Raw genomic sequence first — 121896 nt, forward strand, 5'->3', positions numbered from 1 at the left:
TCCCTGAGCACCTCATCTACCCTTATTTTAAACACCCCCAGGAGTGGGGACTCAGCCCCTCCCTGGGCAGCCTGTGCCACAGCCCCACAACTCTGCCAGGGAAGAACTTTGCCCTCCCAGCTGAGCTGACCCTGCCCTGGGGCAGCTTAAGCCCATTGCCCCTTGTCCCATCTCCTGTCCCCTGGCTGAAGAGACCATCGCCCACCTCTCTGCACCCTCCTGGCAGGGCAGGGGAGGTGGGGAGAAGGTCTCCCCTCAGCCTCCTCTTCTCCAGGCTGAACACCCCCAGCTCCCTCAGCTGCTCCTCAGAGGATTTGCCCTCCAGCCCCTTCCCCAGCCTGGTTGCCCTTCTCTGGACTCGCTCCAGGACCTCCCTGTACTTCTGATGCTGAGGAGCCCAGAACTGGACCCAGCACTCGAGGTGCAGCCTCACCAGTGCCCAGTCCAGGGGCACAATCCCCTCCCCAGCCCTACTGGCCACGCTGGGTCTGACACAAGCCAGGATGCCCTTGGCCTTCCTGCTGCCAGCTGGGCCCCTCTCCAGCATCCTCCCTTGTGGAGGCTCAGCCTCTCTCAGCTCCCAGAGCAGCAATCTGGGCTGTAAATCACAGCCAGGGAGGGGAGGTAATAGTCCTGCTCTGCTCTTATTTGAGGCTTTATTAGGAAATCGTTAAGCAGCTTTGCCCTGCTTATCAGCTGAGATGGCAAATTGCACCCAGGATGTGGACAGTCCAGGCCAAGGAAACCCATTTATTTCCCTTAACGGGTTTATCACTAGCTCAAGGCGCTGCTGAAGATGTAAGCACCACTGGTTATTTCCCCAGGTGATGGATCTAGCTGCCACACAGGCTGCAGTAACCACAGCACGCTGCCTGACAGGGATGGCTGATGGACCCGTGCCTGGGACTCCTGCCTCATGTATTTCAAGGTCTTGCTTTAACTGAGCCCTGTCTCCCTGGTGTCACGCTTTGCTTGGCTGCCACTTTCCCTTCTTCCCCTTTAGAAAGGCTTCCCCAAAATAAACTAATGCCTTTAATCTCCCATCCCCTCCCCTCAGCTCCCCCTCCCTTTGGCAGAGCCATGGAGAAACAGCAAATTGAAACTGTGGCCCCAGATTTACAGAGTGAGAAGACCAGGGAAATCTGCCTTTTTTTCCTCATTCTTTATTCCCTCCTCTCCCTTTTTTTTTCCCCCAGCAGCCAGCCCTCAGGGAGGGTGTGAAATCCCCTTTCAAAGCTGTGGAGCCCAGTGTTCCCTTTCTTATCATCTTGAGCACGGGTGACACTCATTGTGGCTCGTTAGTGGAAAGCCATTAAAACCCCGGATCGATATCTCCTCAGGAGAGACAGTGCCCATTCAATACCATTTCCCAGGCAGGCAGAGAAATACCAGCACCCAGCAGCAAAACTGCTGAGGATGCAGCTCCTGCTTCCAGCACCCACAGTGGGGGGGGGCACAGGACATCCCCCAGCCCAGGCAGCGTGGGAGCAGAGCCAGGATTTGGCCCTTGGCATCTGGGTTTTATGGAAATAATCAAAGGTTGGGAGAATGGGGAGAGGTGGGGAGTGTTTGGGGGGTGTTGGTGCTTCTGTGGGGCTTCACCCTCAACCAGGGCTCCTGGGTGCAGGTCCCACTGTTGCCAGCAATGGGTCTCAGCAGGGTGGGTATCAGTGAATACTTTGGCCATTCCCAGCACCCAGCTGCTGGGTTTGGAAAGCTGGGAGGGAAGGGGCTGGTGGGGGGTGCAGCCCTTCTCCTCACCATCTCTCAGAAGGTTCCCACCGCCTCTCACCCTCCAGAACCCAGCTCCCAGTAAGGACCAGTTGGAAAGAGCTTTGCTCTTCGTTTTGGAGCGAGTCACCAGACGTCTCAGCCCTTCTATAAATATAAACCAGAAAACAGGAAACAACCATCTGCCCTAATTTAGCTCCTTTCATCTCAGGATTCAAAGCATCTCACAGCACTGAGGGAAGAGACAGCAACCTGCATGGAAACGCTGCCATTTCAGGGGTGGGGTGGGGGATGCAGCTTTTTGCTGATCCCTGCACCATCAGCCCCCACCCACCAGCCCCGATTCCTCCCCAGATGACCCCAGTTTCATGTCTCTCAGACTGGGAGCCCGTAAGTCAGCCCAGGAAGGGGGGATGCTCCTGCCAGCTCGCTGTGGCACACAGCTGGCTGGCTGCTGTCGAGCGTGGAGAGTTGTTTATTTAATCAATTAATCGAATTAATTAATTTTCAGGAGAGTGCTGAGGAAAAGAATAGGAAGCGCCAGCAGCGCTGCCGGCTGCCTGGCTGGGAGCAGCCACAGGAGCTGGGCTGGGGTCTGGGGAGGGCTCAGGGGAGTGAGGAGAGCCTGGCCATGCAGTGCTGGGGCAGGTGGGAGTCGTGATCAGAGTGGTTTGGGCTGGGAGGAGCCTTTAAACTCATCTGGGCCACCCCCCCTGCCATGAGCAGGGGCATCTCCAGCGAGGTCAGGCTGCTCAGGGGGAACCAACTATTTACAAGGGTAGATAAAGGCAGGACAAGGGGGATGGGGTGAAACTGGAGGAGGGAAGGGTGAGAGGAGATATTAGGGGGAAGTTCTTTGCAGAGAGAGTGGTGAGGGGCTGGAACAGGCCGCCCAGAGAGGGGGTGGGTGCCCCATCCCTGGGGGTGTTCAGCGCCAGGTTGGATGGGACCCTGGGCAACCTTGTGTAGCTCCAGGCCTGGAGGTTGGTGTCCCTGCCTGTGGCAGGGGGGTTGGAGCTCTGTGACCCTTGGGGTCCCTTCCAACCCAGACCAGTCTGGGATTCTATGCTCAGAGCCCCATCCAACCCAGCCACGAGTGTCTCCAGGGCTGGGGCTTCTACCACCTCTCTGGGCAGCCCGTTCCACTGTCTCACCACCCTCATCGTAAAAAATTCTCCTCATATCCAGTCTGAATCTCCCCTTTTTCAGCCTAAAGGCATCACCCCTTGTCCTGTTGCTGCAGACCCTGCAAAAAACCATCCCCATCTTTCTTAGTGCCCCTTTAAGCACCCAAAGGCCAGAGAAGGTCTGTCTGGAGCCTTCTGCTCTCCGGGCTGCACAACCCCGTCCCTCTCAGCCCTTCCTCACAGGAAAGGAGCTCCAGCCCTTGGCTCATTTCCATGGCTCTCCTCTGGATTTGCTCCACCAGGTCCCTGTCTGTGCTGTATGGCAGCTGCAGTTACTCCACAGCCTCCCAGCAACCCTGTCCTCAGGGAAAGGGACACCAGAGCCCGGGACTCACACGGCTGCATCTCCCTGTCCCTGGCATTGCCAGTCTCCCCCCTTCTGCGTGTGCTCAGCACCGTGTCCTTTGCTCTCAGCAAATCCAGCCTGCTGGGATTGCCTTCCCCTGGGAACTGGGGACAGATATCCCACTGGTTTTATCTGCAAAGCTCCATCCTCAGCCCTGAGGCAGCTGCAGCCATCTTCCCAGGCCACGTTCCCTGGCTGGGGTCTGGGCCCAGGATTGAGCCACCTCCATTCCTGTCCCCAATCACTGTCTCTCCACCCAGGTCAAAGGAAGAGCAGTGATGAGGTGCCAGTGTAGAGCTCGGTCTGTCACCATGGGTGCTGGCAGTGCCACCACGGCCTCTCTGCTGTCACCCCCAGCGACCACCCCTCTGCCCTGTCAGCTGTGGCCAGCGGTGGCAGGGCCTGGGCCTGGGCCTGGGCCTGGGAGCAAGGAGCCCACCAACGGAATCTGGGTGGCAACAGATTGCCATGCTTAATTAACTCAACAAATTAATCCCAATTACGAGCTGTAATTGGGATTACAGTGGTTAATCATCTCTCCCCCCCACCCCCAAGCAACGTCCATGCTATCTGCTGTGGCGTGATGATAAAGGCAGGGGACGTGGATCCCGTGTCCCTGGCTCCAGAGCTGCTGCTGTGGCTGCTTGGGCACACCCAGGGGGATCGAATTGGTCTGGTCCCCTTCACATGCTGCTCCCCAGGGTGGGGGACAGGTGGGAGAGGGACTGTGTGGCACCCCCACGCTGCCAGGGTGTGATGTGCTGGATTGCTTCGTTGCAGCTTTGCTGAGGACACAGCAAACTTGGCTGCTTGTGCTTCTGTTGGAGCATTTTTCCGTGGAAACACTGCACCATGGGGAGGTCTCGTTGACTTTTCCTGTCCTTCTCCACTGTTGCTTTATGCTAAAAAGAGCCTGGATGCAAACATCTGCTTGTTCTTCCTTTTCTGAGCGTGTTAATTAAGAGATCTCCTTCTGTGACAGGTTGGGCTCTGCAGGAACACGGAGTGCTCCTTTCCTCCCACTCATGCTGGTGAGCTCTGGACCCCTTGCAGCCCCAGCAGCAGCTGAGGACAGAGCCCAGCTCTGGCTTTAAACACACCCTGCTTCCCCCCCCTCCACTGCTCCCTGAAGCCCACCCCCCAACACCTCTTCTCTGCACCCCTCTCCTGCTTGTGGGAGCATCACGCTGCAGCTTTGCTGTTCCCGTGGGGAATTTGCTGTGGGGGCCGTGGGGTGATCAACAGCCACAACCCCCCCCCCCAGCTGCCTGCCCCCTGCCCAGGCCCTGGGAAAGGTGCTGTCAGTGCTGGTTTGGCTCTGGGTCCTTTCCTGCCCTACTGAGGACAGGCTGGAGGGGCTGAGAGGGGAACTCTTGGGGATACTACACCCCAAAGGCTAGATCCCAGCACTGCCCCACAAGAAATGCTGGGTGCTCTGTGCCTTAGGATCCATCAAGGCAGAGCAGGCAAAGCTCCATGAAATACCCCAGGGGGGACAAACTCAGCAGTTCCCAGAGTGGTTACCACCAATATGGAACAGTGCAGGAGATGCAGGACCATGTTGCTCCTTCCATTTGGCTCAGCTTCAGCCAAAGCCACAGAGAGCTTGTGCACCTCAGGTCTCAAGGGGCATCTGCAATGTGAGTGTGTTCTGCTGCAGAGGAGGAGCTGTTTGCATCCTGGGGCCTCTATACCTGCCCACCTCCTGCTCCCACCTTTGTGAGGGGCTCAGGCCAGGTTTGGAGATGATATTTTGGCTGGGTGCTTCTGGTCTGAGCATTCTTGAAGGGGAGAAATCGAACACTCCAGGAAGCTGGTGGTGGTTTTAGTCCCGTGTTGGTGACTGGAAATCCTGGGCAGGACTGTGAAATGCCACTGAACTGCTTCTGCTCTGCGTCACCCTTACAAAGCTCCTCTCCTCCTCCTACCAGGAGGATGTTTTACAACTCTGCTTATTCCAGGTGGAGACAGGGCTGAGTAGCTGCCAGGCAGCCCTGCTATGACTGACAGCAGCAGGAAACCATCAGGGATGTGGGAAGCAGAAGGCAGGAGAGCTGATGGAGCCTCTTGTGGGGTTTGCAGTGGGCTTGTGTGCCCCCTCTGACTGCTCAGGGACCTGGGCACACGCTGCCCATGCAGGTGTAGCGAGCTGCACTGGTTGTACTGGTTTGCTTGCAGGGCAGAGCTGCTGGGGGGGTCCTAGGAGAGATGCTGAGGACCACTGGTGAGGATGCTCTCAAGCTGGGGGGATCTGCTGAGGGGGAGACCCCTGAGGAATGCCCCACCAGCCTGGGTGGGGAGGGAGTAATCTTATTGCCATGGAGACCAGTGAGACAGTTGAAAACTCGCTGCCATGGAAACCACTTTGGGAACCTGTCAGGCCATCCCAACCAAGTTGTGGGGATGGGGATGGTCTGTGTGGCATGGGATGCTTGAGGCAGTCAGATGGATGCTCCAGAGCAGGATGCAGCCACTGCTGCATCCCCCCAGATGAGTCACCAGAGGGCCAAACTGGAGTGATGCATCCCCAGACTGGGGAACTGGAGTAGCAGAGGCTGTGGGGGGGAAAGAGATGCTGGATATTCCTGGCTCTTGGCCACACAACTCAGGACCACGAACTGAGCAGAAACAAGAACATTAACGCAGCTGAGGGTGGAAATGTGGCACTGAGAACTGTGTGGGGTTTGTGGCTGGGCACCCAGGCTTTGGGGGGGGGGGGAAGTTGCTCCTCCTGTAACTGCTGACCCCCCCCAAACCTGCTCCCCACGGCAGGGGAGGGAGGGAGAGGCTGTGCCCCCACGCTGGGGGCTGAATGCAGCTCTCACACTGACTGCAACCTCAGGATGCCCTTTAATTTTTAATGCTTCAATAAAACAGTAATTACAAACACTGCAATCGGAGCTCTTAAGCAGAAAGTATTAACTTCCCAGGGTTTAATTATTCAAAAGAAATTAATGAAAGTGGGGCTGGATCCTGCTGGCTGTCTTGGCTTTTCCTAGGGGGCCCTGGCATCGATCTGCTTTGCAGGGAGGAAGGCTGAGGGGGAAGATGAAGCCCATCCCCGCTGCCTGGGGGCTGTGTGGGCATGTCTGGGTGCCCCCAGCAGCCAGGGCAGAGGTGTGGAGGAGCCTGGCTGGTGGAGGGGAGGGTGGCACCAGTGTACTGGGCTTGGCTGGGGTGAGGAGAGGTCTTGGGGGGGTGGTGGCACCCCCATAAATGGCTCTTTGGTCACTCCCTGCAGGATTTCCAGCCATGGAGGTGCAGGATGTGTGCCAGGGACTGCTGTGAGCCCAAGCAACACTCTGGGAAACTGAGGCAAGCATCACCCCAAGGAGGCAGCATGACCCTGTGAGTGGTCCCCCATGCCCCCCCCCCCCCCAGCACCTGCACCCATCCCCTGCCTGGGAGGGGGCTCAGAAGCTCTGAGTCTTTGTTTTCTGGAGCTTTCTGCAGGGTTAATTGTGCTCTGAGCTCCCTGGGAAGATTCCAGGCTTGCTTTTTGTTACTCCACTGTGACACGGTGTAGTTCAAGAGCACCTTTACTCCAGGGTGAGCCCAGTGAGACCGAGTGCTCCAGGGCTGAGCAGCCATCACAAAACAGGCTGTGTCTTGGCAAAGCTCATGGATTCGGGCTGGATGTTGGACCCCTCCCCACCCCACACAGGGCAGCAGTGGGGTTGGGAAACCTTTGATGGATGGGGAATAAAATACTCCTTGCCAGAGGAGAGCGATGGGGCTGCAGGAGTGGGGGCTCAGGGGGAGCATCACGCTGCGATGGGACCTGTCAGGGTTCTCCAGCTCATTGCAGCCATACCCCAGAGCCCAGCCCTTCTCCTGCACCCACAAAGCCCCTGTCCCCTGCCCGTTGCAGCATCCCATCCTAAGCAGCACATCCATATGGTGACAGCCTCCAGCAGCCAGCATCAGGCAAGGTCTGGGGGAGCCCCGTTGGGTAGGAAAGCAGGTTTGTTGTTGCTGTTATTAATAGTCACCTGTCATAACTTCATTAAGAAGCAAACCTGCCTGATGGGCTGTCTGCAACACAGCGGTGAGGACCCTGTGAGGGCTCCTCCTGGAAAAGGAAAGGCTGTTTGTCAGGGCTGGGTGAGCAAATGGGAGTGAGTGGAGGAGGCGGCGAAGGCTGTTGGGGAGCTGGGGGGGGGGAGATGACAGCTCTGCTGATGAGGTGCTGGGGATGGGGAAGGAATGGGGCCTCATTTGCAAGGGAAATGAAATTACTGCCCGCTCCATCTGCAGTCCTGGTGCTGCAGAGCCTGATGAGCTGTGCAGGGAGGGTGCTGGGACGGGGGGCCCTGGGAGCACCCAGCACCCCGGCATGGGAGCGCAGCCTGCTCAGGCTGGGGGTCCTTGTGCACATGGGGGGTGTTGTAGCCCTCTGGGGAGGGGGGTTGGTGGGTGATCTGCTGCCCGTGGGGTGGGGTTGTGCCTCATCAGGCACCTCTCTACTTGTCACAGCCTCATCTTGCACCGTCTGGGGACTGTCACAGCTGGAAGGCTGGTCAGTCACTGCCACACCAGGAGTGGTGCTGATGCTGGAGCAGGTGAATCCTGCACCCAGAGCGCTGTGACGCTGATGTCACCCTCAGTCCTGTCCTCAAATGGGTCCTGTCACACGTGGGACAGTGGTTTTGGCAGTGTGTGTCTGTCCCCTGGGGCAGGGGCAGTGCCTGCAGCCTGCGGTAAGGGCAGGCAAGGAGCAGTGCCTGGGCTGGGGAGCCTCCTATTTCCTCATTCCCATCCCATAATCAGTGGGTCCTGGGTGGGAACACGAGTCCCAGGTCTCTGTCCCTCAGGGTTACATCTGCTGAGCTGGAAATATAAAGGGAATTGGGCTTAGAGGAGGAGCATGGGTGAGAGGAGGATGATTTAACTGACCGGGTTAATGAGTTGTGGCAGCGCTGGGCTGGGTGAGAGACCTGGCTGCTCCCTGCCAGCTCTGTCACCGATCATTCGGGGTGTTTCATTGGGGTGTTAACTTTGATTTCACTTCAGGAGATTATAAAGACAAAACCTCACTCCAAGGGGGTTTAGTTCGGGGGGAGGAGGGGAGGGGAGGGGGGAGGGAAGCCAACACAGTAGTGGTTTGAAGTTGTCAGAATGATTTTCCACTCCTTCAGAACCACCTCACAAACCTGACCCAGATTTTACAAGGCCCTCAGCTTTCAAAGAGCTGCCTGTCTGCTCAGCACACGGGGCTGTACAATAGACATGATGTTTTTCCTTCCCCTTAGAAGTTTTATAAAGCCTGTGTCTGGCCTCATGCCTGTGGGACCCATAAGGGCACGATGCTCGGTGGGAAACCCAACCCCACCTTCCTGGAGCAGTAAGGTGGCTGTGATGCTCCCAGGGAGCAGGTGCAGGGCATCTCCATGTGCAGGAAGAACTGAGCACCCCGGGTCTTCCCCGATGCCACTGGTGATGGGCGAGCTGGAGGCGTGCCAGGGATGGGGCAGGCGTCCATGTAACTGAGCAGTGGGACCAGGGACAGTGACTGATGAAATGCTGATCAATTTGGCTGGGGAAGGGTGAGTGGGCTCTGCCCCCAGGGGTGCTCAGGCCCTGGGGGTGCCAAGGCCACACGTGCAGCCCCCATGGGCCGTATGTCATGGGCCAGGCACCCATCGGCACTCGGTTTGCACAGCTTCCCAGAGCAAGTGGCCAAGGGATGCTGGGCCAAGCAGAGCTCCATGGGTCTGATTCCACTTCAAAGGTACCTGCTGGGGCACATTTTGGTGAGGGCAGCAGGCTGGAGGGGCTGGGAGCCACAGAGCAGGTGGGATGCTGGAAGAGGAGAGGATGAAAAGCTCCTTTCATGCCCTCAAGCTGTCTGGAGGGGCAGGGAAGGCTGCTGGCTTTCCTTGGAGGGAGGATTGCTGGCAGAGCACTGGAGAGGCCGGGGCCAAGCTGTGGTTGGGTTCTGGAGAAGCAAAGGGCCCCCCTGGGCTGCGTGTCTGGAGGAGGACAGGGCTGGCTGGCACCGCGCTCCAGCCCAGGGGTCCGGGCTGGAGCTGCTGAGAGCTACAGGAGCAGCTCCAACAGCCCCAGGACCTGGATGCCTGGGGTAGATGAGCAGCGAGGGCGGCTCTGGGGTCTGAGCCCAGTGCTGAGCAGGGGGAGTGGGACCCAGACCCTGGTCTCTTCGGGCTCTGTGGGACCCCCCTCCTCCCATCTCACTCACTCTCCAGAGCGGAGCCGCTCGTGGGCTGCTGCTGAGAGCAACTCAGTGTGCCTTTGGGATTCGTTTATTTTAAACTTCATTCCTCATCTGACCTGATTCAAGTGCTGCCTGTGCACGTGGCTGCCTTGCAGTTTGTTTACATCACACTCTGCTGGGGCACCCTGTTGCCTTCACCGAGCAGCAGAGCAGTTTGGCCCCGCACCGGGCAGCTTGGCTGCTGGGGAGCAGCACCCCAGCACCCATCCTGTCCTTTGCAAGGGTCACATCCTGCTCTCCTGGTCTTTAAAACCTATGAAGAGCTGAGCCCTGGTTTTGTTACATGTGTGGGTGAGTGAATAGCAGGTCACTGCAGGAAGCACCCAGCTTGGGATGGGGTCTGCCAGGGCCAAAAGCTGCTGGAGGGATGGAGGGATTAAGGGATGGAGGGATGGAGGTTGGTTGGTTTATTGGGGGGACAAAAATAAAGGTCAGGTTCAGGCAGAGTAAGTGCCTGATCCCAGGTGATGCTGGTTTGCAGCTGTGGGAGGGAGCTGAGGGAAGCTGCTCACAAGCTGAGAGGGGCAGTGCTGTGAAACCTTCTCTCCAGGACCACCCTTTCCTGCATCTCTCAAGGTGGGACACCCCAAAGAGCACAGCCACATCAGTGCCTGCTCACAGGGAGCATGAGCAGCACTCACCTTCCAACCTCCAGAAAAAACCCAGAACAGAGAAATGGGGTGACAAGTGATGCTCGTGGCAGGGGCATGTCCCCCCAACCCCACAGCTGCTTGTGCAGCTCAGAAGTGGCAAGAGGTCTGGTTTGCCCACCCATTTCAGATGTGAGATCTCCCTAGAGCCACACGTTTTTGTTATTGATTTTCTCCCAGGGAAGCAGAATGCAGGGAAAACATGTGCTGCTTCCTTAGGCAGGTGATTAATGACAAGGCAGGAGAGGTCCAGCAGAGGGAAGGGCTCTGTGCTGCCTGGCTGCTCCCCGTGCCGTGGGCTGACGTCTGGGGCTGTGCTCCAAGCTGGCAGGGCAGCTCCAAAGACACAGGATGGGAAAGGGCATCTTCAATTTCTATTAGTTCTCCATTGTGTCCTTCTCAAACCTCAGCAGCTTTGCAATCTACCAACTGTAACAGCATCCCCAGCATTCCCTTAGCTGGGCAGGCAAGGACAGCCCAAGGACCAAGATGAGCAGTCTCAGTGTCTGGCTATGTAGCCCAGGGGGTACCAGGCATCCATCCAAGGCTGGACTAGCTCTGAGAGCATCCCAAGCTGCTGCTGCAGGGTGGCATTGCTAAAACCAAAGACAAGGAGTTGTTTTCTTCATGGAGATGTCCTCAGGCACCTTTGGTGCAGGATGCTCAGCACCTACCTGCAGGGCTGCAGGGAGAAACCCAGAGCTGCACGGCCTGGGAGGTGGGAGAGCAGGGGAAGGTTGGTGCATAAGCCTTTAGATCCTGTTTCCTCATGGTTTCTGGGTGGGTTGTGCTCCTGCAGAAGCACACTCATGCACACAGGCATTTCAGGAGCCCCTAAGAGGGGGTGGGGGGCACATGCAGAGCAAAATTTGATGTTGTAGGTGTCTCTAAGAGAGCAATGACTTAACCCCTGAGCTCATTTGTTGTAGGCATTGACACTTTACTTGACCCTCTACTGCTAAGCAGCACAGCTTGACCTGGGATGTGATGCCTGTGGATGCAGGGTGGGAAGAGCACAGCTGTGTGGGGTAGTTAAATGGGGCTGGTGAGGACCATGGATGCTCCCAGGCTCCAGCAGCTCCGTGCACCACACTTACCCACCTTGGCTGTGCCCTGGTGATGCGAAGCCCAGCCCTGGCTGGGGCATTGCCCTGGCAGAGACAGAGCCCAGAAGCACCAAGGGGCTCTTCTGCCTTTAGCACAAACATGCATGGGTGTTTCCAAGCAAGGATGGATGCTCTAGGCAGGCTGCCTATGAAGTGGGCAGCTGCCTTCCTAAAACAGGGAGGTGGGGGAGAGAGGAAGAGAAAAAGCAGCCGGATGAGAGCAGGGTCTGTGCCAGAAGTACCTTCTATTTATGATTTCACCAGGTCAACAATAATCCCCACAGCTACAAGCACATAAAAATTGATTCTTTCCTGAAGAGATTGATGGATTCGTGGTCAGGGCATTTCCTCTGATCCTGCTGCCCCCTGGACATTGTGGGAATTTATGGAGATGCTGCGTGTTTCTCTGGAGAGGACTAAGCAGCCTCTCAAAAAGCAAGCTGCTGCTTTCAGTTCAGACCTGGGGTGCTGGGAAGTTGCTGTTAATAAGGGAAACACTGGCAGCTGCTGGGCTGTATTTCCCCAGGTGAGTGGCTCTGGCTTTGCAGCCTCTCTGCTTGGGGTTGGGGCTTCTGGTCTTTGCTGTAGGGCTGCTGCTCCCACAAGAAGCCTCACCTCCTGGCACCCCAGCAGTGATATCCCAGCCACGTGCAGCACTGAGGAGATAGGTGGTGTGATGAAGACTCTGAGAGGCTGAAGGCTCTTTCTGCTTGTCCTAATGCTGTCACAGGAGGGGAGAAGAGGTGAGTGTTGCTAAAGCCTCCATCTCCTTCCCCAGCAGGCTCATCTCACTGCCTGGATGTTGGCTGGAGATCTTTTTTGTGGTTTATTTTTAAAACTTTTTGATTTTATTTTTAAAGTCCCCAGCTTTAAAGTCCCAGCACTTGGAACCACTTTGTTTTCCACAAGTGGCAGGGAGCTACCAAACAAAGCCCATTTATTTCTCACAGCTTCATCCCCACAGCCATGAAATCCTCATCACTATTGAATTCCCAAGGAGTTTGCTGGGCAGCGCTGGGGCTGCGCACAAGTGGCACACACCAGCCCTAATATCCCAGTAAGTAGTTGGTGCTCTTTGTATCTCCCTTCTGGTTAACAAGCAGCTTTCAGTGAGCTCAGGAAAGATGTTTCTTTGAGTCCCACTGCAGAGCTTCATCGTATTGAGTGCGTTAGATAAAGGGCTGCTGGACAAAGGGAGCGTAGTGATGGAGCAGCAGCGGGTTTGGGAGGTCGGGGAGGGATGGGCTGGTGGGGGTGTGTGAGGAGAATCGATGCTGAGCTTTTTAACAACCATGCAGGTATTGAACAAAGCTTTTTAAAAGCCTTTCAGACAGCAATGGGCTCCCTCCTTGCAACGTGCCGGGGTTTATCGTGCCAGAAATAGGGACACGTGGAAATGCTGCCTGCCGGGCTCGGGAAGAGCTCGTGGTGCCTGTCCTTTTGTGGGGGTGGTGGCTCTCCAAATTGCAGCAGGAGGTTGGCTCTTGGCTGGGGCTGCACACCCCATGGTCAGGCAGAGCCATCCCCACTGGTGGCTTGGCCATGCAGGGACCTGGTGGCTTTCCTTCATCTCCACTGCCCACGCTGCCTCCAGCCACCTCCTCGCATTGCTGGAGAGAGGTGGGTCACCCCCTCTGTGGGGCAGGCAGGAATTAGGAAGAGGAGCCCCAGGGCAGAGGGGAAGGAGCAGAGCAGCTCCTGGCCAGGGTAGAAAATGAAGTAGCCTAGGCAGAGTCAGAGATTTTGTGTTCTTGATGGGAAATATCAGTGTTGCCTTGATGTAGGTTGCTGCCAGCCTGTCCCCTCATCTGGAGCTCCGTGTGCTGGGTGGGAGCAGCCCCTGTGAACAGCCCCCCATGGGCCCTTTCCCACACCCAAGCACCCTGCAAACCTGCCTTTGGGTGGAGGGAAGCAGGGAAGGCAGGCAGGCTGTTGGCTCAATCCCTTCCTTGACCCAAGTTTCAGCCTCTTTGGAGTGGTGCTGAGCTTCCTCTGCGAGCACCTTGCAGCAGCTCTTGGTTGCAACTCACAGGAATCTCAGTGTCCCAGAATCCCAGGGGTGGCAAGGGACCTCCAGAGCCCATGGGGTCCAACCCCCTGCCCAAGCAGGGTCCCTAGGACAGGGCACACAGGGTGGTGTCCAGATGGGGCTGGAATCTCTCCAGAGAAGGAGACTCCACACCCCCTGGGCAGCCTGTCCCAGGGCTCCCTCACCCTCACTGGGGAAGTTCTTCCACAGATTGGTGAGGAACTCCCTGTGCTCCAACTTGAGGCCATTACCCCTTGTCCTGTCCCCACAGACACTGAGAAGAGGCTGCCCATGTCCCCCCCATGTCCCAGAGGGACAAGGAAACCCTTGCTCAGGGTGTGTTACCTTTTTGGCACATGTTGCTGGGGCATTTGCTGCCATCCCCCCTGCAGCAGCTCAGCCACCCCGTCCCTGTGGTGCTGAGCCCTGCAGAGCATCCCGTGCAGTCACCTCCTCCTCCATGCTGCAGGCTGCCCTCCTGCTCCATGCTTTTGGGCCCAGGCTTGTGATCAAGTGGGATCACCAAGCAGTAGCTAGAGGGGAATGCCACCCAGCCCCAGCCAGCCTCAGGAATTAAAACACAGTGGGTTCCATCCCCTGGTATCCTCCCCACGGCACCTTTGCTCATACCAAACCCTTCTGCTGCCCAACAGCAATCCCACACAAACCCTTCAGTACAGCACTGCTTCCCAGAAGGGTTTTCCTCAACCCTGGGTGCAGCCTGGTGATGTTTGCTCTGGTTCCCAGTGCATCCCAGGTCCAGCTGGGATATTTTCATCCACCCTCAGGGAGATGCTCTTGCAGTGGCGAGTAGAGGTTGCGAGCGCAGCTCTGCGCTCCCTGCCCAGCCTGGCAAACCAGCTCGTGGCCCCAGTTTAACCTCCTCCTCCTTCCTACAAGCGGGCAAACAGAAAAGCTGTTTCCTCCTTCACCTCCAGCCCCAGGTCCCTGGGCTCTGGCTGCCCAGATGGCAGCGAGCGGAGGCTTCTCAGCCCCTCTCTGCTGCCAGCGAGTCAGCACCGCCTGGCTGCAGAGGAGAAGCCGTTCCCCATCCCTCTCCTGGGTGCTCTGGACCCTCTGCAGCAGCGACCCCCGGGGTGCAGCCGGTGGCTGGAGGTGCTGCCTGGTCGAGCAGGGTGCTTTGTAAGTGTGAAAGGAGAAGTGAGGAGTGCAGGATCAAAGGCAATAGGTGTGTGTAAACACGCTGCCTCCCCCGTGATGCAGCCAGGCTGCATCTCCAGAGTGCTGCTTCTTTTATTCATCCCCCCTTTGCTTTTTTTTCCCCTCATGTCCTTTGATGGGTGTTAAAAGCAGCCTGGCCTCAGAAGACATGCTGCACGTAGCTTTTATAGGTGGCTATAAGTTATCTGCTGGAGGAGCCCTAATATGAATGTTTGGTGCCTGCAGACACTCGTTTTCTCATTCTCTTTGAGGCTGTTGCAGCTTCACAACATTTTCATGGGCTGGGGAAAGCTCAGCTGGGGCCAAAGAGCAGCTGCGAGTCCTTGTGGGGGCAGCTTGTGGCCCTGACACCAGTACCCTGGGCAGGGAAGGGGGCACACAGCATCCTGCCCCCCATCATCCCCTTTGGGGCTGAGCCCCACAGCCATTCAGGGATGCTCGTGTGTGCTGTCACCCCGACCCACCCAGGGACATGGGGTCAGGTGCCACAGTGAGCACCCAGGGTAGGGAAATCTGTAGCTCCTTTGGGTGATTTCCTTCTGGAAAGTTCCTCCCTGGGGCCAGGCCAGAGCTGCTCTGGCTTTATTTGCTTTAGTTTTGAAGATTTGTATTGGAACTGGGGGGGAAATGCATCCTGCTGTGGGAGGGGGTGACAGACCCCAGCCAAGGGGACACTTAGGAAATGCACAGCATATTGTGGTGGCACCTGAGTGCTGTCATAGCGGGTGTGCAGCTCATGCACTGCAAGCAACAGAGGAGAAGGTGGTCCCTGAGTGACAGAGAGGATGAGGATGGCCCTTTCCATGCTGTTTTCCTGGTGTTGAATGAAAGCTGGGATGCTACAGGAGGTGAGGATGGTGCCTGTGGCTGTGTGCGAGGTGCTGGTCAGGGAACTCCTGTGGGATCCCCAGCCTGAGGGATGGGACCGCTCACAGGAGGACACCGAAATCCTGGCTGTGCCCAAAGCAAGAGCTGAATCTGCCCTGCTGATTCCCCAGGTGAGCTGTCTGCTGATGTTTGAAAGGGATAAATGAGATGACCTGGCTAATTACAGGCCTGTCAGCTCCACTTTGATCCCGGGCAGACGGATGGGGTGGCTGATGTGGGAATCGATTAATCAAGAATTAAAAGAGAGTAACACCAGTAAGTGGCAGTACAGGTCTTGGTGCCTGTCAGCAGGTCAAAGGTGGTGGGGTTTGCTGAAGCAGCGTCCTCTGGCAAGGATGCCCAGCATGGGGTGGTGGGTGTTTTGCCTGGGGGACCAAGAGATTGGGAACCCAGAGCAAGGCTTCTCGCTTTCCCAGCCGAGCCCAGGGGTTTGTGTCACCAGCTGGATGTCCCCATGGGGTGAGAGGTCCCTGCACGGCCCCGTGCTGTCCTCCTGAGGTGGCAGGTGGGCTTTGGTGGGTGGGCAGTGCCGTGGGTACCTGTGTCCTGGGGCTCACAGCCGTGTCCCCGCGGCTCAACCTGTGTCCCAGCCCCACCGAGCGCCTGTTGTCTCCATCCCACCCCGCTCCCACATCACGCTGTGCCCCTCTGCCATGAGCAAGACACCGAGCACCATCCTGTGTCCTCCTGGCCACAAACAGACCCAGCACAGCTGCTACAAGGTGACAGGGGAGCAGAAAACACCGGGAGGATGTTTCTGCTGGGCTCCTGCTGGCATTGCGTGTCCCCACCGTGTTCTTCTGGCCGCCTCCCAGCCAGGAGGGAGGTCTCAGCATCCATGCAGGATCCATCCCTGTGCTGGCTGCAGCGCTTGCCTCTTTTTCCAGTTGCCATAGGAACAGACGAAGGCCTCTAAAGCATCGCGGTGGGGTGCGCGTCTGGGTCACGCTGTGGAGCAGGCAACCATTTTATAGTGATAATAAATTCAGGGAATTGGGAATTTGGCCAAAGTATCACACCAGAAAAGGGCTTGAAAAGGCAGAATGGAGATAAATGGACAAAAATAATTCCATGACAAATGACTCTGCGCTGTGCTAGACCCCAGTGAAACCCTGCTCCGGAGCTGGGGCGAAAGGGTCCTGGAACACAGGCTCTGAGGGATGATTTGTCCCTGAAGCATGAAGGTAGAAAGGCAAAGGCAGCACCTGAAAGCATTTAGGGACTATTTGATTTCAAAAGCCTTCATTATCTTCAGTCCCTGCAATGTCTAGACGTGAGTTACTGCTGGCCAAAGATTTACCATCCCTCCACTTGCATGACAGGAACCCGAGAGGCACCACATCGCTGGAGATGAGAGCCAGCCAAGCAGGAAACCCTCTGAAGGTCATCGAAAAGCTGCTGGAAATGTCTGTGCAGGGGGATGGAGGTGGATGGCTTGTGGGAGTTGTGGAGAGCCCTGCTGTTGTTCAGACCCCAAAGCTCTCCCAAAGCAGCAGTGGGAGGTATGGAAGCTCCCTTGGCATCTCAGAGAGCTCCTGGGTCAGCTGGTGTTGGCAGAAAGCTGGTTTCTGGAGCTCTCACCCATGTGTTCTCTGCCTGGCTGATGCTCTCCTGCACCGTGGTTTGGAGATGCTCACCTGCTCCAGCAGCTGAGGACAGCAAGCCAAGGCACTGCCTGGGTGCCCCTTGACAGCACAGCATGCTGCCAGCCTTCAGAGCCAGACCTACGCCCCGGGCAGCATCTTTCTTGCTCTTCTTCCCCTGTTTGGTGAAATGAAAGCAAAGTCTTTGCTGGAACATTCTCTGCCATCAGAGGCTGGCCCAGGGGGGTCTGTCTGTGCTAACACCAGCTTCAACACATCTACAGCAAGAGTTTGGTGGCAGGAACGCTCGTGGGCAGAGATGGTGGTAGGTCACTGGCTGGAGCTGGCACCCGTTGCACTGGTGTCCTCACGTTACCTCATGGGCTTGAGGGGGGGTGAAAAATGGGTGAAACCAGGTGTATTAGGCAATCTTTGTGTTTTCCAAGCCTGTGGGTCGAGGCAGGTCCCCTTCTCAGGCCTGCCCAGTGGCACAGCAGCTCAGCAAAGCCTCCTCCTCCTCCCCACACCTCTCCCTAATTATGTTGAGATTTGCAATGCAATTTATCTCCCCGTGTCCTGTTGGCTTCAAGGAGCAGAATTTCTTCTGCTGATTTAATCACCTCATTATGTCAAACAAGTTAGAGTTATTTTGAGGATGGCTAATAGGTGCCAATTTATACCCCTTGGCAGCACGAGGCCCGTGCTGAGCCCTCAGAGCTCGTGTTTTGGCGAGACAGGGAAAGCTTCTGGTGCTTTTTATGGGAGACAACCTGACCTGGGACCCGGGACAGCTGGTGCTTTGCAAACACTTCCCTGGCTGTGGTTTGCTTTCAGCTTATGCCTGGTTTGGTTTAACAAGGGGGTGGTGGGCACTGGGAAATGTCTGGGCTGGGATATGGTAGAGCTGCTCCAGTCGGGCAGGCACCCCAGCGTCGTGATGGCTCGGTCCCTGCTGCCTGCTCCTGGGGCAGGGAACTGGCTGTGGGGTCTGCACCCTCCCGTGCCTGAGCCCTTCTCAAGGTGGGTGGTGGAAAGGTCCCTCTGTCACCCTCCCACAGACCAGATCTTTGACAGAAGGAATTACGCTGTCCTGGTCCTTCCATCCGCAGCCAAGAGCAGCTCCTGCAGTCCCAGCTACAGGGCAGCTTCTCCCATGCTGGCTTGAGGTCTGTCCTCTCTCCTCAGGTGGATGATGGGGAGAGGGGATGAAGCCTGTAGTGTTTGATGGAGAATATGAAGCTCAGGCCTTGGTTTGGGGTGCTGCAGGGGACTGACTGACAGTGGGGACCGGGCTTGGGCTGGTCCCACTTCCAGGCAGTGAGCTTCAAATGGAGCCCCAAACTGTCCGTGCCCAGGGAAATCAGCACAGCACGGTGTGGGCATGCAGTGGCTCCTGTGGGACAGGTGGCCCTGTCCCTCTCATGCTGCCAAGGCAGGGAGGGTCTGGCGTGGTGCAGCCTGGTGTGCTCCTCCCGTGCTGGCCCGATGCTCACCTCCTGGAGCTTCTGTGGGTGCTTCTCCCAGAGGGGATGGTGGCATTTTTAGCATTTCCCCCTGGCAAGGGCTCAGAGGGAGCCCCTGGGGGACATGCTCTTGGATTATCTCTCCTCTAGACCCTGCACTCTGCCCCTTTCTTTGCTCTCAACCCAAACCCATCAGCTGCTGGGGTGTTCAAAGTGCAGGTGGGACCATGGGGCTGTGCTGGCCTGGCACTGGCAGGACACTCCACAGTCATCCTCTACTGAGGTGAGAGGATGTGTGGGTGGAGCAATTGATGCCAAAACTGGGCACCGTGTTGGCAGGGGAGCAGCAGCAAACCCAGCTTCCAGAGCAGATGTGCCAGGGGGGGTCTCAGCCCTGAGGTGTCACCGCTGGCTGACGATGGTAGATGCCTCTCTGAAGCCTCCCACCTCTTCCCAGCAGGTGCTTCTAACCGATCCCAACCCAGCAAAAACACAAGGTGTGTCATCCTGCTCACACCCCAAGCCCTATCCATGGGACAGGAATGGGGAAAGGGAATGGTTGCTCTATTCCAGGTTTTCCTTTGCTCCAGAAAGCTCCTCCAGCTGCACAGAAAGTCTGACGCTATTTTGAGGTCCCTTCCCTTCCCCGCCATCCCCAGAGGCTCCTCGCTGAGCAGTGGAATAGAAAACGACAGATTATTGCTACATCTTGCTGAGGCTCTTTCTTTCCTCTGAAAGAGAGCTGGTCTGCTCTGCTCAGGAGCGGGGGTGTGCTTTGGAGGCGAGCCAGAGATGCCAGGAAAGGAATTGGATTTCTTTCCTATCTTCCCAGGATGCTGCCACAGGCAGTGGGAAGCTGCACTGCCACGTCCCTGCATGTCCCCCGGGCTGCCCCAGGCCCTGCTAAAACCCTAAATCATCTCCTCAGTCTCTCCATCCTCTTGAAAAGGACTCTGCTTCCTTGAGAGCAGGATGGAGGTGCTTGGTGTGGAGGGATGCGAAGCCCTTGTTGGTCCCCAGTGGTGGGGAAGCCCGTGGGTGATGGCACAGCTGTGTGGGGGGGAATGATGTGGGCATGGGGGCTGCTCTGGGGCTCTGAACACACTGCATCCCTGCAGCACCCGAGCAGCAATGGCAGCAGCAAGGCTGTTCCCAACTCCCATCATGGGGAGATGAGGTAGCAGATGGGGCACTGCTGTTGGGCTGAGACGCATCTGCTGCTCCTCCTCACCCTGTCCAGGGTGTAGGATGCCTGCCTGGGAGGGGCCCTGCTACAGCTTTCCTATAAAACTCACATATCTTACACATATAAAATGAGGGGGGAGTATAGACTCAGTGGCTGCCAGGTGCTAGGACCTCATCTGCCCCTCTGTGGCTCTGGGCCTCCCATCGTTTCCTGAGCATCACATGTCAAAATATGATGAGGGGAATGGGCTTGAGCTGCCCCAGGGCAGGGTCAGCTCAGACATCAGGGAAAAGCTCTTCCCTGGCAGAGTTGTGGGGCTGTGGCACAGGCTGCCCAGGGAGGGGGCTGAGTCCCCACCCCTGGGGGTGTTTAACAGGGGGGAGATGAGGTGCTCAGGGATGTGGGTCAGCGCAGGATGGGAATGGTTGGACTTGATGCTCTCAAAAGTCTTTTCCAGCCCTGTGATTCTGTGAAAATGGAGCATCAGCTGCTCCTTTTCTAACACCCCTGGCTCACCTTCACCACATCCTCATCTTCTTCCCTTGACTTGTGCATCTCTCCAGGCGTGTGGCCTGTGCTGAAGCTGGGGCTGGGAAGGATTTAACCACCCTGGGCAGCTCTTGGCACGAGTAATTTATTTGTACTAATCCCCGAGAGCTCAGCCCCAGCCCAACAGCCACAGGCAGGGTGGGACTCTGCAAGTCCCCTGCCACAGTCCCACCGTGTCCCCTCACATCCCATGTATCCCCCAAGCTGCCCCCACACACAGTCACAGGGGTTGGAAGGGACCACAAGAGATCATCAAGTCCAACCCCCTGCCAGAGCAGGGTCCTTGGAAGGAGCTTAAAAAAGACAGACTTCAGAGCAGGCTGATTTCAGCCACCCATTTTAATAACGATTTAAATCACCAAGCAGAAAGCCTGCTTGAAATGATCAGCTTTAATCTTGCTCCTCATTTGTACCTTTTATTTACCCTCTCAACTCGATTCTTCTTGGTCAGGAGCCACTAAGCTGCAGCTTTACTTCCTTTACAACCCCCCCCTTTTTTTAAACAAAGCCACTTTATCTATGTGAGGTCACTTAAGCAATTACATAGCTTAATCTATATTTATGGCAGTTCTCTGTGTCTGCACCTTCTTGTGTGGTGCTATAGGGGAGGAGGCATTGCTTCCTGATGAGATGATTATTAACTTGGGACTTGCCATGGGTGCCACGCTCCGTTCGGATGGAAATGGCTTTGCAGTGGAATATGCCCCCCCAAACCAGCCTCAAAAATGGAGTTTATTAGTGAAATGAACCCATTTAAAACGTGCTGGCTCCAGATGAAGGAACGAGCTCATCTGAGCATACATTGAAAACCGATTCCCTAAACAAGATAAGTGCTATTGGCAGCCAGGGAGCTGGGAGCTTTGTTCCCAATTTTCATACTCTTTATGGTTTTAAAATTAATACATTACTCAGGCTTTATTCACAGGCTGAAATGGGAAGCAAGCTCTCTCATTTTTTTCCCCCTCATTCCTAAATTCCTCAGTTTTTCAATGACTAAATAGGTGGAAGCCACTGATGCTGAGAGGTATTCATTTTGCCTGTGTTTTGGGGGGCAGTGATGCTGGGGGGTGCTGGATCCAGCCATTCTGCCTGAGCCTTTGAATCCTTCCATGCTTTGAGAGCTTCTTTACAGAGCTGACAGCAACTGGGTGCTGCTTAATGTCTTTATACAAGCACCCTCAACAGGATCCTTCTCTATTTTTAATAGAAAAGTGGAGGTTCAGAGGAGCCACGGGGATGCTCAGAGGGCTGGAGCAGCTCCCCTATGGAGAGAGGCTGGGGGAGCTGGGCTAGGTCAGCCTGGAGAAGAGAAGGCTGTGAGGGGACCTCATTGCAGCCTTCCAGTCCCTGAAGGGAGCAGAGGAACAGGAGGGGAATCAGCTTGTTAAAGGGCAGAGACTGGCAGGACAAGGGGATGGGGTGAAGCTGGAGGAGGGAAGGGGGAGATGAGAGATGGGGGGAAGTTCTTTGCAGAGAGAGTGGTGAGGGGCTGGAACAGGCTGCCCAGAGAGGGGGTGGGTGCCCCATCCCTGGGGGTGTTCAAGGGCAGGTTGGATGGGGCCCTGGGCAGCCTTGTGTAGCTCCAGGCCTGGAGGTTGGTGTCCCTGCCTGTGTCAGGGGGTTGGAGCTCTGTGACCCTTGGGGTCCCTTCCAGCCCAGACCAGGCTGGGATTCTGTGATTCTAAAGAGAAACTGGTCTGAAATGAGAAATACTCTGAAATTAAAGGTGGAAACCCACCATGGGGGAGCAAGCAGGGAGCACTTCAGCCCCTGGTCCTTCCAGACACAATATTGTTGTTGTTGTTGTTATTGTTGTTGTTATTATTATTATTGCCTTGCCACAGCACTGAGTCCAGTCCATAACTTCTCTTTCTCCTTCCTAGGCAGGAGAATTTTTCCCCATTTGCAGGTAGGAGCTGACAGTAATTGGCTGTGCTGCCTGGCTGGTGTTTTCTCTTTAACACCACCACACAAAATAAATGGCCCTGTGTTGTTATCAACAGTTTTCTGCTTCCCAGGTCTGGCAGGGGTTATATTATCTCCTGGAGAAGAAGGCTGCAGGTTGCACTCAAAGAGGGATGGTGCCACCCTAATAAATATTAATATATTAATATTAATTCTATATTAATATATAGAATTATTATCATCCCAGTGTCCTCTGGGTGAATAAGCTCCCATCTTCCTGAGCCTGGAAGATTTTCCAGGGTGCATCCTGTATCTTCACTCCTAAAGGACAGTGATGCTGGATGGGAGCTCCTGGTGCTGTGGGTGCATCAGGCACCTTGGGTGTGGAGGAATTGTTTGGTGTTTTGAGGGACAGCGACTGCTGTGAGCTCAGGGATGCCAGAGGACCAGCCCTGGTCCCCATCCCAACCTGGGGGTGTTTTCACAGAGTCACAGAATCATAGGGATCAGAAGGGACCTCCAGAGCCCATGGGGTCCAACCCCCTGCCAGAGCAGGGTCCCTGGGACAGGTCACACAGGGCGGTGTCCAGATGGGGCTGGAATCTCTCCAGAGAAGGAGACTCCACAGCCCTGGGCAGCCTGTCCCAGGGCTCCCTCACCCTCACTGGGAAGAAGTTCTTCTGCATCTTGGTGCAGAACTCCCTGTGCTCCCAGTTGAGCCCATCGCCCCTTGTCCTGTCCCCACAGACACTGAGCAGAGGCTGCCCATGTCCCCCTGTGTCCCACCCATCAGCTATTGATCCCCATTGATCAGATCCCCTCTTAACCTTCTGGGGAAGCTCCTCATGGGCCTGGCAGCACCAGCTCCCTGGATCCCTGGGCACTGCTCATGCTGCAAACAGGGAGTGCTAAAAACAAAGGGAAAAGAAAGAAAACAGGAAAACAAGACACTTCTGTGCCTTCAATTCTCCAGCAATTGGCAGCAGTTTAATGTGTATATATATCTCTAACGCTGGTTTATGAGCTCTGGTCCCACTGGCATAATTTTTTTAAAAATCCCTTTTCCAGTGTAATTGCTGTTTGTTTTGTCATCTCTCAGTGGACAATTACATTTCAAAAACAAGAGTGCCTTTGAAGATGGCAAGTGGCATCGATGGGCTTCATTAATACACCATTAATACGCTACCCAAACGCACTTGAACTCCACCTGCCCCAGGCCTGAGACAGAAAAATCTCACTTTGCAAAGCAATCATTATTGGAGCTATTTAAAATACTCCCAGTATTAGCCTGGTCTCCTGGATACATCTCAACATCAGCAGTTTGGGAAGCTGAAGTGTGTCCCCCAGGTTTGTTCCATTACTGGGCCATTCAAAAGAAGAAGAAGAAAAAGAATCCCCAGTGCAGCAAGGAATAATCCTGGGGGTTTTCTGGAGAATGGAAAGGGAGGGACAAGTCTGACTCTGGTGTGGGATAGTTTGCCTGGGCTGTCCCAGGATGGGGTGCTCTTCCTGTATCTGACAGTGGGAATAAAGCCAAAGGAAGAATAGAAAGTTCAAACAAGCAGCTCTGCAGCCCAGAGCAGCCAGGTCACCACGCTGAGCCCAGCAGACAGGAGACGCCTTTATGTCAGGACACTTTGCAAGCCCTGAAGTGGGACTGATGGCAAAAGTAAGAAGAGCTGTTAAAAGAGAAAAAAATTAAGAAGTTTCCTGGCTAACTGCTTTTTACTCCTGTATCCATCCATCCATCCATCCATCCATCCATCCATCCATCCATCCACCCACCCACCTGAGGCTTTCTTAGGTGTTTAATTGCTCATCAGAAATGTTTCTCTTTCTTTAATGAATAGGAAATGTTCATTGGTGAACAAACACATTTGCTGAGAGTTGGTGCTCAGGGCTGCAGACAGAGGGGGCTCTGCTCTGAAGGGGCTCCCAGCAGGGCTGGGGAGGCACCCGCAGGTGCTCAGCCTCTTTGTTGTGTCACGGCTCCCTGTATCCCGTCTCCTGCATCCCATCCTCCTGCATCCCATCATAAGTCTTCTGGTTCTGCTGTGTTGTGTCCTGCTGCATCCCACCCCTCTGATCCCATCCTCCTGCATCCCACCCCATTGCATCCTATCTTGTTGATCCCATCCCACTGCATCCCATCCCTCTGACCCCATCCTGCTGCATCCCATCCCACTGATCCCTGTTCCATCCCACTGTCCAGGTGCTGGGGACTCAGGCCAGAGCCTGGCTGTCCTGGGGCTGGGAGGAAGCAGAGGTGCTGGTGGCAGGGGCTGAGCAGGCAGCAGGACAGCCCCAGGGCTCTCTCCTGTCTTCTTCTCCATTTCTGCAGGTTGAGATGTTTAACAATGCATGAGATGCCCCAGGCACCAGGAACTCGGCGTTAACAGCTTTACCCCTGAGTTTTATGCTCCTTGATGCTGTATTCTCTAACAAAAACACAAATGCACTTTTGGGGGGTGAATCTCTGGCAGGGACTGCACAGGTTTGCAGGCAGAGGAGGTGCTGGTGCTCCCTAAAAAGGGATGAAGCTCCTAGGTAGGTTTTCTCCCACCCCTGAAGGCAGCAGCATCACTGCCTACTTGTGAGGTACAGAAAAGGTCAGGGCAAACTGATGCTCCTCCAATAATGAGATTTAAAGTCAAAACCACCATTCAACCCCCTGCTGCTGCCATGCCAAGCTTTCACCCCAGCTGGGTGCTGGTATTAAAGATGGAAACAGGGATATGGATTTATATCCCAGGGCCAAGGGCTTTTCCCAGAGGGAAGGGAGGATTTTCCTTCCTGCTTTGCAAATAGGAAAGATGGCCCTGAGCAGGAAGGAGTTTGCCTGATGCTATTGGAGCAGGAGGTGATGGAAGTACCAAGCACGGGTACCAGCAACGGGGCTGCATCCCCAGGAGATGCTGGGCTGGGCACGTGTGTCTGTGTCAGCCCCCCAGGAGAGCTTGGGCCTGATGGGACAGCAGTGCTGTGGTTTTCAACAAGCTTTTGGGCACTTTTCTGCTATTTCCAATACACTCCTGTTGGGAGGTGCAACCCTGGAGCCCCAGCAGCACCTTCCTTCATCACCCAGCATTGCTGGGCAAGGCAAGGAGGCGGCAGCAGGCAACTGAAAAGGCTGGATGGAAAAGGAGAAGGAGAAAAGGATCTGCTTGAGCCAGCAGCCATTAAACCACTCTTTTAAGAACTGAAAAACTTCCTCCAGCCAAGCTGGTGAGGCTTAGGGAGCTCTGCCTAGCAGGGAGGAGAGCAGCCCTGGAATTACGGCACAGTAATTGCTCGGTACTTAAAGTCCAGGTCTAGAAGATCTCCAAGTAATAACTCATTGGAAAGATATTGAGCTCTCATCACAAAGAGGAAATATGGTCCCTAAACAGGCAGCTAATGGCATGCAATTTATCTGATGGCAAATCACCCACGTTCATTACTCTCTGCAGCACAACCAGGAAGAGAGATACAAAGGAGAGAGGGAAGGAGAGAGGGAAGGAGGGAAGGACATGTTTCCCTCCACTGTTTCTCCAAGGGTGACTCCCAAAATCCATGCAGCAGCTCGTTGCTCTCAGGGCTGCTGCTAGCATGACCCAGCCAAGAAAAACCATTTTATGTGCATCCTCCTCCCCAGAGACAACAAAAATGTTCTCTGTGATTATTTTCAGCCTGTTCAGAGGTCTGGTTGAGAAAATCCTTACCATTCATCAAGGAAAACCTCAGCCTGGTGGAAGTTTTATTGTTCTTGCTCATCTTTGCCAGAGCTGTGGCTCCAGGAGTGAACAAAGAGCAGACACCCTTTTATTCCTTTCCAGCTCCTGAGCGTGGCCATACCAAGGATGTGAAGCCTCACAGCTTCCTCTGCTTTATAGCTTCCTTCCTCCCCTCTTCTTTTGCTCTCTTCCAGGTATTTCTGGTAGAGGAAATGGCTTTCTGGCTGCCTCAGGGCTCTTCTAAGTGATGGGTGGTGTTTTCCAAATGGGGAGCCAGGAAGGACCAGGCTGCAGGAGATGCTGGGTGAGCCCAGGCTGGGTACCCTGAGAAAACAACCGTGGTCTTTCTACCCATCATCCCTGATCTAAAGATAAATCCCATTTCCTGCCTGTGTTCCATAGGAGCTGCAGTTTCCCTTTGCAAACCCAAGGCGTGGTGAGGTGTCTGAGCCAGATGGGGAGGAGGAGGAACCTGCAAGACTTTCAAGAGCCACCAGTGATGGGAACAGACTGTGGACACATCTTCTGCCTCAGGGTGATGCTTTCAGTTGAAAAATAGCTAAACACACTGGCTGATCCTGAAGAAAATCCTTGTTTGGGCCACCAGCTGCTGCTGAAATGCCTGAAGGACTGACCCCTGCTCAGCACCCACACAGGATCCACCTGGGGACTGCTGAGTGTTTGCAGGCTGTGCACACTGAAAGGAATCAACCCTGCTAATTGTAGTTTGCATTTCTTTGCAAAGCAGAGTAAGTGCTTTCATAGAAAGAGGCTCCTTCATCAATTAATAATCCCTTGTTGGAGTTAAGGAGGAAGTTAAGGAAAAAGCAGGAGCACTTCTCAACCTTAATTTGCTTTTTCTAGGAAATCAGAGGGACACAGTGGGTCAGGTGTGTTTGGGTGAGGCTGCTGTTGATCTTACCTGTTGTTTTCTGGTGGCCAATGGGAAGTTATAAAACCTTGGGATAACCTTGATCTTCTTGGGGGGCATTTTTTGCTTCACAGGATCTGGTTTCCTTTCAGCTTGACTGTGAGAATGATCTAGAAATGATGTGAAACCTTATTTCCTGTTAGTCATGGACAGACCACATCCACGTCACGGCTTTGTGCTCACCAGGGGCTGGAAATGTGTCACTGTAATGTGGCTGGAGATCCTGCTGCAGACAGCAGGGGCCAAATCCATGACAGGACCTTCTCCCCAGGTCTCTGGGTAACACTCTAATTCATCTAATTCATTTTGGTGATGGACAGATGTCCTTGGAGTCCAGAGACAGGAATCACAATATCACAGGGTTGGAACAGACCTTTAAGCTCATCAAGTCCAAACATTCCTGTCCTGTGCTGACCCACATCCCTGAGCACCTCATCTACCCACCTTTTAAATCCAGGGTCTGTGACTCAGCCCCTCCCTGGGCAGCCTGTGCCACAGCCCCACAACTCTGCCAGGGAAGAGCTTTTCCCTCCCAGCTGAGCTGACCCTGCCCTGGGGCAGCTTGAGCCCATTGCCCCTTGTCCCATCTCCTGTCCCCTGGCTGAGGAGACCGTCGCCCACCTCTCTGCACCCTCCTGGCAGGGCAGGGAAGGTGGGGAGAAGGTCTCCCCTCAGCCTCCTCTTCTCCAGGCTAAAAATTAAACCAGGTTAGATTTAGGGGCAGTTCCAACCACCTTGTTCTTGGGAGACCTTCCTAACCGGGCTGACTTGGCTCACCACCAGATATGGTCATGAAGACAGACGTGGCACCAGCCAGGATGCCCTGATGGCCTCGGTGACCCACAGCAGACACCTCCAAGTTTCATCCCAATCTCAAAATACCCTGCAAGGGTTTTTAACCAGCTAGGGCTGGCCGTGGCTGGAGCTCAAGAGACATCAGCAAGGGGTGATGCCCCAGGCTCAGGCCTGGGCAGCACGACAGCCCAAACCCTGGGGACCAGGGGATGGCAGAGGGATGCTGGCACCCATGGTGGCGTTGAGATGTGCTGGATTCACACTGGGAGCAGGGATTTGCAGTGTGTGCCAAGCCAGGAACGCGGAGGATAAATCACTCCTAACCAGGAAGTCGATAATCACAGGAGCCTCTGGGGAAATCTCTGCTGCTGAATTGTGGGGCTTCATTTTTTTTTTAATTTTTCACTTGAAGTCACTTAACGAACCCTCATGTTGGAATCTTCAGAGAGACTCACCTCAGGGGGGATGGGGAAATATTGATAAATAGCTCTTGGCACTGCTGAGGCTCTCAGTGAGTGACACAAACGTGGGTGTCTCCATGCTTCACCCCCTCCTGCAATGTGCAGCCACGGTCCGGTGGGAGAGCAGCATCTCTGCATCCCCCCCACACCCCTCCCCAGAGCCCAATCCCCAGCCAAGGGGCTGTTAGCTCAGCAGAAAGGCTCATTGAATCCAAAACTTCCCCAAGAAGCGATATATTAGTGGGTAAAGCAGCTTCCACACTTTATTCGCTGGTGATTTACAGCCCACACTGGGAGCCAGTGGAATATTTGCAAACAATTAAACAGAGGATGACTCAACAACAGCCACCTCGGGTCAGATTTTCAAGTGTTCCTCCTTTATAATTAAGATGGGATTCAGGAAAGCAGCAGCTGCCACCCCGCTTCCCAGGAGCCTCTCTGGCCCTGGCCCCAGGGGCTCTGCTGCTGGAGGAAGAGGAGGAGGAAGAGCGGTGCTGGAGGCCTGGTAACAAGCAAAAGGGAGCTGTGTGGGTGCTGTGTGGGGCAGTTCAAGCCCCTTGCGCTGTGGACAGTGGGGTGGCTGATGTGAAGGGAGGTTTCTGTGGAGCCCCTCTGCCCCCCTCCAGCCTCTGGCCACCCCACTCGCTGTCTCAGCCAGGCTCTGCTGTGGGCAGCTCGTGGAGAAGCTGTTTCCATCCCAGCTCCACACCCAGCAGAGCCCATGTGTGGGAAGACTGGGATCATACAAGCCCTGCTGTGGGTGAAATTGGGATGCTCCAGTGTGAGGACTGGGGAGCCGGCTCTTGTGCTCCGTGCTCCTGCCCCCCGCCCGGCTGGGGCTGTGCTGCCAGAGCTAATTACCATCAGAGCTTCCCCAGGGGCAGGAAGGAGAAGTGTTTGACTTGGATTTACATCTCCCTGCAGCGAGTCTCACTGTACTTTGGGCGTGTGACATGTCACTACCCACACCCATAACTGAGGTTAGCCTTGGGGTACGAGCTGGGAAACTGAGGCACAGCACTTAAGTGGTCACTTAGTGTTACCCAACAGAGCCAGCCAGCGGCAGCGTCCCCACATGTCACCTCCCACCACAGCACATTTGCCTCCTGGATGATATCACCCCACTCAGGCACAGTGATCCCAGACTGCTCTCCTCTTCCACCTGCCGGCATATTGCATCTTCCTTCCCTGCCATGACCCCTTCCCCCCTGCCGTGACTCCTCGGCCCTTCAGACAGCTCCATTTCTCCCCTGTCACTTATTCTCTGGGTCAACCTTGCTTCAGAAAATGAATCTGCTGCTTCTCATCACCGCTGGCAGCAGACAAGCCATACCTCAGGCAGCTGCAGCGGGGTTGGAAAGGGAAGAAATGGGCTGGGACCATCACAGAGGTGCCACCTCTGCCCACAGCATCCCCTTGCTGCCTGGTCTGGGCTGCAGGCAGGGAAGGGTTAAGAGCTCTTGCCCCAGGGTGCTATAAAAGGGAGGGGAAGGAGAGAAGGGAGGTTTGCTCTCCTTTCTGTTTTGGGGAGGGAGGAGGCTGTAGGCAGGTGCTGCTCGTGGGCAGTTAAGAGTGGCCTCAGCTGGGCAGGGCTCCCCTGCCCCACTCTGCAGAGGGGTTTCACTGCTGCTGGAGGCATCCTGGTGTCATCTGTCCAGAGCTACTGCTGTCCCTGGCACTCAGAGGTATGTGGCATGTGTGTGTCTCTAGAAACATGGAAAGGTTGGTGTGTTTGGGCTCTGTCTGCTTCTTGGCTCTGCTGGGAGCTGCCTTCTCTCTTCTTGGCTCTGAAGTTATCCTTTAGCCTGTGCTGAGCCCCAGCCAGGCTGTTGGTGGCCAAAACAGGAGCTGGTTTTAGGAGCAGGGATGGAGCATCACAAGCAGCCACCTCTTCTCTGCCATGGTAGGGACAGGGTCCTGATGGGCAGGAGGTACTTGCTGGCTGGTGGCAAATCCTGAGGGGGCTGGAGCTGGCTGGAACTGGTGGAGAAAGGAGAAGGAGCCTCTGCAAATATGGGTTGCATACTTGATCCTTTGGAAGGGGAAAAGTCCTCCCCCCACCTCCACAAGGACAGCCAGCAGGGCTGGAATCTCTGTCCCTTGGTTGGCAGGGATGGGGTACCCAAGGGACCTGCACCCCTGGATCCCACAGAGTGGCTGGTGATGCTGGGTGAGCGACACTGCCCCATCCTGCCCCTCACCCAGCAGAAAACAGGCACCCACAGGCACTGGAATAAAGCAGAATGGCCACTGAAGCAGATGTGGCTCCCAGGTGGGTGGGCAGGGCTGGCCTGAGCTGTGCCAGTCCCCTCCCAGAGACCCCAGCTTTGTCAGTGGTCTCTGGTGCCTTGCCTACCAATTTCCAGTGATTAAAGGAAACCACAGGGCCAGTCTATGTAATAGCTGCTGAATTACCAGTTTTGCCATCAACCATTATTCATTATCTGTGTTTCACTGGGTAACCTGGACCCCGTTGAAAAAGTGCTATTTCTTCTGCAGTCAGCTGTATTTTAATAAGTTACATTATGGATAAAACGTCCCCAGAGAAAATCCAACCATTGTTCCATTTATCAGCCATGCAAAGTTCAGAATAAAAATATTCCAAGGTGAGGTAATGTACTGTGACATTGTGTGAGTTAATTTATAAAAGAATTAACTGTGTTTAGAACAGTAGGAGAGAGGAGGAAACTGTTTTCTCCAGCCAGCTAGTGTTGGAGTGGCCCTAAAATGGAATGTACTGAGAGAAAACCATTTCTTTCTTAAAAAGGTGGTGGGTTTTTTTTTTAATGAGCTCAGGTGCTAAAAGTGTGGTGAGTAAACCCAGAGTTGAAGTGGAATTGCAGGTCAACCCAGGGAACTTGTGGTGTTGGGTAATTCCCATCAGCTGGAGCAGTGCTATGCAGCCTGGTGTCCTCCTGAGTGCTAATTAAGTAATGTTAATGAGAGTTCTGGGGTAATAGAGGTTGTTGAAGGCTTGCCAGTGCTCTGGCATCCCTGTGAGGCTGTCCCAGGAGGCTTGCCAGCTCCACGGTGTTCTGGGGCTCCAGGATTTTTCTGGCCAGCACAAGCATCCCAAGCACATCCCTGGATGGAGAGGGGCTGCGAGCGTTGCCCTGTGCCCTCCACCAGCAAAGGGGCTGCAAGGTTTGGGTACCAGCTTGGGGGGGGTCCCGATGCCGTTATCGCATGACATCCCCATGCTGGTTCCCGTGGCCGTGCTTCCCTGGATGCTCCAGGATGTGGGATCTCTCCTGGGCCGGTCACGACACCTCCTTGGGCTCCTCTCCCTTCCTGTGGGCACATCCCAGGGTGGGGCCATGCACCAGACCAGCTGTTGTTCCCCCCTGCACGGGGTCCGGCCTGGCCTGCGGTGACGCCGGATCCTGCAGGCCCGAGCTGCGGCCGGCAGAGCTCCTCAGGGCTTTTATTCCAGTTTGCAAATAATTCCTTCCCCTTATCTGGCAGCTTTCGCCCCTGCTTTGCGAGAGCAGCGAGGAGTCTCTATTTAGTAGCTATTTTTCAATATAATGATTTATAATAGATCAAGAAAATTAAACTGCTGGAGGAAGAGAGGCCCAGCTTGGGCGCGCGGATGGCCTAATGAAGTCCCCTCGAAGTTCCCGTTTGTTGTCAGCTATTAATTCTCTCTCTGATTCAGTCCCCAAATTACTTTCCCTAGAACTGAATCTAAATATGAAAATCAATTAAGAAGGGAGCGAGCAGCTACATCTGGGAGAGGGGAGAGGAGGCAAATATAATGACAAATCACCCGGTTCCTTTCGAGCATGCAAATTAACATTTAGAGTGTATTTTGAGGAAGGGGAGCTTGGAAATGCTGCTTCACAGAAACTGCTAGATCAATTTTCCAAGCCTGGCTGCTAGAGATTCTTCAAAGTTACCCAGGGCTCTGTCTCAGGATAAAAATATAAAAAAGACAAGAAATCAATGCTGATAATTAATTTAACAGAATCTATTCGCTCATTCTCCTTCCAGTCAATGCAAAGAGAAAATCATACAGTAGCTGAATTTTACATTTCCACAGAGATTGTGCTGGGACAAAATGAATAAATGCTCATAAATTACTTCAAAAGCTCTGCTACATTGTTGGAGTGGGGCTTTTTAATTAACTGGAGGAATTTGTCATCGCTTCCCCCCCTGCTGCCCTTGCAAGGGAAGCGATTGCCATCCAACCAGCTCGGGCTGCCCAGCCCTTTGGAGATGATGCCACTACCCACCAGAATGTGGAAGAGCTTTAAGCTGGCAAATATTGGTTCCACAGCTCCTTTTTAAGGGGGGAGTTGGGGTTTTTACGCACTAATTTCAGCTGGTGTGTGGCTTAATGTGCTTGTCTTGGCAAAGCCCAGCACCTGGGAGCTCCTACACCAGCCAGGATCCTGCAAATAGGAGCTGGGAGGGGGTGTTGTGGGGTTCCTGAGGGTTTAGTTTGGGTGTTGTGGGGTTCCTGAGGGCCTAGCTGGGGTATTTTGGGGTTCCTGATGGGCTTAGCCTGAGCTTGGTGGGGCTACTACACAGTGCTGTGCTGGGTCCCTGCAGCAGAGGCAAGTGGGCAGAGCAGCAGCACAACCTTTGCTCTGTCCAGCAGCAGGCAGAGCTGGCTTTTAATTATTCACAACTCATCTTCCCTCCTGCTGGAAACGAATGGGAAGCGGATGGCCTTCAGCAACGGATCCCCAGGAGGGTACTTGGGTTTAAAGTAAAACTTGTCCAGTTAAATGTGTCCTCTGGAAATGGGTTTGATTGCTCTAATCTTCCAACTTCAATTTGGTGGCAGCATTAGCACATTGCCAGGCATAAGGGCTGTGTGAAGGATGTGAAAGATGGAAAATAAAAGGGGGAGAGCGGTCTCAGGTAGGTTTTGCCTTTGGTTTTGCCTTGAAAGGTGAGGGGAAGGCTGGGGGATGAGAGGAGCTGGGGATCACAGCATCTCACTGGGTTTGCCCAGCTGCCCTCCTCCTGCTGAGCAGGGTTTGCCTGTGCAGCTTCCTGGAAAAGGAGAACAAGATCAGGATGGATTTCTATTTGCATCTGTTTAGTGTGTGGTGTGCTGTGGCCCAAACTGTGCTGGAGTGAGAGGAGGGATGTGTCTGTGTGATGTGGATACGGAGGAAACCTGTGGGTGCTGGTGGAAGAGGGGCTGTGTGGAAAACCAGGGCTGGTGAGAGCTTGTTGCTAGCTTTGCAGGCATCTGGCCCCTTGCTCCATCTGTAAATTGTTCTCAAACTGAGTGATTTACACCAAAATGCCCAATATTTCATGATTAATGCATGGGAAACTCAGCTGAGGGCCGGGGGCTTGTGGCCCGTTGCAAGCAGCAGCTCCCCCAGCAGCTGCTGTCCTGGGGTTGGACCCGATGATCTCTCAAGGTCCCTTCCAACCCCTGTGATTCTATGATGCTGGCCCAGGCCTCCAGTACATCCTGGATTTTTGCCCTCTGAGGGGCAGGAACATGAGATTTTCCACACACACAAAGCTCATGTTTTCATATTGTCTGTCCATGAGCACAGGGGTTCCCTCCCCAGGGCAAAATCCTTCTCTTCCCCTTGCAGTAGGGATGCGGGATGGTGCTTCTGGATCTCAGCTCACCAGTTAGCTTGATAGCATCCAGGAAGAATTCATATACAGGATCAAAATCTGAAGCATCCAGCGTCAAGTCCACCTGAAAACACACAAGCCCCTCTAACCTCCCCTTCCCAAAACAGTTATTGGAGCTTGTTTTAGCCTGGATGGTCCAGGGAGGAGCAGCAGCCACTGCCTGTGCTGTGGGCTCACAAATCTCCATCCTTCATGAGGATCCAGCCCCTGAGATCAGACCCAGACACTTGGCACCAAGCTGGGAAAAATAGAAAGCAGCTGGATCTGCCTGGTACTGGAAGGGGGAGGAAGGAAAATCCTGTGGTGCTTTCAAGTGTAAGGGATGGCTCCTGGAAGGGGAAGGGCAGCTGGGAAAGGTTGTGTTTAATACCCTTGTCACAGCTTTTATTAGCAATGTTATATTGTGGGCATTTTTCTTTCTGCTTTCTTGTTGTTTTTCCTTAGGAGCAGCTGGGCTGTAGCCACTGGTGGGGTAATGAGGGTGTGAACCCTGTTAATTAGAGCTGGAGGGTGGGTACCCAGGTATTGATGAACCGGCTTCTCTTAGACTCTCAGTGCTCTATCATCCCAGAACAAACTCCCATCCCCAGTTTGACAGGACACCAAGCCTGGGATAGGCTCAGGTGCCCTCTGACCCCAGTTCAATCAGCAAACCCACACGAGCTCCAGCACTGGGTTTTGCAGCAGCAGCAGCATCCCAGCACCACTCAGAGCAGGACTGAGCCTTGCCTGGGCTTTTTTTTTTCCTTTCCCCTCTTATTAACAAATAAATCTCTTGGAGGATGAGGTTGATGTGATGGATGTTGGCTGTGATCCGAGTAGGGCAGGCAATCATGTTCAATTATTTTATTAGCAGGATGATGCTCAGCACCAGCTCTGGGCTGGGCACAGCAGGTCAGTGCTCGCTGTGGGGTTGGATGCTGCTGGCTGCAGCAGGATGCCTGGTCCCATCCCCCCTCCCCAGGGCTTGGGAGCTGTGCCTGCCCTCACTGCTGGCCTGGGCTGCATGGGAGCTGCTTAAAATGAAGGGATTTCTATGTTAATATATATATATAAATGATATATCAAAAGAGGGGATGCTCATAGGTTAAACTGGGGGGTGCACTTCAGGTGCCACATCTGATCTGGGGTTTCTGTCAGGTTCCTGCCCCCAGTTTCATTAGTCTCAAGCCCAGCTCGTTTGTCATGGGAAGGAGAACACTGAGTGACGTTTTTAGGCCAGGGCCAAACACATCACTTGTCAGGCAGTTCCACAGCCTCCTCTTTGCCTTTGCTGGGGAAGATGGAAGTGATGTTCCCAGCCCAGGTCTGCCTGTCCCCACAGCCAGCGAGGGTGGGGACAACAATCCTGTCCCACATCACCTGCTGGGCTCTGTCTGATCCGCTGCCATCCTTTAGTCCTGGGTCTAAGCTTATCTTAACCCCCCAGCCAGTGCCCAGGGGACCTGTCACAGCGCCCAGGGGGAATATTGACAATTAATTTCTCCAGCCTGGGGTGAGGGTGGGTTGGGGGGAAATTTGGCCCATCCATTGGGGGCTGCTGCTGGGCTCTGTGGGGGTGAGACATGTGCCAAGTAGTTCAGAGGCTGTGCTTGCTCTGTACAGCCCTGGCAGTGATGGGAACGTGTCTCTGAACACAAAGTGTTTTGCTTGCTTTGCCCACAAAGCTGAAACCTGTGGGGGCTTGTCCCCTCATGCTCCCTCTGTGCCAGAAGCCGTTATATGGGCACAGTGGGACTTCACTGCCCAAATACCAGGCTATAGCAAGAACCCATATACCTTACAGCACTCCCAGTCACCGAGCAACCCAGGGCGCTCCCAGAGTGGCTTGGCAAGGAGGAATAACCCCTCAGCTGCTGAAACCTCCCTGCAAGAGCTCTGTGAGCACCAAAATAAGTGCTATTTATCCAATTATTAACTGCATGCAGCAATTGTATCTGCTCAGCTGCGCCCACGTCGCCGGCACCTCGCTGATTCACCGGCAGCGAGGGGCTGTGCTGTGTGCAGGCACTGGGCAGGCTGCTCGCTCACACTGCCCAGATCTGCAGCTCCCTCAGTGCAACTCCCCCTGCTCTGTGTCCTGGCAGATGGGATGGGAGCCAGGACCCCCAAATCCCCCCAGGAGGAGCCACCTTCCCAGCCCCAAAGGGATAAAAGGCCACCCTGGCATGCAGGAGATCCTTCTCCCTTGGGAAGAACCTGCCTAGCCAGGGATGGGGTGACAGGGCACTGCCCCACCTGGGATGCTCAGGCATGGCAGTACTTCCCTGTTCTCCCTGTCCTGCTGCAACCCCCCCACCCAAACACACTTAGATCCACACCAAGATCCTCATTCAGCAGGGGGGAGATGGGTAAACCTGACCAGGAACACCCCCAACCCCCCAGCACTGCAGCTTCACTGATGCTGCCAGGGCTCAAGGCTCCACTTAATGCCCCAAACCTCCCCAACCCCCCTGGCAGGGAACCCCTAAAAACCCCCACTAAAGCAGCCCCAGTTGGTGTCCAGCATTTTACCTCCTGCACACGAGCAGAGCAGCAAGGCAGCATCCCTGTGACTCACCAGACCCCCTGGACCTGGCCCCCAGCCTGTGCCAGAGCCCACCCGCTCCTCTGGGCTCTGTCCCGCTGCCGGCGTGGGCTGTGATGCTGTGATGCTGCGACCTCCTCTGAGCATGCCCGTAGGTGGGGGTGTCCTGTATCTTGGCCAGAAATTCCTCCTCCTCTCTAAGAAGCATCTGTGTGTGTGTATATATATCTCTGTGTGTATATATACACACAAAGCCAGGCAGATTTGCAAGTTGATATCCAACCGTGTGCTGTAGAAGAGAGAGGTGAGATTTTGCAGGTGGGGAAACTGAGGCACAAACTAGCTGGCTTCTACCTGGGGTTCCTGGGTGAAGAAATGAAGGTTTCTCACATCTACCCAGTTACCCCAGTGAAGGGCCAGTCCCCCCAGCTGCCCTTATTCCAGCGCTGCTGTGTTGCCCAGGGGTCAGGCCAGGCTGTTCAGGCTGCAAACCCACCCTGGGTGTGCGATGGTGCTGGGGGCTCACTGCTCTCACATGGGGCTTTGGTACCATTGACAGGGCATTGAGCTGCTCTAATCCTGATTTCTGACTGTGTTTGCAGGCAGTGGTTACTTCCAGCTTGTCCCTTGCTTGGGTGCATCACTCATTGGGTGCAGCACCCCCGGATCGGGGGAGAGGCACCTCTTCATTTGCTGTTTTGCCCAGTGTTGTGTGGGGAAAAGGAGATCTGCACTGGAGACTCATGGGGATGAAAGGTACTGGGGTGAACTGGCACTGGGGCTTTGCTGTAGGTGTGTCTCTTCCCCTTTATTTCCGTGAGGAACGAAACCACTAGCATCCTGGTGCAAAGGCAGAGCTCTCTTGGAGAGGACCCAGGCTGGTTTGACGCTCTGTTGCCCTGAATGACAAGAATCAAAACCCTGCAGCAGCTCACAGAAACGCAGAAGGAACTTCAGCAGCTCCTGCTCCTGCTCTGGCATCACTAATCCAACAGCTGAAGGTTTGTTTGTACTGACTAAGCTGAAGTGAGCAACTTAATTCCCATTTAATTCTCTTCAGAAGGCTTCAGAAAGCCTAATAGCTGTTTTCTTGCATGCCATTACCTCCCAGGCAGCCTCCAGGCTCTGTGGATGTGGTGGTGGTTGGGTACCCCAGGACCCCTCCTGTGCTTCCCCAGCACTGCTGGCAGCATCAGCCCTTCCCAAGCCAAGCCCAGCTCCAGTCTTCACTGACATCTAGTGGCAATGGGGACGGCTGGAGCTGGCTGTAGTGTGGCTGCTCAGGAGCCAAAAAAGCGGGGTGCCGCCTTTCCTGCAGGTGCCCATCCCTGGTGGGGTGTCACCACCTCGGGAAGAGCCACCGCAGTGCTGGCACACCAGGCAGGGACCCTGTGAAAGGTGTCCCGGCCACTACCACGGCTCTACAGATGGGGACATCGAGGTGGGGAAGGTGTGTGTGGCCTTGAAACACCCCCTGCCCCTTCCCACACCCCTCTGGTGGGATCCTTTTATCCTAAGCCTATGGGAGGAGAGGCAAAGCCTTGTTGTCATGCTAAGGGAAAAGGAGCAATGTGTTCGCTAAGCTGGGGCAGTGGCTCTTGGGGCAGGGGCTGACTCTCAGTGCCTGGACTAATCTCACCTCCTCCACCAAAGCCCCGAGCATGGCTCCCTTTGTTGCAGCACAAACAGGGTTTTATGGCTTTTTTTAATCCCCACAGTTCTGAACCTCCCTCTCCCAGTGCCACAGAGCCCAGCTGAGCCTTTGTGCTGCCCAGCACCCCTTATACAGGGGGACAGATGGGAATCTGCCTGGGTTCTTTCTTCCCCCTGAACACCCCATCGCTGCCCTGGTTTGTGTGTGGCACAGGGAAGTGGCTCCTTCCCCTTCACCGGCTGGAGACTGGGTTGATTTGCTGCCCTCTGAGAACTACCAGGCCACAGTGGTCTGGCCATCCCTTTCCTGGGGAAGAGATCAGCAGCTGAAAACCCCGTTCCCAACTCCACAGCAGGAGGAGCAGAGCGGGGGGGAAGCTTGACCCAACTCCAAAGGGGAAGTCAAAACCCTTGAAGAGCTGGGACCCCTCCTTATCTACAGGGTACCTGATCTACTTCGCTGATTTTCAACCCAATTAACCCCCATGCAGGTCTGGAGCCAAGTGGCTCTTAAAAACCAAATTCTGTCCTAAGAGAGGGGAGAGGGTTTGCCAAGGAGCCAACAGCAGCTGGCAGACGGTGTTGCCATTGCTCAGCACAGTCAGAGCCCAGCATGGTGTGGCCTGAGGTGTTCAAAGCTGAACACCTCCCTAATGGGAGCACACAGCCCTGAGAGTTACTGGAGGCTCATGTTTTGCATGCAGCAGAGGGTGTTTTTCCCTGGTTCTCTCTTTTCTTGTCCCTTGGAAGAAGAAATAAAAGCCTGTAATCTCCCAGTGGCAGGCACAGAGGAGATAAGCTTCAGGTGCCTCCCAGGCTCACAGAGGAGCTTTGTTCTCCCACCTTATCTCCACCTCCAGGTCATATCAGGCATGGTGCAGGCGCTGGAGGGGGGTGTGGAGCACTGCTGTCCCCATCCCTGCTCCGGGCAGGGGGTCTGAGGGCAGGCTGCCTTCCCCAGCCATGCAAACAGCAGCCTGTTTCCCACTGATAACCCTCAGCCCAGCCCAGCCTGGCTCAAGCCATGCACAGACACTGATGATGATGATGATGATGATGCAAGCTCCTGTCCTGTACACCCATCCTGGCACAAGCATCTCTGGAAGGACTCCTGGGCATGAAGTTTTCCCCATCTCTTCAGCTATCACAGCCTTCAGTGCTAATTACTGTGGTTTATTTCATCCCTGACCAATCCAACCTTCAAAGCCAAACCATCCTGCTCTGACACTTCCAGGTTTCTATGCCTTTTTCCCTTTCAACTCCTGCATGGGAGAGCCTCTGGGACCCCAGGGCTCCTGCTTTGTGTTTGCTTTTCATCAGCTTGCTTTTCTTCCCCCAAAACAAAGACAAATAACACTGCAATGGTTTCTCCTTGGCAATGTCTCTGTGTTGAGGAGGAGAGAGGGGCGAAAGCGTGACTTGTGAAAGGCTGAATTTCCTGCTGTCTTTCCTCCTCTTTATCTGCTTCACTGCAAGACAAATGACACTCTTAATTTAGCTGAGGAACTGAAAGGCGCTGGTGTAATTCGGCAGCAGCCCAGACAGCTGCCTGGGGAACCAGGGGATGAGAGGGGATGGGGGAAATAAGGTGACAGGGTGTTGCATCCCATCTGATGCCACAGGCTCAGCGGGCTGGGGAGTCTGGTTCTCATGGCAGGATGCTGTGCAGCATCGTGGTGAAAGCAGCTCTGGTCCTGGCATGGTGATGCCCCAGTCACTGGTGTGGGGAAACACCTCTGGAAGATGCTGGGAGGTTGGTTTCTGCTGCTCTGACATGGAGACGGCTGTGGGAGGGAATGGTCAGAGAGGGGGGAAAGCCTCTGTAGTGACCATGGGTGCAGCACCTGGGGTAGTGCTGAGTTTTCCAGGATTGTTCCAGAAGATGGATTTGCTGGCCCAAACCCCAAATCCTGCCCCCAGAGAGGCCCCAGACACGCGGACCTTGCTGTATAGATGCTTCACTTCACAGGTGAGCATAAGGAGTGGCTGGTAAATGCTTCCCTGACACCTCCTGGGGTGCATCCCCTGTCCCCCCCCACCTCTGGGGTGCCAGCTGGGTGGGCTCCAGAAGGACCAGGGCTCCCATGGGCATGAACAGGAGACTAAGGGAGGTGATGGGTGCCCAGGCAGCCAGGGCTGAGCAGCAGGTCCCACCACGATGCCAGCAGAAACCCCAGCACCTGTACAACCCAGCTGGGACACAACCCATGCTGGGAGGGCGTTGGAGGGCCCCTTTGCTCTCCTCCTTCCAGAGCAGCCAAGGTTTAAAAAAAAAAAAGAGACCATTTGGGGTCATTTTTCTGCTTTCCTCATATTTGCTCCCTGCTGGAGCTGATTTATCCCTGCAGCTTGCCGAGCTCCATCCAGGAGGGCCATGTTTTGCCTGTGTAGTACACGAGGTTGCTATAAATTATCAGCTTCTTTGTGTCAGCCTGAGCCTGACACAGCCCATAAAACTTTCTGGCCACGATGCTGCTCTTGAACGTGGCACAAGGCTGCTGGTGGGCTGGCCCAGACCCAGAGGACGGGGGTTGCAGGCTCAGAGGATGTGTTTTCCTTCAATGCAACACCCAACCCTTGCTCTGAATTCACCCACAGGCTTTAGGAGCCCCTGGAGCTGCGGAGGGAAGAGCTCTGGCCCCGCTGCTGCCTGAGTGTCTGGAGAGCCATCACCTGCTCCAGCTCTGTGGGTACCACAGCCACCCCTCGCTGGGCCAAGCACCCCATGGCATGTGCTTGTGAAGCTTTGCAGGTGGGTTATTATTATTATTAATAATAATACCTTATTATTCCCTAAGCATAGAACCAGCAAGGTTAAAAATCAGCGGTCTGGAGGCGAGATTCCAGCACGTTCCATACATTATCCATAAGTAACGTGCACTGGAGGGCGGTGGGGAGCGAAGGGGACCCCCTGAGAGCCACTAAAACTGGACTTTTAATTTAAAACTATCCTTCACCGACTCGAGCCTCTCTCCTCTGAGCCCATTTTTTATCTCCCCCTGTGCAGCGGTAATAAGGAGGTAATAAGGAGGTAACAAGGGAGAAGGGGAAACGGATCATCTGGCAACTCTATCTGGCCGAGTCCAGAGTGGTAAATTAGAGATATATATGGTACAAAGGAGCGCTGGGATATTAATTTCTGCTGGGGAAAATCACACACCCCCTCTGCTTTAATTTACTGCTAAATAATAAGTGACTTTGCAAGATACTCAGCAAAGATAAAGACGCCCTGGTAAATCAAACAGCTCATAAGCACTTCCAGACCCGTCTGTCTTCTGTGTGTGTACTTAAGTGGTTTATATTGTTCTCACAAAGCAGGAATAAGCAGGCGTTTAACTGATGCTATCTGCCAAAATAAAGGATGAACCCGTGAATCAAACGGTTTCCTGCGAAATCCTCATTTGCATTTGGAGGATCAGAGGGAAAAGTGGCGCTTCAGGGATGGTGAACCAGTTAGGAGCCCAAAGTGGGACCCCAGGAGGCAACAGTGGGGATGTCGTGGGGAGCAGCAGGTGGGTTTATAGGGGGGTTGTAGAGGGTTTATCCACAGCTCAGCAGGGGTGAATGGAGTGCATGGGTAAGTCTGGAAGAGACCAGGGTCTGGAGCAGTTTCTCCTCACCCTGCAACAGCCTGAGAGCATCTGTCCTCCTGGCACTTCATGAACCACAGAATCACAAGGTTGGAAAGGACCTTTAAGCTCATCAAGTCCAACCATTCCCATCCTGTGCTGAACCACGTCCCTGAGCACCTCATCTACCCTCTGTTAAAGACATGAGAAACTGCAAACCGAAGTGAGCAGAGGGGAGCCCAGATCTGCAGGGTGGCTCTGCCTCAGTTTCCCCCTTGGCATGCAGAAGAGACTGACTGTCTCCCCAGGCTGCCGTGCGGGTCGCTCTCCTGACTCCAGACATATTTTTCTCTCTTCCCTGGGTCCGTCTGTGCCTGGCTGAGCCGCTAATTCCATCTGCAGGCAAGGCAGGAGCTCTCACTGCCCCTAAGTAAGATGGATGTTGGGCTCTCTCAGCACAGCCCTAGGGATGTGGGGCGGTGACGTCCCCGGTGTGCCAGGCTCTGGCTGTTTGCAGAGCCCTATTAGAGTCAAAACGATGCAATTAGAGTCTGAAGTGAAAATAAGATCTAGATGTGGCCGGTTCTGACGCTTTTATCGTGTGTTTGTTATGCAAATTGGGCAAACTCCCCAGGAAGGCAACAGGAGGAGGTGGCCAGGGGCACCCAGGTGCCTCCTGTGTGGCCCCAGCTGTGCAGAACAGCTTGTCCGGGGACATGGGGGGCTCTGGGAACCGTGCCGGTGCCTGGCTGGGCTGGGGGATGTTCAGGGCTGGGGGTTTGCAGAGCCAGAAGTGTCTGGTCCCTGGAATGCAATACAGAGGAGCTCCCTGGGGTACCTGCAGTGGCTGGGGTGCAGGGGTGCCTCTGGCTGCCCATTGCTGTGTGACTTGACCTCGCTCGTAGGGGGACGGGGAGCTCCAGGGTGGGGAAGGGCCAAGTGCTCTGGAGCGTTTCAGAGGCGTTTCAGAGCTTGGCTACCTGAGCCAAGACTGCTGTGGTCCCTTCAGGGCCCACCCTGGCTCTGCACTGCCCAGCCTTCCTCCCACATAGCCCGGGCTCTGATCTGGCTGCAGATGGTCGTTACCCACCCTGTAACGACTGGGTTTGGTGGAGGATGTTCCTCCAGGAGCCAGTGAGATACACAAACCCCTGCAGCCTTCTCCACAGCAGGGGACTCCAACCAGAGGTGATGATGATGGGGAGCAATTCTAGTGACAGCTGAGGTCCATGGAGCAGGAACCCTTCACTTTCTCTTCAGGGTAAGCCAGAGCTCCCCATGCTTTCAGTCAGCAGCCCCACAGTGGGATGGACGTGCACGTTCCCAGTGCCTTCAGCTCCCTGTCTGGGTGTCATGACCTGCCACACAACCAGCCCCACTCTCTCCACCCAAGGGGACACTCGCTCTTTGATCTCTGCTGGGTGTGTTTCCCAAGCACAGCCCTGCTCCCAGCCCCTTTCTGGGGTGGCAGGAATGTGTCGATGGTCCCACAGGGGTAGGTAAAGCCCCTCAGGGTGAGCAGTCCAAGGCAAGGCAGGAGTTGGCATGTGGTAGGAGCACGTACAGAGCCAGGTTTCCACATCAGCCGTGCCCAGAGTACAGACTGAAGCACGGAACAGGGGCTCAGCTCTGTTCCAGGCTCCCAGGGAAGTGCTTTTGCCCCTTTAACTCGATGCCCGGATCTCTGAGACCAGCCTGAGCTGGGTACCACCCTCAGCTTCCCATCTGCCCAGCAGCAGAACACGGGGGAGGCCAAGGGGGCCTTTAATGGGGCTTGGCACACCAAAACGTCTCTCCCCTTTGCAGATCACCTGGAGGAGCTCTGATGGCCACAAACCCTTTTCCTTTGTGCTGACCTGATGGATGAGCTGCAACCCCTCCAGTCCAGGCACCTCCCACCCAAATGAGGTGGAAAAGAGGATCCAAAAAAGCCCAAAGCCTCCACTCCCTGAACATGGGAGGATCCAACCCCGGTGCCACCAGGCTCCTGAAGGTGCACACTGCTTTGTTTTGCTATCCTGTTGAAAGACAGAGCAGCTCCAATTTGCCTGAGGCAGCTGGGCTGCAGCCTGGCACCGTGGGGAAGGGCAATGCAGGAAACCACATCTGACAGGGAAAGCATTTCACTGGAGCCCAGCACGAGAAAAACAAATTGCTGTGGCATAAACGAGCAAATCCATCATCAGAGGGAAGAGCAGGAGAGAATCAGTTGAAGGAGCCACGTAGGAGACTGTGGCAGTAATCATGTAAAGGCCCTTTAAATGTCAAGGGGGATGAACACGGTTTAACAGCAGCAGAAAGGCTGCCAAGCTGGGAAACGTGAGACAAAGCAGACAGAGGGATAGATCTACCTATTATCTGCTCCCTGGAAATAAAAGGAGAGAGATAATTCAGGTCTGTGCTTGATGTGGTGTGTCAGCCTCGGAGAGGGCATGTTTTCTGTGCTCAAAAAGGAAAAGGAAGAGAAAGAAGGGTTTGTTTTCAGGGCTGGCCTAGCCCTGGGCCAGAAGGCACAGGCTGGGCTGCACAGCAGGGATGGGTGCTGGGGAAAGCTGCCTGCAGCCCCAGCGGGAAAAGGGAAAGCACAAGGAGGGGATGTGGGGGCCAGTGGGTCGGTGCTGGGTGGCTGCACGGTCCCACAGCTCCTTTCCACTGAGGAGAGGAAGAGAGACAGAAGAGGTGTGAGGGGGGCACAGGAAAGGCAGGCAGGGCTCTGCCACCACACTCCTGTGTCACCCATGAAGGTGCATTACCAGCATCCAACCAGTAACACGTGTTGGGCTGTGCTGGGAGAGAGGGGAATATCCCTCAGCTGGTGATGGCTGGGGTGAGGGACAGCAGGAAAAGGCTTTGTAACAGGAGAAAGAGGGTTTGCAAAGCAAGCTCCTCAAATCCAGGGAGGTGCTGTCTGCTTTCATTCATCCCCTTGTGTCCCAGTGCCATGTGATGGGGATCAGGACCTTGGATTTCACAGGGACCAGGGTGCCACCTGTGTGCACAGGGACAGGGACTGGCAGGAAAGCCACGAGGGGATGGAGAGTTCAGTGCTCAGCACAGGCTGTGGGCAGCGTGCAGGTGGCACAGCACAGGCTGCACTCATCTACCTGCTCAGCTGCAGGGCGATGTGCCCTGGTGTGGTGTGGGGACAGGCTGGTGGGCCAACTGAGCAGCCACTGTGACATCCAAGCCCTTAGCTTGAACGTCCCACAGGGTCTAGGGGCAACCTGGCAGGGAGCACTGGCTAGTGCTGTGATGCTGTGAGAAGCTGAAAGCAGAACTCAATAGCCTTGGTGACTCTCCAGCAGGTATTCCTGAGGAACAGGCCTTGGGGGGGCTTGTGGATGAGGAGTTGGAGCCCAGGCACCTTCTTCACAGCAGCACAGGATACGGTACACACTGTGTGTCTGGCGGGTCCTGCTTCCCCCTGCTGAACACAAGAGTCCTCATGAGCTTCCTGAGTGAAACACAGCATCTTCTACGCTTCTGTTGCTCACCTAAGGTAGCCCCTAACTGCTCCCCTTTATTGACACATCTCGATTGGCAATTGTCCCTTGTCTCCCCTTTACCCTGAGGCTGTGTGCCTCAGTTTCCCCTCAGAGGCCGGTACAGGGCTCTGGGTGAGGCAGCGAGTCCTTCATTCCCCGTGTGAGGTCAGAGGGACGTTACACTCATCCTGCGGGTTGCAAAAGCGCCGTTCTGCGGCGTTAATGCACCGGGCACCCAGGCCTGGGCCAGGCTGGGCCAAGCCCGGCCCCGCTCCCCGCCGCCCCGGCCTCTGCAGCTTTATGGAGGCGCCGCGGGCCCCGTCCTTCCCCTCCCGCGGCCCGGGTGGTTGCGGGGAGCGTCCCCCCGAAGGGCCGCGGCCCGGTGCTGCCCCGGTCGGGCCCCGCCGGTTGCCGTGGCGACGCCGCTCACGCCTCGCGGCTGGAAGCGGCTGGCGCTGGCGCTTTAAGGCGGCGCCGGGAGGCCCCCGCGGGGGGCCGGAAGTGCTCGGTGAGGCGCTCTGCCCTTCGCCGCGCCTCCGTGGGTTCCCCGCCCTTCCGTTTCCGGCGGCGCGGGGCCTCGTGGCGGGCGGTGGGCGCCTGGGCCGGAGGGACTGGGGGGTCATTGGGAGGGACTGGGGGGTGCTGGTGGTACTGGGATGGTTATTGGGACATACTGGGGGGCGCTGGGAGGTACGGGGGGGTTATGGGTGGTCCTGGGGGGGTTATTGGACGGGACTGGGGGGTACTGGGACGGTCATTGGGACAGGCTGGGGGGGCACTGGGAGGTACGGGGGGGTTACGGGTGGTCCCGGGGCGGGGGGGTGGGGTCATTGGGAGGTATTAGGGGGTACTGGTGGTACTGGGATGGTTATTGGGACGTACTGGGGGGGCGCTGGGAGGTACGAGGGGTTAAGGGTGGTCTTGGGGGGGGTCATTGGGAGGGACTGGGGGTACTGGGATGGTTATTGGGACATACTGGGGGGCGCTGGGAGGTACGGGGGGGTTACGGGTGGTCATTGGGAGGGACTGGGAGGTACTGGTGGTACTGGGATGGTTATTGGGACATACTGGGGGGGCACTGGGAGGTACGGGGGGGTTACGGGTGGTGCTGGGGGGTGAGGGGCAGCGCTGGGGGCTGGCGGGAGGACCCTGGGGCTGGGGGAGCCGGGGGGCGGCAGGGAGCCGGGGGGGCCGTGCCCGGTGTCCAGGGGGGTGCCTGAGGCCGCGGGGGCCGGAGCGGCACCGCCGGGATGCAGCGATGCTCCCCCGCGGCGTGCGGGTCCTGCCGGGGCCCGGCCCTGCCCGGTGACCCCCGTCGCTGCCGGCTGCGAGGTGCGTGAGGACCGGGGGTGGGGGGGGGGGTCTGGGGGTGGCGCGGGGCTGGGGGGGGGCTGGTGGGTGGGCTCGTACCCAGCCAGCCTCACCCGTGCCCCAGAGCAAGCCCCCGGCGCCGTGCCGGGGCCGCTCCCGTGCAGTCCAGGTGTGAGCATCCACGCAGCCTGCTGATGGTCATGTATGTCACTGCACACATCGGCCGGCTCGGCTGGCGCCTTCTCCCGGCGCCGCCTGCCGAGGTTAAACCCACAGCTCCCTCCCTCCGCAGGCAGGACTCGCAGGGCTGAAGGCAGAGCCAGATCCAGGCCTCACGGATCATCCCCCACCTGCTTTCTCACTGGTGTTACTCTGACAGCCACAGGGAATGCTGGTAGGTGGGTCCTTCACCTGAGCAGGGCTGTGTGGGAAGCTGTGTATTTCCCCTTCTAGTCATGCCTGTGATTCCCTTTGCTGTTTGGTTTTCCTCCTGCAGCTGGGGGTTCAGCTGGGGTCCCAGGGCTCTCACCAGCACAGGAGGGGAGTGGGGAAGGGCTGCACTGTGAGCCGGGCACCGCAGCTCTTCCCCTGCCTGCTGTGGGTTGGGTGAGCCCAGATGGCTGCTCCTGTGCCAGCCAGGATTGGAGGATGGAGGTGTTCCTCCTTCCAGCTCTGCCATCACACCCTGCTGCTGTTTGTGGGCACAGCCGACTGCCAGTGCTCAGCGAGCTCCCCCAGTGCAGCTGGGGACAGCAGGAATTGATCTTTCCTTGCTGCTGACATGCCCCAGAAACACCTCCTTTCCTCACCTTGGCACTGGGATTTGTCAGGCATGACAGTGAGCTGGTTTAACCCAAGCTGAGGGGAGGGAAGAACAGGTAACTTGCTAGCCTGCTGCTGAGGTTACAGGAAGAGCCGTGACCCCAGCCCACCACAGCCTCCTGTCAGGGAGCTGTAGAAAGCAATAAGGTCTCCCCTGAGCCTCCTCTTCTCCAGGCTGAGCAGTCCCAGCTCCCTCAGCCAGTTCTCTCCCCATCAGACCCGTGTTCCAGACCAGAGTTATTTGCCAGGCTGAGGACTTCCCTGTGGGCTAGCTTTGAAACAGCTCACATGTGCAGGATCACAAGCTGCTGGTGACAGCCTTGTGGGCTCTACCTGGGGCACCCTCTGAGTGGGTTCAGTGCTTGTGCCCAGCTCTCCCTGCAGTGTGCCCACTGTAACAATGTCCCTCTTTCCTTTCAGGTGGTGGGATCAGGAGATCTGCAGGACAGTGGGAGTGCTGCCCCTGTGGTTTGGTTATACCTGTGTGGTCTCTTTAGGTCACTGAAAGTAGTTTTGCCTGACTAGATGGTAAGCATGAATAAAACCTGGTTCTCTAAGCTGACTTTCTTCCTTTCTTTGTATAGATAGAAGGATTTTTAATGTGCACGTCTGGACAAGTAGGGGTGTAAAGCTCCTGTGCTGGCACCGGGGACTCGTGCCTGGGGCTGTGTGGACACTGTGCTCTGGGGATCTGTGGGTAATCCAGTCCTGGATTTGGCTGCTGAAGGATTGGAGAGCATCTCGGTGTGCCAAGCTCCTGCTTCCACTAGAGGGTGTGAAGCTCTGCAGAACGCCTGGATTTCCCTGAAACTGGAAAACCCAGGAGGCTTCTCCCTCTGATGGGATGTGCTGGCGGCAAGGCTGTGGTGGGATTATGTCCCCGAGGGTGATCCCTGTTCTGCCTGTTGGCAGTGGCTTGTATGTTACACAACCATCAGCCACAGCTCCATGGGATGGTGCTCAGCCCTGGGCTGTGGGATTATTCCCTGTGTGTTTGGGGAGAGGCAGCTCTGCTGCAGGCTCAGTACCTGGAGGAGGTAAAACACTCCCTTGCTAACAGCGCTGCATAAACCCTGCCTCCCACATCCCTGCTTGTAGGCAGAGGGAATTTCCACCCATCTGCAGCTGCCAAGCCCAGCCTGGGGCCAGCATGCTGGGAACCTCGTGCTCCTTGCTGGGTTGTGTGTGTTCCCTGGGCTTGTTCCTCATGGGAAGTGCTGCGGAAGCTGCTCAGCTCCCTGTGGCCACGCTGGCTCCTTGGCTGAGCACAGGATTCCTTTGCTGCTAATTTTACATCTTCATGACCTTGTGGGTTCTGCAGGAACAAGTCTGTGCTCTCTTCTGAGGTTTTACTTTGGGATGGGCCAGAAAAGGCCTGGGCACTGCCTGTAAAAAGAGAAATGCTTTTCCCCAGTGTCTGCTGGGGGATACTGGGCTGTGCTGTGGTCACACACAGAGGACTGGCCTGTGGGGTCCTTGTCCCATCCCAGCACCTCTTCTTGTCCCCCTCTCCCTTGCTGCAGTGTCAACCAGCCTGGCTTTTCTGAGGATTGCACGTGTCCCCAGCAGGCCAGCTCTGGGCAGGGTGGCTGTGAGCCCTGCCTGAGTTGCAGAGGGACACAGGGGAAGGGATGGTGGGTGTCTGTGAGCTGCACCCAAATGCAGTCTGGCCCCTGGAGCAGTGCCTTTCCCAAGCTCACATCAGTTATTTTTGCCTGGCTGGGAAGGAGGTGTTTTGGCCACTGCTGTGGCTCCTGTGTTTCTGCAAGCACAACCCCAAGCACAACCCCACCACAGAAGCAGGAGTAATGTTTTTGGAGGGGCCTCCTCTGCACCCTGTGTGCTGTGATAAGGTGGAGCTGTGCACTTGTTTGTGCTGTTCCTTCCTGAGCGGGTAAGAACAGCTCATCTCACGGGCACGGGTGTGGATAGCACATCTCAGAGTCCCAGAGCAGGGTGCTATCTGCTTGGACATGCTCCCCTTGCTGACAGTGAGCCAGAGGAAGGGTGCTCTGGAGCAAGGCCTTTGCTTGCTGGAGGGAATGTGGCTCTTTGGCAGGTCCCAGACATGGTGGCCCCCCGAATGCTGCTAATGTGGTTCCTCCAGCTGCTCTGGGGACATGGGATGGGAGCTGTTCCAGCAGCCCAGCACCGTGGGGAGGGAGCTGCAGTGCTCCCCATGCTCAGCTCAGGCTGGCTCTCACTGCTGCAACTCACTCACCCGGCAATAAAGCATTTGGCTGTGGCTGGGTTAAAGCTGGGCTGGCCCACAGAAGGTCCCAGTGGGTGCTGGGTGAGGCAGACCTCTGCCTTTTGGCAGCACCAAGCCCTCTGTCAGCTCTGTGTGATGGGGAAGCACGGGCTCACTGGCTCTGCCTGTCTGAGCCTGCTGCCATGTACAGCCTTCTCAGCTCCTCCATTTCTGAGTGGTGAGGTCACCCTCTGCGTGTCCTGGGGCTTTTTGGGAAACTTTCTGCTGGTTGTGGCTTTGTGGGAGAGATTTGGATCCATTCTCAGCCCTTCTGCAACATCAGCCCAGGGTGCTGAGCACAGGCAGCCTTGCAGTTGTGTCTCGTGCTTCTAACCTCATCAATGGGCTGTTTCACGGCTGCTCAGTGGTTCTTTCAATAGATTATTTCATGGCTCTTACTGCGAGGGAAAGTCCTGCTGGACCCAATCCCTGCTTTGAGGTCCCTACCTTGTGCTGGGACGGGAATTGGTTAACGCTGTCAGCAGGTTATGGAAAGTGCTGAACTTTGCATGGCCGATTTGTGCAGGAATTGAGAGCACGGAGGTTTGGGGCTGTGCTGGGTGAACAGCTGGAGAACTGCCTGGCTTGCACCTTTCCCTCCTCTCCAGCACCCATTAAGTGGCTCCAGCAGCTCTCTTTACAGTGGGACACCTGGGAATAGCACTAGCAACCACCACTCCAGCCCGGATCCTTCCCCTCGGCATCGCTCAGCCTTGCACGAAGGCTCACCTCTGCTAAGAAACTGCTTTCAGCACCTCCCCTGAGAGCCATTTTCAGGTCTGGCTCTAGCACTGGCCTTCCCTGAGCAGCAGATGAAGTCCCCAACAGCAGGTTTGGGAGGGTGGGCTGGAGACAGACAGAGCATCGCTTGGGCCCTCGCTCCCCCCCTACACCAGAGCTGCACGGCTGGAGCTGACCTGGTTTCGGTCACTGTGCTGAGATGATGCAGGGTTGGAGCAAGCAAAGAAAGCTGAAATTTTTATCTATTTTAATTTTAATCCATAGCATAGAGATCTACTGTGGCTCCAAGTGGGACCTTCTGGCCAGAGGTGAGGGGCTTAACCAGACAGCTATTTGTTAAATATTTAAAAAGCTGCCTGGAATAAAGGGGATGCTTCCGAGTAGTGACCTAAATTCCACTTGCTGTAAATTTCATTAGGAAGTGGATTTGTGTGCCTGCCAGGGGCGGGCGGCGTTGCAGCTTCATTGATCTGCCCAAACCACGTGCTGTGAAGTGCCTTCCTCAGCAGATTTCTGAAGAGCTCTCCGCGAGTGCTGCTGGCCCGAAATGGGGCTCCTTTCCCTGCTTCTCTCCTCTCTGCCTCTCCCTTTTTTTTTTCCTTTCTTTCTTTCTTTCTGTCTTCTTCCCAGTGCAAATGCATCATCTGTTTACTAATCACGTCTCATGGTTAGCTGCACGGAGCCATCCCGCCGCCTGCGTGGGCAGGGATAGAGCTGGGATAGAAGAAGAACGCCGCTCTCCTCCAGCTCACTTGATGTGCTTTGCTGTGGAGAGGAAAGATTTGGGGAACCCCAGGGGGTCACCTGTGCTTCTGACACCCCTCGAAGAAGCTTCTTTCCCTTCTGCTGTCCCCCAAGTGCAACCATGACTCTGGGTCTTGTGGGGAGGTGTGATGGTGGTGGCAGCGGAGGTGTGATGGTGGTGGCAGTGGAGGTGTGATGGTGGTGGCAGCGGAGGTGTGATGGTGGCACAGGTGTGATGGTGGCACAGATGGCATATGCTAACTAGGGAAAGCAGCCTGGGGAGATGTGGTGCTGCCAGACCTGTGGATGCACAAGCAACAAGCATCTCCTCCAGCCTGAGCAGGGTTGTGCACCTGATGCTGAATTCCCTCCCTGTGGCAGCGTGTGCAGAGCTGCTGCTGTTCCTGCTGTCAGACACTGGGCAATGGCCTGGTTGAGCCATGGGGAACCTGGCTGTCCTCTCCGCTGGCAGAGGTGCTCCTTCACCTCCCTGGATGCTCGTGGTTTATTTTGGGAAGTTAAACCTGGGGCTTGAGAGAAGAGGCCACAGCCTGGACTAGCAATAGGTGCTGTCTTGGGGACAGGGCTGTGAACATCCAGAGAAGGGCTAAATTAATTTCCCGTAAATCTGAACTGCTTTGGGGTTTCTGGCTTCTCTTCTGACATCTCTGCTGGAGTCACCTGGTATTTATTTCCCTGAGGAGATGGGCAGTAGGTTATGCTGAGACAGTAGCTAGGATCCTGTTCCCTCCTGCCACCAGCACCCTGAGCTTTTCCTTACCCTGGCCATTCACACAGGGTTCCTCTCCTGGCCACAGGGGGCTTTGTCTGTCCCCAAGCCTTTCCTGTCCCTGGCTGTAGGAAAGGCAGGGAGGAAGGAAAGCTGGCATCTCCTGTCTCTCTCCCACTTTGGTTTTGGACAGCGTGGGGTGGCTCAGCCCCTCTGACAGGAGGTGGGCAGTGCTGGGACATGGAGGCTCCATGAGCTCACCCCCCTGTCCCAGGCTCAGTGGTGCTGGGGGAGAGGCTGGGCTGGCACTGAGACCTTCCTCACTGGGGTCCCCTGCCCGCTGTGGTGATGCTGCTCAGCAGCCCTGGGCTTCATGGCTGGAGCAAACGTAGCTGCAGGTGTTAGTGCCGAGGAGATGGGTGGTCAGAGGAATCTGGCTGGAAGTGTGGGGAGTGTCACCGCAGCAGCAGTCCCTCTGTGCAGCCCAGGAGGGGGTTAAGTGAAAAATGAAATTTCTCTCCATCTCCTTCCGTGTGCTTTCTCATCTCCGCCAACGGAACTGAAGATGGGGGAGGATTTTTTTCCCTCTATATTTAGCTTTGGAGAAATTGCTTCTAACTAATCGGCTTTAGGAAACTGGTCCCTCTCTTTTATCTTTTTCTGTCGCTAAGACCTCGTCATGTGGCTGCAGACTGCAGCTCGCTGCCTCTCTCTCTTTGCTGGGCTCAGGGTTTTTTTCATGGAGTCAATTAATAACCCGTAAAAATAACACCTCCAGCTGTTCCACTCGGGCTGGAGTCTAATTACCGGGGCCTTGGATCCCAAATCCTGCTTTGCATGTAAAAAGTGCCAGTGAATAAGAGCAGGAGGAGGAGATGCAAAAAAGGAATGTGGTTTGGGGTGCTATTTTTAGCCTTTTCAAGCCAAATGTGAAAAGCCCCTTAGGCTGCTTGTGTCCTGCTGAATCTGATCATACGCACAGCATTGTTCCCATGGCACAGCGCAGCAGCCGGGGTGGGTTGGGGTTTATTTTTGGCAGTTAGTTTGCCTACCTCCTCCTGGGTTAGTCTGTGCTGTTGATGTGCCTTACATCTGTGTCCCGCTGGGGCCTTCTGCAGTCACCTGGAGCTCTCTGCGTGTCGCTGGATGCGGCCACAGCAGTGATGGGGAGGGAAGGCATGGGGAGTTGCTCACCCGGCATGGAGCTTGCATCTCACAGAGTGGTGGTAAAGGGGTGTCCAGCCCCCCTTGCAAAGTCAAAATTAGTTTAGCTGGAGCTACATTAATGGTGGATATAGAGTGATCTCCCTCCTGTGTCATCCTGTCTGCTTGCACCCTCTTCTGCTTCCTGAGCTGGATGTTGTCTTTGGACAACTGGCTGGGCAGAAAGTCCTCCACTGCCCTGGAAGCTGGGGGTCCTGCCTCAGCTCCCATTGCTGCTGCCTGACCTCCTCCTCCCTCCCAGGGCTCAGGACCCCCCGCCTTGCTCGTGGTGCAGCAAAGGCCTGGGTGCACATGGGGTGCTGGGCATGGGGCGCTAAGGAAACATTGGGCAGTCACTGTCCAGGGACCTGTACTGGGGCACATTGGTTCTTTTCATCACGGGGTTCTGGTTTAATTCAGACTCAGGCTGGTTAGGACCAAAAGAAATCCAACAGAACAGCTGGTCATCAGCTGATGTGAGATATTCAGTGGTCACACATTAGTCCGTACCTACCAGCTTGAAACCTTGGCTGCAAATAGGCTCCCTGTGCTGGAGATCCCCTTCGTTAAACCGACTTATTCTGAGACAGCTATTTGGAAGCTGCCCTCAGAAGAAAGTCCTACACACCTTGCTTTGTACAGGGGTCGCAGAGCCAGGAGGTGTTAGATGTGCCACCTCTCATCCCTAGAGGGATGAAGCCAAACTCTCAGTGGGGATCCCTTCAGAGGAGCTCCGCTGCCAGTTCACTTATGCAGGGATAGAGGATGTATCAATCTCTGTTCAGGCTTTCCATCGTGCGGCACATGGACGGAGAGTCAGCCAGTGGTTCTGGAGGCCCAGCTATGTCAAAATCAGCAGAGCCGCTGCCTGCAGCATGCCAGCTCCCGGGCCAGAGCCAGCCCTCAGCCTAGCCATGCTCTCGGCCTAGCCATGCCCTCGGCCTAGCCATGCCCCCCGCTCAGCTGTGCCCTCTGCTCCACCATGCCCTCTGCCTCATGCTTTTCTGGAGCACTGAACTCTCTGGAATCACTGGCAGACAATTCAATTGGAAGGGCCATCTGTCTCCCAATTGCACTCTCCTCTCAGGCTGCCGGCGCTGCGAGTGGGTGACATTCTTTTTATGCGCCTTGCTTGCTGGCTTTAATCTCCCAACCACAGGCACGCCTGCAGAGCATGGGGAAGGTTCTTACCCCCCCCAGTAAGGAAAAAGAAACTAGCAAACAGATCGAGCATGTACAGCAAATAATGAGATTGCCTTGGATACAGGATTCATGGAAAAGGATTCTGCTGGTCAGAGAAGAGAAGCAGCATTTCCAGGGCCTGCAAACAGCATCGTGCGACTCCGGGTCCCCAAGTGTTTTCTAGGAGATCCTTGGATGAAGGCTGCCAACACAGCCCCGATCCACAGGCTCTGTGATTTAAGACACAACCCCTGAAATAGCTATACTGGTAGTTATTTTGGTGTGCAAGTGCCTCGTAATGATACGCCTCATTTTCCCTTGGACACAGGAATGAGCTATGGATGCAGACAGCGTGGCGCTGGCTGGGGCTTGTCCTGACAGTGCTCCAGCACCAAGGTGTTTGCCCCCAGGGTGCAAACTCAGCACTGGTGGGTCAGTGCATGCTTTAAAACGAGCTGGATTTGTGAAATGCTTTTAATAATAAGTAATTGTTACTTTTTACTCTTCTCTTTACAGGCAAACAGGGACAAAGCCGGTACCTGGGGAGAGACCCAACAGCTGGATTTAACACTTGCTGAAGTAGATCAGAGTATTTGTACTGTTGGAGTCATTAAGCAGAGGGACAGTAAGCAGCCTTTGTTTGTATTTTTATAGGCAATGTATTCATCCTCACGTTTGCTGTGCCTCTTGGCTGAGCCTGATGCTTTCCTAAGGACTGAAAAGCGTTATTAACGAGCCGAGCAAATCCAGGCAGTCCTTTAGGTAGCTGAAAGATGTGATGGCTGTTGGCATCGAGGCAGGTCCAGGGAGCTCCTGGGCTGTGGGAGGCAAAGACACTGGGGCAGTTAGAAAACGGCAATGGGAAAAGCTCGGCATTCCCAACAGCCCCCCTAGCCCCTTCCGTGCTTCCAACCCCAGCTCCTGGTATTACGAGCATGACAAATTCAGCAACAATACAACACCTCAGTAAATAAGTTATCTGAGGAGGTTTTTCCTTTATTCTGGAAAACAGGTGTGTGAAGGCAAGATTCCTTTGAGAATTTGCCACCTCCTGATGGGATGAAATCACCTTGTGGGGGCCCAAAATGGTGTCTCCCCCTCCTCACGCTCCCCCAAGGCTGTACTATAAGCCTCTTGGGCTTTACATATACCCAACAGCACTGGAACAAGTCTGGTAGCTCCTCAGGCTTTAATTATTCCCATATTGGCAGTCCCCCTGCACCACCTGCTTGCTTTTGCTTTAGCACTGCCCTGCTCATGAGCAGTGATGCTGAGTTCGATGCAGGAACTCGCCTGGTCACGGGCTTCGCAGTGAGCGGGTGTGAATAAGGGCTGGGATGCTCTCCACCCGCTCATCTCAATTCCTGGATTTTATGAATCAGGGCTTAGTCCTATTTGCTAATGTTGGTCTGAGTAACCTTCACTATGTCAGTGCTCTGATGTCAGCTATTGGAGTCCAAGTGCTGGCAGCTGGTGTCTCTGGCCAGAGCCCAGCCAACAATTCAATTTCCCTATCAGTCACTTTCAGAAGAAAGGAACAAAAGCCTGTTTCTGACTGCTTGTGGCAGCAAAACATGGAGGGCTCCAGTCTGTAAGGTCATTTAAGGCTTTTCCACACCACGACATATGGGAAAATTCAGATAAATCGAGTAATTGTACAGAGGTAAGAGGCCTTCACGTGTTCTGCACTGAGCTACAGTAACTAAAGCCAGTTTGTTCCCAACTAAAAATCTCAGCACAAGAGTTCAGTGCCTGCTGGGTTTCATCCACTGGCATTACCTCGGAACACAGGCTGGTCTGGAGATACTTTACCCTGGTCCTAGTCTTGGCAGTGATGGAAAACTGCCATAGAGCAGCAAGGCCCCAAGGTGTTTTGCATCTGTACTTGTATGCATCAGCCCTGTGCTGCTCCCAGGCGCTTGTACTTTAAGTTAGTTAATATTAACAATAAAGGATCGACTACCAACAGTTCTCATTCGTTTCCATGGCAATATTACGTGCAACAAGGTAAGTGACTGGGCATTGAGTTGTGTAACTGAAGGTCCTAACGTGAAGGAATGCAATCCAAGAAATGTGAGGTCAGATGGTGAGGAGTAATGGACCTCCTGAAGGCCCAACTTCCCTTCCTATCTAGCTGGCTGTGTTTTCCTAATTTGCTGGCAATCTTGAATGGTTTTTGCTTTCAGCCTGTCCCCTCTGGGCTCCAGTCTCCAGCATGCCTCACAGCATTCCTTAAACACTTCACCCAACTGTTTCTTCATCTGTATCCCTTCTAACTATGCACTGCTGGAGCTTCCATAGCAGAGGATGTAACAGGAATATAAACTATAACAGAAAAATTTAAGAATATACTACTTTCGCTTTCTGTATCCATCTTGTTAACATCACTATTTCTGCAGAAAACAGGCAAGAGACCGACTGCAATTGATTTAGACATTAAGTTATGGACTCCACTTCGACACTTTCCCTTTACTAATATACTCTGAATACAGTTAGAAATCTAAATAAAGCTTTTCTGGTTGCATGGCCATTTGGTAAGTAGAATAGTGGCAGTCAGTAAGAATCAAAACACTTCCCAGAACCTAAAGAGAGAAATGTTATGAACAGAGAGGAATCTGAGTGGGCGTAAATTCCTCCCCCTGCTATGCTGGTAGGATTTTATCTTGGGCTTTCAGAGCAGGAAAAGGATATTACAGGCATAATGGCAGAGAATATCAATCAGATAACTCAATCTAATTACAGAGTTACTAGATTAACTAGTTAACTTCAGCTAAGGGAAGGCAGCTGGCCAAGTCCCACAACAGAAACCAGATTTAGAGAAAGAATTTCTCAACGCATTAAGCACCTTCTTGTAACGACAAGTCTCAGATTAGACAACAGACTATTCTCACTAACTTTAAAAGACACGTGGTTTTGTTACTGCATTGATGGCAATGAAAACTTTCTGAACAGAAAAGCAATTTAGAAAGCCAACAGTGGTTTATTCAGTGCTGCGTGCACGGGGGATCTTTCCTCCCAACATGCACACCTGGCCCACCAACATGCGCACATTTATGCTCTCAAAACCACAGTCACAGTTATGTAACATGGGTATCTGTGCTACAGAAATCTTACAGGCTGCCTTCTATCTCATTTGCCATCAATTCTAACTGGATGGTGACATTATGTCCTAGGGAACCTGCTCTGGCAGGGGGGTTGGACTCGATGATCTCTTGAGGTCCCTTCCAACCCCTACAATTCTGTGATTACAGAACTCCCGCTTTGAGGAGGGAAAACAATGGGCAACACACAATTCAGTATGAATCAAGGTGAAGGTGTTTATTGAGAAAAATCACACAGATTTTATACGCCTTTTTACTGCAAACATAGGCAATTGTTAATTGGTTACATACACTGATCACGCACAATACACGCGCTGTGTTCATAAAGTTGATTGGTTAGTAAATATAGCAGGTTCTGATAAACATATCTTGTTATTCTTTGCTATATTTCTTTATTTGGTGCTTGCCCAAGCATAATTAGTTCCTCTATGGTATCTAAAATTATCTGCATACATGCTGTGCTGACCATTCATCAAGGCTGGTTCATGACATGTTCATTTACTCCCAAATACCTTCCTGCAGCTCCTTCCGGGCCAGGGTGGTCTGCACCCCTGCCTTCAAGGCCACTGTGTTCCTTCAGCATGAGTAACTTTCCTATGCAAGGATGTTGTCAAGGCCAGTCTCTCCTTTGATGAGAGTCAGGTTGCTGGCAGGCCCGCTGCCTTCCCCAACACCACTTCCACCTTGGCTTGATGGTTTTGCCTTTGCCATCCCTACCTGTCCCTGTGCCTATTGTCCAGGTGGGCTGGGACTGTCCAGGGGCCACTGCAGCAAAGCTGGTTGCTAGCAAAATGTATGTAAATATTCAAACCTCACTTTGCTGTTGTTAATAATCCCGTCACCTTGGTCCCATCACCCTGGTTACAAAGGTTAAACGTTGGTTACAGTTTGTGAGGGAAAGAGCTGGAGCTGAATGGCTTGTTAATAGGAACCATAAATTCAGCTGCCTTAGAGAAAGAATCGCACCAAAAGGCACAGGGTAATAACTCCAGTTTTGTAAAAACATTTCTTTTGTAATAAAACATGTTCCGGGTAAAAATATTATGTTGATAGAGACACTGAAGGGAACAGAGGCGTAGGACCCTAACTTTCAAGTCCTTATTTTAGCACAGTTTATGATACGCTGGTACTGTACAAACCAATCCTATTTCTTGGGTGTAACATCACAGTTAAGCCATGCTAGACTGGGCCTAAGGCAGAAAAGAGCTCTTTCAGGCAACCCCAAGTGCAAAGCACCCAGGCTGGGTGGCTGCTGGCTGAAGACTGAGGCCGGTCAGAGTGGGGCCTTTCCATATGGGCACAGGCTGAGGGAGCTGGGGCTCTTTACTTGGAGGAGACTGAGGGGTGACCTTATCAATGTCTATCAATATGTAAAGGGTGAGAGTCAGGAGGACAGAGCCAGGCTCTGCTCAGGGATGGCAGTGACAGGACAAGGGGCAGCGGGTGCAGCTGGAGCAGAGGAAGCTCCATGGGAATATAAGGAGAAACTTTTCCCCTGTGAGGGTGGCAGAGCCCTGGGACAGGCTGCCCAGAGAGGCTGGGGAGTCTCCTTCTCCAGAGACATCCAAACCCTCCTGGATGTGTCCTGTGTGATTTAGTCTGGGTGATGCTGCTCTGAGGCCCCTTCCAACTCCGAACCTTCTGGGATTACAGGGCAGATTCTCTCCAGTGCTCGCTCTCCCTGGCCTGGCACCAAAACACCCAGTGACGCCACCACAGCTGCCCCATGCTGTGGCTGCTAGCCTGGGGCCTCACACCCCTCCATCGTGCCTGCTGCCTCGCCAGGTGCCACAGACTACCTGGTATCGCTGCCTAACCTCACGTCCTTCCTGGTACCCAGACAGACCCCTGAGGGTGCCAAACCCTCACATTGAGGGGAGAGAGGAAGGGCTTAGGACACAAGCGATGCTCAGGGGGGCTGAGGCGAAAGGACGTGCCCATAGAGCCTAACCCAGCTGTCGGACCCAACCCTCCCCTCACGCTCCCGCGGGCCCCGCGCATGCGCCGCCTCCCACAACCGCCGACAGTGCGCAGGCGCGGGGAGAAGACTCCCGCCGCCCTCTCCCGCCTGGGCGCTAGGCGGCCGCGCATGCGCAGGCCTGGCAGGGGGCCAAGCCCCGCCCCGCTCTGTCACTAACAACAGGCGGCAGCGGCCGCGCCTCCGCCCCGCTGCCCCCGCTCCCGCCTCCTCCGCCCCCCCCTCACTCCGGAACCGGCGCCGGCGCTGCCCCGCGCCGGCATGAGGCCAGAGCCGGGCCGGCCGTCGTGACGGGAGGCGGTAAGGGTCTCCGCGCGGGTGCTGCTCCCAGCCTTCCCCTACCCCAACTCCTCCGCTTGCGCTCCCCCGGCGTCCCCTCTCCTCAGCCCCGTCCCCTCTCCCCAGCCCCGCCGTCGCTATCCCCCGCGGCGAGTTTCCCCCCGCCCGCTCTCCTCCGGTTCCCCTCAGCGTTAACGGCGGCGAGCCGGGGCCCGGCGGCGAGCCCTGGGGAGCGGACGGCGCTCGGTGGGTGGCGGGGCGGGGGGGGGGCTCAGGGCCCTGGGCCGGCTTCACGCTGCCGCCGCCGGCTTCTCCTTCCTCCCCATCCCCGGGGCGGGCGGCCCAGTCCGGAGCTCCCCGGAGCAGCGCGGGGCTGTCCCGGCGCGGAGCAGCTCCCGGCGGGGCTGTCACAGGTGGCCGCCGGGTCCCGTCCCCCTCCTCGCAGCGTCCCCGGGCCGGCCCGGCCTGGCAGGGGCCCGGCGGGGCGGGGGCAGCGCTGGAAACGAGCGCCGAGTTTCTTTGTTGTATAACTCCTTTTCCGCCCCCTTATTGAAGGATTAGCGAGGGCTCGAGGCTTTTTTTGATGATTTTTTTTGATGATTCAGGTGGTTTTTTTAAAAAAACATGCGGGGTAGTCACGGGTAAATTCCTCCCCGGAGCGGGATGCCGGCTGAACTTTCCTCACAGAGTCTTGAATTCATCGCGGGCTGCTCCGGGTGCCCATTGCCCGGCTCCTGAGCTCCTCACAGCAATCCAGCAGCGCTGTGGGTAACGTGAGGGCTCGTCAGGAACACAACCCAACGCACCCCTACCAGCTAACTCGCTGTAATAAAACCGTTTCTCTCCCAAACGGGCTTGGCCGGCAGCCCGCGGTTTCATCTGCGAGTGCTCCTGCCAGAGTTTCTCTTCAATAACCGTAATTACATTCAAGGGAGCTCAGGTCCAACACTTTGCTGGGGGAAGGCAGGCACAAAAAGCCTTTGGAATGAGTCCTGTCTGTGCTGCTAGTGGATTTGTTCAGGCTGTATGTTGAAGTGTTAGTTTCTCTTAAGCTTTTATTTCCCATCTCTCTAAGTTTCTCCCTCAAAAGTTTTAATGAATATGATTTAGAAACGATGGAGTGTTTCACCTCGGTGTGCCTCAGTGATAATTTTTTCCCCTTTCGCTCTCAAAACATGAGTTTTTAACACTTTATATTCTTAATCTTTATATTTTTAACCTTTTAAATTATAAATCAGTCCCAATCCTAGAGTGACCTGTAAACAAGGCAGCCCAGTTACCATGCTGGGGAGCCGGGCAGTGCTTTTTCAGCCTTGAACTGGTATGTGTCAATGTTTGGTTCTCAGCCCCGCACAGGAAATCTCACCATCCTGAGGAGGAGTCATAAAGCGTGTTGGGGGATCTGTTACTAAAACCGGTCTGAAAATGTGCGAATTGTGTCATCTTTGGAAGGAGTGAGAAGTCACTTCTGACAAAAAGTACACGTCGCTCCAGGGCCCCATTGCACCCCCTTAAAAATAAGGGAAGGAACGGTGAAGGATTTCCTGTAGACTTGGAGAAGTGTAGGAGGAGGTTGAAAATGGCTTCCTACCTCTGACAGATGGTTTTAAACATTTCTTTTCCAGGTTTGAGTTGATCTGACTGACTGCAGCCATGGTGCAGAAGTACCAGTCCCCCGTACGGGTGTATAAACACCCTTTTGAGTTAATAATGGCTGTAAGTATTTGTTTTTGCTGTATTCCTCTTCCTCTCCAGTTCCTTGAATTACTGAGCAGCTGCTGGGCACTGATAGGCACTGTAGGAGATGCGGATCTGAAACGATACACGCAGTTTGGGTTGTATGTGTTTCGATGTTTCCTTCTCTCATTGGAGTATTTCTTTAACATGTTCTCTTTTTCTCCCAAAGTTGAGGTGTAGTCCAGAGGTTTATTTTAAAGTCAGAGTAAGTAAGCTTGAAAGAGGACTTCCCAGTTGATTACTGGGAGCAATCTATTCTGGTACTGGAGAAAGTGGCTGGTATGTTGATTAAAAGATTGTTGTGGTTGTGTCTTAATCAGGATTGAGTTTACAGTACTAGAAAGCGTAGAGAAAGCTGTAACAGCAAAGATAAGTCTGAATGAAAGAAGAGAAAGCATTCTGAGCATGGGTAATACTTTGGTGGGAGGGGAAGGAAAAGATTGCTGCGGAGACCAGAGAGATGAACAAAAAACCTCTTGGGTGCATGGTTGCTAGTTTGTGTGGCAGTGTTTCAAGTAGTAATTAAAAAGAAAAATTCCTAATTGGATTCCTCCTTTCTCTCTTCCTCTTTCCCACTTTTTCTGTTTTCTAAAGGGTAAAAAAAAAAGAAGTAGGTATTTGATTATTTTTTTCATACTTTTGCCCAAAATCCCAGCTGTGAGGCTCTCATGAGCACGAAGAGCAGTTGAGGGGAGCAGGCAGGTTAAAACTAACTAATCTGAATAGTAATTGTTCTGTTTCACTTGCTGAAAATGCTGTTTAATGGCTTCAGAGGAGAGTTTTAATAGTGCTCATAGTGTAAATATTTAGATGGATCACATGGTTTGGAGTACAGAGTTCCTTACAGAAGCACAGGGCAAAAAAGAATTAGAAGTTGAATACTTCAGCTTCTTTTTATCTTGTTCCTAAAGCTGCCTCTGGTGCTACACACGCAGGTCTTGCTCTTGCAAACACTTCAAGGCAGAGTGGTTATTTTCATGTGTGGTGAAGAGTCTGCCTGTGATATGTGGAAAGTCTTTTAGGACCGTACTACACCCAGGCTTCCCATGGTTTCTAGTTTACATTTGATTCTGAGTCTAACTTTGGCTTTTAGTGAAGTATACTGGTCCTTATTCTTAGATCAGTACTGAGTTTCTTGGACAAAAATCTCTGGCTGTTTGCTGAACTGGGGAGTCTTTACCTTGCTGTTGAACTGAAGGCAAAAACTCCTTGGGGTTACTTCTTAAAGGCTATTCTGAGTTGAAATGCTGACATCAGGGTTTTTCACAGTGCTTTAATGGGTGTAATCAGAAACACTTCTGCCAATATTAATATTAACTTGGAATCCTCAAGCTCTTCTGTAATCTGGAGATAATATTGGAGGAATAACTTTTAACAAATATTTCTTCCTCATTTGGAAACAAAGAGGCTATGCTAGATGTGAAACCAGGAGACAACAATAGTTGAAAAATTTAAACAGTGAACTAAGAGGAGAAGAATGTTTATAAAAAGAAGCAGCTGAGCAGGATGCTTTCTGAGACTGGAAGTTTAGATTAGTGATACTATGTGTGATTTATTTTGTCTGTCAGGGCAGCAAGTTATCATTTGAACTTGTTCAGAATGTGACCACTGCATGAACATTCTTCTCCTGCCGTGTTGCTTCTGTTACTGTTTCTTAAAACCTGTAAAATTCCAGGTGGTGATCTATCAAAACTGCCATGTGTTTTCTGAAGCACACAGAGGGGTGACTCTGGGAGCTAAACTTTTAAAGAGTATAAACAGTTTGTGATAGTTTGATGCTTTTTGTTACCGTTTCCCCTTGGATGAATAGTGGTTGCATAACCTGATGGAGTATTTCTGGAAGGAATATTCCTGTCAAACGTTGTGCTTACTAAAGTGGAAGCACTGTGTTGCATATTCTCACTGAAAAAAAAGTGCTATAATGTTATTTTCACAGTGCTGGCAGCTCTGCTGAAATGAGGAACGCATCCTGGTATACACCAGGCTTGATTTTAAAGCCCTGAACAAATGAGTGTAGCAGTACAGGGTTTTGCTTGATAATTTCTATGGTCTCTCTTAGTTGCACCCTGCCTTCAGAGAGAATGTGTCCTCAAATAGCAGTGTAAACCCACACAGCAGAGACACTCAGCTGTTGATAAAAAGCCTCTCAAAGAAACCTTTGGTCAGTGTGGTGGCAGTGTTCTCTAAGCTGAGCTGGCTAACAAAAATCACAGTTTCTAGCTGGGGTCTTGGTGCATGGGATCTCATCTTTGTCTTAAGCCACTGAGTGCTTTTTTAAAATTATATTGGGAAAACTGCCCTCCCTTCCCTGACAGGTTTCATGGAGCTGAAGAGGTAATTAATTCTGGAGGGTAGTAATGAAGATCACCAGTGTCTGTGAAGCCCATGTGGACTGTAAAGATTTCCCAGATGATAATCTGTTCCAACTACAAATCCAAACTCATTCAATCAAACTAATATTTAGCTTTCAGATAGAGAAATCAGCACAAAATTCTTCTTTTCTGTAAGCAGCCAAGTGCGTGCCAGTTGCAGAATGGGTCATTTACACTATAAACTTCCTATGTGCCCACTTTTCCCTTCCTGGGTTTCCAAGAGGTACTTGAGGGAGAATAAAGTACAATCAGCATTCCATTCATGCCGCTCTAGTGTGTCTTGAAAGAACTTTGTTCTCTCTGTGAAGGGTGAGAGCAGCTATATTAAGACAAAAAACTGGGTTTATTTCCACTTTGATCTAAACCCAAGACAAGTGTTTTGCAGACAATTATGATACAAAGATTTTTTTAAAATAGCTGCAGTGAAAAGTCTTTTTAAGTTGAATCGATGTTGAAAATAAGTTTCTCTATTATGCTCTTTCACTGAAATCCAAAAATCATCAGTTGAGCCCTGATGTGTACTGACAATATACTTCAAGGCACAACCCTGTATCTCTCTGGGCAGGGAGAACTGAGGTCTGCTCCTGGTCAGGAGTTGGGAGACCCATTGCTGCATGCTTTCTGCCTGCTGTTACTGTTAAAGGCGTGCTGTGTCAAGACTAGTATAATCTAGATTTCCTTTTACTGTTGAATTGTGTGGTTTCAGATAATACCTGAGTTGCTCTGAAAACAGTAAGAAATGGATGCAAGTCTTTTAATGAAACTGTCTCCAAACTTGGAAGGATTTTAGAATCACAGGCTAGAAATTACCATGTTTGAGCCTGACACACCTAACACAGTCAGAACGATCTCACCAAACAGTTACTGATGCTGATGTGAGGACTTTTGCCATATCTATTACAAGCAACTGATGGAAAACTCTGTGTCTGTGTAGGCATTTTTTAAAAGCAACAAAACAACTTGCACAGCTGTTTATTAGGCTGAAGAGAATCTCACCTCAGTTTTCCTCCTGTCCCTGTGGAAGCTTGTGTAATGCTGGAAGCAGCTGAAATGTGGAAAACTGACTGTTTACTTAGACTCACTTGTCAAGTCGCCAAGGTTAAATATATTAGAGAAAAACCCAGAAGCTGCTTTTATAAAACTTCTAATGATTATAGAGTAAATTTTTGATACTTTAAAGAGGTTTATGTTTAAAGGAGTGTAGGCACTGTGCTGGAGAAGTAGTTCTTAACGTTAAAAGGCAGTTAAGAACTTGAATTTTTCTTAACACACGAGGCTAAAATTAACTTTGGAGATTCACATTCATCTTCAGTCTGACATGCATTAGATAATCCCCCTGGTGTTTAATTTCCAAAGTAAATTTAAATAATGAATAATCAACTGCTGTGGCATTCCAAGGGTGGGATTTATGCAGATGCAAAATAAGTAAGATTTTTTTTTTTTTCAAGAAACCACATTGAATTGAACCATTGACTAGAGGGTTGGTGTGGGGGTGGGTTTTTTTTTTTAGTTTCTGGGAGCTCTGGAAAATGTATTGCTCTTCAGCCCATTTAGAAACTGTCCTATTTAGAGCCACAAATTACTTGGTTTCAGAAGTAAATATGAATAGTAACGTGGCTGAACGCACTAAGTGTGCTCTAAACCTGGCCTGTGTGGGTAGTCAAATTGATGTTGACTTGAAGAACTTGTGGCTTTGTGAAAAGGACTGCTCTCAAACCTGCTTGCTAGAAGGAAGGCTTTCAGAGGTATTCCACAGGCTTTTCAATACCTGGAATAAGTTTCCTCTTCATTAAAGTACCTGGCATTTTGTTGGCTTCCAGTGGGGCCACACAGTGAGAAGTCTGTAGGTAAAGGAGTCATCAAGGTCAGGAGCTTGGAGTTGTGGAAGTAACGCATTTAACTTTAATTCCTAAAGTAAAAATAGCGATTTATCTTGTGCTGCCTTGAGCACATCTGAAGCATGACCCTCTGCTGCTAACATCTAGTGCCCTTTTGATTATACTGTTATTGTAGTGGTTCAAACTTGCTGTCTTTGGACAACAGGCTGTCTGGCTTTCTTTGGGTTTTACAGATCTAAAAAAACCAAACCCCAAACCACCAATTTTTAAGGTAAAACTCCACGAATTAAAGCATTCCTAAAACACAGGGAAGCAATAAGATAGTAGATAGTGTAAATACGCTTCAGTGGTAAGAGTAGATTAGAAAAAATGATCTGGTGTTTTGGATTGACAAAGTATAATCCCTTGATCTAGATTGTAATGAGTTTCCTGATCAGGCAGTATGTTTTATCTCTTCATTTTAGAGGTTATTGTTTTAAAATGTCATTTAAAAAGTGAAGTGCCACACTTGCTTGTAAATCCCAATGATTTTCTTCCTCCTAGTCTCATTTGCTTGGGAAAAAATGCATTCCACCCATCATGTGAAGAGAGGCTGACAGGCAGATGAGAAAAAGGAAGCACAAAGTAGGCTTTAAATATACAGAGGAGTAATTTATTCCCCTAGTGCTGTGTGCCTTCCTCAGGATTTGTCTTGGATAGCCAGAGCCTGGGGATGGGAGCGAACAGAGTGCCCGCTCCTCGAGCAGCTCTGGTTCTCCCTTCTGTGCCTCCCACACTCTCATTCACTTTGCTTCCTGCCTTTGTTGAAAACTCAGGCTTATTTACTGTTGGAAGTGCAGTGGAACAGTGCCTTGTATGGATTATTTCTGTAATAAGTGCCTGCAGTTTAACTGCTGGCTTGTGTTGTCATCGCTGGTCTCTTCTGTGAGCACACGATGTAAGAACGAACGGGGTTTTGGCCGGTGGTTGGGAATGAGCCATGGTTAACAAACATCAGAGTTAAGTTGAGCACTAGGGGGAAAAAATATTGACTTAGCTGCCTGCTTACTGAGCAGTTTACGTGGTGTTTCATGGTGTGCTCAGATATTTCCATGGCTAGCTGCTTCCTGTTTTTATGAGCAAACACATGACCCGACTGTAGCGAACAGCTGCAGTTCTCTGGTTCACCAAATGCTTTTAGTCAGTGCTTTAACAAGGCTTTTAAGCTTTAAAAGCTAAACCACCTCTCCTGTCAAACCCTGAAAGGTGTCAGTAGAAGAAAAGTATGTGTCATAACAGTTCTTGTTGCTTTGTTCTGAAAGCACTCCAAGCTTTTCACCCTTTGCGGGTGTTTCACCTCTGAGACTGGTGGGAAGTGCTGCTCTGGGATGTGTTGGTCAGCCAAATGATGCTGCTTTTGAGTTAAAAATCTCAAAGCTAAACATGTGGGAACCTGGCAGAAAAGAAGTGAAGTGGTTAATACATTCTGCAGAGACCCAGACACCTGTGAGACTACCATTATCATCTGGAAAAGTTACAGCTTAATGCTCGTAATTTAATTTGGTTGGCCATCAAGAAGCATATGTTAAAGCCTTCAAAACCCTGCAGGAAGGAGATACAGTGGGGTTTTTTTGTTGTTGTTAATTTAAAAAATATGCCCAAGGAGTCAGACTGCTTGGAGATCAGAAATTTTGTCTACTGATGTAGCATGAGGTGTTTCTGCATCGTGTGACCGGTTATGTGCACATCCAGCATGAGCAATCTGTGCCTCCCGTTCCTGTGGCTCTCTTAGAGCAGAATATGGGAGCTGTGATGCTTCTGGGAATAACACACACCATGAAAGAGGGAGTAGAAGGGGAGCCTGAGGGATTGGAAGCAACCCCTGATGACTTTCCACAAAGCACATGAAATCAGAGTCCAGATTTGGAATACAGAAGTGAGGGGTATTCATGGTGATTTTTCCTATCCAAGATCAGTTTTGCTTGGCACTTAGTTTGAATTCAGGAAGGAAGGCAGTGATAGGATCTTGAAGCATTCTGAATATAGAATGAATCTTCTGAGAATTTGCAAGGAAATCTGTTAATTAGCTCCAAGTTATAATTAATTACAGGTTAGTCTTAAATGGTCTATTTTCTTTTCTCCCAAGTGAATTTGTCTTCCAGTTTTTCATGTAGCTTAAAATTGCTGTGTATATATTCTAAATGAAGCAGGAGGCTGTTAAGCTGAATTTTTAACTCTCATTTTTGTGATATTGTTAAGGCAGGTCAGGTTAGCAGCTCAGGTAAAAAGTTAAGTAGGGATTATTACAGATAATTTAATAATTCACCTTTTTCACAGTCAACTCACACAGCTTGTTTTACTGTCTGTTGATCTGTGATGCTGGAGGTGAGAGTCATGCCAAGGATTCCTGCTGGTGAATGGTGCTGGTGGCAACGTGGCTGGAGAGCCTGTGTTGGAAGGACTGGCATCCTCTGGGCTCTGCTGCAGCATGTCATAGCATTGCCAAAGGAGTACAAGCAAGCAGTGAGCCATCAGAATGGGAGATGTGGTTCTGGAGTCCTGGCTTTTCTCTGCACTGCTTCTGCTAAAGTAATGCTGATAATAATAGAATATATTGGGAAGGGGCCTTTAAAGCAGGGGCATCTTCACAGGTCTCTCAGAGCCCCATCAAGCCTGACCTTGATTGTCTCCAGGGATGGGGCTTCCACCATTTCTCTGTGCAACCTGTACCAGTGATCCTCCACCCTCACACTGAAGATTCCTTTCCTAATATTCAACCTTAATCTCCTCTTTTCAAGTTTCAAGCCACCACCCCTTGTCCTATTGCTACATGCCTTCAGGAACAGTTCTTTCCCAGCTTTGCTACAGGTACCTTTCAAGGACTGGAAGATGGCTATAAGGTCCCTCTGGAGCCTTCTCTTCTCCAAGCCAAACAAGCCCAGCTCTCTCAGCCTCAGTTGCTCAAGTAATACTGATTTCTGTCTAGTTCAGAGGCTTTCAGGTTGTGTTTCATGGCTCGTTCCTCTAAGTCTCAGAGGAACAGAACTGAACCTGTGGCTACCATTAGAGCTAAGGGGGTGTTCCAGCTTGGTCTTGTCGCAGTCTTGTGAAGACACATTCTTCTGTGAGCCAGTTCAGGGAGATGGGCTGGTCAAAAGCTGTCCTGGAAATGAAGAATGAATACCTTATCAGCTTGGTTTCCTCAGCACCAGCACCTGTGTGTGTGTGGGCAGGTGCTGGTCCCCTGCACTGTCAGCGAGCTGATGGCAGCTGGCCACAAGAAGGAGCGAGCAAATCAGCAGGGTGTTTGTCAGCACGTGTTGCACTGTGGGAGCCCTGAATTCCATGGGGAAATAATTGGGGATCAGCAGCTTGAGAAATGCCTGAGCCCCTTGCTGGAAAGCTAACAAGGGGGGGGCTGCTGGGGGCTTGGTTCAGCAGTCTGGTGTTCTTTAGCAGTGGGAAGTATTGGTGAGTTGTGCTTAGCAGCTTGGAGTTGTGAATTCTGTGAGCTGCTTTGGTATAAAGAGGAGTCTGTCCTTACCTTAGGAAAATGAAAATTTAAAAAAAAAAACCCTCAAAAAGGAGGTATTTTGTATGATTTAATGTGTCAGCATGCGAGCTGACTGGCTGGCTTTCTTGCTTTGTATTCATGTATGAAACTTCAGATTTGAATATTTTCTGGCTTGGATTCCTTTGGGGTTTACTTTATGGTAATAAGGTTTGGGGGCTATATATCAGGAAAATTGAAAATAAAAATATCCCAGGACTGGTGGAACCTAACAGCTTTAACTGGTGACAGCAGAGGGATCGTGGGAGGGAGCAACGAGAAGCTACCCATTTATATGAAAAATGATTTTTTTATTTAAACTGTTCTAATTCTTTATTATATATGTCTGGATCCTCTTAAATTGACATTTCCAGACATTGTCATGGTCAGATTTATGAAGCTAAATATCTAAATCTGTGGGATTATGCACATTTTAGCTTAGTTGTTGTTTATATTCTCAAAACTTGTGTCTGGGCGGTTTTGGAATATATGCAGCTCAATCTTTGTGACAGCTTCCAAACTACATTACAGACCTCTTGTCACTTCAGGAGGCTGAGACGTTGAGTTGCTGCCTTGCCTGCTGCTGCTGTAGTGTTATATCACATTGCTTTGATAATAATAGATCTCGTTTTGCTAAAAGGAGCATTTCTCTGGCGATGGTCGGCGTGGTGATGTATCATTTGTATTTGTTTATGCCACGACAGAAGGGGAACAGTTATTTTCCTGATGAGAGCACTTCCTTTCTCCACTGCATTGTGCCTCCATTAGTGTAAAATGTGAATGTCAGAGGCATTAAGTCCAGTTCAGGAACATCAGTCAGCAGAATCCTTTCCAGAGGACGTTTTTCTGGCTATTTCATTCAATGTGTAAATTATGCTACTTAATTTGCAGAACTCTATGCTGTGCAATTCACTGGCCTGTGGATAAATTCTTCATTACTGAATTCATGGCTCTATGAAATTACTTATTTCCATTGAAGTGCTTCATGCTCTGCGTGGTACAGCCACTGATGTTGTAATGAACAGGATTTAAAGCAATTTCACTTGTTTGTTCTGCGTGGACTAAACTGATTCTTGCTTTTTGTTTGTCTGCCTTTCTTTGCTGTGAGAGGGGGTGAAGAACAAAGAACCAACAGTCTGTAATCTGTGATTTTCTTTACTTCTTAGAAAAGAATCAAAGGAGCACTGGCTGTTGCTGGGTGGTTTTTTTAAATCAGCTGTTCTTGTGAACCTGGGTGGAATCTTCCTGTTTTATTGGGGAGCAGATTTGGGGGGGGAGGCAGAAGTTGTACTGCTTTACCATGCCAATGATGCATCTAACAGTGATGCTACCTGGTTATCAGTATCCAAATGATGTGTTTGGATGCAGGGGAAGAGGATTGTATTCTGTCTCTTAATGAGAGCTGCAGTAGTGAACAGCACCATAAGGCCTATCTAGCTCCTGTGCTGTGTATCTGGCAGTGGCCAAGGGCAGTATGTACCTCTGGGGAAGAGAAGAATGAGATAAACATATGGTAACACTCTCTTGGGATACTGTTTCATCCTACAGCGATGTGTCTTGACAGCCCTTCTGGTCCAGAATGTGCCTGTTGTCTATAATAGCACAGCATGTGTTTGCTTTCTTGTGCCTGCCCAATTCCTTTCTGGAGCAGAGTGAACTCTGTTGTGACACCCTCCAGCAGGAATCTGTGCTTCATGACACGCTCTGTCGAGAGGTGTATCCTTTATCCAAAGCCTGGCTCCTGCTCGCTCAGCTTCACACCACCTGCTCCTTGTGCTGGAAGATGCAGTCGAGCCCTCCTCACGCTCTTGGTGCTGCTTTTGCCCTCTTGGATCTCTGAGGCATCTCCCTCAGATGTTAAATTATTCTTTTTCATGGTGGTGAGTCTTTGGGTGTTGAATAGTTTATGATTCCATGTGAGGAACCACTGTTGCTCTGTACTGTTGATCTTCCACCATCGATTTTTAACCTTTTTGAGGCATCTCCTGATATATCACAAACAGGTTAAGATTTTTTGTTTAAAGGTTACATTCAACTCCCTAGCTCAAGAGGTGAATTGGCTGCAGGGCCCAGACCCTGTTGTGCAACATTTTGATGACATTCTGTTGACATCAGTAAATGGTCAAGATTTAATTGCTGTACTTAATAAATTTTAATTGGTTTGCTAAATAGAATACAGCTGCTCTCTACCTGGAAGCTGATATTTTGCTGGTCCAAAAGCCAAACAGAGACCTTTACAGCTGAGCCATGCTATTTCTGCTGAATGATGCCCTTTTGGCAAAGCTTTCTCTACTGATTATATACTCTTGGTAGAGTGAAATCATGCTTGTAGTGCTTCCAGGCCAGTTGCCTCTGGGCCAAATTACAACCGGTGGGTGCAGTGTGAGACAATGAAGTCAGACCTGTTTCACTGAACCTGCATGAGGTGGGAGATCAGGAGACTTTGTTCTTTGAGGTAGTACAAGTCTTTAACCTTTCAGACAATGGCTTAATGAGGAATTCTGAGCCTGTGCTGTAGCAGTGCTCTAGTCATCCTCTCCTCCCCCACTCAAATTAGATTTCTGTCTACGCTGTAATAATTTTATTTAAAATGCCCTAACATATGCCAGATGTTAAAGATGTTTTAACAGACCTGCTTATTGAAAGTGTCTGTGACTCGAAGACCAAAAAAATGACGAATACCAGTTGTAGGACTCGTAGAATTGAGGCTTAAGGATGGAGCAGCAGAGCAGGGAGGAGTATTTGACTGTTCCAAAAATAAATCCTCAGTGGACACAGTAGGATGGCAGCTGAATTTTAAAGTAAAACTGACTGCAGAGGAACCAGACATGCAATTTTTTTAACTGGAAAGGAATGGGGAAGCTAAGTACCAAATTCTGCTTTCAGTGTGACAGTATCCTACGTGTTTGTGAAATGCTGTTAGCAACGCAGTTGTCATTGTTCAGCTGCTGTAAGACAAGGAACAGTTATTTAAAAGCAACAGTAAGACAAGCTTAATGGCTTACAGTCACTTTGATATGTGTATCTTAAAAATTTCCAAGGCAGATACATTCCTGTGTTGTGTAAAGGTTTAGATATTGCTATTGTTATAGAGAAATAGGAAGTGCTTGTTGAGAATAGCTCACATTCCCCAGTAATCACATGTCAGTCTCCAAGCATTTAAGCTTTCACTGGCCTGTTGCCAGCGTGATGCTCTTTTGGAGGTCAGCCTCTTCTCCCTAGGACTTTAACCTTGAGCTGGAGCAGTCGTGCCCTGTGCAATTGGGGTCAGAAGCCATGTTTCCCATCCTAGAAACTACTGAAGTTGACTCTAATTGCAGGGTGTGTTCTGTCAAAGTGTCGTGCTCAGAGCTACGTGGCTTCTGGGCCAGAACTCATTTCCAGCTGTCTTGCTTGGAACACGGGTAGAGCAAATGTCCATTTTCTCTGTGGAATAGCTTTGCACATGCATTTAATATCAACAAGTTCAAGCAAAATTGCAAGTCAATTTGATGCTGCTGTTGTCCCCACTAAGGCAGCTAAGGTCTGTGTATGCTAAAGAGCCACTTAGAGCAGCATGGCTATGAAGTGTCCTTGATGTTCCACCTTCAACCTAGACCAGTGTCAGGTTTGTGATGGTTTTTTTCTCTAACCAGCAAGTTGATATTGTTCTTTGAGTCCCAAGCCAGCATAAGCAGAGTGATTGTGCTGTCCCAGCTCACTCCAAAGGAAAGGAAGCTTTAAATGACTTTATTTGCATTCAGCATGTTTGGGTTTGCTGCTGCTCATGTATTTTCCTTGAGGAAGCAGCAGTACTTGCCCAACTTCCCTATTTTAGCTTCTCTGTTTAGAGATTCACGTGTGAGAGTTGTGCAGAGGCTGCCTGCCTTGCTCACCCTTCAGCAGTGACACTGTGCCTTGGGCTCTTGATGGGCTCTGTGCTCTCCTTGAGGGGCAGAGGAGAAGTAATGATCCTCTTGTGAGTGTCTGGGCAGCAGACAAATGTAACTCTTCAATACTTAGAGTGGCTGACTGCTTTCTCCTCAGATCCCCCCCCCCCGATGGTTCGTTTGCTCTCTGAAGATGGACATTTGGACACAGAATAGAATATTAGACCATTCTAGCTGCACAAATTTATTTAAGCAAACCACAGGTGACATGTATCTCTTTTAAAGAAACCACTGTTCCATTTAAAGTACTGTTGAGGCATACCTGTGGTTATTAAAGATCATCTTCATAGATGCAAGATGTTAGCCTTTGTCTTGAGGTCAAGTTCTTTGTCCCCAAACTGTTTTGCCTGCTGTATCACTATACCTTTACCACCAAGCACTCGATTAAAGTCGGATTAGACCATTGAAGAGTTTCAGTCCATGAAGAGAGCATCCAAAGAGGAGGGGAATCAACTATGACTCTATGAAGAGTTTGCTTTTTATCTGTAGAACACTGTGTCTCTGCATGCAGCAGAGAGGTTCTAGGGGTTCTCAGGTGGCTAAGAGCCAGTCCCCTTCCAGTTTCATTACACTATGGCACACTCAGGTCACTCATGTGGGTAGCAAAGCTTCTGGATGTGACTGCTTCTCTGAAATGAAAATCATAGAATCCCAGACTGGTCTGGGTTGGGAGGGACCCCAAGGATCACAGAACTCCAACCCCCTGCCACAGGCAGGGCCACCAGCCTCCAGGCCTGGAGCTACACAAGGTTGCCCAGGGCCCCATCCAACCAAAATGCTCAGCTATTGCATAGTATCCAAGCAGGAAGGGTGTGCTGGGGGGAGGATAAAGATCTGCATAGGAAGAGCCTATGTGGGTGGCTTGGCTGGTCACATCCCTCGTGAGAATAGAGGTTTCTGTGTCTGGCTGCTGCTTCCGGAGCAAGAAAGCACAGGCTGTGTGCTCAGCCTGGTGAGCTGGGTACCACGATTGTGCAACTCACCAGTGAGTTACCAGTAAAATTCCACTTATCTGGAAGGTTGCTTCATAGCCTGTTTTGAATCTCCTGCTTTATTTATAAGCTCTAAATTATTTTAATGAAATATTAAAATAATAATAAAGTAACTTTATTCCTGCTTGAGAGCACTGGAAGCTGAGCTTCACGACCTCGGTAGTGTACACAGTTATGCTCCAACAGAGAGGAGGAAGTTTGCTTCAGACCTTCCTGTCCTCTGCTAACTGCTTGTTCCTGCTTTTTGCCTTTTCATCTGCCCCCTAGATTGGTTTTGGGCACTCCTAAGCAAATATGTTATGATGGGTTTTTTTAAGTATAACTTGAATCTGTCAAGAATGCTTTATGAATATATATTAAGTATTTGCTTAGGTAAGCTTAGAGCTTTAGTGATACTTAGTTGTAGGTGCTATCTAACTGGAGCATCCTTTCCATAACCTGCTTGTGAAATCCTTTTGATGTCTGGTTTGTGTGCTGGTAAAGACATCAGCACTTCCTTGGTTCACATGCACTTCACAGCAAATGTGAGCTAAAGCTCTGAAATGTGTGTAAACTTTTCACATTCCTGGGATTTTTTTCCTGAAATTGTTTCCTCTTGAGGTAGGGTTTGATGTCTTCTAGAACTTTTAGTATCAGTAGAAGATAACTAGTTCTAAATCCTGTTAATGAACATGATGCTAATATGCATAATCCTATCTAGTCCATGCTTACTGAGCATGAATTTCTCTAGAATGTTCTCTGCAGCATCTACCTAGGGGTGTATGTGCCACAAACAGTGAGCGACAGCTATGATAACATCCCAGAAGTACACCCGGTTTGGGGTGATACTTTGTGTACTAAGGATATCTTGATTTCAGTAGGACTCTTGATGGTCTCTGCACAGTGGTCTCAAAGGAGACAAGTTTAAGCACAAGCAAGACAAGGCTATTGTAAAGATGGGTGCCAAAGCTTTGGAGGCTGGTGAAGATGCTGTGATGAGAATCCCAGCCTGGTCTGGGTTGGGAGGGACCCCAAGGATCACAGAGCTCCAACCCCCTGCCACAGGCAGGGCCACCAACCTCCAGGCCTGGAGCTACACAAGGTTGCCCAGGGCCCCATCCAACCTGGCCCTGAACACCCCCAGGGATGGGGCATCCACCCCCTCTCTGGGCAGCCTGTTCCAGCCCCTCACCACTCTCTCTGCAAAGAACTTCCCCCTAATATCTCCTCTCCCCCTTCCCTCCTCCAGCTTCACTCCATCCCCGTTGTCCTGCCAGTCTCTGCCCTTTAACAAGCTGATTCCCCTCCTGTTCCTCTGCTCCCTTCAGGGACTGGAAGGCTGCAATGAGGTCCCCCCACAGCCTTCTCTTCTCCAGGCTGAACCAGACCAGCTCCCCCAGAGGAGGGGGTTGCTTGAAGATCCCTCAGGTTTCAGTGTGTGTGTTCACAGCCGAGCTGGATGATACAATGCACGACATGCTGAGCTTCCAGGCACCACTACAGCCTGTCTGTGAGAGCATCACACCTCTCAGGGACTCACAGCTCCTTTACAGGAACCAGCCTGTGGGGTAGCTATTAGGGCTGTTTAAAATGCCATGCTATGCCTTTGCTCTATATTTGGCATGTACTTAAAGCCAATAGTGATCAGTGCTGTAACCATGGAAATGCTGCCTGAACCAGAGAGAGCAGAACCCCCAGTATTTGTGTGTTGGTGCCATTACACTCACTTGAAGATGCTTTGTAGCAGTGTTAACACATGAGAGGTCCTGCTGTCAGAAACCCGGGGTGCTGTGTGATGTGTTGTGGAAGCAGGGCTCTGACTGCAAGCTATTGAGAATAGCTTCATTTGTAATACAATTTCAGTGGTGTTTCAGGATTTTTATGGCTGGTGGTGTTTACAAACTATTGTTATGCCTGAAATTTAACATGAAGCTGTTCCTCTTACCCTGCAGAGAACTTCAGAGAAATTAAATAAGTGTGAAGTAGCCTGGACTGTGTCTACAGAGCTGCCTGATGCTTCCTGTTACGTATAACAGAGCTTTGTTCCTTGTCAAAAGCCACAGGGTCTCTGTTCTGAAAGGTTGTTTTGCTTTCCCTGTGTACATCCCTATTTGTTTTGGGTGCCTGGTGGGATGTGATGGTGCTCCAGAAGCTAACAAAAAATTGCTGCTACGTTTTTCTGAGCTTGGCTAGAGTAACTTGCTTGAGCTAAAGCCCAGAAATTGCTTCTGTGCTGTTCCCTGGCTCCATAGAGGTTTTTTAACCTATTGAATGAAAGCTCTTCATGGAACACTACAAAGTAGCTATTGAATGTGAATTTAGTCTGTATGCTGGATTATTTTGTAGTGGTTGTGGGCAATGGCCTCGTTGCTTTCAGGAATTTGCAGGGTGGATGTGAAGGTCAGAAGCTTTTTGCTGTGTTTCTAGGCTCTGAGCAGCAAACTGCTGTGCTGGCTTTGCAAGTGGCAGGCCTGCTAACCTCTTTGGTAGAGCAAATAGACATTGTTTAGTCTGTGGTGACATCCACAAGATTACTAACAGATTTTCATTAGCTCTGTTCATACCAGCTAGGAGCAGGCTCTAGTTAATACATGCAAAAACATAACTGGATGTTTGCCTAACTTTGAAGTACTGCTGTCTGTTAATACAGCTAAAGGAGAGCAGGGCTGTTCTGTCCAATTCTGTTTCTTCATAGAAGGTATCAAAACCTAAAGCTTTGTATAGTTAAGCTAAGGGCTGGATTTAAATGTATTGGAGTAAATCTCTTTTACCCTCCCTTCCCCTGTGTGGATGTTTGCAAGGTCTAAATGGGTCATTCATAGCAGTGTAGGGTCTGAAATCTCTTTCAGTGAAACCTGATTAAATCAAGAGGATGCCTTTAAACAAGTGTGAGCATCAAAAGACAGGGAGGAGTAGGGATTACTCTCTTCTGTACATAGAACAAAACCTTTTCTTCCATGCAGAGGACTCCTGAGTGACAGAGGAACTGTCAGTGGCAAGAATTTCATGGCTTTGGTGAATGCCAGGGAAAGAAATCTTCCCTTCTCCCCCTCTGCTTATAGCTGCTTTAATTTCCTTCAGCTCCTGGTTTCCTGGAGGACTTCTCAGGAATTTCATTTCCATTCCACAAAAGGAGAGGCTAAGTGAGAAAGCTCAATTTACTGGCTTGACCGGCCTCACACGCTTTTCTAGAGACAAGGGTGCTGTAAACAGCAAGTCAAGTCACCTTAGCACTTCATAAGCTAAGGAGGTGAAGTGAAGCCCTGGTGATGTTAATGAGCTGGTTTCTGTAGTGATCTTGTAGGGTTGTGTGAGCTGCTCAGCACTGAGGTGGTTTAAAGTCTGGATGGTCAGGGCTCAGCATGTGAGTGTCTCTTCAGGCAGTTGGGTCGTTGATCATCTCAGTGTAAGAGATGTGGACCTGAGCTGTAAGTCTGAGTGCCACTCCAGTGCTGTATAATAAATACAGCATCATAAGAAGCTGAATATCGTGCTGCAGTAAGTTCTTGAACCACTGACAGTTGTTCTTCCCACATGCTCTACCTGAAAGCTCTGTTCATCACACTGGAGAATATCTGAGAGTTTTTCAAGCTTGCTTCTCTTGCTGAGAAATTAATTAACCCTCAATTAGAATTCATTAACAGAATCTCAGCAGAGTAGGCTCTTGTTAGTACTTGTCACACAATCTGTGTAATAATGTGTATTTGTGTGGTCTATATTTAAAAAAACCCCACAGAAATGAAAACTTTGAAAACTGAAAAGTCATTGTAGCTCAAAGATTTGATGCACAACTATATGAAATTTTAACAGCCCCCTTTATGGAAATTTTAGACTCGAGTCCATTGGTTTGGAACTTTAAAGCTGGGGTGTGTTTCTGTGAAGTAGAAGCTGTTGGGCCATTTGGGGCAGTTACTTGGGAATACTTTGGTAGGCTGTATGTGAACAGGGTGGGCACTGCTTGTTCCTCAGGCTGTAAACTTATGCGCTAAATGCACTGATTTAATCAGAAGGTCCCAGGTCAATTAACATTTTGTACACTTGTTTAGTAAGCAAGAACTTTTTAGCCTCTAAAATGAAGCAGGATGCTTGTCTTATTGATACTGATTTGTCCTATTGATTTTTCCTGTGTAATTTACAGCAGGATTATTTATTTTACCTGGGATATACTTAATAGTCATCGTTAGTACTTAAGAGGCCAAATGGCATCTTGTACTAGGGAATGAAGGGGGAAGGCAGAGTAGCCTGTTCCAACAGGGCAAAATGGTTTTGGACTGTAACAGAGGGATGATGGAAGAGGGACAAAGTAAAATAAGACCAGGATGCGCTTGCCAATGGGGTAAACTGTGATGGGGACAGAGTTTGTGGGGGTTTTGCTTATAGTTCAGGGTAAGGGGCTGCTCACATTTGCCTGGTGAATGTCAGTCCTCACTGCAAGAGATTCACCAGCATCCATCTGGATACACAAGGCAGCTGTCCCCTCAGAGCCATCTGCAGGGCTGTCACATTGAATGTTCTGCCAGTTCTTCTCTGCTATTCACACCCTTCCCAAGTAGAGCTCCCTTTGTACAGGCTGGGTTTTCCTCTCTTGGGTGAAATTCTGCTCTGTACCTAGAATGGAAGGGTTTTTCCCCTTCCACAGTTAATGTGTTGAAGGTGTATTCGAATGTGGGGCACTGGGATTTGCTTTGTTACCTAACAAAACAAGATGCAACATAAAGCCTTCCTTTTTAATGGGTGCTCTCTGCTTTCTTAAGCTTTAAAGTCTTTGAAGTAGCTCTCACTCAGGTGCCAGATTATAATTTTTAGTTCAGACAAAGGGCTTCCACACGAGGTGTTTCCTGATCTACCTTCCCATTGCTTAAATTCAGGTCAGGGATAAGTCCTTATGCAAACGTTTTGTTTGTTGATCTTGCTGTGCTAGCCAGTGGCTTAACCATTGCTGAATCTTGCTGGAAGAGCTTTGAAGGAGCATATTGTGTTCTAGGTCTAATTTTATTTGTTAAACACTTTTTATAGTAGAAATTCCAATGGAAAGCTTAAGCTCTTTTTTAGTATTTCCCCTTTTAAAATAGTGTTCTCTGCTCTGTTAAGAAAAGTAGTAGGGGAGGTGGTCTTGCATCCAACACCCACTTTGACAGCTACCAGTTGTGCAGTGGGTCATCATCCCAGTGCTTTGAAAACCTGACTAGCCATCTTGATGGCATAGACTGAGTCAAGACATACAGAAGAGAAAAAATAAGGTTGGTTGAATTACTTCAAATTTGCCAGACCAGAAATCTGCCCAGAGAAAACGGCTGTGTTTCAGATAATACCCAGCCATTCATTCAGAGGTCTGAATCTGCCTCTTCTGCGCAGGGTGGGTTGGTAGTCCCTGTAAGCCTCATTTGTAGTCTTGTGTAACTAAACCTGCTTTGTCTTTTCCAGAGAGAGTGAGTTCTTACTCCTGAGTCACTGCCAAGCAGCCTTTGTTTCCCAGCAATAAGAAAATAACTTCTCTTTGTAAAGGAGAACACTTAATGAAGTGAAAACACAGCTGAGAAAAAAGCCAAACCCTTAAGCCTCCTTTGAAGAAGGGCTGCTGTGGAGAGCCATACTGATGGGGAATGTAACTGTGTAAAAGGAAAGTTTAACTCTGCTGCTTTCTTGGTGGTGGCTTTGGCTTGTAGCAGCCAAGATACCCTTTAAGAGAAGTGTTCATCCTTCCAGAACTGGCTTCATAGAAATGTTCCTTTCCAAAAAGCTGATGACTAATATCTTAAAAGTTGTTGTTTGTTTCCCTTTCCTGGTGCTGGGAATGCTACCTTACCCAAAAACTATTTCTAGAGCTTTTTGAGGTGTATCTGCTCTGCCCATCTGGTTTCTTCCACATAGACACCCTTGACCTGATTGCTAACATCCACTGGCACTGAGATACCTGCTTCTTTACAGAAATATCTTTAAATATATGTGTGTGTTATGAAGAGAACAGTAAAGAGAACAGCAGCAGTGTATGGGCCATGAGAAGGTATTGGCTGATTTGTGAGAGTTAATTCAGGATTGTTTCTTTCCAAATGCAGCTGCCAAGAATTTGAAACCCCTTGGTTGGCCTCCCATGAGTCAATGTTTCTCCTATTGATCTGCAGCGCTGTGATGCAGGGGGGAGGAAGGGGAGCAATAGGCAGGAGTGTTTGGCTGCAGGAATGGTGCAGCCTGGCAAGTCAGGGCAGCATCCTGCTTGAGTGACCCTTCTTGTTTCTTAACTCAGACATTCCACATCTTCACAGAGCTAGAGAAGCATGGTGACTGTTGGATGCACCTGCAGATCAGTACCCAAACGTGGTCAGGTCTTGCAGGCTGAAGTGGAAGCTGCTGCGGCACACACAAAATGCAGCAGGCTGGGGTCGGTTGCAGGATGGATGGATCTCTTGGGGTGTCCTTGGAGAATGTTGTGCTACTCTTAGAAGGTTGCTGCTCTAGCAGTTTTGAGCAGAAAATATAAATAAGCTTTGACTTTTTTTTTTTATGCAAGTAAGCTATTAAAAAATCACTCTACATGCTTCATTTTCTGAATGGTGACTTAAATTCCTGTGTATTTCAGCAGGGCAGATGTTCTGTTTGGAGCATTCAGCTACCATGACAATACCAGCACAGTATAAGATCACTTGCAAGTTTTGCCAGATCTTGTTCTCTTCTTAGTTTTGAGTAATCTAATGGAATTATTGAACAATCCCTATCCTTTAAGGCATGAGACTGGGAATATATTAATCTGGCCAGAGAAGCTGAATAATTTATTTGAGTTAATGACTGCCTCTCTTTGCTGAGGACTGAGTACATGCCTATTACCCTGGTGTTTTATTAGCCCTGGGCATGGTTTGAGAAGCAAAAAGCCAGCAAGGAGAGTCTTTGGTCCTCCTGAGAACTGGATTGGGGTCATACCTAAATTGTTCTGAAGGTGGCATTTTGAAAGGATCCTATTATTGCTGATACTGGAATCCTAAAATCTACGGGCAGCAGCAGCAAGGATAATTCCCTTGGGTAGGAAAAGTGACTGCAATGAGTTTAAAATCCTCTCACTTTTGAATTGCTTTCATGTCTTTAAAGACAGCTGAAATACTAGCAGAGATAAAAGTAAAATAAATCCTTTTATTTTGACTCTACTCTGAACAGGAGTTGCTAAGGGAAGCAGCTTTAATACAGTGCTATTTTGTTTGAAATTATGCTTGTCAGTGTTCTTACTGTTAACGTGCATTAAGGAAGTTACAGGTTTATATAACGAGCCCATTAAATTTGAAGTTCAAGCTGCTTCACCATACTGTGTTTTTCTTGATGCACAATGCCAGCTTCTAATAGATTGTAGTACACAAATGTTCAGAGGCTGGTGGGAAATTGGAAAAGTACCTTATTAGGGAACAACAGAATTGCAGGCTTAAAATAATTTCTTTTTTACAAGATTTGTACATAGATTTGTCTGTCTTGGCTGAAGAGGCATTGCAACCCTTCATGCCAAGCCCAGCACGGATGGTAGAGCTCTTGAGGATGATCACCCCTGTGCTTTTCACCTGTTATGTATCAGAATCTCCACACACTGTATGTTTTAAACTGTGACAGAAGAAATTAAGTAACATGCTTGCAGCATTCTTCTTAGATACCTTTAGTTCTACAGCAACAGCATTTTCCTCCAGTGTGGAGTCCATCAGGATCACTGCAGCTGCTTTGCTTTTGAGGAACTAATTGTCTTTTGTGATTGTATCTATTCAGTAAAATTGAAATGCTAAGAGAAGGGTGTTGTATCTAATGAATTTATTTCTAAAGAGACCTGTCACACAGGAAAAATGTGTAGCATTTCATAATATACTCTGCTCTGTCAGGCTGCTAAAGGAACATTGGCAAATGTGGCTATTTCCTGTCTGCAAAGCTGGACTTGAGACGTCATTTCTGGTACAAAACACCTCAGTAACACAGCAAAATCACAGAGCCACAGAGGTTGGAAGGGACCTCCAGAGCTCATCAGGTCCAGCCCCCCTGCCAGAGCAGCTCCCCAGCTCATATTGCACAGGTCGGCATCCAGACAGGGCTGGAATCTCTCCAGAGAAGGAGACTCCACACCCCCTGGGCAGCCTGTCCCAGGGCTCCCTCACCCTCACTGGGAAGAAGTTCTTCCCCATCTTGGTGCAGAACTCCCTGTGCTCCAACTTGCAGCCATTGCCCCTTGTCCTGTCCCCACAGACACTGAAAAGGGGCTGCTCATTTCCCCCTGCATCCCAAACTTCAGATATTGATAACCATCGATCAGATCCCCTCTTAACCTTCTTTTCTCCAGGCTGAACAGCCCCAGCTCACTCAGCCTTTCCTCACAGGGGAGATGCTCCAGCCCCTTCATCATCTCTGTAGCCTCCTCTGGACTCTCTCCAGGAGATCCCTGTCTGTTTTATCCCAGGGAGCCCAGAACTGGACACAACACTCCAGGTGGGGCCTGACCAGGGCAGAGTAGAAGAGGAGGATCACCTCATTCAACCCACTCAGTTCGATTATTTGAAAGAAAAAGCAGCATTTGATCTTAGTTTAATCTTCTCATGGTCCTTTAATAGCTCCAGTCCTGGTGGTGCGTGTGCTGCTTTGACTCATGTGTCTCATCCTGTGCTGTACCACAAATTACAGGCTTTCTTCTCATGCTGCCTTGGCCCATGATGAAGCCAGACCTCTGCCTCCTGTAGTCTTCAGCAGCTTTTTCCTTGCCTCCTCTGCACGTGTGGAAGAGAGGTTGCTCATGGCTCAGTGGGGTGGGTTGGGAGGGACCTTTAAAGGTCCACCCCCCTGCAGTTAGCAGAGCACGATGGTTCTGGCAGATGGAATATTTTAATGTGGCTGTGGTTTACTATCACAGCTTTCTTCCTTCAAACAAGGCTGTGCTGAGAAATGATGCATTACAAGAACATATTGGCGGTGGTACATGAAGAAATAAACCCAGCCTAATTTAAGAGCCCAATAAAATTGACTGTGAACAGTTTTCAGTACTCTGCCTGCAGGTTCTTTATGGAGAAAGCATCCTGTGTTGCTGTTAATCTCTTTGAAACCTTCAAGTGCTTTGTTGCTGTAAGCATTGAGCTTGCCAACTTTTAGCAAATGATGATTTTGTTCCCTTCCAAATTGAAGGCAGTCAATTGAGTCTTCCCATTCAGAACAACAGATTCTTCCTGGCTGTTTATTTGCTTGCAGTTCAATAAGCACTTCTGAGCAGGTAATGCTGTGATTTGCAAGTGTTCACAGGGCAGATAGGAAGTGGTTTGAGAGGAGAAATGCATCAGCATGTGCACAGGCTTGGCACAGAGGAGGCTGCTCAGGGAAAATTCATTGTGATCCAAAAGTAAAAATACTTTTAACATAGAGGGGAAAATGTTAGATACCTACTTCCCCTCAGTTGTTACAAGGTCCTTAAATAAAATAGAAATACTGACTGAATCAAGCAGAAGTACTTTACAGTTCTGCTGCTTCTGGAAGTCTTTTCTCCTTTTGACTAAGATCTAAAGTCACAGAAAAATAGGGGTTGGCAGGGACCTTTGGAGATCTAGTCCAACCCCCTCCAGTCAATAGAGTTAAAACAGGAATTCATTTAGAAAGAAAGCTGAGACTTATTCAGTGAAAGGGCTGAGAGATTCCTGAATGACTGTAAAATATCCAGCCTTCTGGCCAGGACAAGAGCCTCATAAAAGAAGTAAGCAGCTACTTGTACCACACTAATAGGACCCATCCTCCCTCTCTCTTGGAGCTGTGAAAGCTTTTTCCCCCCTGCTTGCTATTGTGTTCCAACACTAATGCTCTGTCACTTCTATTGTGCACACATCTCTGAAGCCAGAAATTAACTCCTGTTCTCAATTTAAACACAACCAGCTGGGCACAGATGAGAAGTTTGAGGGAAGGAGCCTGTGTGCTCTCTCACTGCTGGTACTTTTGGGTATGTCACAGAGGAGCTTTATGAACTCAGGACAATCCTGCTGCAGAAATGATTGAAAAATATTCATGAGGGGGGGAAAAGAAGCTGACACTGTTTTAGTGCATTGCACCACTGTCACCATAGTAACACTGTGTTCAAATTCAGTATTTTTATTCTCATAAAGGGAGAACTAAGAGACCTTTTCTCTTCCACTGCCACCATTACATACTTTCTGCAGCTGCTGCTTATTTTCTTCCACACCCTCTCCTTGTCGGTGCTGTTCCTGGGCTGGGACCCAGCTATATTCAGAGCAGTTAACATTTAAAAGGACAAAGTGGATATTTTAGCTCTTTTTAAAGGGTCGTTTTGTGTTCTGCTCTTGGATTGACTTTGTTACTGAAGTTTTCTTCTGCGCTTGGATGTCTTGCAGTCTCTACCTTTGCACTGAAGGCAACTAAGTTCTGGTAATAGCAAAAATGAGAGGATTCAGAATGTGAGAAGGCAGCTTAAGAATTGGTTACTTCATAGAATCATAGACTGGTCTGGGTTGGAAGGGATCCCAAGGATCATAGAGTTCCAACCCCCAGCTTCACTGCTACAACATGAGGGGGAAGCCAAAGAGCAGTGGGGGTACTCTACTGACTATGAAAGAAAAGTTAACAATACAACAGTTGTGCTGTATTCTCCAGCCACAGTGGTTCAAGAACTAAACTTCAACGAGTTTATTGGGGGGGGGGGGGGGAGAACCTTAAACCTCCTATTTTCCTCTTACACTTGGAAAGGGTAGTTAAGAAACTGGCATCAGTCAAACAGGTATCTGGTTTAATGCCATCGGCTCCGTGCATGTCAGGTATTTAACAGAGGGACATATTTATGTGACTGTTCTTTAACTGGAATTTCCAACCATTGCTGGCTCTGCATTGCTGCAGAAAGTTTAAATTTTCAGAAGAATGAAGTGCCCCTTGCTGCATTGGAAAGTCTTATGGTGTGTTGGACAAAACTGTGCAGCAAAATCCCTCTGAATTCTCTCTGCACAGGGAGCTTGAGCTCTATTAGCTTAAGAAACAGGCTTTGAAGTATTTCTTATTAGACTTTTGGGAGCTCTATGGAAAACTCCAGTGAAACACTGATAATTAGCATGTGGGTTTTTCTTAATCCAACATGTAATTGTTTTGTCTTGTGGTATTTTAGGACCAGAGGGTCTTATTTTCCTCCTCTTGCTGACAAGAAGATTGTCATTGTGCATAATGAACAACTTCCTCTTTGGAGGGAGGGGAGAAATGGGGTGTTTCATGTGTTTAAAAAATGGTTTTACCAGGAAAGGGCTGTGTTAGGATTGTATTAATAAATGGATGATTTGGAATGCACCACAGTGTTGGTCTCCAGGAAGGTTTGATCCCTTCTATGACAGGTATGAAGGGCATTGTGCCTCCCAGTGCTGGTGATGCCAACGGAGGAACCCTGTGCACACCCTCAGGAATAAACTCTGATTATTATTTTCTTCTCTTCCCATCTCCATAGGCATATGAAAGGAGGTTTCCTACATGTCCTCTGATCCCCATGTTTGTGGCCAGTGACACTGTAAACGAATACAAGAGTGAGGATGGGGCGATCCATGTGATCGAACGGCGCTGCAAGCTGGATATAGACGCACCGCGGCTGTTGAAAAAGGTGATGAGGTTTGAAGTGCCTGGCTTATCCTTCTGGATCTCCTTTCCCATGAGTATTATATCTTAACAGGATCTGTGTTGTGTCCCTCAGATTGCAGGAGTGGATTATGTCTACTTTGTCCAGAAGAATTCTTTGAATAGAAGAGAAAGGACTTTGCATATAGAAGCCTACAATGAAACCTTCTCTAACAGAGTCATTATTAACGAACACTGCTGTTACACAGTGAGTAACAGGCTTTTGGTGGTGCTGCAGATGGAGTTAAGTCAGTGTTTAGATTTCAGGACTCATAGACAGAAGTTGGGTTGTTCTTGGCTTTTACTTTGCAAGAAAAAGCAGCCAGCACACCATGAGTGACAATTGTTGCTAGTGTTCAATGTAGCACGCTTGCTTGAAGAGCTGAAACAACTCTGGCACCCTCTTGCTTTGAGCATCCTCTAAGAGAGCAGAACACAACGTAATTTGCTGTGCTTGACAGCTCTGTTTGGGCAGCTCTGCTGCCTGTAGCAGCAGTGTAGGGCCTGGGGAGGCTGGTGGTACCCTGACAGAGCTGTTAAGGGAAAGTTCAGTGTAGTTTATTTGCCTTCTGCTCAGCTCAGACAAACATTCATTGAGTTAGTTATGTGTTAACCTAATTCTTTCTGCCATGGCTGTTCCTGGTCATCAGTGCAGATGTTTTCTGATACAGAAAACTGTAAAAACCCAGGAAAGAAATGGGAATCTGATGGCTTGCTCACTGCAGGTTGCTTCTGGTGGTTGTTTTCTGAATGGCTTAGCCAGTACTCAGGCTTATAGACACATATGGCAGTAAAACTTCAAATCAGCGTTAAAGGTTAAATCAAAACTCACAAATGTAACTGACTTATTTTTATTGCTGCATTCTTTATGTGCACTTGATAACATTTTCAGTTGTGTGCAGAACCATGGTGAAAAGGTCACTGGACAAACCCACATGACACTATTACCTGCAGGTTTTAACAATTATTACTTCTGCAGTTATTTCCAAGGCACACTTAGATACTTTTCCACCTGCACTTGTTCTGTGGAAGCTCTGTTCAGAGGAGATGCTCCATAGAAAAGGACATGTGGTAAATGTGCACAAAACACACCATTTCTTGTCTGTGCTCCACTCAGTCAAGGAATTTGTAGGGAAATACAAACCCAGAATTTCAATTCAAGAATAAATTGTTTTAAAAATGCTTTCCTATTCAAGTGACTCTATAATTGAATTTATGGAAGGATAGAGAGATTTTACATGCTGTTGTTATGATTCCTATGAGCCATTCTTGTACACACACCCCCCAGTGCAGAAAAGCAGGTGAAGGGAATTGGGTTTTTTCCCCCTGTAGCTGTCTCATTAGAAAGTGCTGATGCTGTTCCCAGGCAATTTTAGCATGTTGTGAAGGGGAAGGGAACCTTAAGGCATCAGGACGATTGCATGCTCAGAAATCCAGCCTTCTGTGATGTTTGTGAACTACAAATCCTGGGGGTCCTGGCAGGCATGAAGCTCTCCAGGACCAGCAGTGAAGCTAGTGGTACCTGAGGGCATTGAGGAGAGTATGGCCAGCAGGTCAAGGGAGTTTCTCCTGACCTTCTGCTCCACCCTGGTGAGGCCAGGATGATCTCCAGAGGTCCCTTCCAACCCCCTGTTCTGTGATACTGCTTGTTTCTGTAGCTCAGCCTGGAGATTCCCAGCCTGTTTCAGCTGGAGGGAGTTCAGAAAACAGCTTTCCTTCAGAGCAGTAACATCTCTGTTTCAGGATCATCTCAGCAGGCTAATGTAGAAGCTGAGAAGGAAGCTGGGAGTGCTCTAAGCTAATGAGCTGTCAGCTGAATGCTGCACTTCCTGTATCATTGTCCTGTGTCAACAAAGTAAAGTAGGTTTCTATCTGCAGAACACTAAGGTACTTGGTAGGTCAAGAAGGGAGCACTACAGCAGGATGTCTGTTACAGACTTGTCTAGACTGCAGTGCATGGAAATGCTTATGCTGTACTTGCTGTGGTCCTTGAGCTGGCTGGCCTCGCTCTGTCACTGACCTGCAGCAGCAGAAAGCTCACTGAGGAGTGTTTTGCCCTTTTCCACAGACACACAATGATTGCAGCCCATATCTAGGATGAGATAGTGTTAATTGTGTGGTGCACCAGGTATTTATGCTCTCCTTTCTGGTTAAGAAAGGTTGTGCTAGCCATGAGGCTATAGGAGGGCTTCTCAGCTTTTTGTTCTCTAGGGTTACCTTTCCCAAACCCTGTTTGCAAACAAAGTACAAGACTACAAATTCCACTGGAACGTTTTTGGTTATGTATGGACCTGTAAAAGAACAGTCATTTCAAGTATTGTGAAGAAAAAAACCCTTCTGAATGGGGAGTTAAACTGTGTGACCTCCTTTCAACTACCAGGTTCATCCTGATAATGAAGACTGGACCTGTTTTGAACAGTCAGCAAGTCTGGATATCAAATCTTTCTTTGGTTTTGAAAGCACAGTGGAAAAGATTGCCATGAAGCAGTACACCAGCAATATTAAAAAGGTGAGCTTGTAGTCATGAAGGAGTTCTGTAGCCCCTGTGAAGTAAGGGGCTGCTCTGCTCCAAAAGCTGAGCTTGGCTCATTAGCTGGGGGCAGCATGTGTGTAGGTCTGTTCTTTCAAGTGGAATCTTTAGAGAGTTCTGGCCACTTAATGGGTTTTCAGCCTGATCCTTTCTCTGGTTTTAGTAGCTGAAGTAAAGTAAATTTTCCTTTTTGAAGGGAAAAGAAATCATAGAATACTACCTGAAGCAGCTGGAGGAAGAAGGAATAACTTTTGTTCCTCGTTGGACTCCTCCTGTTGCCTGTAAATTGGAGAGCAGCACATCCCACTCAAGAAGACCAGTTTCACCTGCTATCAATATACCAGACTCTGCCACAAAGGAGAGCTTGAACAACAAGGAGAACCTCAACACCTCAAGCAGCCCCTCAGAGCCCACAGCAGGAACGCCTGATGGTGTGTTGGTCTGACTTGTTTTAGTGGGTTTCTTTGTATTGTGGAGGCTCTCAGCACTGTGCTGCTTCTCCTGGGCAGCTGAACATGGGTGTAACTGTAGGAACCATGGGGAGAAAAGGGCTTGGAGCTCCCCTGGAGAGACAGTCTTTGGTTATATCTTCCTTTCCCTGTTAATAAGGGAATTTGGGAAGATTTAGATCAAAGCTTCTCCAAGTATTTCCCAAAGCAGTAAACCCTATGGTGCTGTGGATTGCCAAATTGAATATACTGACAAAATGCTTTTATAAATACCTGGGTTTACTCCTTTCTGAGTCGTAGAAGGAGAATGAATGGTCTTTGTTTACCCTTAGGAACACTATGATAACTGTGTGTGTTGCCTTGCTCTCAAAGAATTCAATTCTGACTGTGCAGAACGCAGAGCAGCTTGTTCTCTGCCTCAAATACCAGCATATAAGGTCGTTTGCTGCTTTGACTAGGTCAGTTCAGGACCACTCTAACCCCATGTGCCCCTTCTCTCCAGACAAGCTAGACGCAGACTACATCAAGCGGTACCTGGGTGACTTGACACCGATGCAGGAAAGCTGCCTCATTCGACTGAGGCAGTGGCTCCAGGAGACACACAAGGGCAAAGTAAGTTACTGCTGGTCTCCTGTGGCTCTATCTCAGAATCTGATGTGCTGGGTGGACCTGATGAGACATAATGGCACGCCTCCTGTGGCTAACTGCTCTGTTAAGTGGCCCTCTGTGTTCAGAGTGCCTCAATTAAGTCTGCCTGGTGGCAAAGTTCGTTGTGACTGTCCAGCTGACTTTGCCTGCTGAGGCACTGAAATGATTAGCCTGACTGCCTCTCAGAAAGTCAATAAACAATAAACCAGCACAGGGGAAAACCATCAGTTTGAGAAGCCTGCCCTGTTCCAGAACAACTTATTTTTACATCTGTTTGCTTTGGCCAAACATAATGCTCCCAAATCTTATGTCCTGAAAGGGAAGCAGTGTGGCCAGTTAAATCACTGATAGCAAGGTTGGGGGTTTTCCAGTGCCTTGTGATTTGCATGAATGTCTCAGCTTCCTTCTACTTAGCAAGGAAATACAGTCTGGGGTTTGTCCTTACATTCCTTTCAGGTGGACCGACTTAGTATGGGCATACAGGTGTAAATGATTATGAGAGTTCAGGAAACTTTTATACCCCACATAGGAAGGTCACTGCAGTGCCTGACAGGGCTCATGTTTTTTTGTTGCAAAGACTGATTTGCTTGAGAAGGTTCCAGGGTTACCTGCCATCTTCTTGCACTGGTGCAGGGCTGCACATTTCTCAGCTTCTGTTGTTTGGTTTTCTGTTCTTTTTTCAAACCTTGCACACAAAACTGAGCCTGTTGTGGTTGTTTCCTGTAACAGATCCCAAAGGATGAGCACATCTTAAGATTCCTGCGTGCCAGGGACTTCAACATTGATAAAGCAAGAGAGATCCTTTGCCAGTCTCTGACATGGCGTAAGCAGCACCAGGTGGACTATATTCTAGACACCTGGAACCCTCCTCAGGTACTCCAAGATTACTATGCAGGAGGCTGGCATCACCATGACAAAGGTATGCTCTATTGGGTGGATATTGAACAGCCTTTCTTTTTATTTTAACGTTCCAAATTAAAGCTGAGAGCTGTCCCTCTGTGAACTGGTGGTGACTGGAAAGAGTGCTAGAACTTCTCAGTCATTAAGTACTACAGTGATGTACCCAGCTCCTTAGGGGAGGCAGAGTCCTAGGTCCTTATCTTTCTGGCTGATAGTGACATATTTAAGTCTCTAAAGAGCTCTGCTTTGCTAGTAGCTTAAAGTTAATAATTGCACTTCTGTAGTGCTCTGAGATACTTTGAGGGGTGTTATGCAAATGCTGAGTATTCTCTTTCAGTGATTAAAAGATGTTTGTAAATAAGTGTATCTGTCTAATCAACTTATTTCTGATGTTGTATAAGTCTGCTGATGGCATAAATGAATACTTATTTGGCATGACAATCAGCTTAATCATGAGAAGTGGGATGCTGCAAAAACATCAAATAGAGCAGGTTTGTTTAAGAAGGGAAGAAGCTCTGGCTGAATTCCCTGTGCACGGTGAGCCACAGCCAGATCTTTAACTGTGCCTGACACAGTCCCCTACCCCCCTGCTTGCTTTATCATGTGCTGATCTCGTGTGCTAATACGCACACAGAAATGAAAATGTTTTGGAATTGGTTGCTTGAGGCAAGCTGGGCTCTTTAGATAAGGAAAAGGTCACTTGTTGTGAGGACTGTTCTGATTTAGTCTTTTCCTCACGAGGCACCATTGTTCCTGCTAGCTCTTCCTGTTAGGAGAGGCGTGTGAGGCAGGACAGGAAGCTGTCAGCAGGAGTGGCCAGGAGGCCACAGCAGAAGTTTAATCACTTTTAAAACTGAAGAGCTGGAATGACTCTGCTCTCCACTGCTGTTTTGGGTTTGGCAGACTTGAAACTGAGAGAATGGAGAATGAGAATATGCTTGCAAAGATCATAGGGAGAAAGACCTGTGAATAAGGTCTCCCTTTCTGTCAGTTCCTTGTCCTTACTTTGCAAAGACTTCATAGAATTACAGAATCCCAGACTGGTCTGGGTTGGAAGGGACCCCAAGGATCACAGAGCTCCAACCCCCTGCCACAGGCAGGGACACCAACCTCCAGGCCTGGAGCTACACAAGGTTGCCCAGGGCCCCATCCAACCTGGCCTTGAACACCCCCAGGGATGGGGCACCCACCCCCTCTCTGGGCAGCCTGTTCCAGCCCCTCACCACTCTCTCTGTAAGAAACTTCCCCCTAGTATCTAATTTAAACATAGAATCGTAGAATAGCATGGGTTGGAAGGCACCCCAAGGATCATAGAGAGACTTCCTCTCTCAGAGCATGGCTCTGGGCCCTGCCAGTGAGCAGAAAGGTACAGAATGCATCAAAAGGTGGTTTAATGTTTTTCTGAGGAGTTCTTCACTCTTGTGATGAATGTCATGCCCTGCTCCCTTCCCTTCCAGTTCCTTTGGGCTCTTTTGCAGCACACCCACAAGTTAAACATGGGGCTGTCAGAAAAGGAAACAGAATTTCAAAACTGAGCAATTCTCTGTAATTTAAAATTTGACAGTGCTGGGTTCTTTTTTTAAAACCCTCTCTTCTAGTAGCGCTCCTCTCCTCCTACATGTGCTAAATGTGCCAAACTTTAGCTAGCTAAATCCTGTATAGCTTTTAGCACTGAAGCAAAGGCAGCAGGGATTATGAAGTATGTTGCCTAGAACAAGCTATTAGCACAAAAGAGTAAGAGTTGTTCTTTTGCTCCTGGTTAGCATGGCTTTCTCTACATCTGAGTTGCCTTGTGTTTTGACAGCAGTGCTTCAGTCAAATGCTTTTTGAAATCACAAAGCTCTAATAGTGCTAGCACAGCACTGCTGGTTGAGTATTTCCTTCATGTAGTGTTTGAGTGGGCTGGGGTTAGTAAACTATGAGTTTAGTTCTGGGTGTGTGGGGGTCTGTGAGGGAAGGAGACCTATGGAGCTTAATAGCACTTTGTGCTTAGTGTTTCAAAAGTTGGACAGGGTGTTCCAAGATAAACCTGTGCTGATGTTAAAATAACATTTGCCTTTAGACCACTTGATAAAATACAGGATAGTGTGAAATTTATTGGGGGTAGTGTCTTTCCTTCAAGAACTTGCTGTGAGTCTGCAGTTTAGGTGTGGGGATTTGGGTTTCTGTGAGGTTTTGGGGTGATTTCTTTATAGCCTGTATTGACAGTTTCTTTCCTTGTGTCCCAGAGGTCTTCATGATAATTTGATGGCTCCCCATGCAGTTGTTTGAGGGAAGTGAAGCTAAAAGGACAACAGGATTTTGGGGAGATTTTTATCTAGAAAGTTATTTTCCTTTTTTTTTTTTGCTTTTTCTTTTTAATTTTGTGTCCTAGCACACTCAGCTTTGTAAGTTGGTCATTATTCAGCTTGTGTGCTAGAATATATGGGCCAAAGCTTAAAAACATGCTTTGAGAGGAGAATCATAGAATGGTCTGGGTTGGAAGGGACCCCAAGGGTCACAGAGCTCCAACCCCCTGCCACAGGCAGGGACACCAACCTCCAGGCCTGGAGCTACACAAGGTTGCCCAGGGCCCCATCCAACCTGGCCTTGAACACCCCCAGGGACGGGGCACCCACCCCCTCTCTGGGCAGCCTGTTCCAGCCCCTCACCACTGTCTCTGTAAGAAACTTCCCCCTAAGATCTAATTTAAACCTCCCCTCTTTCAGCTTCACTCCATCCCCCTTGTCCTGCCAGTCTCTGCCCTTTAACAAGCTGATTCCCCTCCTGTTCCTGGGGTCCCTTCAGGGACTGGAAGGCTGCAATGAGGTCCCCCCACAGCCTTCTCTTCTCCAGGCTGACCCAGCCCAGCTCCCTCAGCCTCTCTCCATAGGGGAGCTGCTCCAGCCCTCTGAGCATCTTCACAGCCTCCTCTGACCCCTCTCCAACACATCTTCCTTGTATTGGGGACCTCAGATCTTGGACACAGGACTCCAGCTGGGGCCTCACGAGGGCAGAGGAGGGTGGCAGCTGTTTCAGACAACTACTTCTTATTATAAAGAGCCTGAAGTGCAAGCTTTGGTTCTCACATTCAGGCAGTGCAGTTGTTAAGCTTAATGCCTTTGTACCCTGTACAGTGTCAGGATGTCCCAACATGCAGGAAGATGGCAGTGGAAAGGGAAGGTTTTGCATGCACAGGGTCCATCTGAAGCTCATCTCTGGAGCAGAGTCTGCTCTCACCAGGCTTAACCTGCAGAAGGGAGGCTGCATGCCAGCTCTGCATCATCTGTACTGACACAGCTGAAAGGTGGGACTCCAGCAGATGCTGCAGAGAGCCAGTCCCTGGGTTAACACTCTGTTTCCTTCCTTGCACAGCTCAGTGTGGCTGCTTTTCCAAAAAGGTTGCTGTAACTTATCCCAAGCAGTATTGCATCATGTATGATAGGAAGCTGTACAGCCTTCACTGGGGCTCTTCAGTTACAGGAAAAACTAGTCCATTAGAGTATCTTCCTCTCCTGGAAGCTAATTATACTCCTGTGTCTTTAATTGTGTCTGTGAAGGTCTTGTGTATACTGGTGTGCTTGTTGAAGTCCTTTGAACTTCCCTTGCAGACAGGGAAGCTGTGCACTTCATGTACAGGCACCCTTTGGCAGTGCTGGACAGGGTAAAGTTTACATTGCCCCCTGCTCTAGGTTCTCCCTCTTCCAGCTCCACAACAAAGCTTCACCTGGCTACAGTTTGGATTTTGAACACAAAACCAGTTCTCTCCAGTTGTCTGTTGCTGTGAAAACAAGGGTTGTGCTGATAGATTTGTTCTCATTATCAGATGGTCGCCCGCTGTACGTGCTGAGGCTGGGACAGATGGATACCAAAGGCTTGGTGCGAGCTCTGGGGGAAGAGGCCTTGCTTCGATACGTGAGTGTTTTTGGAGCCAGCAAGTTGCTAACAATGTGATATTTTCATTTAGCAATGTCTTCCTCTGCCAGAACGTTCCATCACGTTGGATATTTTGATGTACTCTCTGGCCGTCTGTTTTTGGTTTGAATACGTCTGAAAGCTCCTGGTAGTTGATCTTCTGCATTCTTTCCAACTGCAGGCTGATGGTGGAAAGGCGTAGTTCTTGGCAAACCCTGTAGTTACTGGTTAGCATTTTTCACAGATTCTGCTGCAGTTTGTGCAGTGCTCCAAAATTAAGTCCCTGCGTTTGTATAGGAAAGAAAATGGCATGCTCAGATTCCAGCCTGTACTCCAAGGATAAGAAGAATTTGTTTTCTTCCAGTGGCATTTCCAGGCACCTACTGAATTCTCTTTATTTGTTGCAGTTCTGTTTCAGGGTTACTTTCAATGGCTTGTAAAGGGCCTTTGAGTAAATAGCAGATCAGTGCCCAAAGGGCAGAAGTGTGGGATGATTTCTTGTCGGTACCACTCCTGGGGTCTCAGTTTTCCAGAGGATCTTTATTTCCATTCTACTGCTTTTATGGAAGGGCATATTTATTTTTTTACAAGATCAAGCAATGAGGTAAATGTGGTGATTTCTAGTTCATTCTAGTGAACAAGAAATGATAGGAGGAGGGTCCCCTGGAAAAGAAAAGCCCTGAGCCCCAGGGTCAGAGGGGCTGCTTGTGGGCTGCCTGGGGAGGTTTCAGGCCAGGTATGTCTTTCAGTCCTGGCTGCTTTGGTTTGGGAGCTATTGCTGGATGTTTAGCATGAAGAAAGCTTATGCTAATTGACTTGCAATTCTAATTAGCCTTCAGAGATGAACTCTTGTGTTTTTCTTCATCCCATATACTGATTTATAGACTCTCTTCTCTGAACACTGTGTCTTGACAGGTTCTTTCGATAAACGAGGAAGGGCTGAGGCGATGTGAGGAGAACACAAAAGTGTTTGGCAGGCCAATAAGGTAAAATACAAGTGGATTTGCTCTTTGGGAATTGCCTGGTTTCACAGGGGGCATGGGGAACTTAGAATCACAGAATGTGTTAGGCTGGAAGGGACCTTCAGAGGCCACCTAGTCCCACCCCTGCAGTGAGCAGGGACTAGAGAAGGTTGCTCAGAGTCCCACCAAGCCTGACCTTGACTGTCTCCAGGGATGAGGCCTCCTGTGAGACCTGGGGTCCAGATGCCTCATGTAAAAGTTTGCCAGCAATGGCTTGCTATCCCATCCTTAAGTCTTTAGAGGGGTAACTTACGGCAGTGTTAACTGCAAAATGGATTTCAGGGTGTGGAATGAATGCAGGACTGACCCTGAAAAAGAAACAGTGTTTCTTGGACTCCTTTCAGTTTGTGACTCCATCCCCTAATCTGTAAGGGCTCTGGGATGCATGGTATGTCTGCTTATCTTTTCCCTCTTAAGGAACTTGCTGTCCTAGCTCTCAGGGGAAGGTCAAATCCAAGAGATGGGTTTCCTGTGTTTAACTATGAAATTGTGCTGCCTGCTGGATTTTTCTTTGTAGAATTAATCTTAAAGAGCTGCATGTTAAACATTCATTTAAAGCAAAACAAAGAAGTGGTTGCTGTTTCATAGTAGCCTTATGCATAATTCCATGGTTGCTAGCTGGTGCTGCACAGCTGTAAAGCTTGAATTCATGCCCAGGGCGAGACCTGAACTTGGAAAGTAACCATAGCATATGCTGAAGCTCACTATTTAGTATTAAGAATGTATCTCTTCCTATGGAAAAAGCTTCCATCCCTGAGATCTGACAACAGAATTAGCTTCAATGTGTAATGACACTGTTACTCTATTAGTAGGAAATCCACACAGTGAATGTTAAATTGCTTCACAGCAGCAGTGTGGCCACTTAATTGATTTCCTAGTAAAAGCAGGCATTTAACATTTGGGCTGGCTTTTGACAGGATCTTTTTTGGCTTTATATTAACCTTCACCTGCAGCCTAGAATGTCTTTGGAGGGGGATGCACGTGATGTCCAAGGCGATCGTTGCATGTACTCTGTATGACATCATGCTTGGCCCACTCCAAAGCATTCCCATTCTGAGGGTCTTAAATCCCAGTGTCTACAGAGCAAGGGGGTAAAACAGAAGAAATCAAAATGACTGTGGGGTCTGAGAGTTTCAGGACATTGCACACTTGTATAAGAAAGAGTTTGGATGCTATTGATTTCTCCTCTTGCCTTCCTCACATTCAGCTCCTGGACCTGTCTGGTAGATCTGGAAGGCTTGAACATGCGGCACTTGTGGAGACCTGGTGTCAAAGCATTGCTGAGAATCATTGAGGTGGTGGAAGCCAATTACCCTGAGACTTTGGGTCGTCTTCTTATCCTAAGAGCACCTCGAGTATTCCCAGTTCTTTGGACACTGGTATGTTTGTAATTCAAGCTATTCCTCATCTCTCACCCTGCACTTGTAGTTTGTAGAAGCACTCTAGAGATCAGGCTTTACAAGCAGGAAATGTCACCGTTTGAAAACATCTCTTTGATAGGATTCCTGGCAGGGATTAAAACCACTACCTCAGAACTTGCTTACATAATTAATTTAACTTCTTTGTAGTGTGAACGGGGATGGTAACACTTAATGGAACTCATTCCTTCAAAATTGACCTGAGGAAAACATGGGAGCCTGATCTATTCTGTTTTTCTTCATAGGTTAGTCCATTCATCGATGACAACACTAGAAAGAAATTCCTTATTTATGCTGGGAATGACTACCAGGGTCCTGGGGGACTGCTGGATTACATCGATAAAGAAATTATCCCTGATTTTCTTGGTGGAGAGTGCATGGTATGAATATAAACTAGTGCATATAATGACTTATTTGTGGGGGGTTTTGTTTGCTTGGTTATTTTAAGTCCCCTGCTCCTCTAAACAAAGAAGTCTAGAAGCACAGAATGATTCCTAATGTAGTTTGGAGGGGAGGAGGTGATGATGTGAGACTCCAGGTTTAGTGTTTTCTTCTGGATCCACATTAAAAAGAGAAATACAGTACTTCTTTACAGTGAGTATCACATAGCTTAAAGTAGCCAGACATGGTTAAAAGTCATAGTCTCTGTTACCTGTCAAGTTCAAGCAGACAGCACAGGGGAAGAGCTGTCGCTGTCAGCTCACTGGGAGTCTGGGTCACCTACAAGGATTGATAACCACAGGAGCCCAAGGAAATTGGGGTGCATTTGCTATCAGGGCTTAGCAAACAGCCAGGGCTCCTAGCACAATACACATGCTGACCACAACAAACCAAAAATGGGCTTACTGCAGGATACTGTAATTTCTCAGTCCCTTGTGTGCCTTAGTGTCTGTTTTCTGCCTAGACTGTGGGTGTCAGTCAAATCTGTAATGTTAACATCTCAATCACACTGCAAGGTTTGTTTTCTCTGCAATGGGTTTGACAGCACAAGCTCACTGGTGTGACTGAGGTGTAGGAGTGCGACTCAGGCATTTTCTGGAGCTTACATTACATGATTGGGGTGTTTTTCTGAAGTCAGCTGTGCTAAAATATCATTTCAGACTTGCTTTTTAAGTCCCTGTACACTTCTTAGATTAATTTCTGTACCATTCTTGAAAATACATCTAGGTCTGTTCAGATAGAGTCTCAAATTAGACTGGAGTACTGTTAGATGTATCAGAGTAGAACATATCTTCAGTGGGCTGCCTTTTGCTGCAGCAGTAGCGTTCAGGGAGAGAGTTTGTGCCATCTAATTTGGAGCTTGAGAAGCTGGCAGAATCCACTGCCAGCAAGAGCCAGCGTTACCAGAGAGCAAATTGCTGCAACGCTTCCTGCTGCTCACAGGCACTGATAGAGACTCCTTCTCTTTCTCTTTACTTCTGGATATTTAAAGAAAAATGACTTTTCAAAGATCCTAGCTGGGTTATTGAATGCTTCTCATGCCCTAGACACTTCTGTGGCACATGTTCCTGATCAGGTGATTGTCCAGCTTCATTACTAGAGACAACTTAAATGAGAACTTTGCATAGGGAAGCTGTCTAATCCATTCCAGTGCTGAGCTGTGGAGAAATAGTTGTAACTTAAAAACTGTTACCTTCCTGACTACAGTATCCTTTTACCTGTTTGGAAACTTACAGTATCCTCCCACTGTTACAGAATCATAGAATAACCTGGGTTGGAAGAGCCCCTTCAGATCAAGTCCAACCACAGCCTGACCCTGCCCAGCCCACCTCTAGACCCTGTCCTTAAGCACTTCATCTACACACCTTTTAAATCCCTCCAGGGATGGTGACCCCACCACCTCCCTGGGCAGCCTGTGCCAACCCCTGACAACCCTTCCAGTACGGAAATTCTTCCTGATCTCCAAACTAAATCTCCCCAGTGCAATTTCAAGCCATTTCCTCTTGTCCTATTGCTTGTCATCAAGAGAAGAGACCGACCCCAACATCTCTGCAACCACCTTGCAGGCAGTTGTAGAGAGCCATAAGGTCTGCCCTCAGCCTCCTTTTCTCAAGACGAAAAAGCCCCCAGATCCTTCAGCTGCTCCTCACAGGACTTGTGCTCCAGACCCTTCACCAGCTTCATCACCCTCCTCTGGATGTGCTCCAGCATCTCAACATCCTTCCTGTAGAGAGGGGCCTAAAACTGGACACAGCACTTGAGGCATGCCCTCACCAGAGCTGAGTACAGTGGAACTATCACTTCCCTGCTCCTACTGGCTTTAGCTACCCTGGTTCTTTCAGGTCTCTCTGGTTTTTAAGCTGAGATGCTGTTGCCACTTCACTCAGGCTCTTTAAGTGGCTCACATCTTTAGCACAGGGCGGTACAAGTGGGAGCTATTGTACTTGCACAGTCGTTTTCTGTGGTGGTGCCTGTGTGTAGATGAGATCTGGTCCTCTGGTGTCTAGTTCTGCACACTCACCTGAACCACATCACACTCAAATTTGTATACAGATGATGTCCAAGCTATAGAATTGCTGTCAAAACTGGTCTCAAGAGTACTTGGTGAGATTGAGCTTGTTTCTGAAGCTGGCAGGCAGAGAGCATGACAGGCTGTGGTTGTACAGAGGGGAGAGTTTTTAATGGCTCTTTGTGTTTCTAGTGTGAAGTTCCAGAGGGTGGGCTGGTTCCCAAGTCCCTCTACCGAACAGCAGAGGAGTTGGAGAATGAAGACATAAAGCTTTGGACTGAAACAATCTACCAGTCTGCAAGTGTCTTCAAAGGAGCTCCTCATGAGGTATGGCTGCAGACTGCCCTGCTTTTCTCTCACTTCAGCCCTCTGCTCTGGACTCTGTCCCTTGGACTGAAAATGGGTTAGAACTTGATTATTCAGTTGCCATGCTTCCACCTTGTTATTCTGTAGTTGTGCTGCACAATGATGCTGTAATAGGTGAAATTTGTGACCATTCCTGGTATCATCTTGTTGCCTTTTGGAGAATATCACTGGGTTTTGTTCTGTTCAAAGCCATACCCTAAAGCAAAGAGAAAGAATACTCTCAGAAGCTCCTTGAGAGCTTCTGAAAATCATGTTAAAGACGTTCCATCAGGAGAGAATTTGTGTCTACAGTCCTTTTGAACAGTCAGAACTAAACCCAGCAACAAAAAAGCCTGTTCTTTGTGTCCTGTTCTGGTGGGAGTGTGTCTTTACTGAGGGAATTGCTGTTGTCTAATACGACTGTTCTGTCTCAGGTTCTCATTCAGATCGTGGATGCCTCCTCTGTGATCACCTGGGACTTTGATGTGTGCAAGGGTGACATTGTATTTAACATCTTTCATTCCAAAAGAGCCCCTCAGCCCCCTAAAAAGGACTCTCTGGGAGCTCACAGCATTACATCCCCTGGTGGGAACAACGTCCAGCTGATAGATAAAGTCTGGCAGTTGGGGCGCGATTACAGCATGGTGGAGTCTCCCCTGATCTGCAAAGAAGGGGAGAGCGTGCAGGTGAGACTGCTGGCTGCTGGTGTGGGAGAAGCTGGAGCCCAGCCCCAAAACTGGATGTTCTAATTCATAATTGTTATTGATGACTGAGCTGTGATTCAGCTCCGGGCTGTCTGCTTGCTTTTGGCCGGCATTTCAGCTTAGGTTCCTAGCTGCATGCTGCAGGGAACAGGGGTGTTTACGTGGGATCTGCTGTGAGGGGAGGAGGTCCCTGTGCTCAGGGCTCCTGAAGGGGTTTTTTTGATGATATCTGCCACCTGTCCTTTAACTTCCATGTTTGATGTTAGGTGCAGCACGTTTGCAATCACACTCTGCCACTGCTGGTCCTTTTGACTTGAACTAAGGGTTGAAGCCTCTGAAAAAGGAGCTCCTTCAGGCAGCTCCTTCAAGCATTAAACTGGAAATATGGGCAGTGACCTCCTGAACTGCACTTTCCTTTTCTGTGAGGCACGAGCCCTGACTGCTCTTTCCACTCCCAAAGGACAGCCATTAATGAAAATAAATGGGGAAAAAATGGATATTGTTTTAAACAAGAACTTTGTCCTTTTGGTATCTTTAAATCCTAACCCCTTGACACTGTCAGAGAGGAGGAGGACCAGCTGGCATTGTCGTGACTTCTATAAGCATGCTGTGCAGGGAGAGTTGACTGGTGCTGCCAGTTGGCTGAGGAGCTGAAATAACTGGCAGAGGGGAAAAGATTCTGGGCATGTAGACAGTTTTTCTAAGCTTGGGAAGGAAATTTTAAGCCTCCAAATCTTTGTGTTGACAAAGCTGATTTCCCATTTTTTTTTTGCTGTGGCTGCTTCCAGGGATCGCATGTGACCAGGTGGCCTGGCTTCTATATTCTCCAGTGGAAATTCCATAGCATGCCTGCCTGTGCTGCAACCAACCTGCCTCGTGTGGATGATGTGTTAGCATCTCTACAGGTCTCCTCTCACAAGTGTAAAGTGATGTACTACACAGAAGTAATAGGATCAGAAGATTTCAGGTACGTCTGGCTGAGATTCAGGAAGGTCAAACCTTTCTGGTAGTTAATTAGGTCTTAGAATCAGGGAATGTGTAAGGTTGGAAGGGACCTTCCAAGGCCATCCAGTCCCACCCTGCAGTGAGCAGGGACATCTTCACTAGAGCAGGTCGCTCAGAGCCCCACCAAGCCTGAGCTTCAGTGTCTCCAGGGATGGGGCCTCCACCACCTCTCTGGGCAACCTGTGCCAGGGATCCACCACCCTCATATTGAAGAACTTTTTCCTAATATCCAACCCAAATCTCCCCTTTTCAAGTTTAAACCATCCCCCCTCATCACTCCATGCCCTTGAGATCAGCTCTTCCCCAGCTTTCTTGTAGGCACCTTTCAGGGACTGGAAGGACAATGGTGAAACCAGTGTCCAGTTCACTTAAATACAAGCAAATTGTGAGGACCTGTGTTCTCTTAGGCAAAAAAAACCCCAACCAATCAAATAAAATCAACCAGTACTGACACTGGAGGTGACTGTTGTATAAAAGGGGTTAATGAGTTACCTCATTGTAACCATCACTGGCCACTTTGCTCTGCTTTGAAGGACTTGTGCTTGGCAGGTTGTCAGGGAGAAATGGGCACAACTCAGAACAGAGTTGAGCCATTTCAGTTGGCTGCCAGGTGATACCCCTGCCCGAAACCAGTTCTCTGTCTCTTTGAACAGTATTTGGTTTTGCAAGGGGTTCTCTGTCCCCATCTCAAGTGATGAGGCAGAAAAGCCTTCTGAGTATCAGCACTAAGACTGTTACTTGCTTTTTATGCAGTGTGCAAACAAATACAATACAGATCCAGAGCAGAAATCAAAATCCCTGTGTCCTGAAGCTTAAAGCTACTTTGGTTTTTATTGCAGGGGATCTATGACCAGCCTTGAATCAAGCCACAGTGGATTCTCCCAGCTCAGTGCTGCCACCACCTCTTCTAGCCAGTCCCATTCCAGCTCCATGATTTCCAGGTAGTGCCACAACAGCTGAAAAGCAAATGGATGAGCTGGCTGGACCCTCACCTGTGGCAGCTGACTGCAATACAGCGTATTCAACTGGCAATTGTGCAAAAAAACCCACCCTACAAAAAGCCTTTTATAGTTAGTGAAGTAGCTGTTTGAATTTTAAACTTAGTGGGTCTGGTCCTTGTTAGATCCAACAGCTTGTCTCTTAACTTTAACCCTTTTTCTTAACTCAGCCATAAATACTGTTGCAAGCTTGCTTGCACAGGTCCTAACTCCTAACACAAGGGCTCTCACTGAAAGGAAAAATAAACAGTGTGTCAGTTAAGAATATTACCTTTTTTTAACTGTGTAAATGTTAAAAAGCAAAAAAAGAAGAGAAAAAACCCTACCAAAAACTGCTCCATAGTTCATCAGAGACCAACTGCAAGTCTCCTGTCAGGACACTCCTTAAGAAATCCCCTGTGATCTTCCCATGCTTCAGACTATCCTCCCCTTGCCTCTCAGTGATGTCCAAGACAAAGCAAAGCAGTTGCTGGATACTTGACTTTGTGAGTCCACTCTTTTCAAAGCACGCCCACGGAGCTGTGGCCAGGCTGCAAACACTAAGAACTTTTGTATGAGCACATTTTGGGGGGGGAATTTGAGCTCTGGGTCTTGATGGGTTAAAGCAATTCATTCTTTCCTTGGATCTGCGTGGGGAGAGAGGCAGAGAGCAGGCTCTCCCTCACTGTGTCATGCTGGGCTGGTCCAGAATTGGCCTGAGGATTCATTCCCAGCTCTGTGCTGGAGCTTCCTTCCACTTCCTTACTACACTCCAGGTGAATGGATTTTTTTACCCAGACTCTGTTCTTATCAGGAATGAATGCAGAGTTTAAGCTTGCTTCTTGAACCAGTCTAAAGGAGGTATGGCTTCTCATCCTTCCTGTGCACTTCTCAACCCCTCTTGCCTCCCCTCCTTCCCTGTACGTGTCACAACCAGAGTGCTTCAGTTCCATGCAGCAGGGAGCAGGGGGACCTTTCTGAAGTGATAGTCAAAGATGCTCCAGCAGTGCCTGCTCCACCTTTTTAACTATTGTTACTGCCAGTTTGGACTTGTTCCCTGTTCTACCCAAGCCTAAACAATCCTACTTGAACTCTTTTCCCTCCAGTCTGTTTGGGCATTCTTTGTCTTCGAGCCCTCTCTCCTGCACAGCAGCCTGAAGTGCTGAGCAAAGGACTGTCCCCAGACAGCCACAGACCCCACTGGCAGAGATTCCAGCCTGCAGTGCAGCAGGATTGCCATAGTTAGACCCTGCTTGGTCTTTCATCTCCTTGTCAGAGCTAAATTGTCCACCCAGGCAGAAGGAGCTACTGCACTGGCTGCAGTAGCTGCTGGAAAGCTGGACGGGCTCTGCTCTGCCTGGGGGAGGGTTGTTACCTGTGGGTGAGCAGCAGAGGAGCTGGTGGAGGCCTTGCACTTAGAGCAAGACTCAAGATACTAGATGTCTTGCCTGAGGAAAGCTGGTTCCAAACTCAGTGTAGATCTTTTTTGAGAGGTAAAGCTTGTGTGAGGCTGGCTGCACAGACCTCTGGCTGGGAGCACATCCTCCCACGGGCCAGATGTGGCTGTGGAGTGTGTCAGGCAGCTGATGGAGTGTTGCAGTAAAGGCTGCAGAGGAGCTCAGGCCAGTCTCCTTACACTGAACTGAACTGGCCACTTCTGTCTGCTTTTTTTGGACTTAGAAATTGAAGGTGGAGGTTACACTATCACTTAGGCAGGCTGTTGTGGGGGACAGGCCACCCCTTGGGTGTCAAGCAGCTCCCACCTGCCTGCCCCACAGCCAGTCTGTTGAGGAGGGACCCAGCTTCCTGCAGAGGTGGTTTGATCCTCGACACAGCCAGCGTTCCTGGGAGTGCAGCAGGAGGCACTGTGAGCTTGGCTCAGTGACACTCAGAACTTACTGCAAGCACCCCTCCCTGTACCAGGCTGTGAGGGTTGAAGGTGGTCCCCTTTCTTTCTTTCTCTCTCTCTCTCAGATGGCGATTTTGCTGACAACTGTAAGGAAACTGCTTCATTCAACACTCCACATCTGTCCAGAGGTGTCTGGCTTTCTAGACCTTTTTGAGTTGCAGTCACTTGTCAAGTCTGAAGATCCTTATTTTGTTTTTCACTTGAGCTGGCTCAAAAGTGGCACTTAGGGTTCTTCCTGCTGTTAACACATCTTTCAGAGCTCAAAGCACATGACAGCACAAACAGGCTGGGGAGATAAAAATGCCAGAAAAACAATAGTTAATCCTCCCTTAAGCAAAGTGCTGTGGCAATATGACTTGATCACTGCAGTCTGACTAATTAATTTCCCATATCCTGGTCTTTCTTTGTGTTCTAGTGTTGCTGCTCTTACTTCTCTCAGCCAATAACTCTTCTGTTGCCTTTTTTTTCCCCTGTTCTCTGTGTCCTCCTGCACTTTCCTGTCTGTACTCATCAACTGCATATCAAATTCTGTAAATGTTTTGTATACATAATACCTCATTCTTGGTAATAAAACACAGATAGTCTTTAAAAGATTTTTTTATTGTTATCAATAAATGTGAACTGTTTGGAAAAAAGGCTCAGCCTCTGCCTGTCGTTCACAGGATGCAAAGCTTCCAGGTTCTTCTCCCTGCTGACTCTGAGTCTGCCACAGGTATTCTGTGGGGTGCCACTGGGGAGGTGTTTGGGGTCCCACTGGGGAGGCGTTTGGGGTACCACCGCCAAGGTGTTTCAGTGAAGCAGTCTGGTGTGGGGAGCAGAACCCCCAGCAGGTAGGAGATGGCACGAAACAGGGGTCAGGAGGAGAGCAGCCTCAGCCAGGTGCTTTCCCATCATGTCCCTGTCACATAACTAACCCCTGGCTTCCCCGTGGTACTCGTGCACAGGCTTCACTAGCCTGGAATGCACAAAAGGAGCAGAATGCTGTGCTGAAATCATCCTCATGTCACCTTAGAAAGAAACCAGTTGCTTTTTGGGGTTGTATGATGGTTTGATCCTCCTCCATCTCTGTTTGAAGGGGAGTTCTAACCCCAGTGGTGCAGCTGATGGCAGCAGCATCCCTTGTGGAGTGTTACGTGTGTCGCTGTGACCAGCATGGCACAGTGTGGGTACATGTCTCTTGTCCCTGTGCAGCCTGAAACGTGTCTGGCCCCCTGAAACAGATGATTTTCCACCTGCTTAGGGTTGTTTTTTTTCACCCAGCACCCTGCTGTAGGTTTCAGGCAGGATAAATCCCTGGCTGTGTCCCTCAGCTGAGCATGTCCTGCCCCAGGAAAACCGAGTGGGCTGAGCACAGGCACAGCTACCTGAGCAAGCTGAAACGTTGGGGTTGTGAGGGATGGGGGGATTGTATCTTTACACTTAATAATGTAAAGGTACAATAATTCTCCTTCAAGGAGAAGCATGCTGAGCTACAGAGCTGCCTGGACAGTGGGATTGGTCCTGCCTGCTTCCAGGGGTGTGCCCAGTCATAGGGTACTGGGGAGATGGGCTCCCCCAGCTGCCTTCTTGGGTGGGAGGCTGACACAATCACTTTTGGGGAATTAGGACTATTGGTTTTAGTAGCAGAAGTAGGCAAAGCTGTAGCTATTTTTAAAACAGGAGCCAAGAAACATCAGGCTGTGTTTTTTCTAAGCCCCGGACTCGGAGCTGTGGCTGAAACATCCATTCCTGGCTGGACTTGAGATTTTATCCCAGCTTTAAAGTTTCTAAAATGAGAATCCTGACCTATGGTGGTGGAGGCCTGTCAGCACGACCAGATGGCTGCCTGACCCACTTCAAGTTTTAACATGTGGCAAATATTCTTATGCCAGGGCATAATTACAGTGGGGCGACTCACCGCTGCTCTGGATGCTGCGAAATGCAAAAGCCCTTGAAAAGATACTGTAGGAGAAGGTGGTTCTGCCTGTTTGGCTGTGCTGTGCCTGTGGAGGCAGTGGCAATGCTGCCTTCCCCCACCAATGCTCCTCTTTCTGAATAGCAATTAAAACAGCCAGGCTTTAATTGAGTTGAGCTGGTGCCAACAGAGCAGGCAGGGCCTGTGGTTCACCCCGGTGAGCCATGTGAAATTCCACCTGCCCTTCTCCACCCGCCTCCCTGAGCAGCACCCCCAGCTCCCCACAAAGCTGGGGCTCCCTCTCTGCTTTGCAAACAAGCCCATAAATGCTCACCCAAGGCAGCAGGGTCCTGATCTGCCCTTAGTCTCCCAGAGCATCCCTGCTGGCGCTGTCTGTCTGTCCATCCGGCATCGCTGCCCACAGGAGCAGCCAGGACTTTGCCTTCCCATCGCTTCGTGTGCAGGTTCATTCTGCTGCTTGGCAGAGGCAGGATGAAGAGGGGAGAGAGGCTTGAATCCCTCCTCATGCCCAAGCAGTGCAGGATGCACTCGGAGCCCTCCCATCCCTGTCGGTGCTGAGCTGCGGTACCTGCTGAGTGCCGGGGGCATCGGGCACCTCCTGCCCCCTGAGCTCCCCAGCTTGGGAGGGGGGTGCAAGGTCGGGGCAGTTCGCAGCCCCCGGGAAAGCTGCTCGGTGCTTCCAGGAGAGAAAAACCGGAGCGGCAGGGTTTGGGTGTCTCTCGGGAGCCGGTACCAGCCAGAGCATCTCAGGGTCGGGGCTGTGCTGCTCTCCCGGGGCAGCGCCCGGCCGTCGGGGCGGCTGCAGCACCGCGAGTCCCCGGACAAACCCCACTAGATGGTGCCAGCGGCCCACGGACACGCGTGTCCCCGCTGGCCCGGCTGTCAACACCGAGGTCTGTACCGAGAACTGGGCATGTGCCCCCCCTGAGACCCCCTCCAGCAAAGGGGGAGCCTTTCCCAGGGAGCAGCTGCCTCTCCAGACCCCGGACACACCGAGCAGCCGGGCTGGGACATCGCAGCCCCGTCCTCACCCCGTGTGCTGTGCCCTGCACAAGCCCCACACACTGATGAGGGGATGGGATGGATGCTCAAGGGTCCTTCAGGCATCAGCCTGTCTTGTCTTTGGTTCTCCTGCTACTGGGGGTCTTCCAAAACGGTCCCCATCACGTGAGAGGACTGAGGAAGGGAATCGGTGTCGGGGAGAACGTTCCAGAACCCAGTGGGGGGAATTTTGTGGAATGTTCTGCTTCTTGCTGTGGCCCCAGAATTAGCCTGTGAGTGGCACAGGGTCATTACCAAACACTGAGGTTTAATTAGGCACAGGATCCAACTGGGGAAAGGGGGGGGAGTGGGGACAAGGGAGTGAAGGAGATGGGAACAGAAAACAAGCCTTGCTCCTCACAAGGGCACCACAACCAGCACAGGGCAGGGATCGGCCAGGGCCACCACACTGTCCCCACAGTAAAACATCCTGTCCCTCCCGCCCCACAGGACTGCAGCTGTGAGCAGTTCAGGTCCCACCCCGGGGGGGGCACAGGTCAGAGCTGGGGAGGGTCCCTGGCAGGACCCATCACAGTCTCTTTGCTGCTCTCTGGGGCCACCCACGCTGTCGCCAGCACTGGTCACACTTTAGAAAGGGCAAGAACAAGGTAAATGCATAAAAATGGATAAAAATCCCTCCTCTGAGCCAGGCTGCCCCACTTTGAGCTCCACACAGATATCCTGGGGGGATGGGGGTCCATATCCACCCAGCACAGCCCCACTTTGGGCTGCAGCCCTCCTTTCATCCTGCCCTTCCTAAAAATCATAGAATCCCGGACTGGTCTGGGTTGGGAGGGACCCCAAGGGTCACAGAGCTCCACAGGCAGGGACACCAACCTCCAGCCTGGAGCTACACAAGGTTGCCCAGGGCCCCATCCAGCCTGGCCTTGAACACCCCCAGGGATGGGGCACCCACCCCCTCTCTGGGCAGCCTGTTCCAGCCCCTCACCACTCTCTCTGTAGGACGTGATTGACGTGCTGCTTCACTAAGTCCTGCCAAAAAAGAGCCTTGGAGGGATGGAAAGCCCCAAATATTTGCTTTCTCACAGCTGTCTGTACTGGTACACCACACTGCCCCTCTTCTTGGGGCTGCTGAAACAGCAGCGAGGGGGCTGGGGGAGTCGCAGGTGGGAGATGCGTTTGCTGGAGCAGGGAGGGCAGGACTTGCTGCTCCCTCCAGTGCGGCCAGGTCCTGGCCAGAGGCTTTACCAGCCCTGAGGAGTGATGGGCAGCTCAGTGCATCCCCTCTGGAAGCTTCTGCCTGGCTGGAGAGGCCAAACAGCCCCTCTGACCCTGGCCCCGCTCACGCCGCGGAGCCCATCTGCTGCGCGGCAGCGGCCACGGGCTGCGGTAAATCCAGCCCCTTAATTGATTGCTTTTGCTCCAGTGGATTTCCCTGAAATCCCTCATTGCTGAGTGATGGATCTGTTTCATAACAGCTCCCAGAAGCCCATCACAGCCTGTGCTGCTGGCACGGGGCTGGGGGGGCCCAGGGCTGCCCAGGAGAGCCAGGGACCCGTGGAGGGGGGTGTCCAGGCTGTGGTGATGCTGCTTGGCCACCAGCACCAGCCCGACCCCAGGTCACACACCCCACCCTCTGCACCCTGTGTGGAGCCGACTTGATGGGTGAGGGTGCCCCTGTGGGACCCCAGCCCCCATGGCCACCCCAGATCTGCACAGAGCAGCCAGAGGAGATTCTTTCCTTACCAGGTATGGGCTGGTTATGGGGTGAAAGCTGCTGGGCAGCTCTGGCCATAAAGAGGGGGCTGACAGCAGATGGGGTCCCAGGGGGCTGCTGCCCCCCCAGTTTTCCTTGGCAAAGCCCTGTCTTGCTGAGGGAGGCTCAGGCTCTGTCAGCCTGTCTGCCCACCCCCTCTGCAGCCGCCTCCAAGGAGCTGTCTGAGGGTGTTGTGCCCCCCCCCTGCATTTCTGAAGATGAACTAGGACACATGGCACGATAACACTGATGCCCTGAGCCAGCTCTGGGCAGCCACAGCCACGCTTGTTTATTTGTCCTTCACAAGAACATAACAAGAAGTGAAGCAGGAAGGGCCCTGGGAGCTCTCCTGGGGGCTGGCATGGGGACAGCAGCCTGGCACTGGAGGGGAGATGTCACCCCACTGCCAGCAGCCATGGGCTGCTGGGCCCCTCCAGCCCTCCCAGTAACGCTCCCCCTTCCAGCCCCAACCCCAGCCCTGCTGCAGCCCCCCGTGTCCCCCAGGGCCCTCAGCACCCCAGGAGCACAAGAGTGGGAGCTGCTCCAGGAGCTCCAGACCTGCTTTGGACCCTCCTCCTCCTCGCAGGGCTCAGGTTTGGGCAGTTCAGGGCTCCCAGTGCTGTTGGTCTCTGGCAGCTGATGGCACCCAGCAACCCTCCTTGCAGATACCCAGTGCTGTGTGGTGTGGGAGAGAGGAGCAAGAGCTGAGGAGGAGGAGGAGGAAGGGCAAATTCCATGGGGCAAGGGCACTTTTCCAGAGCTTTCCTCCCCACCCCCTGGGACAAGGCAGGATCTTCCCAAGCAGCAGTGGGTGCAGCTCCCCAGGATGTTGGAGCTGGAGCATCCCAACCCACAGGCACAGCCTGAGTGGTGTCTGGCACACAGTGAGAGCCGGAGGTGTGTCCCCAGTGGGACCAGTATGGCCACGGGGAGCACTGGTGTGAAGGCAGCTGCACCCATCCAGCCCACCCACCCCTCCTGGTCCTGCAGGACCTCCCAAGCAGGACATGCTGGGATGGGGACTGGATGCTGTGACTGGCAAGGAGCCTGCACAGAGCCTGCTGTGGAGCTGCAGGAGGAAGACACGGGTTAAGAGTGGGTGAGAAGCAGGTCAGTGGGTGACACAGCACTGGCTTCTTGGAAAGCTGTGACAGGTTCATGGCCCTACAGCCATGGAGCTGCAGCCGTGCACTCACCCAGCCCAGCCCAGGAGCAGCCCTTAACCCCCCCTGGGAGGGACTGGCAGGTGAAGAGACCAGGTCAGGGAGATGCTGCGGGGGTGACATCTGGCACATGGGTGCCAACCCCCCCCCCAGAGAGAGAGAGAGAGCGTGGAGATGTGGTGCAGGCAGGGACAGGCAGGGATGCAGCAGGCAGGACCCCAGGGCTCTGAGTCAGCCCAGCAACGTCACAAGCTGCCAGCGCCTGTGATGCCCCCGCAGAGGCCGGGAGGTGCTGCTGGGGTCAGTGCTCGCTGGAGGAGGCTGGGGGAGAGGCGCTTGCAGCAGGGACCTGCAGAGCTGCCACCTTCATCCCCCAGGGTTCTGGCTCCTGGCTCAGGGAGGGCACAGGCACACATCCTGGCTGGCCACGGCTCACAGCTCCATGGAAAGTGCTGCCAGAAGGACGTGTTTCCAGCCCTGGAGCAAGTGCCCAGCTGAGGGCAGAGGGCCAGGCTGCAGCAGGGGGGCTGGGTGGTGAGTTTAAGCCCCCCTGACAATGCGAGTGCTTCTCCTAAGCTCCTAGAGCCCCTCTCTGCCAGCAGCTTTGCAAGGAGGTTTCTTAAAGCCTTCCAAACTGGGGAGGGACCCAGCAGCAAAGCACCACGAGCCCCAGAGCAGCATCCCTCCCTGGGCAGAGCAGCCCTCTCCAACTCCCTCCGCAGTGCTGGATGGTGAGAAGAGGAGCAGGAGCTTTACATAGTGCCTATATTGTGCCCCATATATAAAATTACATATAAGGGGGGGAAAAAAAGAGGGGTGGGATGAGCTTTAACCAGCCAGGACAGAGCTGGCAGCAGCTGGAGTGGCTGGAAGCTTGCAGGGGGCCAGCCCTGCAGCCCGTTCTCAGCGCCGGCACTGTGGCTCTGCAAACACTGGCTTTGTTTTGCAGCCACCACACACGAGCTGTGTGTGTGCCAACACCATCCCCCCACTCACTGCTGGACACAGCCTCCAAGGACCCTCTTACCCCATGTCTACCTGTGGGTCGGAGCAGATGCTTGTCTGAGGCTCACCGTGCCCCCTGTCCCCCCACCAGCACACATCCCGTGCCCTCTGGAGCGTGACACAGGGGCCAGGCAGCCCCACTGATGAGGGAGCAGGGCCAGGGAAATGCCAAACACACACATCTGGCTGTGTCAGGGCGCCCTGCACCGCTGGCACTTGTCCTGTGGATGGAGGACAAAGCCTCCCCTGTGTCTGGGCACCAGGAGCCGCCTGGGCCTGGCGGGACGGCAGCTCGGGAACATCAGCTCACCCTAGGGTTGGTTTGTCTTCATGCTAAACCCTTCCTGGAGATGTCAGCTGCCAGAACGTGTCATTTCTGCTTCATGGCTCTGCCTTAGTGTTCCGTGGACGTGACAGAGTGACAAGAAACAGCATCCTTCAAGGAAGGGCTCAATCCGGACGGTTCCTCTCCAACAGATGTGTGTGAGCTGGGCTGAGCTGAGCTGGGGGCTTGGGGTGACTCTGAGGGTGTCAGGGGGGGTCTGAGGTGGCTGTGGTGGTGGGGACGTGCTGTGACCCACCCTGAAACAGTCTCAGTCAGTGGGAGGTGCTCCCAAGGGCACAGACACAGTGCTGGATGCTCCCAGCACACCCTGTGCTCTCCTCGCAGCGCTGGAGGAGTCGGCATTTGGGGCTGGGGGTGATGTGCTGGGAGGCTGCAGGGTAGTGAGCTTGTGGGGTGCCTTCTCCACACCCCCCCCCAGGAAAATGCTGAGCCCACAGAGCTGTCAGCACACACCCAGCCTGGGTTTCCCCTCTGGCAATGGGTGTGGATCAGGCCTGGGGGGACTGGTGTGGTGCTGGGTGCTGTCCAAGCGGTGCCACGTGTGCTCTCTCCTGCCATGCTCAGGGCAAGAGCTGGTTAAATAAACCCACTTGCCTCATACCCCTGAGCCTGCAGGAGCCCCACATCCCCATTCCTTGGGCTCAGGCAGTATCAGGCCCAGTCTCACCACTTTGAAGGAGGTTTTAGTATAGGGTAAGAGGATCTCTCCCCTTGGACATTCTGTCTTCTCACAGCAGCAAAGGCTCGTGTATGTCCAAGGCACAGAGGAGGGATTGCTGCATTGCCCAGTGATGCTGCACTGCCCAGTGATGCTGCATTGCCCAGAGATGCTGCTGCCCACAGTGCCCCTGCTCCCACCTGGCTGCTCAGCTCCAGACCTCCCGTGTCCCCTCCACAGCTTGTAGAGGGCAGGGAAGGGATGTGAACTTGGTGGCTCATTAATTGCACACATTAACTTGTACCCATCAGCAGCCACGGTGCAAGTGAGACGGGTCTGAGCACCGAGCTGTCAGTGAGCAGCTGCCCAGGAGGACGAAGAGCGTTGGCAGGACAACCCCACCACTCACACCCAACAGGGCATGGCGTTTGGGGGCACCTCAGAGGTGCCTGGGGACTTTCTTCTTGGTATCCACAGCCCTGCTGGACCTTGGGCTGAAGATGGAGAAGACCCCATATGCAGGTTGAGCTGGGCGCAGCCCTGCCTGGGCTCCAGCCACAGGCAGAGAGCTGACAAGCTGCAGCTTTGCACTTTCAGCCTCCCCTTTAAAGGAACTGCTGTGTGAGCAGGGAATGCAGCAGTGCTTCTTTGCCTCAGTTTACCTTATAAAAGAGCCCCCAAACCCTCCCTTGTTTTCCCCTTGCAGCTGCTCCTGCAGAGGTTTTATCCACCCTCCATGGCCTGTGGCACTCGGCCAGAGGGATGGAGCTGAGGAACTCGCCCCGTGACTGAAAGCTGGGACTTTTTTTCCTTCCCACGTTCCTGCTGGGAAATGTGAAGGAGCTTGGCCAGCATCAGCACAACAGCCACATCCATCAGCTCCAGTTAAACAGGAGCAATTGTTTCAGGTGTTACTGGGAGGGAGAGGAGAGGAACATGAGCACGGCCACAGGTCACTGCGCAAGGAAAACAAAGCCAGTCGCTGCTGTGGGAGGTCCTGCCCGACCCATGGGTGAGCACAGCCCCGTTTGGGAGCTGTGGAGGGGTCTTCAAAACCTGCTGCTGTATCAGCATCCCCTCCCGGTGCTGCTGAACTTACAGTGGCCTTGACAAAAACGAGACCTGATTTTGAGCATAAAGCAGCTGCACGGGGTGTCTTCCCGCTGCCAGCCCAGCTCTGTGTCACACTGATGCCAGAGGGGCTGATGGAAGCCAAGTGCATGTTGTCCCTGATCTTCAAAGCCACCCTGGAGCCACTGAGCTCTGCCCAGGAGGGCACTGATGCTGGGGGACACCATGGTTTGCACCCCTGCCCTCTGGCCCTGCGGAGAAGGGGACCCCCCGTCCCACTCTGTGCCCAGCCAGCCAGCAGATCAGCTCACAACACGTCCCCTGCCCTCCACTCCCCTCGTGCAAACATGTTTTTGGGTTCTTTGTCTTTTATTGCCAGAGCATCCCCCCAGCTCAGCCAGCAGTGTGCCCTGCTGGGGACAGCCCCACACGCCTCTGCTCACACAGGGGACCCCCTGGCAACCACCTCCGAAGGAAACCTTTTCAGCTTGGCCACTGCTTTACCCAGGATGTTCTGAAACAGGGCAAGACGTGGCCTTTGGGGCCGGGCAGAGCCCACAGCAGCATCACAGGCACCGAGGGGAAGATGCCACTTCACACTTTGGGGCCGGGCAGAGCCCACAGCAGCATCACAGGCACCGAGGGGAAGATGCCACTTCACAGCTCACCGGTACCAGTTTGCAGCCTTCCAGACAGGATCAACTTGAAGAAACTGGGAGAGCTCAAGTTTGGGAAGAAACACAGAGCTGGGTGTGCTGAGCTCAGCGGGACGGTGCCCCTGGGCCATGGCTGATGCTCAGAGACAGGAAATACATCTGGAACATGAGATGTCCTGACGGGCTGAGGCTGCGCCAGAGCCCCCGGCACAGGAGACAGCGGCAGTGTCAGGAGCTCTTAGGGTGACGGCGAGAGGGTGGCTGGGGAGCGGGGGACAAAGTGGGGACTGGGTGGATGTGGATGTTCCCTTCTCTGGACCCAAACCAGAGGAGGGAGAGGTTTGGGGGGGAGATGGAGGGTGCGGCTGCCACCACCCCATCACCGCACCCCAGCTGGAGGGACACCAGAGTGGGGGACACATAGCCCAGGCTGTGGGACCCACACAGAGGGAACACCGAGCTCCCTCGTGAAAGGAGTGAAAACCTGACTCTGGGTTTAACCCTCCCTCCTGCCAGACCCATCCCTGCAAGTGCCCTGGAAAGGCCAGAGCAGCCTGGCCATAGCAAAACCCAGCTCAGCTCTGGGACAACACTGAGGTCATTTCTGCTTTGTGATGTAAAGGTTTATTTTAGTTAAGGAGAAGGTATCACTGGGGAGAGGGTCGAGCACCGTGGCGTGGAAGCCCAGGGAGCGAAGGCCGCAGAGCTGGGGGAGGCGGCCATGCTGGGCCCTGCCGGGCGGGCGGCCTCACCGCGGGGTGTTTCCAGCCTGACATTTCCCTGCACTCTGGATTTTGAAATAAATAACTGAAGCAGCAGTTAGTTTTCAGGGCGAGAGCGTCACGTCTGCCTGCCTCGCTGCAGCGGGGCGTGACGCAGAGCGCTGGGCACATTGAGGCACGGGTCAGGGCAGGCCTGGCGGCCAACGCCGCGCGGGGACGGGAGCGGCAGCCCGGGGCCTGGGGTCTGAGGGGAGACGTGACGGTGGCTGCAGCGTCCCCAGCAGCCTCAGCCTGAGATGGGTGGCTAAGGGCAGATGGGGGGTTTGGTCTGGCTGCATGGCAAGCTGGGGGTGCCCATGAAACACAGAGCCAAGCACTGGGACCACAGGGACCCCCACAGCCTGCCAGGGAAGGGGCTGGGCTGCACCCCTGCTCCTGCACAGCATCTTGGGGCAGCAGACACACGTCTGAGACCCCAGCATCACACGTTTCACCTCTTGATGGCCCGAAAGTGCTGCTGTGGAGCCTGTCACCCTGTGTCACCCTGTGTCACCCCAGGAAAAGCCGTGTCGGTGGCCTAAAGAGAGGCGAGCGCCTCGGTCCAGCTAATAATCCCGTCCAGGGCGAGATAAGAGATGCTATAGAAACTCCTCCATGCTGCAGAACAGCTGTGCTAAATCCCTTTAGTCCTCAGCAAGGCATTTGTTTACAGGAGACTAGATTTTGTTACCTGGGGTTGTCTAGTACAGGCTGTCCACGGGCTCCCTGCCCCTCCACAGCACTGGCGCTGGAACAGGTCCCTTGGCCCCCTCGGTAGGGGGTACAGGGGCTGCAGCAGGTAATGGGGCTGTGCTCAAGCTGGGTTTACCAACCTGAGATGACCTCTTTCAGAAGAGGTTGGATATCCAGAGGAGGGATGAGCTGGGGAGCGTCTGTGCCAGGGTGAGCTTCCCCTCACCCCTGTGCTGCCGTGGCTGTGACAGCGGGGCTGGGCACCCTCCCTGGTGGCTGTGCATCTGGCATTGGTTTCTACAAGCCCAGGGAGGTTCCGTTCCCCTTGTCGGTTCAGCCCCACCCCAGGGGAAGCTCCATTCCCCTGAGGGCGTTGGTGATGGCCCCAGGGATCTCTTCCAGTCCCTCCTTCACTGGTGCTGGGGTACCCCATGTCCTCTCCTCACTGGTGCCCATCTGGGGCTACGGGCAGACCTCAGCCCTCACAGACACTGGCCCCGTGCTGCCATGCGATTACAGCCCTTCATTAACCCTGTCTGGCGCTGGGGGGGGAAGTCACTACACAGCAGGGAGGCAGCGGGGCAGGAGCTGGGGTCAACACGACCCTCTCCAGGCCCATCACCCCCATGTGCCCCCAGGACAGGGCCGAGCCGCAGGCGTGCCCTGCTCGGGGGGGTGGCACGTACCCCACGGCGGCCCCGCCGGCGCTGGGAACAGGATCCCTCCAGCGACACGCTGTTCCAGACAGGCGGCACGGAGCCCCACGTACGGCTGATCCATCTATGCAGCAGCCAGGGCCGCGGCTCCTCTTCCAAGTGGGGGCGGAAGCCGGAGAGGGTCAGGTTTCTCCTCTCACCTGTCGCTAAAGCAAAGGCCGGTGGGATTTAATCTCCGGCAGAGGCAGGTTGAACCTTCTCCTGTGCGGCGGGGTGTCCCCCACACCGGGGTGAGGACCTGCCTCACCCACCAGCACTCCCCTCCCCTCTCCACCTTTCCCAGTCACCCATCCAGAGCTCATTCCCGGTGGGAGAAGCGATGCTGCACCACTCCAGGCTTCTGCCTGCGGTGATGACAGTGGCTGGGGGACACGCTGCTCAGTGGGGATGCTCTCATCACCCTCTGCTTCCTTCTCACCTCCTCAGCTGGAGCACCAGAAAGCCCCGGTGAAAACACAGCCGCCCTCACGTACACCATGAATTTAACCATGGGCAGAAACAGCAGGCAGAGGCACAAGTGGGTGGTGGGGGCTGGAGGCATCCTGCGGGCACAGGCTGCCTGTGCTTCCTCCACGTGCTGGGATGGGGTGCAGAGGCAGGGGTGCTGGGGCACCCCGTTGAGGAGCCATATATCAGCTTCAGCAGTTGGCCCAGACTCCTGGGAACACATCAGGGTGCTGCAAACCCATTTGCCACCACCATTTGTCATGCTGCTTCACTGCCTGTGAGCAATGGGCAAGGCAAGCTGCTCCCAACACTTCACCCCACAGTGTGCTGATCTGCTTACTGGGCAGCACAGGTTACTGGGACACCGTGTCTGGGACTGGAGCAATGCCCAGCACTGGCTGCTCCAGTGTGGTGCTGGAGAACATCGCTCCGGGCTTCCTTAGCTCCCCTGCCCTCCTCCCTGTGCCTCCCCTGGTCCCTGCATCTGCTACAGCTCCCCAGCTCTCCCCTGCCAGCCCACAAAGGGTAGTAGAACCCCATTTCCCAGCATTTTGCCCCAAAACTGCCCTGTCCTCCCCCAGCTCATTCCTGCCCCATCCCAGCTCCTGCCCAGCACTGCCATCCCTTCACCTGCCCATGCTCGTCCCTGCCAGCAGCCCAGGGCCACTCTCCCTCCCTGCTCCCTCACAGGCAGGTTGTTCCCTCCCTCCCTCAGCAGGGCGTCACGCTCCCTCTCCCATGGCAGAGGCTTTGTCCCCACCACGCTCCAGTCCCCACAGATGCCCTCAGCCCAGCACCCACCACTGCACCCCAGTTACTAAAGGCACTGGGAATGGATCCTGGCCGCTCCCACAGCCCCACTGCAGCCAAGAGCCATCTCAGCTCCACTCCCCTGCAGACCGACACACGGCTCACAGGCTGAAGGGCTTTTCTGTGGGATGCATCCACAAGCATCCCCATCTCCAAGGGCCCCCAGAGACCCCCCCAAAGGGGGGACACACTTTCTAACACCTGACCCAAGCCAAGTTGTCCAAGCTCCCCTCGAAAATACGGCTCTTGGGCACACTGTGCTGGTCACAAAAGGCTGCAGAGGAAAACAAGTCGCTGCATCCATCCTCCTCCAGTTTCTTCCCTTCCTGGTGCCTGGCCCCTCCGTGCTCTGCTTTCCCTGCTGTCAGCAGCCATCAGCTAACACAGCGCGAGACACTCGTGGAAAAGGCCTTTGGAAATATTCATTGCTCATCTCTTAACAAGATTATCCCTGAAATCCTCCGTTGCTCTGAGGGAGATTTAAAACCTTTCGGGCTCTCGGTAACCATAGCAGCACAGATGTGAGAAGGAAGGGGAGACAACTGATGTGAAAAATCACTGGGGGGGTGCACAGAGCCGGGCTGCGTGTGAGTGGCTGCAGCACCCAGGCACGGGAGCTTCATATCTGCTACTCATCTCTTTGTCTGGCAGAGCCCAGCTCCTCACCCCAGCCAGACCATGATGGGGACATCTGCTCAAGCAGAAGTGACTCAGGCTGCTGACAGTGGTGGAGCAGTGACCCAGTGCTGGCTTCCATGGCACCAGGATCACCTCCTTAGCCACAATTTGGGAAACCCTCTGTGGCTGGTATTGCTGCTCAGCATTCCCAGCACGGCCACCAGCTCATGGCTCCATCCCTGCAAGGTGCTGGTAGGCACTGGGGTGGTTGAGAGCCAGGATGGGGGACTTGGAGACTGGGGTCCCCGTTCCCTCCTGCCATGGGTTCCCTCTTCACCTTGGGCACCATTTCTGGTCCTGTAAGAGAGCCACTGGGTGTTGTGAGGTTGGACAGATCCATGTGTCGAGGCCCTTTGGAATGGAGCACTGGGAAGGGGAGCAGCAGCGAGGGCATCACACCACCCCCAGCACCTCCTGAGAGGAGCTCCACACAGCCAGCTAGGAGGAACCATGGCCAGCCCCAACCCCTTTCACCTCCTCCCTCAAAACCTCCATCACTGTGTTTGTCTAAGCACAAGGAAACATTAAACCTATTCTTCTGTAATTGGAAAAAAAATGGGGTTTGGCTTCAAACAGCTTCCAAACCTGGGGTGAGATTACTCCTCGTGCCCTGCTTCCTCACCATCGGTGGTTCTTCATTCCCACTGATGATGATGGCACACCAGGTGCCAGGATGTAATCCTGACTTCACTCAACAGCACCCTCTGCTCCCCCAGCCCTTCTCCTGGCTTCGGGCCCACTGAGGTAGGGGTAGTTCTGGGGAAAAGGGTGTTTGAAAAGCACCACAATAAATTCAGCCAGAAGGGAATGCTGAAAGGGGTACTGCAATGGGAAGGAAACCGACTGCATTGCAGCTGGGAAAGCTGGTCCAAAGCCAGAAAATACCCCCCCACCCCCCACCCTGCACAAATTTAGGGTACAAACTCATTTTTATTTTTGGGCACGTTCCCTTTTGTGTTCACACTTGGCACAAATCAGGTTCTGAGGCAACCCTGGCATGGAATAGGGACAGTGCCTGCTGAGGCCACACACCCCAACGGGGCAACCTGCACCTCAGCTGCCTCCAGAGGCGATGCCCATCCATGCAGAGACAGGGACTGACATGCATCTCCACCCCATCGATCACCCAGCCTGTCTGGGTCAGAGCTTTGCTGAGGTGGGGTCAGGGCCAGCGTTCCTCCCCACGGCTGCTCAGCGTCTGCTCGTGGAGATGGTGATGAATCGTGTGCAGGGAGAGTTTGTTTTCCCCCCAGGTTGAATATTTCACAGGATCACAGAGTAACTGACAGCTGAGTGGGGCGGTTGTGACGCACGGGTTTCGGGATGGTTTCCCCCTCAGGTCTGATGTTTCATGTGCTCACAGAAGAGTTGGGCACGTCTGCAGCGACCCCAGACGCAAACGAGCCTCCAGCCCCAAATAAGCACAAAGAAAGGCTGCGGGTGACACTGGGCAGCCTCTGCCATGTCTGGCCATGAGCCACCCAACGGGCAGGGGACCCCACCGAGCTCCCCTGCTGCCAGCAAGCCCACACCAGGGCAATCTCCAGGGAGGATAAAAGGACAGGCCGGCTCACGCAGCAGCCGGCTCCCCAGCACTACCCGCAGCGGTGAGCGATGCAAGTGCAATGTGCAACGTAGCGCGGTGCTCTCCAGGGCTGGAGTGGCTTTCCAGGACTGCGCTCCGCGGATTGGCCCGGAGCGCCCTGCTCTCCTCCCTCCCTGCCCTCCCTCCTTCAGCATCCTCAACCCACAGAGATTGGACAGCCTGGTACCACATGGCAGAGAGGAACCAGGATAAAAGATGAGCTGGACTTGGGGACTGTCGCGTCCGCGGCAGAACAGCCTGCAGAAGTTCGCAGGGAGGTGGCACCAAACTTTGCTGGCTGCACTGAGCCAGCGCAGGGGAGAGGACGGACGGGACGCTGGGGCTGCGGCCACCCAGGGACGCCGGTGGGGCCAGCACCAGCTGCGGAGCATCCCGTCCCCTCTGCGCCCAGCCATGTCCCTGGTGGTGAAGGAGAAGAACCACGTGCGGTTGGTCTTCTTGGGCGCCGCCGGCGTGGGCAAGACAGCCCTCATCCGCCGCTTCCTGATGGACACCTTCGAGCCCAAGCACCGGCGCACGGTGGAGGAGCTGCACAGCAAGGAGTACGAGGTGAGCGGGGCCACGGTCAAGGTGGAAATCCTGGACACCAGCGGCAGCTACTCCTTCCCAGCCATGAGGAAGCTCTCGATCCAGAACAGCGACGCGTTCGCCCTGGTCTACGCCGTAGACAACGCCGAGTCCTTTGAGAGCGTCAAAAGCCTGCGAGAGGAGATCCTGGAGGTGAAGGAAGACAAGTTCCCTCCCATCGTGGTGGTTGGCAACAAGGCAGAGAGCGGCGGCGAGCGGCAGGTGCCAGCGGAGGATGCCCTGTCGCTGGTGGAGCTGGACTGGAACAGCCGCTTCGTGGAGACGTCAGCCAAGGACAACGAGAACGTCCTGGAGGTCTTCAGGGAGCTGCTGCAGCAAGCCAACCTGCCCAGCCGGCTCAGCCCCGCGCTCTGCAAGAGGAGGGAGACGTTGCCCAAGGAGCAGGCGCTGAGGCCTCCCATGAACAAGACCAACAGCTGCTCCGTGTGCTGAGCCGGCCGCCCGGGGCCGGGAGGAAGGTGCTGGCAGCAACGGCACCGGCTGGAAACTCAGGTGGGCTGGGTGGGGAGAGGTGCTGCCTCGGCCAAAAGAAACCCTGCTGCCTCCCACCCCCTTCCCTCCTCTTCCCCACCCACCCAGCCTGCGGGACCGGTGAGAGCTGGAGATGACAAGGAGGAGGGACTCAGAGGGGATGCTGGTTGTGGGAAGCGCGCGAGGAGAGGGCAGGAGGTGTTACCTGGGACACGGGCGGGCAGCCAGCACGCTGCATCGGTGCCGCGGGCAGGCGGCTGCTCTTGTGCTGGGGAAGGGGGACAATGGCAGGTCCTAGGCTGCATGCATCAGAAGGCAGGGGTGGGCACCCCATGGCTCCATCACACCCACTGCTGCCACTCTCCTGGGTCTCCTTCGGGTCCTGTGTCACCTCGCCCCGAGCACTTGCAAGTACCACCTCCCGGTGCAGCTGCGGTGACAGCAACAGATTCAGTGTCCAGTGTAGTTTTGGTTTCATACCTTCGGCATAGAGCATGTGGTAGGGAGGTCTCTGCATCTTTTCAGTCTGCTCTTCTCTTTTTCTCTCTCTCTTTTTTTGAAGCACCCCAATAAACTCGTTGTTGCAAAGTGGAGCTGGAAAGCAGCTGGGTTTCTGTCACACGCTGCCGCGCCTGATGTCGGTGTTTTACACCCAGACCCCTTCTCACTGCAGTTTGCTTTCCCTCCTCCACACTCCATCCATCCTTATCTCTGTGTCCTGGCACTGGTGGAGCCTCCCCAGCTCTCCAGCCTCCCCTGGCAGCATCAGGATGTTTGGCCCTGTGATTATCCTGACAATTTAACCACTGGAGTTTTTACCAAACGTGAGTAACTGACCAGCACACAGCTCATCACACGGCTGAGGACACACAAGGGCAGCAGCCCCTGTGAGAGAGCTGATCCGCTGACATACAGCCCATAGGCACGCTACAGCGGGCAGTAAAAGGAGAGGGAGAGCTGTAGGGAAGGGCAGCACATGGTTCACTGTCCCCTTGCACAGCCCACCCTTGCTCCAAGGGGCAGTCAACCTGCTCGATGGCCCCAAGAGTCATCTTCCCAAAGGAGCTGGGCAGTTTAGGGTGGGCAGTTTTTTGGAAGCTCAGCCCCACAGTACGGTGTGCCCTGCCCAGCCCAGCACCCAGGCTGAAGTGGGATCACACCCAGTGTCCCAGCCCCTTCCCGACCCCATCAGAGGAGCAGAAGGTGCCGGCAGGGAGAGCCCCAGGGCATCCCGTGCTGGGGTACCCCACTGCCATGTCCCCCACGGGCGCTGGCTCAATGACAGACACCTCTGGGCAGGTGAAATCCCCCTCCCCATGCCCAGAGCAGGACAAAGCCGGGGAGCAGGCAGCAGGGAGGGCCAGTGGCCAGTGGTGCCAGGCTTTGGGGTGCCCTAACTGCTTTCCTGCTCACAGCCACGTACCTCATGCTGCCACCCGTGCCCTGGGAAGGCGAGTGTCCACCTTGTCACCCAGCACCCTGGGGACAGCTGGAGCAGCCCAGGGCAGAGCCTTTACCTGGGGAAACCCGTGCTCCAGCACAAGCAGCAGCCGAGCTCTGCACTGTGCCGAGGAAGCCGGGACACACACGGCCTGTGCTGTGATCCTGAGAGTTTCGACCCACCACATGGACTGGGAGCAGCTCCCAGTGTGTCTGGGGTGGCCCAGCGGCCTCCCCAGACTGGCAGAGTCCCCTCCCCAGAGCCACCCTGGGCTCCCCCAAACAGCCCATTTGCCCCCAGGGACCCCCACGCCCAGTGAGACGCTGACCGAGCTGCTGGAGCTGGAGCTGCAGAAGGTGGAGGAGCTGGAGCTGGAGAAGCTGGGGCCGGAACTGCTGGAGCTGGAGAGGCTGGGGACCGAGCTGCTGGAGCTGGAGAGGCTGGGGACCGAGCTGCGTGAGGTCGAGAAGATGCAGAGCCTGAGCTGTGGGGGTGCAGACATCCCCCCTCCACGTGCAAATGCCCCGCCACTTGCCTACCTCCGGGTGTCCCTGCAGTACCGAGCTCCAGCAATGAGTGGAGCCATTGGAGGAGCTCACCCAGCAGCGCATCCCACACGCCCAATGCCTGGCAACGTTGTAGAGCCCCTCCCGGCCCTTCCAGCAGGCGGGGTCCCCCCCCGGGCCGCCCCCGGCCTCGCCCACCCCTGGCGATGCTGTTGGGATGGAGGGCAGCGCCCTCCTGCCTTTCTGCCTCTCTCCTG

General features: G+C 51.9%; 2 protein-coding genes and 1 long non-coding RNA gene across 4 annotated transcripts; all 3 read left to right on the forward strand.

The window, feature by feature from the left end:
- The first annotated feature begins 45978 nt into the window (after positions 1–45978).
- On the forward strand, positions 45979–47477 carry LOC311199525. Of its 2 annotated transcripts, none has more exons than XR_014617769.1 (3): positions 45979–46119; positions 46223–46492; positions 47341–47477. It is a non-coding gene; the product is annotated as an uncharacterized lncRNA (long non-coding RNA). The 2 variants fall into 2 exon arrangements; XR_014617770.1 differs by having other exon boundaries at positions 46391–46492.
- Positions 47478–60782: 13305 nt separating this feature from the next.
- Positions 60783–101409, forward strand: SEC14L1 (SEC14 like lipid binding 1; the record flags this gene model as incomplete). The annotated part of the gene is made up of 15 exons (XM_084273524.1): positions 60783–60845; positions 84937–85086; positions 85177–85308; positions 87481–87609; positions 87827–88061; positions 88582–88691; positions 89457–89646; positions 93433–93521; positions 94437–94507; positions 95751–95922; positions 96207–96341; positions 98603–98737; positions 99190–99441; positions 100248–100426; positions 101304–101409. 15 exons carry the CDS (start codon positions 60783–60785, stop codon positions 101407–101409), a joined length of 2148 nt encoding a protein of 715 aa, XP_084129650.1.
- Positions 101410–119026: 17617 nt separating this feature from the next.
- Positions 119027–119653, forward strand: LOC311199567 (GTP-binding protein Rhes-like; the record flags this gene model as incomplete). The annotated part of the gene is made up of 1 exon (XM_084273686.1): positions 119027–119653. One exon carries the CDS (start codon positions 119027–119029, stop codon positions 119651–119653), a length of 627 nt encoding a protein of 208 aa, XP_084129812.1.
- Positions 119654–121896: the final 2243 nt, after the last annotated feature.

Source organism: Gallinula chloropus (genome assembly GCF_964237585.1).
Source record: "Gallinula chloropus genome assembly, chromosome: 20".
Classification (NCBI taxonomy): domain Eukaryota; kingdom Metazoa; phylum Chordata; class Aves; order Gruiformes; family Rallidae; genus Gallinula; species Gallinula chloropus.